The sequence below is a fragment of the Lutra lutra genome, chromosome 4 (genome assembly GCF_902655055.1).
Source record: "Lutra lutra chromosome 4, mLutLut1.2, whole genome shotgun sequence".
NCBI classification, from domain to species: Eukaryota; Metazoa; Chordata; class Mammalia; order Carnivora; family Mustelidae; genus Lutra; species Lutra lutra.
Window position 1 is genome coordinate 98,245,899 of NC_062281.1, and position 144,179 is coordinate 98,390,077.

The following is a 144,179-nucleotide window of genomic DNA, read 5'->3' on the forward strand; positions in this document are numbered from 1 at the left end:
CAGACCCAGGCAGACCCTGGAGAGACACAGCCCAGCAGATCTCCTTGGGCACTGGGATTCAGATGCAGGGACCCCTCTGTGGTTTGCCTGGGGCTTCGTCTGGGTTCAGGGTCAAGTCTTCTTTCAGAGCTTGAGGGTTTGAACTAAAATCCGTCCCTTTTCCCAACCCCCGTTTACCTATATGTTGGGTATTTTCTTAACTTCAAATCAGCATCTGGGGAAAGCTCATTGCATGGCCAATGCCACCAATATGTTTGAACAGAGAATAATAATATCTTACGTGTTCCTGTGTTTATACTTGAAAAAATAGCTTTCACATTTTTCCCTCATGCAGGCCTCAGATGTGCTCTGTGAGGTAGAAAGGAAACGGCTCCACAGACCAGTGAGCTCCTTGTTCATCACTGTAACCTAAGCTCTTACTATACTGCCCGGCATGAGTAGATACTCAAATATTTGCTCAGCAGAGGGATGGGTAGGTAGGGGGGTGGTAGGGTCAGAGGACAGAGGGGTAGAATTGGCCTTGGTTTTAAGCTGGATTAAATTCCCAATTCCAATACCTACCTATATGTGGCTTTCTCCAAGCCTCTGAGCATTCTTCTCATCTATAAAATAGCAGTAAGGATATCTAGTTTCTGCTACCACAATAAAGAAAAAGACACAGACTCACTCAGTGTCATAAGGGATTAGGAATAGAGCCAGGGCTTGACCTGTGATGTTCATGGTTTGGCCCATTGTATTATGGTGGAGGAACAGGGCAAACTATTACATGCTTTATCTGTCAGGCTGTGCCTTAGGAACATTAAAATCCTTACAAGAGTCGTATAGGGTAAGTATTATTAGTATTATTAGTATTTCCACCTTACAGATGAAGAAAATAAGACTCAGAGAAGTTAAATGACTGGTTGAAGCTTCCAGGGTGGACGTCGGCTCAGAACCCAGTCTGTATGACCTCAAAAGCCAACTTCTTCACCACCTGTCATAGTCCACACTTGGAGGCCTTCCAGGTTCCCCTTCCACCCTGGAAACAAGACTCAGGGTGGGGACCAGGGCGCCAGAGACTGGTCCTGCAGTAGAAGCCGCCACCCGAGGAGCTGCCACAGTTTTAGCTCTTGACCCATGTATACAAAAGGCCCTTCAGAGCTGGACTGCTTTAAACAGAAACATGGCTGCCCACTGCAACATTCTAGAGCATCAAACTGCTCTCTGGCTGCCCAGATTTTTTCTTCCAGACAGTCTGAAAAACAGCAGGTAATGGTAATCCTTTATGAGACTAGACTGATTCTATGGAACCATTTACAGCCCAAAATAAACTTGAGGTATAGGAGGATTTATTGTGGAAGGCACCGTGGAGGAAAACCTGGAGGAAAATGAAAACAGAGCTTAGTCGAAATCATTTCACAAGCCTTTCTATTAGAGTAATTGGTTGAGAGCCCTCCCAGCTGGGAAGCGACAGAGCCTCTAGAACTCTGATTCCCAGTACTTCAATATGGGACACACCTGTGCCCAGGAGGGGGGAAGAAAGATGGGGTGGAGGAGAAAGAAACGCTTTAATCCTAGAACAAATGGAAATTCTTAATGGGTGGGAGTTGACAATGTCTGTCTCCAAGATGTACTTCTCTATCAGTTCAAGCTCAGCTACAAGGAATAAAGAACAGAACCTAACTCTAAGCCAAATACTAGTTTATAGGTCCACATAACTTTTAAGTGTAGAGATGGGTTGTTATAGACCAAATATTGCTGTCCCCCTCCCCAAATGCATATGTTGAAACCCTAGCCCTCATTGTGAGGCTATTTGGAGGTGGGGCCTTTGGGCTAATTAGGTTTAGAAGAGGTAGAGGGTGGAGTCCTTATGATGGGATCAGCATCTTCATAAGAGGAGAGCTCTCTCCATCTCCCTCCCTCCCTCTCTCTCCCCCTCTCCCTTCCTCCTTCCCTCTCCCTCTTCCTCCTTCCCTCTCTTTCCCCCTCCCTTCCTCCCTCTCTCCCTTCCTGCCTCTCTCCCCCTTTCCCTCTCCCTCTCTCCCTCCCTCCCTCCCCTTCCCCCTTGTTCTCCACACCCCCCCCACACACACAATGTGAGCACACAGCAAGAAAGACAGCTACATACACGCCAGAGAACCCTCACCAGAATCTGCCCATGCTGGCACCCCGACCTTGGACTTCCAGCCTCCAGAACTGTGAGAGGTAAAAATCTGTTGTTTAAGCCTTGCACTACCCCCCACCATGATATTTTGTGATAGCAGTCTAAGCTGACAAAGATGCAAGTCTAGTTTCAGTCAGGGCTGTCTATAGGGATTCAGGGCTGCCATTTTTCGCTTATTTCTCTCTCCCAGCATCTCAGCTTTCTGTGCTCTCCCCAGGCTCTGTTCTTAGAAAAGTTCACACCCTGGTGAAAGAAAAATGGCTTCCAGGTTCAAGCGGGAAGGGCAGCCTGGCTGGCGGCACCACCTCCCATCCCAGAATTCCCAGCAAAGTCTCATTACATCTCCCTGGCTCCGACGGGACCACATGCCCATTCGTGGATCAGTCCCTGTGGCCACAGAATGTGATGTGATGTGCCACCTGCCTTAGGCCTAGGCCACATGCTTCACTCTGATTCTGCGGACACAGCCCTACTATGGGTGTGGGGTACCAAAGACACGAAGAACACGTGCCTGTCACCATAGGCTAGCCGAGCCCAGCTAGATCTCAAAAGCAAACCCCTAGGTTAAGAAAGAGTGAGACCACAAGAGAACAGATAAACACCGGCAAAGAAAAGGCCGACTTGTATCAGTAATCCAGTACGCTGAGTTTACCATCGAGCTGTGAAATGTTTTATCCCAAATAATAACTTAAAAGGTAGAGTTTGTTAAGACCAAAATTCCTACCTAAAACTCAGGGCCTCAGATTCTGCAAAAAGGTTGGTCGATCCTAAAGAAATGTTTCCTATTTAAATAAATACAGGTGTGCCTCACTTTTCACTGCATTCATTCCTGAAATCATGTGTATGAACTGAGATTGAGACCAGTGGATTGTGTTTTCCGATTTGGATTCCTTAAAGGGGCACTGCAAATTCATCTATCGTGTGAAAATTCTCCTTTATTTTCACTATAAATTTGGATTGTGGCCTATTGGCTTTTTTTTAAAGTGAGACCTCGGTAGTATTCTTAACACACACACACATACATACACACACACGTGAGTGTGTGCACATGCATATACTCTATTCCAAAATCCACAGACCCCAGAGCAGTGCCTGTAGGAGTTTAATTTTTTTCCCCCAGCAGTCTTTCTGCATATGAGTCCATCCTTGTAGGACTAAATCTATTTAAATTAACTTCCCCAGACTATGTTCCTCCCAGGACAACAAATTCCATAAACAAATGGCCCTCCAGTGACTTGACAGCAGAAAGACTCCAGGAACCAATGCTCCCTGAGCCAAGAAACAAAATTCTGTTTCAATACTGTTTCCACTGGATCCAAGGTCAGGCCCCCGTGCATCTCGATGGCACCAATTTGCAGGGCGCTCCAGCAAGTTCAACAGAGTTCACCGGCAACATCCACCCCACGCTGCGGGGCCATAAGGACAGATGCCAAAGTAGGCATAGATTGTGTGGGGATTATTCTGATTTGTCATTTGGAAATTTTACTTGCCCTGTTGATAAAAGCTGATATTTAATCAGTACTAGAACATAAGTTGTGTTTATTAGGAGTTTTCTCTTGAAAAGGCTGAGAACTCAGAGATTTCCTTCGGCCAGGGGCATATGTGGCAATCTCTTAAGAACACTGTCTTCCAGCTGAAATGCTCTGGGATTTATGAACATGATCTTGACATAAACATCTGAAAGTAGGGCCACAACAAAAGAGGGCATATTTTTGGCCACTGTATAATAAGTCTCCTTTTCAAGCATAAACAGAAGAGAGCCACATTGCAAAGGACTTACTTCCACCATCTCTGCTGCCCTCCCAGGAAGGAGGCAGAGAACACCTTTCCTGGAAGGATCAGTCAACTCTCTTCCTAGCAGGGTTTCAGGGGGCACCTCCCTCACCCCAAGGAACATCTCCCCCCAGGTGCTCTGCTGATGCCAAAGCTCATTCCATAAAGGTCACATTACTTGGTTCCTCAAGTTCAAAGGCAACTATTCTGGGAAATGCTGGCTTAAATCCACTAACATGGACCTTAGTGATGCAGAGGCTTTGCTGAGAAGCTGAGTTGATGGTATCATTCATTCATTTTGGGAACTACTTGATGGCAGGAAGCAACTTGATGGGAAGCAACTTGATGGGCAGGCATATGCTCATCATGAGGAAACATTTAAGAACAGTAAGGTGGGGCTGTTGGGTGGCTCAGCGGTTTAGGCATCTGCCTTCAGCTTAGGTGGTGATCCCAGGGTCTTGGGATTGAGCCCCGCATTGGGCTCCCTGCTCTGTGGGAAGCCTGCTACTCCCTCTCCCTCTGGCCGCCCCAACCCTGGCTCATGCTCTCTCTTTCCCTCAAATAAATAAATCAAATCTTAAAAAAAAAAAAAAAAAAAAGGAATAGTAAGGAACTTGCCTGGGTCACACAGGGTTTCAAGAAGCAAAGGGATTGGGAAGGGGATTAGAACAGTATGGGGATAGGTAGGTTTCATCTGCTTCTCAGTTGTTCCTAGGGCTGAGCCCCCAAATAAGCACAGCACAGCTCTGTGTCCCGCCCCTGGCCTCCCCCACCCAACGCCCCAGAGAGAGAGCTGGGCCAGAACAGGCACAGTTGGGGTGAGAGCAGGTACCCAGCCAAAGAAGAAGTAAACTACAAGCCATGGGCCCATCTGAGCAAATACATACGGCCTCATTTTCCCCTACCAGTTTCCCAGGTGGAAAAGAAAGGATCCAAGTGATTCTCCTTTCTTATCTCCCATCAACCACAAACATGTTCCCATCTCAGCAACCTTTTACATACCTGGGGCCTGAAGTTTGAGAGTTGCAGACAGGAAAAACATTCCCCACAGGCCTTGCACAGAATCCGACGTGGAGGGTGGATAGGCAAACAGACAGAATCAAGACCAGGACTCAGCATTACGGCACCTGATACTCTCCCTGCGCACCCGCCCCCTCTCCTTTGCAAACATTGCCATATGTAATGCATTTAACAACATGAACCGTCCTGGCGGGTCCTCACTACCAGGAATTTTCTCTCGGTATCTACACTTTGCTCTGTAACCCTAGGCATGTTCCATCATGGCAAGCCCTGGTGCTCCCTGTGTGGGGCGGATCAAGCAACTGCTGGCTGCCCTGAGCTCCCTCAGGCAGCCACCCACCTGGGAAAGCCCGATCTGCCGGCCTGGGATGTCCTACCCCAGCCCATGAATCCAGATGCTCCTTATTAAGACACTTCAGGTTTGTGATGTTAAATTAATTTGTCAAATTATAAGTGAAAAAACGGGTTCTGATAGCTCTCTTTGCAATTTCCCACAGTTGAGGAGATCAAAATTCTTGCAGCTACTGAAGAGCGAAATCTGCCTTCCACCCAGTGGGTTTCTGAATCTGTTGGCTCATTCATTTAGCTAGCCAGTGTTGAGCCCCTCCTGTATGCCTGGTCCAGGGCCAGATGCTGGGTCTTCAGAGATCCCCCCAGGGGACACCCTGGAAACAAATCATGACAGCGATAAGTGGCTAATTTGCAATAGGAACAGGCATACCTGACACCAGGGGAGCAGAGGAGAGTTCAAGGCCACAGCCGAGGCTGACCCAGTAAAGTGTTGGCCATTACAGAGCAGGCTTAGGTTTCCTCCACACTCTGGGATCCAGGTTTATACTCAGATTCCAAGTGTACCAGGACGCCTCCCAATATAGCAAATCCACCTAAGGACATCCCAAGGAGCCTGTAGAGGCAGATGCTGCAGTGCCCATGAGCCTGTGTGGTCTGGTCTGATGGAGGGGCCGGTCCCCCACAGTCGTCTTCATGCTGAGGCCCAGGAGCGTTGAGGGTATTGCAGGGGAAAGAGTAGACTGAGCGCTGGCCGGTTCGCCCAACGTGCCAGACGTTCAAGCAGTCGGTCATTCGTTAATGCAAAAAATATGCTGTGCCTATGGTTGCCAGATGCCACTCTGGGGCCAGGGCTGAAAAAGGATACAACTCCCTGCCCTATGGAGCTGACAGCCTATGGCAGAGAATCAGACAAGAGATGGGAAGAGCAAAGACTATTTCTGTGCGCCAGTTCTTGGTGCTCTTACACATTCCATCTTCACCACCACCCCGTAAGGTGGGCACTATTATTAACCCTGACATACACAAAAGGAAACTGAGACACAGAAATGTCAAGTATCCTCTCCAAGGTCACTAGCTGGGAAATAGAGGCGTTAAGGATTAGAACCTGAGTAATATAGAGATCATGCTCTCAGTAATTACTCTCTGCCAGGAAATAAATGTCAGTTACATGTTGTATTAGGAGATGATAAATTCAGGAGAAAAAGCTAGGAACAGGGAAGCAGGATAGGAAATGCTGGGGTGTATGTGTGGGAGAATGTGACCTGTGTTTTTAATTATAGTGGTCAGGAAAATCCTCAGTGTGAAGGAGCACTTGAACAAAGACTTGAATGAATTGACGAAGTGAGCTCCACAAGCTTCTGGTGGGAGAGCATTCCAAGGAGCAGATAGCAAGTGCAAAGGCCCTAAGAGGGATAATTGCACCCAATTTCAATGTGAGGGTAGGGAAGTTCCATACCACCAAGCAGTTCTGACACCTGCTAGGTGTCCTACAAGTCAGCTCAATTTGCTATTGAGCTGGGATCCCACCGGCTAAGGGCTCAGTCCTTTAAGACTGTCCCCTCTCCTCTGACTTCAAATGCCCATTGGCAATTCAAGTTGTCACTTGTGCGTCTGACCCATCAGCTATAGATCAGAGGTTCCAATGACCCTCTCTTTGGGTTTTATTCTTTTGCTAGAATCTGTCAGAGAAACATTTTACCTATCGGATTGCCAGTTTATGACAAAATCATCTAAGTCAGGAACGGCCAGATGGAAGAGGTCATAGGGCAAGATATGCGGAAAAGGGTTAGAGCTTCCAGACCCTCTCTGAGTGCCCTGATCTCCATGTGCCCTGATCTCTGAGTGCCCTGATCCCCACCCCGACGCTCTGAATCCGCTCCTCTGGGAAGGCTTCCTAACACAGGTATGATAGATTAAATATTCAGCCACTGGTGATTGATTCAAGATTGATTCAACCTCCAGCCCCTCTCCCTGCCCCTGAGGTCAGAGGGTGGAGCTGAAAGTTCCACCCCTCTAATCTGTTTGCTTCCCCTGGCAGGCACCAGGGAATCTAGGTGGGGTCCAAAAGACCCTCATTAACATAACAAGAGATACCTTTATAGATCTCCTCACAGGAAATTCCAAGGGTTTGAGGAGCTCGGTGCCAGGACCTGGTACAAGACCAAACATACATTTCTTCTTGTAACTCACAGTATCTCCAGGAGCCTGCCTGGAGTGTGAAGCCGCTGAAGTGGAGGGAGAGGGAAAGTAGGATGAGGTGAGACCGAGAAGTAATGGAGTCGGAAGTCACACCTGCAGGGGCCTGGAGGGTGTGATGAGGACTTGGGATATTTTCCAAGTGAGATGGGGAGCTGTAGCAGCCATTGTGCTGCTGACAAATTATTTCCCCATCTTACCCCTTCCGGTCACAGGAGAGGGACCTTCCCGTCCTTCGAAAATGGACCAGAATGTGACTTGCTCCAACAAAATGGGGCAGTAGGGGTGATGTGGTCACTTCAGGTAGAAGCTTTAGCGGAGAAATAAGCTCGATTGGGTTAAGCCACTGAGGTTTTGGTATTGTTTCTTACCTCCGTATCACCTGGCCCAAAGGGACTCACAGAGATTCCAAGAGAGGGTTTTGACTTTTGGCAGGATCATTTTGGCAGCCACTGGACTGAAGGGAGACACAGCTGGAAGCAGAGAAAACAGTTAAGAGAGAATTGCTACAATCTAGGGGAGAGATAAAGATGACGATGGTCTACTGACAATCAGACAAAGAAAAGTGGTCAGATTCTAGGTAGGTTAAGTCGAATGAACCACTAGGATTTGCTAACGAACTGGACACCAGATGGACGAGGAAGAAGTCAACGATGTCCCCAGTGTTTTTGGTGTGGGCAACTAGAAGGATGTCAAGCTCTTCACCATCTAAACCACCCCTTCCATGCAAAACACACACACACACACACACACACACACACACACACACACGTTTCAGAAAAAGAACTGTTTTTCATTTTGCAGAAGCCTGAAATTTCACCATTAAATAGTCATTGCTCTTGGATAAGCATTGCCCTTTTCAGGCAGTTTATTTCAAAATGAAAATACCTACTAGAGAGGTTGCTTAATGTGGATTGATTTATTTTAGCAACTTGCAATTCAAAGATACTCTTGAAACCATTTAGTCCAAGCCTCTTGTTTCATTTGAAGAAACCGAGGTCCAAAGAGGTAAACGATCTTGCCCAAGGTCATGCGGGAAATTAGAGTCAAGCAGAGACCCAAAGAGAAGGACTCCTGACACCCTGCCTATTGTCCCACCTGGGCAGGGAGCTCCACTGTGCTTGGGTCCTGGAGGGATGCAGGGAGGAGAGCGGAAGCCATGTAAAAGGAGCAGTCCCTTTATCATTTTGCATGGACCAGTCCTGAGCTGGACTCAGAAGCATATTCCTTCAAGGCTGCAAATCCTTCCGTCACACTAACCTATGTTGCTGGTCCTGAGCCAAAGAGGAAGGCTGAGAATAAAATTATTAAGAGGCACTGAAAAAAAATGCATCGCGTTCGACTTTGCGTGTGAATGTGTTAGACACTTACCCGTAGCCAAACACGGAGCACATTCAAGTCCCTTCTCCCTTCAGTCTTGTTTGGTATTTTCCTGCCCTGCCAGCTTTGTGCCATTCTTCTTGCAAAGCATTCTTTGAGCTGCACCCCATGGGTCGGGCACAGCTAAAAACAGACAGTGCCAACACGCCTCTTCATATCCTGGCACACTGTCTCCTAGCACGCCGACTAGAATCGTTTGTATTATGCATTTTTATGTCATGCATTATATTTGCAAAGTGCCTGACTACAATTTTTATTAGATTTTTTTATTAGTTATACCTTTTAAAACAGCTATTTGAAACCGTTAACAGTGAAACCCGTCTCTGACTTTGGCAAGCCCTGGGCGACGCCATTTTTAGTGACTTTTGTCTTAGACCCACCCTGGGGTCTAGGAAAGCGAAGCCACCTGCTCAGGTAGTGAATGATCTGAAATTTCCCATGAGTGGCAAATTTCCCATAAGAGGCAGCAAGGAGGTTTAGACCTGAATGACCTGAAGCAATTCACAACTTTAGAAGTCAAGTAGCAACTTTCAGAGCCACTGGAAGCCACGGACGCTTACAATGTTTACCAGTCCCGGTATTAGAAAAATGTGTAAAATAAACTAAAATCGTGCTAACTTTAGTTTTGTTTCTTAAGTTTAAAGGAATATTTGTGATATATGAAAGTGCTGAAAAGTATATCAAAGCCTATACAAATGTTAACTAAGAGTATTTCCAAGGATTTTTGCTTTCGTTGGAAAGGAAACATCCCCATAAAAAGGTATATTCTGTGCCTCATTCCTCCATTGAGAGAGCTGCAAATACTGTACTTGATGTCCTCGGTAAACCTCCCTTTCTTCCACTGCAAACCGATCCGTCTTTCCCTACACACATGCAAGGAGTCTGGAAAGATTGCTAAAGCCACTCTTGGAACAATGTGACTTTGTACACTGCTTTTGGACACACGGCCCATTTCATATATTAACTGCACTCTAGATGCCGTTAATGACAATGCCATGTGTGCTGTCTTTGGTTTTTACCCCCGTTTATACCTTTACTCCACCCTAACAGATCCCAGCTGTTCATCCTGAAGTGGCTAAGTCTCCTTATGATGAAGTTTCTCTATAACGAAGGATCCCAGACAACGGCCCATTTCTTGGCATTGTTTCACTCAGTTCAGCTTAACAGCTATTACTGAAGACAATTCTGCCGGTACTGTATGTACTCAGATGTGCCGGCGTAGAGAAGAAGAAAAGCCAAATATCTGATCTCAGAGCGCCCAGTATTTGAAATGACAAAATTCCAACGCAACAAAAGAATTGTGGTTATCCCTTGAACTTTATTCCAATGGGACCTAATAGAGAATTCCAAGTAGGGAGGGCAGTTTTACTCTCTAGGAATTTTAGTGTTTTGTTTTGTTAAGATTTTATTTATTTATTTGAGAGAGAGAGAAAGCACGAGCAGGAGGAGGGGCAGAGGCAGAGAGAGAAGCAGACTCCTCTTTGATAAGGAGCCTGACATGGGACTCGATCCCAGGCCCCTGATATCATGCATGACCTGAGCAGACACTTAACAGACTGAGCCACCTAGGCACCCCTTTTCTTCATTTCTGTAGCTCCTTGGTCAGGTCTTGGATGGCTTCTGGATTCCATCTAGGGACAGGTGTACTTCAGCCACTGCTGTTCCTCTGTGACAACACAAACTCAGTTCCAACAGGGTCTGAAAAGGCCTCCTGTCCCCTTAATCACACGCATCAGGACTGACTGGATGATGCCGGCATTGACGCTGCACGGGGGAACCAGAATTGTCTGCATCAAGGCACACACATCAGATGCACGTTTTAAACCAGCTTGTCACCCATCCTGGGAACCTGGTAGCCAAGCAGCTCCTTTCTGTCACCTCAGGCCAGCGGGACGATGTCAAACACAGGAGCTTTGCTGCTCAGAACACTTGCGCAGGCATTCTTCCCCTCACTGCAAAATGTTTTTCTTTTTCAAAAAAATGAACATGTTGCTCCAACTGGCTTGGTATCTGGCTCTGGGTCCAGAACTTGAGGGTAGATGGTGAAGTCGAAATGTGTTTTTGGATTCTGTGGTTTCAAGGCGGTTACTCTTTCCAACCCAGGGTGGGCCCTCCACAAAACCGGCAGGTTGGTGAAGTCCGCCTCTCCCCCTCCTGTCACCCCTCGCTCGCTTGATCTGAGCACAAGGAAGTGCATCTGTGGAATCAATAATGATCCCCCCACCAAGCACTCGTCATTGCCCAGAAATATCCCAATGTGGCTTATCCTCAGTGTCTTGTTGAAACCTCCCGAAGTTTCCATAGGCATCCCTGATGAGGATTGTCCTCTTTTGAAGAATCCCATGTTCAGAGAGGTTAATGCACTTGCCCAAGGTCACAGAGGTGGTCAGTGGCTAGGACAGGCTGGATCCAAACTTTGGATGAAGAAACCATGAAGGCCACAGGCCCAATCTCTATGCCTGTGCAGCCTTCTATCAAAAGCCAGCCGCATTTAGGGCAGTGGTCTTTACACTGCATAATGTAAGCACATGTTACTTTTTAAAAAAGACCAAGAAGAAATCTTCTTGGAAAATACATAACTCCGCTTCAACCAAGGTATTCCCAGTCTTCCCATCACATCATAGGAGGCCAGGTCTCACTTCCTCCCCGAGCTCCTTGCTGGAGACGTTACCCTTGCAAGCAGCAGGGGCATACACCTGCTTGGGGGGGGTGGGCCAGAGAAGCCCGTCTGTCAGGAAAATGTCTTCCCCTAATGTGCTTCCTTCTTAATTAAAATAACATTTTGAAAGTAAAATGATACAGTGTGTAGAATAAACAGTAGAACAATAGCTGTGATTAATCTGTCAGAGATTGTATAATGTGATGCTAATGGGAAGAAATAAACTCCTGCTGAAGATCAAAGTCATCTCTGCACATGGAGAACTTTTAAAATTAGAATGACGATAAATGAATCTCCATTCCTGGGGAAGGAGGAAAAAAAAAAAAACCAACCTCTGCAGGCTTGCAGAATTAGGGAGGAAAGACAGCCCGAGGACATTCTACGGCCCGGAGGAGCCAGGAGCCTGGAGAAGAAGGGTTCTGGTCTGCAACTTGCCTCCTGCCGTCCCCAAGTGTCTGGCAGCCTCTCCTTCTCTGACCTTGCGGTGGGCGCTCCAGCCTCCCTCCGTCTGCCCGCGTTCTGCTGCAGTCCGTGCAGCTCGGCCCTTGGCAGGGCACATGCATGGGGCGTGCTCGCATGGGGCGTGCTCGCATGGGGCGTGCTCACCCGGGGGGTGTGGTGGGGGGGGGATACACCCAGCTCTGTGCTGAGCACAGCTAAACACCAGTTCCTGAGAGGGACCCATCACTTTAATTTACAGGTGTTGAGCTCAGTAAGCGAAGGAACTGGAATAAGGAACCCAGAGCTTTCTGTTTCAAGAGGCCGGCGCCCCTGCCACTGCCCCCCTCCCCCCCGCCCCGAGAGATAAGGGGAACAATCAAGCAGACAGGCCTTTATAATCAAGTGCGGAGACCATAGAGGCCAGGTCCCAGGTTCGCTGGGGCCCCTGAGGAGGATCCTACCCCAGTGGTGAGCAGTCAGGCTGCCTCCAAAGTCACACCGGTGTTGAGACCTCAGTGAGGAAGCAGGGTCAGCTTGGTGAAGGGAGCGCAGAACAGAGGGAGGCAGTTTTGGCCAGACTCACAGTCTGGCAGCGAGGTCCCACTGGGATGTGGATTCTTGCCCCTGCACAGGCGACCCCTGCCTCACACCCGCTCCGCCTCCAGCCTGTGCTCCACACTGAGGAAGTGCCCCTCTAGCCTGAAAGGGCTCCCAGCAACTTCCTGCGGGCTTCCTCCGCAGGACCACAGCCAGGGAGGGTGGGGCTAAAGGACCCCCACGCCTTCTTGACACCCCCCCCACCTGTGGCCAAGGGTTGCAGTGTAATTAAGCCTGCCAGCACGCCTAAGTGGTATAGCCTCCTTAGCTTTTACCATGCTGGCAAAAAATGATTTTAGAGACCCAAGACTGGGTTCTTTAACACCTTTCCCAAATATCCCTCAATAAGGTGTAGTACCAGGGGTGCGGGCTTGATGGGCCAACAGACTAGGTTACTTTTTCCCTTGCTGTGTGACCTCAGGCAGGTTATTCAAGCTCTCTGAGCTTCAACTTATTCAGTCATATAAAATGCATTTATTGAGGACCTACCATACTCCAGCTGTTATGATGGCTACTAGGAATTGAGTGCTGGCATTGAGAGTTTAGTGGGGATAGGAGGCCCCCTCTTGGGCCTGTCCCTAAAGTGGGGGGGGCGGGTGCAGAGTGAGTGCTACTGAAACAGATAGGAAAGAGACAGAGATTGCTGGAAGGAGTGGCCTTTTTCCCTAGGCCCAGGCTTCTGGGAGATGCCCCATAGTTATCCTTGGACCAACAAGGTAGAGGAATGAGAAGGGCATCAACGGGGAGAGAAGTCGTCAGTGGAGACTTTGAGATAATGCTGGTGGTTCCCTTCAACCTGCATGCAGTTTGCAGAGACAGTTAGCCCGAACACCTTTCCTGACCTTCACACTTTCATGTTTGCATGTATGCCCCTGACTGTTCCACAGGTCGCACAGAATCCTCAACTGAAGACCTCTGTGTCCCGCCCTCCCATAGGCTCCCCCTTCAGATACCCCATCTCCGCAGTTGGCAGTTGGCACCACCATTTACTAGGTCAGGCAAATCGGGAACCAGGGTCCATGCAAGAGACCTCTTCCCCTCCCTTGTCCCACCATCCACCATACCCCACGTCCTGACAGATTTCCCCTGGATTTATTTTGAACGTGTCTCCTCTGTCTGCTCAGCTCCCAGGGCCCCGCTCAGGCTGCCATCATCATTGTTCACTTGGATCAAACTTCATATTTCAATCCCAGGAGACTGGGAGACCAAACTGGGAGGAAAGGATGAAAGACTCTGGGGCATCAGGCTGAGAACGTGGCATAAAGTATTGGTGCCATTGCCCATTCCCTCCCATCCCATGATTGTGGTGCATGCTCATGGCCTTTTCCTGTAAGCACCTAGAGGCTTTCTCTGGATGCAGGAGTGTGTTCAAGGAGCCCCGGAGGCAGAGAGTAAGGACAGAAGATTATTCTTCCTTCCCCTGAGATCACCTTCAACCATTTTTGAGATGAGGCAGAAGGATGATCACTCTGCCTGGACTCCAAATTGTTCTCCCCATACTCCACCCCTACCTCCATAATCCAGGCCTCCTTCATCCATGACTAGTCTGGCTCCATACCCTGCAAGGCTGAGCTCATTGATTCTGAACTGGCTGTAGCTTCCCGCATGCACTGTGCTGTTTCACACTTGCACACCTTCATTCATGCTGTTCCCTCTGTCTGAATCGATGCCCTTCCCTGCACTGTTCCCTGGTTCTTCCTCATGCTTCAAAGCTCAGCTCCGACAAAACCTCCTTTACAAAGATTTATTAAGGATTTGCTCTGTACCATACAGAATGCTGCAGAAGTACCTGGAAAGGGCACCAAATCTTTCTCTAGAGGACCAGAGAAAGCACACCATCCGAAGTGTCATTTAAGATTCTAAGAGACAAGCCTCAAAGGAAGAGGGATGGGTCAGATGAAGAAGGAAGTGGGGGCTGACTGTTTCTGAGGCCCTGGAAATGGCATAAAGGACCCAGACGTGTCAGAGCAGCTTGTTAAATGAACTAAAACAAACACAACTGGCGTGGATAGAGTGACGGCAGAGAAAAGGACAGAGCAAGACGGGAGTGGAGGGGGCATGAGGGTGCGGGATGACCTAGGGCTTCATGTCATTTTCAGGACTATGGACTTGATGCTCGTGCCATGAGATGAGCATGAAGAGTCCCTGAAGCTCCAAGCTGGTCATATGCTACTCCCCCGAGCTTCCATATCTTCCTTGGGATAGGTCTTACTAGTAGTGTCTGTGCCTGCTTCCCCAGTGGATAGGACACTCATACATGGCGGGAAGCATTTCTTGACCTTTATCCTTACACCTAACACAGACCCTGCCCCAGAACAAACACAGATCCAGCATTCAGCAGGACCATGGAGGGGCCAGAGAGCCACCCATGGTGAAGTAGAGCCCACCCACCCCAGGTTCCTCCCTGCCCCGGCACCACAGAACCCTCATTGTCGACACCACACCACGTGACATGGAAATCCTGCGGGCAGGATTTGGCCACGGAGGGGTCCTGATCTGGGGACATCTCTGGGGTGGCCAATCAGGAACGGCCCACACCAGTAGTGACGGGCTGTGTGGGGAGGACCCAGATGAAGACCCTGGGGAAGTACAGGGGCTGGGGAGGCTCAGGGGGAAGCACGGAGGGCCAGCCCCTCTGACAACCGCGGAGGTCTCCGAAGACAGCACCAATGAAGACCTGAGCTTGCTCTCTACGCAGTGGCCGTGGGGTCACTGGAGGCCCTGTGGGGACAGAAAGCAGTCAGAAGTTAGAGGATCACAGCTGTTTGGGTCACGAGAGCAGCACGCAGACTCCGATCCACTGGGAGGCTCACTCCGCTGGCTTTGCACTAAGGAGATGGTCCTCTGCATCATCGCTGTCTCTCTGTCTGTCTCACCCCCCACCCCCTTTCCAAACTAAGCTCGCCAAGATCACAATTTTCTCTCTACGGGCCTGGTGTATCATGTACGTTACACGAATATTTATGAGATGGATGGAGTCCTTTGTTGGAATTTAAGTGCCACAGAGCTAGAGGCTGTTTTGTTCACTTGCTGAACCCCCAGCACCTAGACCAGGACTGGCACCCAGCAGGTGCTCAGAAGTGAGTTACTTGAGATATCTAGTTACATAATTACAAGGCGTTAGAGTTATCATGGCTCCAAGGGGATAGACCTTTCTCCCAAAGGTCACAGGACCTTAGAGAATAGATGGGATAGATGAGCTAAATCTTCTAGGTTCCAAGCTGCTGGCTCTCCTGGACTGCGGTGCCCCTGCTGGAGAAGAGCCGAACTACCCCGAGCCCAACTAGATTCTCTGACCTGCTCCTGTGATGGCACCTTTGGGGCTCTGGCAGCTAAGCAGAGACCAAGGACTTTGGATGGGGACACAGAGGGTGGGAGGTGGGATGGCTGCGTGGGCCTTGCCAGTGCCTGGGCAGGTGGCTTAAAACAAGAACCTAGGTAGTACTCTGCAAACAGGAATGCTCAAAATGTTAGTGACCCAAGGAGCAAGGGCGAGAGGTCAGAGCTAGGGCTGGGTGTGGAATCCTAACGTGGGGAGGACCAAGCGGGGAAGAATGTCAAGCCCCAGGTCTGAGCAATGGAAGCACGTGCATTCCAAGGACAGACGGAGAAATCAGAGAGGACAACAGTAAGTCAGGACAGCACAGTCGCAGACACCTAGAGAGGAAGCGTTCGGTGCAGGAAATCCTCAGGGGAGGAGAGGCAGGACTGGCAAAGTCCGCTCAGCTGGGCTGAATGAAGGAGGAGGCATGGAGTTTAACAGCAAGAGCTTGTTCACATCTCTCTGTGGCCAGGCCACTGGCTACGAGGAAGTTAGGATGAGTGAGAGACTCACCTCCTAGTTTCAGCCTCCTTTTTCACAAAGGGATGGTACCTACTGATTGAGCCCAGAAGACGCCCTGCCCAGGGCCGGGAACACAGCTCACACTCAAGAAACACTGCGATTATTATGTCGGTGGCTGTGCTGTTACTGCAACTGGTGACCTTTAAGGAGAAAACAGCAGTTTGGTACTGGGAAGGGGAGGGGAGGGGAAGAAGATGGGAACCAGATTGCAGGAAGTTAAGGGGAGCCAAAGAAACGGTGGGTGTAGATCACTCTGCTGAGGAATTTGATAGTGGAAGGAAGTTGAGAAATCCTGCGGCTGGGCGGCAGGAGGGCCAGCAGTTTCTTTGAGAGAGAAGAGGCAAGTGAATGTTCATCAGATCAGTACCCTGTAGAGACGAAGAAACTGAAGATCCCAGAGACACTAGGGGCGGGCCCTGGGAGCAGGCGGGGACATTACCCCCTTCCCCCAAGGGAGAAGACAGAGTCCCTGACTGTTGTCCACACACTGGCCTGCCTTTGCTCTCATACCAGCCTCCCCACTAGGGCAGGGTTGGCGGGGCGGGCGGGGGGCGGGGGCAGAGGTCTCTCCCTCGGTCTCTTTCAGGGAGGGTGGTAGAAAGCCAGAGCCAAGTTCTGGCCATGACCCTGGCCATTTGAACTTGGCGGAGCCCTCGTCCCTCCCGGGGCCCCTGTCTCCCCGTGTCAGGGAGGCGGCAGGGTAATCATCTCTGATCCCGTGGCCATGTCGTCTCAGGAAGCATTATAAAACGTTTTCTCCCTTGAAGTTTTTCTCCACTCTGTTTAGAAAGAAGGAAAAAAAAACCTGACTTGGAGCTGGAGCTACCACGTCCCCCAGCAACTGGGACAATATTTCTGTTCCCCACGTATTGTGAGCAAATCCGGCAATTCCATCAGTGCTGGCAGATCGCTGCTGAGCCTACTGGTGTTTTAAATAGCATGTGCACTTTGTCCTGGCTTCTGGAACGAAGCAAGGGACGGGCAGGAGCTTTATGCTCAGCTGAGTGTCGCTGTTGATGAGGCGCTCAGTGGCTGCAGGCCCCCGAAGCCTCAGAAGTAACAATTGTCGCACACGCCCCGTCTGTCCTCCGAGGCGGCAAATGCATCAGCGGCTGGTTATTTTGATACCCTAGATAAAAAGCTCTTTCGAGAAAATCTAGTACAGGAAAACATTCTTATCCTCCGCTTGTCCGCACCATTCCTTCCGCCCCGCTGTCCTTTGAGCTATTTTGCATTCCTATAGTGAGTCAGGGGCCTTAAAGTCCTTGTCTCAGTGACCCAGGAGAAGGCCATTGCCTTGGGGGCCCTTCATGCAAGTGGAAGAGGCAAGGGAAGGCACACCTGGCTGCGGCTTCTGGGCCAAGGCCCCGCCTGATCAGTAACCTGATGGAAACCATTGCAGTGAGAATGGGTTGTCTGACAGTCACAGATGGCTCTAAGCATTTACTGAGCACCTGCTGTGTGCCAAGACCTGTACCAGGACCTGGGGAGACTGTGATCAACACAGGTAGGACCTAACAATCCAGCTCACACAAGAGCATGTGCTCTCTGATTAGGGATGTTGGCCATCTCACAGCGCCATGCACACAGCAGGTGCTCAATGAGTACTCTTTGGAGTGTTTGTTTATTTGTTTGTCATTTACGTGTTCTAATTTACTTGAGATCCTTAAAGTTCAGGGACAGAAACTGAGCTAGTCAGGGATGGAAAGAGCTCTTATTAAACCAACATGTGCCATCAGAATATAATCAACAATTTGGGGGCTGGGGCGTTTAGGCTTATATTCTGCTTACATCATTTTAAATTTCCCCCTTACACACCACATGAAAGAGAACCACAAGTGCCCCAAATCCTTTTGTCCTTCTGGGTGATGCCACAAGTTTGCGTACAAAAGCTCTGCATTCAACAAGCAAATTCTCTGCTATTCTAAAATTTAGAACGTCATCCCTAAATTCTCAGGCAGCTGTTAGGTAAGACTTAGGGCTGGTGCTTTCAGACAAGTTTCTACACGGCACGATTGATGAATGAATTTGTCCTATTGTCTGGAAATCCCTTTGTTAACTTGACGATGTTGAAGTTCCTCATGCATCACCCAGACTCCAATGCTACCTCCACAGAAAGGCCGTTTATAGTGTCCCCAGTTGTTAGCCCCCTCCCCCGAAGTATGTTCAGCCCCCAGGGTGTGTATGAACAACTCAGCAGTGAAAGAGCCTTTGCTGGGAAATAATGAGCTCATCTCAAAGCTAAGGCTGACTTTCAGTTCTGGGGCTTTCTTCCTACCTCATCCTTCTCAGCCTGCATCCATGGAGTGGACTTAGGTATCCTGGCAAAGGTGCAAACAGAAAGAAGGGAAGAACTCAGGCCGATATGTCTTAAGGGCATTGCCAGGACCTAAGCAGAGCCTGACTTTGCTCAAATGACCTGCACTGGGCATAAAGGGCCACTCTTGGGCTTAGAACAGGAAGTCCCCCCCTGTGTCTCCCTAGAATCCCAGTACCTGAAGGTGACCTTTGCCCGAAGAGTGCAGGCATGGTTTCATCAGAAACCTCTCTCTCTCTCCCCACATCTGTTGCTCCAGTGGCATCAGAAACCGGGTAGGTGGTTCAGCATACAATTTATGCAAGGAAGGAGTGAAGACATCTGAAGCTCTCCCCCCACCCCTGGAGGGAGTTGGGGTGCGAATTTTCAAAGACCTATGGATCCTCCGGAACATGACAGTTAATGATGCGCACTTGGTGAGCAATCTGCCTTGCTAGTTTGGGGCTGCGGTGGGAAAGGCCAGGCGGGGGATTCAGAGGAGCTCCCCTGTGAGACTTGGAATCCAGGAACCCAAGAAATCTTGGAAAGACAGCCCAGAGATCCAACTTCACTTGAAGTCCACACTGGGAGGATAAAAAGGAATTTGTTTAGGGCCTAAGGTAGGGCACCAGGCTCTTTCTGCCTAGATCAGCTTAGAGTGACAGAACTCTTGCAAAACTGAAGAAAGCAGCAGACCCTCTAGCCAGAAAAAGGCACACACCCAACACAGACATACAAATTCGCCTACAATTTCAGAGGGGTCAGCAGTCCCAGCAAGGAAGCTTCTGGAACCCAGACCCTTAAGTTAAAGCCTGAGTCTAGGTCCTGCAGCATAAATCCTCTTGCCCTTGTCCCCATGCCAACTCGCTCCTGCTGGGGGGTGGGCTTTTAAAAAAAAGCTGGTTCTTGTTCTCAAAGCCCCCGCCTTCCCCTGAATTGTAGGAACCCTGGCACCTGCATCTCGCCAAAGCTCCCCTGGGTTGTCTTTTCTCCCGGGGCGATGGGTGGCGTCCCAGGCCAAAAGCTCTCCGAACTCCTCTCCCGCTGCTAGAGCAGAGGCAGCCAAACCCTTGGGCACGGAGGTGAAGTCGGGCGGACCCCCGGAGCACTGGCCTCAGGCGAAGCTAGAGGTAAGGGTGGGGAAGTGCGAGGAGGTCCGGACAACTCCGCCCACAACCGCCTGCTGGCCCAAGGGCGTTCGAAGCCCGCACCCCTGCCTGGTGCTCCAGAAAATCCCCGTCCAGGCTTTGCCCGCGAGGCCCCTCCGACCCTCGTGTGTTTCCCTTTGACCTCTGGAGGTTTGAACCTTTCCCCGGCTGTGTCGAGCCAGCCCTCCTGGGAGCGATCGACCTCTAGCACCCAGGACCCCCTACAGCCCCGCACCTCCGCCCACCAGAGCAGGTGCGGGGCCGGGGCTGGGGAGAGTTGCAGTGGGGGAAGGATTTGGAGTGAGTGACTCAGGAGTCCGGGAGGAGGGGCTAAGAATTCAAGAAGCTTGTGTTTGAGCAGCTCGGCGCTCACGCACAGCAGAGAGCGCTAGGAGCCGGAGGGGAGCGCAGCGGTGAGTCAGGCTGCCCCGAGCCGAGCCCCGAGAGGGACGCAGCGCGGGCAGGGGCGCGGGCTAGCGCAGCTGGGCTCCCTGGGAGAGAGTGCATGGATCCCGGTCTGGCGAGATCTCCGGGCACCCCCGAGGCTCCCGCGGGCTGAAGTGCTGCCGTGAGAGGAGCGTCCCGAATGGGTGCGGGAGCGCGGGAGCCTGGGCAGGCGGGCGAGTCGAGGTGGGGGTAGTGGTGGTGGTGGGCAGCGCTCTCTCTCTTTCGTCCCGGAGTTCCCTGTCTCCCGATGGCCCGCAGTCCGGGGAGGCAACCTCGGAGGCTGCAGTAGCCGCACGGCGATGCCTGGGGCTGCTAGTTCGAAGGCTGGAAGGGGACAGCGCGCAAGTGAGGAAGCGCGAAAGAGCTTCGAGAGAGGGATGCGCGGGCTGCGGGCGCGCCGGGGCGAGAGGAATGGTGGTCTGCACCGCGGAGGGCCAGTGCGCCCCGCGCTTCGGCTGCTATGTGCGCCGAGTCGGAAAAGTGCCACGCCGCCCCCAGGTACCGGGACGACCCCGGCAGGGCGCGCTAGAAGTGTTGCAGGGAACCGAGTAAGGGTCTTCGGGCTCCTCCCCGCGTTGCTGGAGGGCTGGGAGACCCGAGTGAGGGGCTTGGGACTTGGCGCATCAGGGGACCTCCAAGGAGCCGCGCTGGGCCGAGGTCGCCAAAGCTCAGTCCTGCTACCTGGGTCACACGCCTCACCTCCTGCTGTCTGCTGCCAGGTGTAGGAGAAGCTGGCGTGGAGGGGTGGTGCGAGGAGCGCCTTGGGTCCAGGCGGCAAGAACCAAGGGGAGTCAGAGAGAGGACCCAGGGGTCAGGAAGCGGCATCTTTGAGGCAACATAAACAAGTGGCTTAGCTCTGTTTGATACGACTCTCCTTTTTTCAAAAAAAAAAAAAAAAAAAAAATCTCCGAGATTCTCGTGGAAGGTGTTTTCTGCTTGAACTTTCTCTTCCCTTGTGACTTGAGAGATTAAAAAAGATCCTGCTTGCTAGGCTGGTTTTTCCAAGTTGTTCCAGGTTGGAAGTTGTAACAGTTTGGAGGATAATTTATGGGTGTTTCATGCATTAAAGTGTATTACAGCAAAGCCTTTTGGGTGCTGTGGATATTAAGGAAAACTTAGTGCACGTTCCCAGCTGGAAACCAAAATAGTGCTCTCCTGGGTGTCTCTGCCCCATCTGTCATCCAAGGCCAATGGAAATCCTGGAGAAAAGGCACTTGATTAATTGTCCTGGCTCCATCCTCTGGCCCCACCCACTGCCAGTGCCAGCCCCCTCTCACCCTACACGTGCGTGGCCAGCTGCATTCTGGCCAATGCAGACTTAGTGGTGGAAGGCCCACCAGTGACATCTTTGCAGGGTCTTCAGACTCTTGAAGCTGTCAAGAGCTTCTGGAAGGGAACACTTCTCCCTCCCGGAGGAGAGCAGAATGGGCAGCGGCACTTGGGTCCTGCCAGTACTTGTTGAGCAGTGTTTACAGGTTTGTTGTTGTTGTTTGTTGGTTGGTTTTTACTGAATATCTGAAACTTTCTCCCTGTGTAGAGGAAAGGCTCCATTGGATCTGGATGGGTGCCTTCTGTGGGTCTTATTCTGGAATAAGTCATATGTCAGCCTGGGCAACCCAAATGTCAGTCCATGATGGGCAGTGTTCCCAGAGGTTCAGAGGGGACTGCGGGACTGGGCAGCAATGGTGGGGAGGAGTGTTGTGGGGTTTGCCACCAGCGCTTCTGGCCTTGACTCACAGACGAGAGGCAGGCGTGTTCCTCCTACTTGGGTCGTTGAAGGGGGCCGGGTTAAGGTCACATGCTGCCAAACTCCTCCTCTTTTTCCCAACATCTTTAAGCAGGGGATGAAAAGGGCAGGCTTGAAGGGGAAAGTGTTAGGAGGCACCACAAGTGGGAAACCAAGGTCTCTGGGGCATGGGGATACATGTCTTGATGGAACTGTAGGAGCACCTGGGAGGATTCATAACCCGCTGCTAAGGCCACGCCTTCCCTGGGCGGCCATCTTACCCCTGAAGCAGCCCAGGCCTACTAGCCTGTCAGGAAAACTGGGTCCCAATCGGGACAGTCATCCTAGTCGTGGTGACTCTTTCTGTACTCTTAGTCTTTCTCCAAAGAGTGAGATTCTTGCCTCATTCTGTTGCCCACCCTACCCCTCCTCCAGCCGGGGGGCCAGAGGGAGGCTTGACGCTATTCTTCCGTGGAGAGATCTGTGCCATGGCCAGGAAGGGGGCCCCAGCTGCAGACATCAGCAGGGAGGGTAGGGCATGGCAGGGCAGGGCTGGAGCCTGAGGGAAGTTTCTCATCATTACTGAGATTAAATTGATGAGAAAATCTCACCTCTTCCCTTTGAAACAAGTGCTGAGCCCTACTGCAGCACATTCACTGCCCTATTGGGAGGGCAGCCACGTTGGGGCTGCAGAGAACTTACCAGGAGACATGCTGCTGCTCTTCCCCACTGTGCCTGGAGCAGGGGTGAGGCCCAGGCCCCCAAGCAGCCATCAGCGCAGGACCCGGTCCGGAGCCCCAGCCATTTGTCTTCTCCCAGTTAAGAAACCTGGAAGGACTAAGGGGGTCCTGATCATGCCTTGGAGACCTTTGCCCGCAGCAAATACTCTGCTCTCCGGGCCCAGTGGAAGGGGCTGAGGATTCCCTTAAAATCTCTGGGTATCTCTGAGCAAACAACTTGGGTTCCCAGAGGGTTTCTCTTTCTTTGATTGGCCCCTCTGATCTTGCAAACCATCAGCCAAATCGTCAGCTCTCAGGTTAGCCAGTTTTGAGAAATCAGCTCTGCGATGGGCCAGTTTCACAGAACAGCACGTGGTGGCATCAGGCAAATAAATGTAGATGGAAGACCATTCCCCAACCCATTCCCAGGGACCTTTCTACCTGGCAGTAGGCAAACAGTTCATGTCCTGACTCCAAAGAATAGTAACACGGGGATGGCCTTGAGCCAGAAATGCAGCTGGAGAAGCCCAGGCACTGATCTTTTGGTTGGGTGTGCACAGGGATGGAGTTGTCCCATCCTTGGAGCCAAGGAAGCTAGACCTTCAGCCACAGCGATTGGCCAAGACCAGAATAATGACAACATGTAATAAAGAAGAGTCTCTTGTGCTTCCTGATGTTTTCATTATTCTTCAATTGGCTGCTCCACGTGTTTTTGAGGAGCCTTTATAGACTGCTGGCTTTAGACCTCGACATAGTAGGAATTGGACTCAAACATGGAGTTGATCTCTTGACATTTTTCTGCTGTACTTTGGGCAAATGTTCTGTGATAGTTTCCTGAGTTGAGAGACAGAAGAGAAAAAAATGTTTGTGACTTTGAGCAACTCAGTGAACTTGTCAGGCTTTACTTTTCCAATCTATAGGATTATTGTATTGAATTAATAGTGTTTCCCAATGCTGGGGGACAATTCTTGGTTAAGTGTGACCTACTTAATGCAGGAAGTTTAATATCCTTAGCTTGCCTACTAAGTGCCAGAGGTCATGGTGACGACCAAAAAATGCACCCTCATACATGGCTAAATGCCTATTAAAAGGCATTTAGTCAAAACCTCCTTTGGAAATTACCAAAAAGGGCCTTCTTTCTAGGCCCTTCTGTGAGGGCATCAATTATTTCATCACTGAAATGGGGCTTCAGAAGTCCAGCCCTGGACTTCCTCTCCCAGAACCAGCATGTCAGGCTCCAGGAGGCCATTGGCAGGAACCTCACTGCTGTGGTCCTGCCAGGCATCACTCTTTGCCTTTTGTCAGTGGAGCTTGACTACAAATGACCCACATGAAAAGAAAACCAAAGAGAGTGGGGGGAAGGGACAGGTGGTATTATAACATGGCTGCTTTTCTTCTCTGCCATATGCTCTTAAAAATGCAGGCAGACTGCTTGCCCCGGGTGTCCACAGCTCTGGGAGAGAATCCTTCCCTCCTTTACTAAATGGATCATGTTCTGGCACTGGGAGGTCCTTTCCCTGAACAAGAGAACGAGGAAGCAGAACTCTCTCCAGCATGGCCAGCACTTACATCAACATGGGAACATGTTGATATCAAATTAATACAACTGTGCCCAAGCTGTGAGAATAAATGGGAATCAAAAATGGGACATTGGATTGAAAAAAGTCAGCGAGCAGGACTATGCAGGAGAGGTGGTTCTTGTGACCCTGGATTTATTCTCAAGGAGAACAGCTCACGTTGTGCCTAACCCTGCCCCAAGCTCTCAGCCAGGACTAAAGATGGAAGCAGTGGTTATTCCTAGTGCCAAGGGCCAAGATGAATGCTATCTATGGAGGGGATTATGGAAACACCTGCTTGCTACGCATCCCCAAGTAGCAGGAGAGAAAACTACTGAAGCCATTGGGTTGGCAGAGTTCAGAGTTGATTCCTAATGGGTTGGGAGTGGAGACATAAGAGACTTAAGGAGATTCTCTAATGAGGCTGAGAAGGGTCTGATGACACAGTCTGTCAGGTGGGACTAGCAACAGTGCTTTTTAAATTGCCCTAAGAGTTGGACCAACTCTTTCCGGAAAGAGTGGTACTCTTAGTGGCAGACAGTCAGGGTTTCCTGGAGAATCAACCACGAAGCTGAGCAGAGGGAGCCGTGTCGATACTGCCTGTGGTGGCTTCGGCAGGTGGAGAGCCCGCCAAGTGTGAGGACCCGGCTCCCGAGTCAGTGGGAGTGAACAGCCCCAGCTTCCCACAGAAGCCATTCCATGTTGAGGGCAGTTACCATCTACGACTCCCAGACTCGTTTCCCAATAACCACAAAGTATTTGCTCTTGGGGACCAATGGGCTGATTTCCCCATCCCATTTCCTTTGGCTGAGCCTTCAAGTAGCCAGGGTTGGTGACCTTATCATGCGTCTGCCTAATGTAGCCTGTTCCTCAGTGAGCCTGAGGAGGACCAACCATCCGGTAGAAGCCATGAGAGCTCAGCCCCGGCTGGGGGAGGGAGGTCCTGTGTTGCCTCCTCATCACGGCAGATCTGAGGCACAGCTGGAGTGACTTGCATTTCAGTCTGGTGAATTGCCATCCTGTGTTTGGCCCCGCGCACATCCAGCTTAGAGGCTGACACACTGAGCTACCCCCTCATCCTTGTCAATAACCAGAAGTGGATTCCCTGAGGTGTGTGGGAGTTGCCAAGAGAGACAAGATCCCTTTTGGATGGTGATTTTGAAGTTGGAGCCATGCTGGGCTCTCACTGCCTAACAGGTGCTGGAGGAGGTGACGGGGTGGGGGGTGGGTAATCACACAACAGGAGGGCTCTCCCCGTGGGTTCCTCTTCCATGATACAGGAGTAACAACAGTACCTGCCCCATCAGACTGTCAGAAAGATGGGTGGGCGGACGTGTTGGACACGGGACACACACCAGCACAGGCCTGGCACATAGGAAGCCCTCTGTGGGTGTGAGTTGCCCTTCCCCATGTTCTCGCTTAGTATGGGGCAGCCCTCCCTTCATGCTTTCCACTTCAGCTCACACGATCTCATCGTTGCATTTTTTATATCTCTGCATATATAAAACTTTGCCGCATTGGGAGAAGAAATCTCTTGGTAGCATTCAAGGCTTCTCTAGGAATTTACCCACCTATATTTGGACCTCCTGTAACTAACACTCTCATTTTGATAGAATTTTGGCCAAAAGCTTCATTTCTCAATGATCTTTGCCTCCTCGTACCCGGGTTAAAAAAAAAAAAAAAAAAAAAAAAAGACGCACGGAGAGTCTCGTGTGATTTTCTTCCAGCGGCAAACTTAGACTTTCAGCGTTATTATGCAGTGCTCTCTAAATAAGGCATTTCTTGAGAATGGCCATTTGTACTGGCAGCTTGAAGAGTGTTTTGGTTTCTTACCCCACATACCAACGCCTCCTCCTCCAACCACTTGTGTCTTTAGGATTTTATGTATCTTACAAGTTTACAAGAGAAGAAAGAAGGAGAAGGTGGGTTTCCTATGACCGCAGGGCAGCCGTGCTCCCCATACCTAGGGTCTGTGGCTGAGCAGCTAGGGCTGAACCTGCGGTTAAAGGGCGGACAGTCCCCACCCCGCTGGGGAGGTAGGTCCCCCGGTTATCAGGCCACCAGATTGATTTTCCTTCTCCCAGATTAATGTCTTTATTACTGTGCTAGTCAGAGGACTGGGCACAGGGGTGGGAGGGGGTTGTCCGTGATAAATATGAGTCATGATCCCACCCAAGGGCTTGCTCAGGAGTCAGAAATAAAATGGCTTTACAGGCTCATCAGATAATGTAAGTGGGGTGAGTCCGGAGGCCAATGGGGACCACAGTAAACTACAGAGAGTGTGCCCCCATTGAAAGGGGACAGGCCTTCTGTTGCTCGCAGGATGATGGGTCCAGGGTGGCCAGATCTTTCAACTTTTCAAGAAAAGTCAAAACTTGGAGCCCAAATGTGTAATTTCTTCACTTTCAAAACATCCATGCAGACAAAACAGAATCTGTTCGCAGGCTTGTTTATCTTGTCGTTTAGATTAACACGCTTGGGGCAGTGGAGAGCAGCATCAGAAGGGGGACAAGTGGAAGAACCGCTGATGTGGCTGTTAAGAGCCACAGGAAGGGAGAGGTTTGAATGGTGTGGTGCACTCCGGGGAGGCTTCCTGGAGGTGGCGTGTCCTGCAGGTGGGCAGGGTTGGTTGGAAGAAGCCCTGACACAAAATCAGACAGCACTTGCTTCAGATCCATGCTCCACCTCTTCTTGGTTCTGTGCCACATTCCTTAATGCCTGTATGCCTCAGTTTCCTCATCTGTAAAAAGGAATTCTAATGTCGATCTCAGAGGGCAGTCATGAGGTGAGAGAGGAGAATGCCGGAAAGTGCAAACTTAGCCCAGAACCTGCAATGCAGTGAATGTCCCAGAAGCCTAATGCTGGGGCTTGGTAATGGAGGTGGGGTTGGGGGGTAGGCCAGCCCAGAGGGCTTTCAGAAGGCAGGGCCACAAGCATGAAGGAGAAGGGTCCCTCGCTGAGCTCTGTGGACGATTGCTTTTCAAGGTCTTGGATCTCAGTCGCTTTTTCTGCCCCAGGAAAGGGACAGAAGGTGTCGGTTATCTTTCTCCTCTCCTGCCCTCCTCCTCCTTCTCCCCAAGGCCTGTGGCCACGTGCCCACTTGTTCTCTGTCAGGATCCTACCCTTTTAAAAACCTGACCCGGGCCACAGCAGAAAAACACAACGCTCCTCAGGAAGAAGGAAAAGTACTCTGGGAAGCTGTATAGACACGCACGGCAAATATTCAAGGAATTCTTAGGAATAAAAAAAAAAAAAATTCGTAAATCTGGATTTTTGCATGAGGCCATCACAGGAACATGTTTTCTCAATTAGCTTGCACATTGCTTGAAGTGAAGTCACCGAGTCCGCGTCTCGTTGGGGCTGACTCTCGCTGAGCCATCTGATCTGCACTTCTCTTTCCATGACCTAAATCTCATTCAACCAACCCTGTCACTGTCCCTAGCCATCGAAACAGAATTGTCCCCGAAATCCTAAACCGGGGTGGAGACACGCTCACTCCCCTACAAAGCAGTCTGCTTGAAGATCCTAGGTGTACTCATGAAAAACCGAGAAAGGCAGCACCACTCTTGATGGTGGATGGACGGATTGCCACAACCCCTTGCATGTTGCTTTTCCTTTGGCGTTATGGCGAGATGGTGAGCATGCATTGCCCCGTGAGAGCAAAGGAGTCCTTTAGGTTCTAAAAGCAGAGAAAGGAGTTTCTTTGCAAGCATGCATCAGCTGCTTTTAAAACATTGTATTAGTTGGTGCCTGAGATCAGCGGTTAGGTTTCTGGATGGTTTCCTGGACTGACTCTTTTCCAAGCAAAGAGCTTTGTCAGATATTTGTAATTTCTGAAATATTTGATTAATGATGACCCCTCCACCAGAGGGATGGTCCAGAGTACATAATTAGCAGCATGCCTCAGAAGCAGAGATACTACCCAGCATCCAGCAAGATCAAGCAGGAAGTTGAAAAACATTTCAAGCCAACTGCCATGGAGTAGAGAAAAGGAGAATGTTTTTCAAAGATGAAGACCCATTAGGGGGCTGTGAAACCAGTCTAGTGGTACAGCTCTCTCTCTTTTAATGCAAGAGACTAGAATAAAATTTTTAAAAGCCAGATTGCATTGCATGTAGCAAAGGGAAAGTATTCACGAGACTTCTGTTTTAGTTGTACATATGCTTAGGCACACATGTATGCAAACTGGATCATGATGGAAAATGAATTTTTTCACTGTGAGTCACTGAAAAAGGTTAAAAGCTACTGGTAGGGACGATAGCATGATTTAGGAAAGGGCGTAGCTCCAAAGCCAGACAGACTTGGAGTTCAGTCTCAGCTCTGCGAGTCCCACTTGTTTGATCGCGGGTGACCTAAGTTCGCACGGCCTCACTGTCCTTCTCCGTGAGGTCACAAGGATTCCATTCTCATAGGGCCATTGTGTAGATTAAACAATGAAGATGTGTGAGGTGCCTGCCACCAAATGGACCCTCTGGAAGTGAGAGCTGCTATCAGCATCTGTCTTCTCTTTCCTCCTCTAACTCCTCCTCTCCTTCTTTATTACTCCTCAACCTCATCAGAACTATGACTTCCCTAAATGTGATTATTCCTGCGTTTTGCTGTTTCTCTGGCAAACCGAGCAAAGAGACAGCAACAGTCATCTCCTCTCTTCCTTCCCACCTCCTGTATCACCTTTTTCCATCTCTGGCTTACAAAGCCAGCTTCCTGTGATTCTGTTCCCCACTCGGGACCATGACATCATTGTCCGAGGGGCACAAGGTGTCCTACTCTGTCACCAGGAACCGTCAGAGGGGTATCTCTGCCTTTTCTGGCCATGTGACCAGGATAAATGCTTTGGTCCTAGTGTGGGTGCAGTAATTCTGGAAGGAGCTTCTGTTCCCACAAATCACATCCTTCCCATTTAGTATATTTTTATAAGGGCAGCAGAGCTAAGATGCCATTAAAATGTTGACATTGTCAAAATTCTAAAGAAGTTCCTGCCCAGAGCAGAGAGCCTAACATTTTCTCATGAGCTAGGCTCCAGGCTGCCCCAACGCGTGGGGTTTAACTTTCTCTCCTGGGATAAATAACTAAAGGGCTCCTCCTGTGGACACCAGAACGGCCACCTTCAGGCAAACCAAACCCTAATCCTAACTCCAGCCCTCACCCCAGCCCATGATGTGTCACTGACCCTAGACCTTCCCTTCCCAGCGGAGGGGACGTGAGTGACCCGTGCCAAGATTCTACTTTGGGGCCACAAAGGTGACATGTCCCAATTTTCTTGAGAGCCTAGCTAATGCAGCCCCTGAGGACAGGTCAGTGGTGACAAACTGCCTGCCTCTTTGTTCCTGTGGAATTGTCGCCTTCCCCCCTCATCTGTGCTTCTTCCGGCTCCCCTGGGGCTCATTCCAACTCTCTCCTCATAAAATGCCCTCCCACTGGGCCCCATTTTCACCACTAAGATTCAAAGAGGATTATTAGTGATTTCTCCTCAAATGCTGAGTTCCTGTCCAGAACAAAGATTTAACACTCCTTTCTGGGGCACTTAAGACATCTCTATTTGAGGTTTCAGGGGAGTGGGGCAGAAGGGGAGGACCTGGTTCTCAGGGATAATTTTCATCTCTGTTAGAGTATTATTCCCTCCTCTGCACCACCCATTCCACTACTCCCTGTAAAATTAATGTCACCAGGTCAGTTGCACATTATAACTAACGTTTATAACAGAGGAACGTTTGTGTGTCAAATCCAGCTCCCTTCCAGCAGACAGGTGGGTTGTACTGAGCCAAGCATGGGAGTTGAGGGGGGCTATAAGGAAAGCAGCCAAGAGGCTGTTTAAATACATCACCATTGCACCTGATTTTGTTGTTGTTTTTATTTTTAAGGAAAAAACACACACACACTGACTGACTTCTTCTGTACACACAGCCGGGGGGAGAGGGGAAGAGCTTATTTCTACCCTTTCTGAAACTTGCAATGACAGATGGACTCAATTGTCCCAGAACATGACACACCATCAGGAATGTTTCTTAGGCATGAAATGAATTACCTTTCTTTTCATCCGGGTTCAAAGAGTGTTGTGTCTGTCCTTTCCTGGGGAAAGTGTGAACACCCAGAAATGTTTTCATTTTCTTTTTTGAGGAGGTCAGACACCAAAGTCTGACTCCATACTTCACACCCACGTGTCAGCATCTCTGTATCTTGGAAATGAAAGAAAATATTTGGGGGGAGGGAAGGGCTTTTAAGTGTTGTTGTTTTGAATTTTTCTGAAACAGAGCGGGACATGTCAGGAAGTGGAGGGCTTAATAAAGCAAAACTACATTTCAAAGATTCTTTTAAAGGATCTTTATAGTTAAGCAAAATAAGAATTCAAATTGGCAGGGTACACAGAATGTCCATCTCCTAATCATTTCACCTTCTGAAATGATTATGGACCTATTACAGAATTCTGACTGGCAAACTCATGCTTGGGAAAATTCCACAAACCTGTCTATAGTTTCTTTCGGGGGGTTGGGACAGTTGTTATATAAGGAAGAAGAAATGGTTAAGTCAGACAGGGAGTTCTTATTTCATCTCAGTAATACTGAGATTCGGGAGACCAGGGGTTTACCCTTGGCTCGGGCTTCTCCCAAGTTCTGTAACTTGGGCAAATCCCAGAGCTTCTCTGAGCCTCCGAGTCTTAATCTGATAAAATGAGAGTAATGATATGCTCCTGTGAATGGGTAGGGCTGGCTGAATAAGGTTGCCAGCTGGGGGAAGCACCTTGGCCGTGGGTATAAAAGTAAGATGTGAGACTTATAAAAGGAGTGCGAGACTCCTGGTACCAGGGCTGGCTCTGCCCTTGGTGCTGGGGGTGGGGGGGGTAGGGTAGACCCCTAACAGTCACTTGCCCTGCACGAGTGATCCTAGCTCCCTCCTGCCCGTACTGAATGCAGCAGCAGATGGGTAAGCATTTCCTATAAGCCTGGGCAAAAATGAGCCGTTCCTGCCACAATGGGAACAGAGCCGGTGCCAGGCATGGAGTGGGCCCCTAATGTAAGAGGCCAAGGGCACTGTGGAAAAAGTGTGAAAGTGGAATCAGACTCTCCAGGGTTCCAGGTCCAGGACTGGAGCTAAAAACACATGTGATCGACAGTGACTTACCATACCTCTCCAATTTTCAGTTTCGTCTGCTGAAAATGGGACTAATAGCACTTCTTAGGAAGGATTAAACACGGTGACTTTTGCTTAGTTGTTTGCTTGGCCCCAGCCTAGTTTTGTAGGGTTGTTGGCACTGAACACAAGTGGATATGCCTAAGGAGCGGCCCAACTGTTCGGTGACCCAGCCGCGGGCAGGAGGAGGCGTTGGAGTTACCAGGCCAGATGTAACTCACGTCCCTTCTCCCTTCTCTTTCACCTTGGCTGGCTTTGCCTTCTCCTGATCCCAGATGTTGGAGTGCCCTGGAGCTCAGTTCAGGCTCCTTCCCTTTCCGTATCACTCTCTTTCTAGATACCTTATCCTCCCTAGGTGTTAAATACCACTTCTGTATGTCTGTTTCCAATGCGGACCTCTCCCCTGGGCTCCTGGCTCTTGGGCGTTACTGTCATGTCCTCTTGGATATTGTAAATTTAGGTCTTACTTTAGTCTTCTCCCTTTTAGATAATGACATCATTATCCCCATAGTTGTCCAGACCCCGAATCTAGAAATCATCCTTGATTCTATCTTCCTTGTCGCCTTTCACTTCCCATCCACCAGCAAGTCTGGATTTAACATAAATTCTGGATCCAGTCACTGCTCACCATCCCGCCACTGCCTGTCCAGACCATTATCCCCTGTCCCCCATACTACTACAGGCCCCCTCATGCAGCCCCCTACCTCCACTCATCTCCCTCTCCAGCCTTTTCACCCAGCTAAGGTCAGAGCACCCTTTTAAAGATGCCAGTCATGGGGTGCCTGGGTGGCTCAGTTTATTAAGCATCCCACTCTTGGTTTCAGCTCAGGTCATTGTCCCTGGGTCATAGGATGGAGCCCCACATTGGGCTCTGCACTCAGTGGGGAGTCTGCTCGAGATTCTCTCCCTCTGCCCCTCCCCTTGCTCATGCTCGCTCACTCTCTCTATAAAACAAATAAATAAAATATTTAAAAAATTAAGATGTCAATCTTTATTTTATTTATTTCCCAGGCCTCAACCTTCCAGTGGGTTCCCATTACAGACTCAAATCTATAGTCTTGCCATGACCTTATTTCAGTGGTTCTTAACTGGGAGTGATTTCCCCTTAGGGGATATTTGGCAACATCTGGAGACAAATTTTAATGTCACAAGTGAGGGTGGGCTTGGTGACACTGGCATCTAGTGGGTAGAGTCCTGGGATGCAGCTGAACAGCCCACCATACACAAGATGGTCCCCCACAACAAACAGTTATTTGGTTCAAAATGTCAGTAGGTTTGAAAACCTGCTAGGAGAATCCCTGCCTTCTTATGAACTGGATCCCTTCCCTCTCTCCAACATCCTGTCTTATTCCTATCCTTGCTTGCTATGTGGCAGCCACACTGACTTTCTTGCAATATCTTCAGCATGCTAATGTGGTTACTGCCTCAAGGCCTATGCACTGGCTATTTCCTCTATTTGGATAACTTCTGCCCTCAGATCTTCTTTGCATGGTTCCCTTATCATCATTTGGTCTGCTCAGATGTCCCCTCTTGATTGCCCTAATTTATTATTTTTTAAAAGAATTTATTTATTTATTTATTTATTTATTTATTTGACAAAGACAGAGAGTGCACAAACAGGAGGAACAGCAGGCAGAGAGGGAAGCAGACTCCCCGCTGAGCAGGGAGCCTGATGCAGGGCTCCATCCCAAGATCCTGGGATCATGACCTGAGCCGAAGGCAGATACTTAACATACTGAGCCACCCAGGTGCCCCTTGATTGCCCCGATTTAAGATATCTATTTTACCCTCCCACCAAACCCTGCCACCAATAGGCTATAGTCCTTTACCATGCTTTATTTATATCACAGTACTTAATTCTAGTATTTGTTTGTTTCAGTATTAATCTGTTTCCTCCACGGGAATGTAAGAATGAGGGCAGGAACTTTGTTATGTTCGTGAAGTGTGCATCACGTAATAGAAGCTCAGTAGGTATTGGTTGAATGAATGAAGTTGATAAGTATGGCACAGACATGGATTATGACAGAAGGTTAGGAAAGGACATCAGTGGGATCCCGCATTTCAGGGAAGGCTTCCTGGAGGAGGCATGACATGGGTTGCACTGCAAGTCTGTGGAGTCCCCTTCAGCTAAGGGGCCCCAGAGAGAGCAGGGCTCAGAAGGCTCAGCCTACTCTGGTAGATGTACAGAGGAGCTGTTGTAGACCAGAGCTGGATGTGAACTTTAATATTCAATGGGACAGAGAGCAAGACTGGAGGGCTCTGAGATGTGTGACTAAAGAGAGGAGTCAGGGAAGGGAGGTGAGTGGGAGAAAAACAGGAGCAAGGGGGCAAAATCTAAGCTCAAGTTGGTTCTGGTCAGGAGCAGACCCCAGAAGAGAGGGAGGGTAGAGTAGCCAGCTCCAGGGGAAAATCTCTGGGTCAGCTCATCCTGAAGGGCCACTGGTCATTCCTGGTGAAGGAGGGTAGGGGGGGCCTTCTGCCATCATTTTCCAGGAGCCCGGTGAGGGGTTGAGTAGGACCTAGAGCACTGGGAAGGCCAGCGAGGGGCAAAGTCAGGCATCCCGCACAGCCTGGCTGAGACTGGGTCCTGAACAGACACGCTGACCTGTGTTAAGTTGGTACCACATGAAGTAATGATGCAAATCGTGGTTCAAAGATAGTCTTTGATGTCAGACATTGGTCCTGTTCTTCAGTTAAGGAAAGTAATTCCCGTAATGTCACAAGTGCTGATGTTTAGCCCAGGGCAGGTGAAAAGGAGATGCTCCCCACGTCCCCAGATCAGCCCCCTGTGCCACCTCACAAAGGATGTGGATGTCCAGTCCTTGAGGCAGGGGTGGGGAGTTGGTTCAGACCAGGGATCATTTTCTAAGGTCCCAGGATTCCAAGGTGGTAGATAATGGAGTCTCCTGTGGGAGGGGAATGCCTGGTCCCAAATACACAGCTCTGGTCGTCCCACCATCTCCTCCAAGTGACACAGTGTGGTCAGGGTCTGTGCCCTCACAGCCACCTCAGGACACTTACTCATAACTCTGGTCCCTTTTACTGCATGGCTACTTCTGAGGCTATGACTACAGGGGATTAGCTGGCTAACACCTCATTTTATTAGTCTGTTAAATGTAGCTTGAAAGTAATACACCTCGGATGGAGACAGCTCATTCCAGCCTACCAAAAATACCGTTATGAACGTTTACAAGGTCTAAAAGATGATGCCATGGTGATGAAATTCAGATGTGTCGCATTACCCTAATGTCTAATTTAGCCCTGACTCAGTCCATAGAAATATGTATTTCCCCACAGACATGGTCTCATGGCTGCCTTGGAGGGTGAAGGTGATGAGGTTTTCTGTCACATTGCCTCGGAAGTCATGAAACAGCTGAGGGACCATCCCTTCCCTGTTCCCTCAGAGAACCTGTCTGCCAATTTGTCACTGGGCACCCCCCTTCCCTCATTAGGTCCCCTTCCTGGTGTACAGAGGTTTGATGCTTTCAGACTTCTCCATCAAAAGTGACCTCTGACCCTTCATCATACTAAGAAATATGGGGCTGATAAGCACTCAGACCGATGCTTATCCTAGGCGCAGATGTTTTTAGCAGCCATCATATTCTTTCCATCAGAAGGCAGCCAACCACTTACAGACAAAAGGGCAAGCAGAAGGTTAGCCTGGGTCCTTCCTTCCTACTGATTGTGTGCCTTTATTTATTTTGCTTGTGTGGTTTTAAATACACGATACTAACTCCCTTTGATTCTCAGTTTCCTCAACTATAAAATTGGAATAATAATAATAATGATAATAATACATCCTTTAAAAGTAGTGGTTAAATGAGAGAATGTGTGTAACCACACAGTATTTGGCACATAAAAGCTATTCAGATAGAAGATATATTTTTTTAAGATTTTATTTATTTATTTGAGAGAGAGGGAGACAGAGTACAAGCAGGGGTGGGGGTGGAGGGAGGAGGGGCAGAGGGAGAGGGAGAAGCAACTCCCCACTGAGCAGGGAGCCTGATGCAGGACTCAATCCCAGGACCCTGGGATCATGACCAGAGCCAAAGGCAAACTCTTAACCGCTGATCCACCCAGGTGTCCCTCAGACGTAGATATTCTCACTAAAGTATTAAAATTTTGGAAAGTTAAGTTTCAGATATCAGTGACTCATGGAAATATTTTAGAGTTTAAGGACTTCATACTGTGAGAGAGAAAGGGATTGGAGTTCAAATCCCTAGACAAGGAAGACAGAAGTTCAATGTCATGGTGTCACTGTGATTTACTACTCATTTGTAGCGTGAGCCTCAGTAAAGCCATCTGTAAGATGGGGCTAGAAATCCTTACAAAATGACTAACAGAGCACCTGGCACATAAGCCTCGAAGAGTTTAGCACTGTTGTTATTGTAATCACAACCCATTTTCCCTATACTAGTTCTCCACCCACTCTTTTCTTAGGTCCAGCTTCTACATACACAGGACCAACCTGGGTTCCTAAGCCCTGTTCCAGAATTGAGGCCGGGACAGCTCTCCCCCACCTCTCTGGGTCTGTTCCTGCCATGGGGCATTTGCAGCCAGCTAAAAATCACTCCCACAGATTTCTGGGATCTACTACTCACTGCCTCCACGTGGCTTTGTCATGCTGGGCACAGATGGGGAACGGCCTCTTTCCATTCCTACCAGGAACCTGGAGGTGGTCCTACCTGGCTCTCACCTCTCATTCCTAGGATAGCCACAAAAGCAAGGGAACCTTGGCCCCTGAAATGAATGTGTTCAGCAACCAGCAAAGGGAAAAGTGGCCTTGAACTTAGCTTTGGCCATTGGCTTTGCCAGAATGTGCTGGACGCAGACAGGAAAGGAATCCCAGAGACAAGTGTCTTCTATGTTTCTTAGACTCTGGGGAGAAGTAAATTGTAAGTTGTCTCATTTATGATCAAGACTAGTAAAATGTTCTGAAGAGGTTTCTATCCACGTGTCCCAAGATAGGTCAACATGGAGGGACTTTTTGTTCCCACCAAAATTGGTAATGGAGACTAATTCTTACTACCAAGGGGAGATCTGTCTTGAAGCTAAGTATTCAGCAGGCATCCTTGAGCTCTCAGCTGCGCTGTTCTGGGCTTTTGTGGGCAGCAGGGATGCTTACGACTGTGTCCTGCCCACAGACACTTCTTAGTTCCCTTTTAATTCTAAGGAAGCCTGTAGCCTTTTGGGAAAAGAATGACAGCGAGGAATCTAATGCCATGGGGCTGGCTGTCAGATGGATTGTCCTATGACCCAGTGGCCTTGGACAGGAAGAGGAAACAGAAACCTTTCATTATAAGATTTTCTTCTTCCCTTCCTCTCTCTTTCTCTTTCTCTCTCACAGACACACATAGGCATGCACACACATGAACACATATAGACACATACACACATACATCACACACACAGACACACAAAGGTGGACCCATTGCTGAGATGGCTGCAAACATTTGAAAATTACACTATCCTTCTGAAGTCTTGCCATCTTTGTTATATATATATATACATATATGTATATATATAATATATGTCATATCAATCAATATATCAATCATATAGATCAATATAAAATATCACATATGACCCATATCACATATGTTATATATCATACATGGCATATAGGACATATGTGTTATGCATGTCATACATGGGATGTTTGTCATATGTCACATGGTGTGTTCCATATAGCATGCATGGTATATATGACATATATGTTACAGATCATATGTGGCATGTATAATATATGATGTATATATGAATGGGGGGAAAAAGAAGGAAAGAAAACCAAAAGGCGGGGCGCCTGGGTGGCTCAGTCGTTAAGCATCTGCCTTCAGCTCAGGTCGTGGTCCCAGGGTCCTGGGATTGAACCCCGCATCAGGCTGCCTGCTCGGCGGGAAACCTACTTCTCCCTCTCCCACTCTCCCTGCCTGTGTTCTCTCTCGCTGTGTCTCTCTGTCAAATAAATAAACAAAATCTTTAAAAAAAGAAAACCAAAAGGCTGGAGGATCAGACCTCTAGAGGATGATCGCAGTGCCTAGAGCAAAGCCAGGTCAGGCCTCCAATCACTTCTTTCTTTCACTCGCGCCCAGCTGTTTACTAAGCACTAACTTTGTGCCATGCACTGTGCTGGGCACCAGTGATCCAAGGGGGCACAACAGCTTCACTCAGTTCCCTCCCTCACAGGGCTCGTAGACTAGCCAGGAAGACAACGGCCAAGAGTCACCCGAGGGAGTGCGAGTTTCTATGGCGGTAAGAGACTGCCATTAGAGAGGGTGTCTTAGTAGGGCAGGGCAGATTCCTTCAGGAAGGCATGTGAGGTTTGTTTGAGATCGGCCAGGCAGGCAGGGGGAGAAGGGCAGATGCTCCCAAGGTAAAGGACAGCCCTATTTCCCCATTCGATCAGGGTGGGGCTGGGGCTGGCCCACGACAGGCTCACACCTACTCCCCAGTAAGCTTCTCTTCCTGGTTCACACGCAGTGAAGTGGCGCTTGCAGTTTCCAGTGGGAGCATTCACACCATAGAAAGCAGCAGGTGCTACAGACGGGGACTCCCCTCCCCTGGGACAGCCGATTTCCCAACACACCCTGGGCTCCATGGATTCCACCTGCTTCCTACTGTGGGTAGCACAGATCCTGCCCTTTGAGCCAAATGCCTGATCCCCTTCCTGAGAAACTCCATGAAGGACCAATTCCTGGAAAGGCACTGTCAACAAGCTACTTGGGCCTTAGGGCTATTTACTTCAGCCCCCGGGCCATCTGGCTTCTCCTGGGATCCAGGATGTCCCAGCAAGTTAATAGCAAGCAAGTAGTAAGCAAGAAAGAGCCCATTCTTGTGGTCTTCGTCGCCCCCATGCCATCTAATGATATTTTATCAACCACCCACACTGGCCCAGCACTGTATGAGACACTTGGCTGGGCAGACCTCAAGTCAGGCTTTGACCCCTCAGGAATTCGGAGCCTGGCTGAGGCTGCCGGGCTGACATTGTTCTCCCTTAACATAACTTGGGCTGCTCAGGGCACGAGAACCAGCGGCTAACAGGGATTAGGGGTTGGCACCGCCACTCCTTCCCCTGGTCTGTTTCTGGGCACAGGAAACGCCGAGGGAGTGGGGGTCAGAGTTCACCATATATATGACTTAGTCAGGTTTCTGAAACAGCCGATGCTGCTTCCCTTGCAGCCCACTGTCAGTTCTCTGAGGAGAACTTGCCAGAAGAAAAACTGAGTTCTGAGTCCTTGTGAAGACCAGCAGAAAGCAAGGCTGGACGGGCATCCAGGGCACAGGATTTGCAGAGGAAACACCTTTGTTTCCTGGGCACGTGTGTGCTCTTGTGTGCATGTGTGCACGCGTGTGTGATGTCTGCTGTGTGTACAGAACATGGGGAACAAACGGTGGCTGTGGACGGCAGTGCAGGTGCACGTGAGGAAGGCAGGCAGGGCTCTGAGATGGAGAATCCCACAGGAAGAGACCAGCTATGGATCTGGTTGGGAGGAGAAGCCAGGCACCAGAGATGGAGAGAATCCCTTTCTGGCTGCTCCCTTCCGGTTCCAGGGCAGGAGCCAGTGGCTCCCACAGTTGGCCCCTGCTGGGAAAGCACCCCGTGTGCTATGAAGTTCGGCATTTATTTACTACCTGGACCTCCAATCTGACTTCAAAGCTGGGTCACACCAGGAAGCCTCCCAGCCAGGATTTGCTGTGAAAGCCAGACGTGAACATGCATGATTCAGGGGGTCCCATGAAGCCACCCCCTTTATCTGCCCCTAGTTCCACTCCAGCGCCACCGCTTGGGTTGATAGTGAGTCTCCAGGAGGCTTCCATTGACAGCAAAACCAAAAGTGATCAGGGCCACATTCCCAGCTACTAACACCTAGTGTTGGATTCAATTCTGGGTCCCCAGGCTGAGCGCCAAGGGTGACAGGGGACGCACCGAGGGAGAGAGGCATCCCAGAGCGGGTGTGGGTTGGAGGCCGGCAGGGGTTCTGTATGAGAGGTGCTGGGAGGAGGGTGGGGGAGGTGCTGCTGCCCAAGCCGTTGCGTTGGTCAGTGCTGTGTGTACAGAGTAGGAAGGAGACCATGAAGGAGACAGTGGCCGAAGATCACAGAAGCAGTGGGGAAGGAGGCTGGTGCCAGGTGAGCCGCCCTCGGGAATGCAGGGAAGGGGGTGTGGACCTGAAGCCTTTGCCTGTCCTATGGAGAAACTACGTCCTCTCCTCGTGCCTTTCCTGACACTGCCTTGGGTCCCCAGGGTGTCTCCCGGCCCTTCTGGCAATGCGCAGTCAGTCATCTGAGGGTCCGGGCCTGGGTGCTGGGAGTCAGTGAGAGAGTCCGCAGCGGACCCCTGACAAGCCATCAGGGGAGGGGCAGTGGGTATCGCTGGTGTGGTTGTGCAGGTTGTGTCCTGGGAGGGTGGCTAGCCGCAGGGATGAGTGGGGCCTCTGCTTACGCTGCCGTCCCCCTGGCATGAGGCAGCATCTGCTGGAGCAAAGGGCATCCTCTGCTAATTCACACAGAGGCTCCCTACAGCCTAGCTGCACCATGATCTGGGCCTCCAGAGAGGATGGAAAGCCCAGAGAAGAGGGAAGGCAGCTGCCATGGGGGACAGGGGAGAGGCCCCGTCAGTGGGAGGGAAGGGTGAGGACCAAGTGTTGCCCACTTCATGAAAGCTGGGCGGGCACAGGTTTATCTGTTTACTCCACTGCAAGGCACGCAGCCTGGAGATGAAGGGAGGCTCTCCTCATTAACATGGAAGTAATTAGCCTGTTGATGTTACTATGCTGTGTCTAAATATTGTTAAATAAAACATCTTATTGCTGATAATTATCCAGAGATCACAGAGAACACGGGGCTCCTGCCAGCAGCAGGGACGCACTTGCAGTCACACAGCGAGCTCCAAGTGTTGACTCTGCTGCCACAGTCCCCTATCTGGGGCCTCCTGCTGGCCTCTGCTGGGCAGCAGCTCCCCGACAGTCCCAGGTGAAGAGTGCCCAGATAAAGTGCAAATTATTCTCCATGGTCAGACCCCAGAGTATGTGGGTGACAAACACAGTGACATTGTTTCCTTGAGTGAGTCTTGTTTTCCATACGTGGGTGGAATTCCAGACTTGAGAATTCTGCATCCAGACTTCAGAGATTTTTTTTTGTCTGATTGAGACAACACAACTAATGATAAAGAACAATACAATACTCGCCTGGCTTCTCAGCTCCAAAGGCTCTGGGTCAAACCCTGACCTCGAAGGGATTGGAGCAGATCCAACAGCAACTACCATCTTCTCTCGTCAAGCCGGACCACGGGCTCCACGAGACCAGCTTTCTTTTGGCTTCTGGAGTGTGGAAATAGAGCAGATGTGCCTGCCTACTAATGTGCTGTAGGATGGAACCACTCTCCAGGCTTATTGAAATCAGATGTCCAGCCCTCAGAGCTGCCCTGCAAACAGATGGTGCCTCCAGCAAGCGCCATCACATTGGAAAATTACAAGAGCCATGACTCCCTCTCCTCACTGCCATGTGAAACTCCGTTTTTACCAACTGGGCAAGAGAGAAAGGCCTTCTCTTCTCTATCACACTCTGAAGGCACAAGCCTGGGTCGAAAGAAAGTACCTCTAGATAGCTAAAGTAGGTATAAAAAATTTAGATACCACAGACAGTTCTAGAAGGATGTGCTCTACATGTTGATATTAGTTATCTCTGAGTAGGTGGGATTAGAACAGAAAACAGGATGGCAAACCTGGAATTGTGCATACTTGTTTGAGAAAATTCCACTCAATCCCCAAAGACTTTTCCAAGGTTTCCTGAGGTTATGAGGAAATTTTTTTAATGCAGTATCCTTCTAGATAAATTTATCTTAAAATTCTAGCTAGTTATTAAACCATTTCTGTTGCACTAAGATTTAGAAGTTTAATCGAAGTGGCATTGACTTTCTTTGAGATTTTTTTGAGGTTAAAATTATGTGATCTGGGTAGAACATGAAGTTAGCTGGTTGATTTTTGAGGTTTGCTTTCGCAAATACACAGCACGTATGCAGCCTCGGTTTCCTCCTCTGTGCACAAAGCAGACCTGGAACTACTATGAGTATTAAGTGAGGTCATCTATTTCAAGTATTTACAATCCGTAGCATAGACCAGATAGTTGATAAATTTAGCTATTGTTAGCCATATATATATATAGCCATATATATTCGTTTGAATGAAATGAATACACATAAAGATGACACCAGGGCCCCTGGGTGGCTCAGTCATTAAGCATCTGCCTTCAGCTCAGGTCATGATCCCAGGGTCCTGGGATGGAGCCCCACCTCAGACTCCCCACTCAGCGGGAAGCCTGCTTCTCCTTCTCCCAACCCCCGCCCCGCTTGCATTCCCTCTCTCGCTGTCAAATAAATAAATAAAATCTCTCTCTTTTTTTTTTTTTTAAAGCTGACACCAAGCGCTACAGAAAATAAGTGGGCAAAAGAGCAGATATCGAGTGTCTTCTTTCTGAACTGGACTCACTTGAAAGAGATGTGAGTGTGAAACAAATACCCAGGGCCAGCTCAAACCCTCCAGCCTCCATGTAATGCTTAATTTGGTGAGGCTGGAATTTAGCCCCACAAGGATCTTAGAGATAATTCAGACCAGATCATTTTACAGGTGAGGAAGCTGAGCCCAGAAGTGGGATGACTTACCTGATGTCGCTGAGTAACAGAGACAAGACTGGACTCTGGGGCACTGACTATTATTGGTGCATCCCTCACACTGGCAGATGATTTCTCAGATTCTCTACTGTCTGATCGTAGATGACATTGACTCTCCGCACCAGTAGGCCTTATACCACTAGTGATAGCACACAACAGGCAGCCCAGCCTTGGCGTATAGTAGGTACTTGGTAAATGGTTTGCTAATCCAATTCAAACGTGGTTTTGACCTCTGATGTGTCGGGTACGTGCTCCGCACTGGAAGGGACAGGAAGCTAAATAAGATGGTCTCTTGCTGTTGGGAAGCTTCCAGAGACTTACCAGGGAAGGCCCAGCAGGGAACGAGGGGGTAATCTCAGAGAGGGGAGACTTATTTAATTTCTTCTACAGAAGACTGAAGGTCAGAAGTCAAGTCACATAGTAAGCCTCCCTGCACTTCTCCAGGCTCCTTATCCCAGACAAGTTCCAAAGCTAGATATTTCCAAAATGTATACTTACAGCACTTGACCTCTTCCTTTAACTCCAGATTTCTATGTCAGCTGCCTACTCAGACTTTCCACTTGTGTGTCCCATAAGGATCTCATATTTAACATGTCCAAACCTAAACTTGATTTTGCCCCCGAAACCTGCCCCTTCCACAGTGTTCTCCCTGCAGCTGGAAGCCGAGCCATCCTTGATTCTCCTCTACCTCATAGTCCAGTAGGGAATTTATTTGCCTCTCTCCTTCCATATATGTTGCTCACCGTGTCCTCTCATCTCCCCTACATTGCTGTCCTAGCCCTGACCACCACCACCTCTCGCCCAGATTATGACAGCCCACCACCTGGGCAGCCTTCTTGCTCTGTTCTTGCTCTCCGCAGTGCAGGCTCAGTCAGAGTGCTCCTTCAAAAATGTATCAGCTCATGTCACCTTCCTATTCAAACCCTTCTAATGGTTTCCTTTTCCTTTAGAATAAAGTCCAAAGCCCTACCAGTACTCGTAAAGTTCTAGGAAAGCTGGCCATGTTTGTGTCTCAGAGCTCATCCTCTGTATTCTCCTGGGCAAACACTCTGCCCCAGCACGTTCACTGTTTTCCACCAAGCACACTCCTGCCTCGGGACCTTTACACTGGCCATCCTCTCTACTTAGAATGTTCTTCCCTCATTTCTTCATAGCTCTCTCCCATACTTCATGCAGATCTCTTTGTAAGAGAGAGACCTCATCAGAAAGACCTTACCCCAACCGAACTAGCACTTCCCTGACTTAAAATTCCCAAGCCTTGCCATGCCTTGTTTTTTTCCAGCACTTATCACTGACTGACATTTTCTTGGATATTTTTTTCTTAGTTCTCTGTCTAACCTACTAGAATTTAAGCTCCCTGAGAGCAGAGCACTTTTCCACTCTGTTCACTACCGTATCGGCATATCCAGAGCAGTGTCTTGCCACATCGTAGGTGTTCATTATATGTTTGCTGCATAAGTGAACCAACAATATACCTCCATTCTGTGTCTCTGTGTAGTTGTTCGCGTACTTCTCTTACTACCCGGACTACACCAGCCTCATTCCCCTCTGTGATTCCAGTAGTTCCAACCGTGGCGCACCTGCACAGAACAGGTGCTTGCTCTACATTTGTTGATTTAAGTCAAACAATTGCCAACCACTAGCCACAAATTATGATGACTTCTCTCCAGTTCGTGTCATCTACAAGAGGCATTTTGCCCAAAGGCTTTATTCATTTTCCTGAGAGATGGTCCCAGCGTTTCTTTAGATCTTGGGCAGCAACTCTGGGGGGAAGGCACAGCACAAATGGGGCTTTGTGTGATGGAGAAAACAGGGAGGTGCAGACACAGCACAGCTCTCTGCAGCGACCTTTGGCCAGGCCTGTGCATTGAGAGCCAAGCTCTGGGGAAAGCAGCTGAAGCAAATGGGACCAAAGGAGCTGATTAGACCTGAGCCACGAGGGTACAGTGTCGGTGTTGGAGGGGAAGGGTAAACCACACAGTTGCCGCGGCACTGCGCAGACAAACCTCGGTGAGTCAGACGCACCAGGATCTGTGCTCCTGTCTTCTTCCGCTACCCTTCCACAGAAACTGACAACTCGGTTCCTGGGCTTTGAAGTTGCATCTGTCCGTTCCTTTGGGGGTAAGGAACTGGGCCTTTTGGCAATGCCACCCTCAGGTTCCCGTGTCGGTGAGGCTGGGCTGAGGCCCCTTCCTAATGACCAGCGCCTTTGGGAGGCATCCAGAAACAAAATTCAGGATTATAAATTGGGATAGAACATGACACAATGTACTAGGAATGATTTTACAAATTTATCTTAAAATCAAAGCTACTTGCGAAAATGGATTTAGCTCTGCCTCAACTGTATCCTCAGGCTCAAATGTTTAAATAGAAATAATTCACAAAATGTGTCACTGTCTGCTTGTATTTTCTCCTGGTGGGAGCAGAATGTTACTCAGCCCTCCGGTTCACCGTCAATTATTTTTAAACTGCTTTGTCTTTTAATAAAAACCCTTTGGGATCTGGAAGGCTTGTTTCGAAAGTTGATGAGAAAAGGAAAAAACAACTATACATTTGAAAGGTATATGGAAGGGACAAAAGGGAAAGCTTTTAATAAGGTAAAGAAACTTAATATGCTACGTACTTTTGCTTTTACCTTTTTAGTGGATTGGTGCCCGTAAGTGATCCTTATAATTGGAAGCTGTGCAAGGAAACCCACTGAAATCAAAGCAAGGGCAGATTTACAGAAAAACAAGCAGCAGCTGGTCCAGATCATCTAGGGCTCTGGGGCCAGCAATCTGCTGAGAATTTATCAAGCCCAATTGAGCAGTTCAGGGCAGAAGACATTTAAAAAATAAAAGTACAAGCCCACTGGGAATATTAAGAATAGATTCATCCAAATTTTTGAAAAATGTGCATCTAGGGCTCGAGCTGTTACAACAAACCAAAGCAGGATTCGAGAAACCAGGACGGCAGAGGCCACTTGGAAAAGCCACTTAAGGGCGACGTAAAAAATATCCTGGTCTGCCCTTCGTACAGGCTTGGCTTGGAGGGACAGGACTTCCTTTCTCCTCTCTCTAGAAAATCTCCCAATGCTCATTTTTGAGGCTCCGTCGTACTGGTTATCAAAGCATTGGTCAGTTCGAGAAGCCATTCTCTTTAGATGGTGTAGCTTATTCTCAAAGTGAATTTTTTGGTATATGGATCCAAATTTATGTTACTGAATCTTCAGCAAAAAGAATGTTTCCATGATCAAGTAAGATTGAGCTCACGTAAGTGAATCGTTTCAGAGATTTTCAGAGCATATTGGCACGCGGAATGCTTTGATAAAGATAGCTGTTTCCAACCCAGCAATTCTGACATGCATTTGACCATGGAACCCTTGTTTGACCAAATCTCTTTGTACATTCTGGGGTGGGAAACACTGGTTTAGACATCCCTGTGACTTTAAGGCCGAGATCAAGGTCCACTTTTTATTCATATCATTCATTTGCTTCTTAAGTGGATGTTAATTTAATGGATTCTACAGTCAGGCTCTGTCTGGACATCGAGATAGATACAAAGAAGAAAGTGTCTAGGTTCCTGCGTTCTGTTAGCTATCAATGTAATGGGAAAGATAGATGTGAAACATCAACAATTTCTTCTGATACAGTCTTCTCTGAACCCCAGTGCTGCTGACAGTCTATACAACACAGTTTAGGAGCGAAGTTACTCCCCGAACATTTCCTGTACACTGGTCTTATCTTCTCCTCTATGTTGTTTATATTTGAAGGCAAAGCTCATACTTTATACTTGTCTAGTATTTATGGTACCGAGCATGGAATTGGACACAGTAGACCTACGACTCAATGAATCCTAGTTGGTTGATTAAAGACTAAACCAAATGAAAACAAACAACAAAGACTAACCCAGATGATTCCTCAGTCCTTTTAAGTTTTGCAGAGTGCCTAAGAGTCTTTGTCAAATATTTGTACAACCCTATGTGTATAAAATTATGGGGAACCATAAGAATATTGAATAATTCATGCCTCTAATTTTCCAGAAGCCGTCTTAATGCCGGTAAGAAAATTAGTCTGTGCTACTCCTCTAAAGAGGCAAGCCACAGCAAACTGAAGCAATTTACTCCCTGCTTATAGACATATCTTAAGTGTTAAAATTTAGTGATTTGACCTTGTAATCAGAAAACAGCCAAGTTTCTGACTTTACATATGGGAATCCCGAGACTCAAGTGAACATTTAGCTATTCATCGTAGAATTTAACACAGATTAGGGTTAGCCACAATTGGTAACACTTGGGGAGTTGTTAATTTCTTGTTGGCAATTTCACTGTAAACTCCCTTCATAAATTTTAGATTTAAACTTGGCATTGTCATCTAGATTTTATGCACATTTATTTGATTTACATATGCTGAGTGCTTCCTAATTTTATGATCAGTCCACAGACAGCACCTCGGATGCTTTATGTATTTCAGAATTGTTCAGAACCACAGAAAGTTAATTTCCTAAGTGAGCTGGGAAGTGAATTTAATGGGGAGACGTTGCATTGACTTCTATTATGATATGGCACAGCTTCTCAACCCATTTTGGCCCAGATGAGTGTTTGTTGTGGTAGGTTGTCTTGGGTGCTATAGGATGTGTAGCATCATTCATGTCCTCTGCCTGCAAAATTCCAGTAGCAACCTCCCCCCACCCCGTTATGACACCAGAAATATCTCCATGTGTTGCCAGATGCCGCCCGGTGTGGGGTTGTGGGGTCAAAACCATCCCAGCTTGAGGACCACGGATGATAAAAGGATCCCTGGTGGTTAAAGTCAGTTCTAGATTTTTTTTTTTTTTTTAATTCTGTGGATTATCCGTTAGTATGTACCCAGAGAACGGAAGCTAATGCTCCCTGTGCTTTGGAATGAGATCATTCCTTTTTCTAGCCTGTGTGACTTAGGACAAGTTACCTAACCTCTCAGAGTCTCCATTACCTTGCCTGTCTGATGAGTGTAAGTGAGCAGTCACCGAAAAGCCTCCAGTATAATACCTAGCAAGGGGTAGGCGTGTGTTAAATGTTAGTAGCTCCCTTCCTTTTCCGACCACTCCCCTGACTCCTCTTTCCTCAAAGCCAGGGGTGAACACAACCCACTGATGTGCACAACAGATAGCTTGGCGGTTTGTTTCCAATTTTTTCCTTCCATAGAACAGATAATCAGGAGCTGACACTTTATCCAAACCTTATGTGAGCCTCAGAGGATGGAACCGCCTGAGTCAACAATAACTGAAGGAGAATCTGAGTCCTCAGCCCTATGCCTTCATGCCCAGGAACTGCCAAATAGAGGGAGTGTGTCCACATATATCGGAACCATTCGTGTGTTTCTCATTCTCTGTTCAACGTGATAAAACTATAACTTGAGTAAAGAAAGAGGCTGCTCACGGATTGAGCGTGTCCCGGACGCCCACCTCCACAAAGGCATGGAATGAGCCTGGGGTGTTGACTGGGCTGCTGCGGAGTGGAGAAGCCCAGACTAGGCACCGCGGGGGTAACACTGACATGGGAGCGTGTCTGGTTATCGCCCGGCACCCGAGGGGTTTACAGAAAGAACAGATGGAAAGGTTTATGGACTTTATTTTCACTATAAAGGCATTATAACAACACTACAAACATTTGCAGTATTGGGGAGAAGAGAAGGAAATCACCCAAAGTTCTCACACTCAGTACAACTGTTTTCATTTTGTGTATTTACTTCCAGGCCTGGTCTGTCCACACGTGATTTCCCTTGGCTGCCGTGATTTCACATATCGTCTTCTCTAACCTGTCCCCCACCCACCCCTGCCACCCAGTTCACACTAGATACCCAAGCGTCCCCCTGCTCTGTTCTTATTGTCTTCACGGTTTTCCTGTTTAATGACTACAGAGAAATTCTTGAAAAAGGTTTTTCATGATGTCACTAATTAACCAGTCCATTACTGAAGAACACTTGGCCTCTGATTTTGCGGTTATAAATCACTGAGGAAAAAAAAGTCACGAATATAGCTTTTTCCCTTTTAGGATCCCTTTCTTAGGATCAAGTCTCCAAAGTGGGGTTTCATAGGTAAAAATCCATGAACACTTTTGCAGTTTTAAATATAATATTGTCAAAGTTTTGCGATAACATCGTTCTGTTGATGAAAGCGATCAGTGACTCACTGCAAAATATTTAGAAAATATTGGAAAGTATCAAAAATAAAAATCACATGTAATCCCTTTAACCCAACCACTGCTCACATGTGTTGGATTTCCTTCTAGTGGTTTTTTCCCGTGTCTGTCTTTAATATGTGCATCTATTTAAAATTAGTTTTATTATGACAACAAGAGTGGGCTTTCTAAAGGAGCAGTTAGACATGTTACTAGCCTCAACTAAGACAGATAAGTAATTCAAGTATATATCAGAGGGGTCTTGTCTGAGTGTGAAGGAGGCTCTGGGGCTACCCTTATTGTTTCGGTATACCTGAAGCCTCCTCCCCATCGCCCACCTTCCGTTAAAAGCCATCTCTCCGCCCTCCCTGCCAAAAGGACCCTTCTCTAGCATTTGGCATTCTTAGCAGAGCCTGGCTGTACTCATGCCGGGGCGTATTCTAAAATCAGTGTGTGAGAGGTCTGTGAAGTGTTGCCAGATAGACCTTCAAACACCCCTAAGGAAGGTGCCTGGGTGGCTCAGTTGGTTGGGTAACTGCCTTTAGCTCAGGTCATGATCTCAGAGTCCTGGGATCAAGCCCCATGTTGGACTCCCAGCTCAGTGGGAAGTCTGCTCCTCCCTCTTCCCCCCCTGCTCATGATCTCTCTCTCTCTCTCTCAGATAAATAAATGAAATCTTTTTTTAAAAAACCCTAAGGAAGACCCCACAATGGAGAATAACATAATGCCCCCAATAAGTCCAACCAGCTAGTTTTCCTCCAGTGTGAGAACAGATCTCTTTCTCTGGTTGGATCTCAAAGGGGCCATCCATTTAAACATGCAAATCCCTGACAGTAAATTCACACACGGGCTCCCAGATTGAGAGGTCAGTGGGAGCTAATGCTGATGGAAGGATGGTCTCCATCACGTGTGCTCATCTGGTGGAGTGCTGTAAAGAATCAGCCTCACTCTTAAATCGTTATCCATTCTCTCTCCTTTCCTTCCTCCTCCTTGTTTTCATTCGCATTGTTTATAGCTGAATCCACACAGGTTTGTTGTAAGGAGAGGCCATTACAGTTATTCAGCCTGACTTGAATATGGCTTGTGATGGGATTCTAGCTCAGTGGGCCACGCATCCCTTTCTCTGGATGTCTGGAGCCACCTCGTGTGGAGGTGGGACCAGCTTCTCCTCCAGTTCTGCCCATTCATCCCAACTGTGTCTCTGGGAGCGATGGAGAGCAGCACTTCTCCCTCTCCCCTTGAAAGCCTTCCTGAGTTTGTAATTTCTTCAAGTCATCCAGTCATTTTTGTTCTGGAGTGGTTTCCAGATGCCTCACCTTTCTGGTCTGCCTTTAATGCTTGTGTGTGGAGGAGAGGAGTGTCGTGGGTCCCTTCTGTTTGCAGACTGCCTGAGCCCAGTAACGGAAATGGCAGGGCACCAGCGGAATGGCGGAAGCCAGTCTCTCTGCAGCCCAAGCTCCCGCAGCCTGCATTCCAGATTTATGCATGGCACCTGGGGAAAGCAATGATGCAAGCCAATCTGAAGTCCAAGTACATCATCATTTATCTGTGTTTGGATTTGGTTTGGGGTTTTATTAATGACAGAGGATTTGATTAAACAAAGTTTGCACTATAACCAACTCCAGCTGGATCCATGCATCAATGGGAAGCCCCAGTTCCCCTGATATTGTCCTTCTGTCCTTTTCCCTCACAATTTCTCTTCCAAGTCATTTTCTCTGAATCTGATAATGGTGAGGTCATTTAATCTCATTTATTTTAAGGGCCAGTCTGGCACTCCCAGCACAGCGGCTCTGTGTTGAAGGATTTTGTGTTGAAGATGTTGTGTACCCTGGGATGTGGCCTTATCCTAACCTATGGAATGAAATCACTGTGTCATCCTGCCAAGGCAATGTTATCATTGGGTTTGGGCTCAAATTTGGAATCTTTCCAGCAAAACTCATATTCTAATGGACTGTTGATTGAAACATTGTCAAGATTATCTTGTAAGGTTACCAGAAGCCAGTTCAGTGAAGTCTGGGTTCTTTTGGGTGGGGGGAGGGGGCTTGCTAATTATAAATGGTTCCGATTACCTGTTGCTTGGGCTTTTCCTCTAGGTTGAGGAGTGTGAGTCTGTGATTTGGGCGGGGATTTCTTTCACTTCCCTATGGCTGAGGCTGAGGCCATCTTCAGAGTGCTCCATCAGTCTCTCCCTTTCTTCCATCCCCTGCTCTCTCTGGTTCCTCTCCAGGGTTCTCTCCCTCTCCTTGCTATTGCTCCTTTACCCCGTGGGGTTCCTTTTTCATCCACCTTCTGCTTTGCCGGCTCCCTCCCTCTCTCCATTGCTTCCTATGATACCGTTGACTTTGGAACTGCACATGTCCACTTACATGTGGACTTTTCTTGATGAACACAGTACAGCACTGAAAACATATTTTCTCTTCCCTCTGATTTTCTAAGTACCTTCTCTTTTCTCTCACTTTATGGTTAAGAACACAGTATGTGATACAGGTAACATACGGGATATGTGTAAATCTACTGTTCATGCTCTTGGCAAGGGTTCCGGTCAACAGGAGGCTATCAGTGGTTAAGTCCCGGGGGAGTCAAAATTTCATGTGGATCTTCAATGGCATGAGGGGTTGGCGCCCTTAACCCCCACCTTGTTCAAAGGTGGGCTGTGGCTCTATCTTTCTCAGGCCGCTTCTTCAGTTTCCCTCGATAAAGACATCAGGTTTCCTAAGGGTAGGGCAAATCCTGGCTCACTTCATTTGTCCTCAGGTGTTTGGCTGGTCCGATCCCATCTGTTCAGGACTCATCTATTCATGCCACAAACACCCCTCAGACTCCAGCTGATGGGAAATGAGAAAGGCGTTTTCTCCCTCTGCCCCTGACCTGGGCTCAGCCCCAGGCTGGCCTCTAATTGGAAACAGCAGGTCCAGCACCAGAGCCAGACCCATCCTGGTGCCAGCATTATTCAGAGCCCTCATGGTGCCCCGTGGGGATTGGGCCAAGCCACTTAATTCATGGCCAGTGTGTGCCATTCTGATGTGTCTGCCAAAATGTCGCTGTCAGCCGTAGGTGTAGGTGACAGCCATTGCTCACTGGTGAAGAGCCTTCCTGTGCTTTGCACTTTCCTGCTCATGCTATTCTCGAGAAGTTAAAAGACGACAGAGACCCTGTGTCCTTTAAAGAGGGCTTCTGGAGGCAGCGGGCCTCTGGGCTAAAGAGACTGTCCAATTTTCACCCCAGAGTGTCAGATGGAAACCCCCGATCTCATGCACACATAGCAGCAGCATGATTCCTCCTAGGTATTCTGTTTTTCGTAGTGGGAGTTTCTCATTCATCTCGGAAAAAACCATTTCACCTTTTAACAGTGAAAACAACCATGTCTGCCTAAAACAAACAAACAAACAACAAACCAAAAGAAACAAACAAAAAAAAAAAAGGAAAAAAAATAAAAAAACAAAAATCACTGTTGGTAACTCAACTCCCTTTTTTTTTTTTTTTTTTTTTTTTTTTTGCCTTTTGATTGACTTCTGTTGTATAAATAGTCACTGCTGAGAGCTTGAAGCCTGGACAATTGGACCCTGATTGAGTAATTCACACAGTTCTGGGAAATAAAGTCAACAATTCACAGGCTGAATCCACTTTGGAACACTCATGCACCAAGGACCCTTGATATTCGATCTCTTTGTATTTCTGTTCAGTGTTTATTGCTTTCTACCCATCCCTCAAACCAAAGTCATAGCTTCGTAATTTCTTGTTTTAGAAAGTGACAAACAGAGCAGGCAGAGAAAACACTGTATATTTTGGACTAAAAATGAAATCATTAGGGTAAGTTTCTATTCTTAGTGACTGGAATTTTACTCTGGTTCTGATTAAGCTCAACAATGATATTATATTCGATGTTTTCCTGTAAATGTATGAGATGGTTTTCTATTGCATGTCCATGAATGGAAATATTAACAGACTCCACTTGGCCCCATCAGCCTCTGGCTTGGTCTTCACACCCAAAAAGCCAACCAGCAGAGAATCATATCCCAGCCCAGAGAGAGGAGTTCCTGTCTTGCCTGTGGCTATTGTTCATGATCTCACAATTAAGAGTAAAATCATATCCAGAAAATGTATGAAAGTAAGTGGAATAGCCTCATTCCAATGTCTATAAATTACTCAGGAAGAAACAACTGTACGTTCTAAGCATACATCTCCTGTGCCTCCATTTTTTTTTTTTAAAGATTTATCTTATTTTGGTGGGGGTGGGGTAGGGGTAGAGGAAGAGAGGGAGAGAGAATCTGGAGCAGATGCCACGCTCAGCAAAGAGCCCGATGGGGGATGCAATCTCACAACCCTGAGATCGTGACCTGAGCCAAAACCAAGAGTTGGAGCCACTGTGCTGACATTTCCATCAGAAGAGTTAGTTAGTCTCCCCAGAGTCCATTTCTTGGTGGTTAGAGTATGTCAACAAGGGAAGAATGGTTTATGAGTTCCCTTGAGGTTGTGAACAATGAAAGTCTTCTGACAGACAAGTGGAGAAGTCTGGGTTTTTTATAAATAGAAAATTATAGATGTCAGCATTAGATTTTTAAAAGCAGGTAGATAAATTCGGGAATAAAAAGTACGTGAGAAGTAATGGAATGGCTACCTTCCACCTATCCATCACCCATAGCACAGAAGCAGAAATTGACACTCAGTGCAAAACCCAGAGGACAAAGCTCTTGCTCCTTTGAATGGTCAGGTTTGTGAGCAATCTAGAGCAGGTGTGGAGGAGGGTACCACAGAGCCAGAGGCCCGGATTCTTGGGCATCACATCACCCACTAAGCTGTGTCACCTTGCACTTGTCCACCTCATGCTGAGCTGAAGTTACCTTATCTGCAAAATGGGGATAATATTGAGCTCAGAGATTTCTAACAAGTATTTTAAAAGGTAATATATGGAAAGCCCTCAGTAGCGTGTCTGGCGCATAAGACACCATAAATGTCCCATATTATTAGTGATGGTAGGTGTATTCACTTCCAACCCATAGTTTATGTGAGGTTCTTAACATATTTTAATACATCATATTACATTACGTTTAATTTTACACCTAGCATAGAGGTAATTCTATCTTTATGAATGCCTTTCACACAGCCTAAGGGAGAGGCCTAAGGGAATCTTGGGGTACTTCTATGCCACTCCTGCCTTTTTATCTCCCCACCCCAAGGCCAGACTCAAATTTCCAATGTTGGTATACTCACCCTTGGCTGAGGAAGAAGCATGCCAAGGAGTTGGCCAAGCCTCCTCCTAGGACAACTGGCAGGTCCCTTCTCCTGCTGGCACAGAAGGTGGGGAGAGAGCCATCCTTGGACTCTGAGGGAACTCCTCTCTTACCAGTGGGAGCCAATCACTACTATGGAATGGGACTAGTCAGAGGAGTACCTCCTTCCGGAGATTGACGGGAGGGGTCAGGGAGAGCTTTCTGTCCGTGCAGGGGCCTAAATACAAAGTCCACTTGTCTTCGGATGTGAGGAAACAGAAAGCCTCAAAGATTTTGGCAAAAACTGTACACTTATCCTTGCTACAATGCATTAGGGAAATGGAAGAACCTGCCTCATTTTGGAGAACCAAGGTGCATAATTCCTTATTTACCTTTGTGAATTTGTGTGTGCATGTCTAGAATGTCCTTGGGACCATCATGGATATTCCTCTTTTGAGGTGATTTTATCAAGGTCAAAACTGAATAATGTTGTCATCTACATTTTTGGCTGTACAAAGATAAAAGCAACAACAAGACAACAAAATCTCAGGAGAAAGAAGGGGCGGGTGGGGAAGCAGCTTCCAAAATAGGTACTGGGAAACATATAATGGAACAGACAGGAAAGCAGGAATACTAATTTCTAGACCCAGTTCTGTTTACCACTCCATTGGAAGTTCTATGGACCTGAACAATTCATTTAACTACTCTGGAGAGAATAGATGACCCCCAGGCGCGCCTCTCTTCTGGTTCTACAGATTCTATTGACAGCCTACGAGGAGGTCTTGGGAACATTAGCCAGACTTCCCTGACTCCAGAAAGTTCTTTAAGCCTTTCATGGTGGGTGGTGGTGGTCATGATGATGGAGGAGGCAGTAGTCATGGTAGTGGAGTGGGTTGGAGAGAACGCTGCCATGCTCCATGGGTCTGAATGAGAGACATGGCTGGGACAGATGCTGTGATGGGTTTGAGAAGTGGGCAGAGTGGTGGGCAGTGAGGCACTAGGACTTAATGGGCCCAAGTGCACAGGTCCAAGCCTGTAACTCCCTGTGCCTTTCAAGATGATTCCTCTACCTGGGATGGCACAAGCAAAACAGACATGCTGAGGCAGAGAGATACACACTATTCTCCTGGTTGTGACTTTGAGGGGGTGGGGGAGGTTGTTGAAATTTTAAAATTTGTCTTAGTTTTACATTTTTATTTATTTTTTTTTTATGTACAAAATAGTTCAAATCTGTATTTTGGGAATATGGAGATTCTGTGCAGAGAAGGAAAAGTTGAAGCAGTTAAATCAAGAGCCGGGACTGCACGTGGACAGAGTGTAGGCACAGAGGAGAGCCCTTCTTGCACAGAGCAGACCACAGTCTGGCTCAGGCAGAGTTTAAAAACAGCCGAGGTTAATGCATAATTCCACAGGCTAGGGAGGCGCCCTGGGACAGAGGTGAGAGCTGGAGCCAGGCCTGGTGGCTGGGGCCCAGAAGGAGCCGGGACAGTCAAGTGTCTTCTTTCCTAAGGACAAAAGGTGACACACTCTAGACTAGACTAGACTAGACGTCCGCCATGATGGCGGATGAGTCCCTGGAAGGCCTGAGAGGTGCAGCTCCCTGCGCAGACAGAGGCCTGGCGCCGGGAGCCCAGTGGATTCACAGAGGAAGGAGTGAAGTACTAACAAATGGTTTTCATTATCATCACACAGCCTCCACCCTCGGTCTGTATGTGTGTGCTTTGGTTTTTTTCTCTTTTTTTCATCTTTTACTGGGTTGTAACTAAACAATGAGGTGATTGCCATCCCACTGAATTGCACAATAGAACCAGTGGCTGGGTTGGAGCATAGCTTTCCCCAAATAAATTCTGGACAAGAGACATGAGCAAGCTGGAAAGAAGGAGTTGATTCAATACCTGTATATACTTTTTAGCGCTGGTGGTGGAGGTGGGATGAGGGTCCTGGGAGAGCTGACTCTTAGTTCCTCAGCAGTGCACATGTCAGCCCACCAATGGGACATTCTCCTTCTTCAGTGAAGCTTCACCAAAATGAAAGGGGGGCTGACCCAGTGATCAAGGAATATAAATTGGGACCACTTGCTCTTTCCCAATATAATAGGAAATAATGATTTTCTTTGAGTAAGCTGGTGCAGCTGTGGGAAGAGTTTTCAGTTCTGTTCAATAAACATTCCCTAAGTGCCTACTCTGAGATAGCTCGTGATTCGAAAAACACCGAAGACCTCAAGAAGTCAACACTCAAGCAGATGCCACCATTTGTCCCCAGCCCCTTGGAAAACCTGAGCATCAACTGAACCACGAGGATACCTCCGTTTTGTAGTCTCCTTGTGATTCACCCTCCCAGTGAGGCAGCGATGACCCTAAGCAAAGATGCTATCAGGTCTGTGGGGCCTGGCCCGTTTTCTTGATGGCCCAAGAGCCCTGTGCTCCCCAAACTGTACTCAGGGCCAGAACGGCTTCCTCCCTCTGACTGCCACGTGGCTGGAGAAAATGGATCATTCCAAAAACAAATGTTTCAGTTCGTTACTCAGCAGTTTTGTTGAGAAATGATTGCAGATAATCATCTTGTAGCTGCAGACAGAGCGTTTTACGCTTGCTCAGACGGGGCCACTGAGCATGCGCGTGGCCGGCCCTTCCAACCAAGACTGGGGCAAACAGCAGGATCCATCCTGCGGGAGATGGCCCGACAGGGACGTGAGATGGACGTAAGGCATTGCTTTCACTTCTGCGCCCAGCCTGCTGATAACTCACTGCCTAGTTCTGGCTGGATGTCTTTAATGATAGTCATTAAAATGCCTGATCTTTCTGTAGGACGAACTAGGTGCCTGGCTCTGGGCAAAATGCTCCTTCTGTTTAATCCTCTCAATAACCCCACGTGGAAGATAGGATTATTATTATGGAGAGGCGACACCAAGTCACAGAGAGGTTAAAGCACTTGCTAAAGGTCACACAGCCTATGACGGGTAGGACTGAAATGCACCCAACCCCCGGCCAAGGGAAGGATCTGGACTGTAGAATCACTGGTGGCCCTTTCTTTATAGCTCTTGCAGTCTATCATTATGTAAAATCACAACCGAGATTCTAAAATAAATTAGTTTATAGTTCTTTGGATCTTAAACATCCAAATTTACTTTTAGAAATAGCAGGATGCATGGCTGGTGTGTGTGTGTGTGTGTGTATGCACGCAGGCATATGTGTCTGTGCACATGTGTTGTAGTCGAGTGGGTGAAACTGTCTGCCCTCATCTGTGGAATTTCTAATTACCCACAGTGTTCTGGGTCCCCAGAGATGGATGCGTGCTGTGAGTCTCTTGTTAGCTCTGGACTAAATTGCAGCAGGGCAGACTTTTCCTTTTGTTCATGATGTCATGGGCAAATAACACCTAAAAGAAGAAACACTGGATTGGGGATGTTCTGAAATATTACATGAGAATCAAGGGACTTTTGAAGTGACAGCAGGTTTTCATCTCTTGTGACCTTTTTCCTAAGGTAATGAAAGAGCTAGATGAAACTCCTTCAAATAAGCTGAAAAAATGCACGTCAAACAGCCTCATTATAGTTAACCACTCCAGTGGTGTTCCAGCATCCCCCATCAAGGATATACGTTACCGTGCGATAGGAACCCGCTCGGGACTGGGATAGTTAAAGCTGTACACAGGAAGTAGCTAGAACAGCATAAAGCCCCCTGATGAACACACACATGGAAGTAAATTCTTTGTTTCCAGCTCTTAACTTAGCCTCAGGTTCCCTAGGATTTGCCTATGCTGCATGCCTGGGCAAAACAGGGCTGAGTTATCTCTTTCGTGCCTTGAGTCAGATTTTCTGGGTGTGAAGTCAGCAGACAAGCCAGGAAATGTCAGTGCGGAAGAGTGAGGGAGCTGGAGACACGGTGGCAGCTGTCACTCCAGAGTGGTGCCGTATGGGAAAGTGTCCGACTCATCTTTGGGACTCAGTTTCCCCTTGTGATGTGTTTCGTGCTGGCTGGTATGGTCCAGGTGTTCAGGGATGCAGGATGGTCGAGGTGCGGCAGTGTTTGCAGAGACAGGAGTCTAGCTGCTCAAGCAGAAATGGCCCTGACTCGTGGACAAGTGTGGGTTTCCCAAGGACAAGGGAGTATGTCTCAGAGATGAGTGAGTGTATCTCCTGGGCAAGCATGGGCATCTCATGGATGGGTGAGTGTATCTCACAGGCACATGTGTCTCACGGACGAGTGTGTCTCATGGACAAGTGTGCCTCACAAACAAGTATGGATGTCTCACAACAGTTGTGGGTGTCTCATGGACCAGTGAGGGTGACATTTTACTGGGATTCTTACATTCAAGTCCTACAGCTCATACCTTATCCCTCACCAATTGAATGATGGCCTGCCTACCTTTAAAAGCCCTAGAACACTGTGCAAGACCAGGATTTTTCTTGGTCTGTCTCAGAACTGTAGATCATTAGCTTGTCTTTATTTCTGAAGTTACATCTGAATTGCATTATAGACTTATGTGCTATAACGTTGCTTGACCTAGTGCTTGGAAAACATACCACACACTGAGAGGAAAAGGCTAGCTCAAGAGGAGCTGAGGACATTTAATCCTATAAAGCAAGTAGAAGGAAGAACTTGGATCTGGGTTAGCATTCACCCACGAGGTTTTGTTTGCATTCATGCATTCCTTCCCAGGTGGTCACCCGAGGTCTGCTGTGGGTTGGAAACCTCGCTAGGTGCTGGTGTTACCGAAAACTATCTTTAACTCCAACCAACCCGAGAGCCCTTTCCCCCCAATACTTCTGTCTGCTCTTAGTCCCAAGTATGGGAACGGCAGACAGGGGAAGGCCAAAAGGAGGTCTGAAAGAAATGGATCTTTTTCTTGTGGTTTAAGGATCAGCCAGTTGGAACCAAGGAGATGTTTTCTTAGGGTTGCAGAGAAGTTTGAAAAGCGATTGGATTGGTTTTGGCACGGAAATGTAGATTATAGAAATAGCGTTAGTATTACTAAGCCGACGGGCTATAGTATGAGGACTGTCATTTAGCTGTACGTTCTTGCAATAGTGCGCTGCCCTCAGCTCTGTAGTGGAAGGCTGCTGTGTGTTTGCATGTCTTATCTCCCACCACCACATCAATGTTCTAATTGCCCATGCTTTGAAAACTTCCCTGCGGTGTTGGCCTTGTTCAGCTAATGACTCCAGTCAGGTAAATACCATGCAGATTGTGGCCAGCCACACACACCAACAGGCCATGGACACCCGTAGCAACTGCTCCTTGATTCTGAAGCTCGAGGTCAGCCAGTCTCAGTGGTTTCCCCCTTAAGCTGCCCGACTCTCTGGAGAAATGCCAGGGTTTTGTAATTTACCTCAGAGTCTCCCAAAGAGCCAGAGGACCATTTATCTTTTAGAGAAACGTGGCAGGGCACTCTAGAATTGTTAGCATTGAACCTTTCAGTCAAAAAGAATAGCAGTTTTGCTGAACCTTAATGTCTTCCTAAGTCCTTGGTGCCAGATGTGCTATTTTCCTATTGGACTTGCCAAAACCACTAAATAGTTAAAACACATCAAATCATCTCTAAGTGGCCAAAATTGAATGCCCTCCCCACCCCACCCCCCAAAAAAGAGCTCCTAGTCAGCAAACCTCACGGTCATGTTCCATACTAGAAAATTTCTGATTAGGCTAAAAATTAGGAAAACAGACTTAACACAAAAGACTTCAAATTTCTTTTTTGCCTACAGGCTCAGAGTAAGGAGAGAATCAAGGGGGGGAATGGTCACAGCGAGAGCACCAACTATGATTACTGTTATACCCTCAACTACATGCCCTTAATGCCCGACATCCCCAGTGAGTTTTCCCAGCACAGAGCTCTGGCAGGTGGAATCGAGGAGAAAGGAGGCTGCAGTTCAAGCCAGATGTTCTGGCATCTTTGATGTGGCTTAAGCTGCTCTTGGAACTAAGCATCGCATCTGAGCACGTGCAAGGAATGATCCAAGAGGTCTTTTTGGTCAAGCATCCCCAAATCTTTGCCAGCAAATAATCCTTGGGCTTAATATAAGCTACCATAGCTCCAGCCACCAAACAACATTTTAAGTGGCGTGCAAGGAGTAAAAAGAAAACCTTCCAATCCACGAACATCAATTATATCTAGATGGTTGGCCAGGCAGAGGATGGAGAGTCTGAAAGCTAGATTCTTGTTGCCTAAATGTGACCACGTCTGCACTTTACATTTTCTGAGATATATTAATTTCTTGATAATTTCTTTTAATTGCTAGCTCATCAAAGCCGATGTCAAGCGTCCTGTTCATCCTGTAAAGCAGTGGTTCTCAGCCTTGGCTTTTTCCCTGGGAACTCCTCAGGAATCTTTACAAAATACTGATCCCCAGGCAGCATTCTGGAACAGTTAAGCTGGAACCTCTGGAGATGGGATGGGTGTCAGGGGTGTGGAAAGCTCCTTGACTGATTTCAGTGGTCAGCCAGGGTGGCAAGCCACCGGGGGAGGAGGGCAGTGGAAAGGGGAAGCAAGGAGGTTAGATGAGATCTTCCACAAAGTTCAAGCTTGGAGGACTTTGCAGGAGCTGACCGACAGTCAGCGGGTTGTTAGCTGATGCCCGTTACTCCCTGATAACTCTCCAGAGGCTTAGTTTCCTCCAACTGTATATTAAGTTGAATTTTCAACTATTGGCCATTGTCTAAGCTTCTTAGCTGAAATTGACCAAAAGGTCTCATTGAGATCTTAAGAAAGTGAAGGGGACACTGAGGCAGGAAACAACAGAGAGATATTCAAGTAGGCTTTATCTCAGGGGGCCCCAGAAGAACCTCTAATTCTAGCTGACTTGAGGCTGGTTGTTCTGGGATTCTGGGGTCATGGTCTAGACATAAGATGGACTATAATATGGGAAGTTCCAATCAAGCAAGACATCTACATAGCAGACTGACTCTGGGTTGACCCTCTCGCATGGTCCCGGATCCCTCACCCCATGGGGAGGCTGCAGACAGAGGAGAGCCAGAGTAGACCCGCAAAAGCAGTGATTCTCGAGCTTAGGTGTGCACAGAATCACCCAAGGGGCTGTTAAAACACACATGACAGGGTCTCACTCAGCATTGCTAGGTCTGTGGTGGAGCCTGAGCATTTGCATTTCTAGTAAGTCCTAAGATACTGCTGATACTACTGCGGCCCACACTTTGAGAATCACTGCCTTAAACATGAGACCCTGGACAGACTAGGGTTGTCCTGGTCTGCAAGAGGTACACCAGACTTTAAAGAGTATTCTGTCACTCCCTGGAAGAAGGAATGGAATGTGGGTCTGCAATGAACTTGGCTTTATTTTCATGCATGTGTGAAAGGGTGAGAACCATCTGATTAAGTGATTGCCTCATGAGAACAGAGTTTTAAAATAGATAAGCCTTAGGGTTGCTTGTCCCTCATATCTTTGCATTAGAAATTGGTAATATTTAAATCAGATTTAATTTTAGAGTTCTAACCTTCACTAGCATAAGACTAAACACAATAACAGCAGCATCTGTGAAAATCATTTAGTGTTCAGTATTCTGGACAGGGTATTGTTCTCTCCAACAGCAAACTGTACCTACACTGGACAGGAGAAGGCCAAAGGCATAGGGGATGCTAGACAGGGTCTCAAATATAGCCCTCAGCCATCGAGCTTGGCAGGTGACCCTGGTGCACCAAGGTGGTTTGGCCTAGATGGCATCAGTAGTGTGAGGGATGTTTTTGTGATGGGTCTATAGCAAACCCCCAGGAAGACAGATCTGCCTGGATGTTGTGGGATTTTTTAATTGAGATCAACCTTCGCTCTCCTCCTTATCATCTAAACTGGAGGCCATCCTGGCTTGTAATGGAATATCCAGAATATTTCCAGAGAAAGTCACTCTTACTTGCCTGGCTATTCCATAGAGGGAAAGTGGTTGCCTTTTATGTCACACAGGAAGTAATAGTCCGTGGGCAGGCCACTGCAGTGAGCTCTCCAAGCTCATAAGCACCTGCTACTATAAGTAGTATGGGTACAAGACCCATCACTGTTCCTTTCCCCAAGCCGTGTTGAACCTCTAGCCAGTTCTTGAACTCTGGGGGATCTGTGATGCCTTTCCTTCCTTTCTTCCCTGATGAACTTCTATTTATCCTTAAGAACCCTGCTCAGATGTTACACCCCCCCCCCCACCATGAACCTATGTCTCTGGTTCATCTGGCCAGATGAAACTAGTTCCTCCTTCGATTAGGTTTCCATATCATGTCAAATATACATCATACTTATCACACTGTTCTTTGAAGGTGTGTTCATGTGTTTGTCTTTCTTCACCTCTAGGTTATTTGCTCTTGGAAGTTAAATATTATGTTATATTCTTCTTTGTGTCCTTAGCACCTAACATAGTGGCTGGCATAGGGCCTGCAAGTTTTACGGTTTAATTAATGGAAAAAAAAAAAAGAGTGACTCTTAATCTCACAAAACAAACTGAGGGTTGTGGGGGGGAGGGGGGTAGGGAGAGGGTGGTTGGGTTATGGACATTGGGGAGGGTATGTGCTATGGTGAGTGCTATGAAGTGAGTAAATCTGGCGATTCACAGACCTGTACCCCTGGGGCTAATAATACATTATGTATTAATAAAACAAAAACAAAACCAAAATTAATGAAAAAAAATAATTCGAGTGTTTGGGTGGGAGAAAGCATTACTTAAGAATCCATTAGGGATACAGGCCAGAAAAGATGAATTGACATCATAGAATCACAGATGATCAGGGCAGGAGAATTTAGCTATCATCATAGTAGTTCCTTGTCTTCTGGAAGAGGAAGCTGGGAGATGCTTAACTGTGGGTTCCAGTCAAATGGTCAGCCAGTCTTGGCCAAATACCCGGATGAAGAATTCATGGACTGGATTCAGACTCTTTCCCAGGAGCCCACCTATTACCCCGGGGACATGCCATCCTCCTCCAGTGCTAAACCCAACCCCAAGAAAGCATGACGGTGTACTTTGCCACAGAGTCTAACATTTTTAAAGGGTGTTTAGGTAAATTTCCACCTCTAGACTTGAATGCCAATTGCCTCTGGGAAAGTTTTTCTGGTGCTTCTGGGGCAACCAGGATATTTTGAGTAGAGTGGGTAAGGAAGAGGAATGGAAATATCCCAGACCTTAATACCATGATTTCTAACAGGAGGAAAACCACTCCAGATGCTCTTTCTACCTCCCTGTCCTCTACCTCCTGTATGTGGTTAGGAACTTGGTGGCTTCATTGACATTTGCTTCTGTAGTACAAGATGAGAGGGAGTTGAAGGGAGAAAAGTGGTGGGGGTCCATACTGGAAAAAACGTGATGTGGAAAGGGGTTTTTGGAATTGGAGAGATATTATAAACAGGAAGGATACAGATGTCATTCTAGAATTTTTTTTGGAGGGTGGGGACTCAATCCTTCATAAGTGCTACAATAGACATAATAATTCACTCACTCATTCACTAAAAATGTTGTCATTCTCCAGCTCAAAGCCCTCCACTCCCTTCCCCTTCCCCTTAGGATAAAACCATCGTTCCAGCTATGTCTTTGCAGACCTAGTTCCTTTTACCTCCCCATTCATTTCTCCACATGTTCAGCAATTTTGATTTGTTTCTACCTCAGGGCCTTTGCACTTGCTGTTCCTTCTGCCTGGAAAGCTCTCTCCCTCATTCCTTTTCATTCTTCAGATCTCAACCTGAAGACCACTTCCTCCAAGAACTCTTCACTGAGCAACCTGTCTACAGGATCTCCTCACTACACCCTGCAGTCTGTTCATCATACCTTGTGTATTTCCTTCATGACATGTAAAGAATCAGAAGATATGTTTTTTATTTATGTAAGACTTTAAGCTCCATAAGAGATGAGACCCTGTCGTTCTTATTCACTGCTGGGTCCCCAGCACCCAGATCAGTGCTTAACAAATAGCAGGTGCTCAGGAAATATTGCTGAATGAATGAAGGAAACACTTACATATATACAAGGTTTATAGAAGTGAGAGGAGAACAGAAAACTTCCATTGCTTCTAGGAACTACAACCTAAACTCGAATAGTATTTTTTTTCCCTCATGTATCATTTATATATCTTCTGATTGATAAAATTTGACTTTTGGCATGATTCTCTGAGAGGCACAACCCAATTCCATAAGAGTTTTCTGTTCTCTATCCAGTGGTCAGGTTATAGTATTTGCCACCATTACTCAGTTGGATCTTTATCAGAGTACCAACTTGGTCTCAATTGTCAGGACTTTTTCTTCCATATAATTTATCTTAAGTTGGGCCATCCCAAGTTGGGTCTACTACATCTGCATGTGTGTAATGTACAGAATAATTTCTGGTTTGGTGCTGAGTCAGGGTCTGCTGGAGCAGGGCGCTGGGGCGGGATAGGAAGCTCCTCACTGGAACCCATGGGCTGCATCCAGGCAGAAACCAAGCACTTTGGCACAAGAATGGGAGGCAGGGGCCACCGTAGGTCTGTGCAAGGTCACCCCTGGCAATTTTGGTAGCTAGACTCTAGGTCCTTCCTGGGTGCTGATGCCAGTAAAGACTCAAAACTCAGGGAATGGGGTTTGTCCTATTGGCATGTCCCTGCCTAGGACGTGTACCCTATTGTACCCTCCTGCCTAGGGTACAGCTTTCCACCTACTAGAGAATATGGTAAAGTGCCCATCTAATGCCAGCTCTCTCATCCCACAGAGTCCTGGCCCGTGGTCGTGCAGTCCAGGGGGCTGGATGGCATGCTGGACCCAAGCTCAGCTCAGTGTCCGGGCCCAATAACGGCTTTTCCAAGGGAGCAGCTTTCTGTCCTGGCCCCACCGAGGTAAGCACTTGAGGGGCTCCTGCCTCACCGAGGCTGCTGGCTCTGGAGCATCTGAGACAGCTGGACACGAGCCCCGGGCTGAAGAAGAGGAGTCACATCTAACTGTTAATCAGCTGGGCTCTGGGATGGGCCTAGTGATCCAGCACGTGTGGCCTTCATGCTCTCAGCTGGTCCCGTACCTCCAGGGACAGGTTAAGAGTCTGAGCTGTCCACCTCTGTAGTAACAGAACCCAGGGCCTCCAACAGACAGAGAGCAGCGGTCAGACCCTCCACACAGCACCTGGTCTGTCTGAGTAGGCAGCCTTGTGAGATGAAGTATCCTTGATCACTTTCACGCCCTTGGCCATGGAGTAGAAGGTGGGGGAAGCTCCAGATCAGGGACAGAGGCGAGCGCTGAGGTCCACTGCAGCTGGGTGTGTGCCCACTTCCAGGTACTTACTCTAACTACTTGTCTGTTTCCTCCTCTGTGCAACAGGAATCATAAGGCCTCCTCCCAGGTTTGTTGCAAAGGTTAATGAGGTACTTATGCCCAATAAAGGATAATGATGATAATTATGACCTCCCCTCATTCATTTTAAATGTGTGCCTAAGACTTCAGGCCAGTAGATCCTGTTCCCAGGAAAGCCGCAGGTGCCTGTACCTGCTAGTGCCTTCTGGCTGCATATTTCTGTCATGGGCACTCTAAGTGCTTTTGGACAAAATCGACCTGATGCCTAGAAACCTGATCAACCAAATAGGAAAATAATCGAATATCCAGGTGTTCCCCAGTGTCTGGATTTGTGGCACAAGGAAGGTAAAACTTACAGCCTGTTGAATGGAATTCTCATTTTGATGTGGGTGACCAACTCAGTGTAGCCATGGGTTCCAGTGTGTGTGTGGTCTCGGGGCTCTCTCCTCTGGAAGGTGCTGAGGCTGAGCGATGGGAAGCTCCCATACTTGGAGCCCGCCACTCACTAGCTGCAGAACCCCTAGGTCACTCAGACTCCCCAACACCCATGTGTCCCCTCTGTCAAGTTCAAGGATTGGACTAGATCGCTGATTCTCAAAACATAGTCCTTGGCCCAGCGGCATCAGTATCACCTGGGAGCCTGTGAGAAGCGTCGAGTCTCGGGCCCCACCCTAGGCCTACTCGGTCAGAAACTCTGGGAGTGGGGTCCAGCAATCTGCAGTTTGGCAGACCTTCCAGGTAATTCTGACACCCTGAACCTCTGGACCTGATCATCTCTGATGTCCCTTCCAGTCCAAGCTTCCTCCCTGGGGAGAGGCCAGCAAAGGCGCTCACTGGGTTCTGTCCTGGCAATGCTGTTCTCTGCTGAGGCCTCAAAGGGACCTCCCTGGGGAGCTGAGGAGCGGCAGAAGGCCTCTCACATTCCACGCAGGTGCTGACAACTGGGGGTGACCCCATCTTTACACTGAAGACAGCAGCATGTTTACATGAGAGCAAGGCCAAGTGTACATGGAAAAGGACCCTTGACCCACTCTCATAACATGGCGAGTAGAATGGAAGGGGAGGCTGGCTTTCCTCAGCCACAGGCACTTGGCCTCACTAGCACTAATGATCTCGGTTCACTGACACAGTCTCTGGCCCAGAATCACTACTAGCTCTAGGCACACCCCTCTGAGGCAGGAATCCTCATACTCCCTGGACAGTGAACCACCACGGGTTCGGTCCCCAGGTGCTGTCAGCCCTCCGAGCTGCAAGGATGTGGGCCACCTGCTCAGCTGCATCCTGCAGCTTCATCACCTCCCCATGTGCAGCCTGAGTCAGTGTGAAGATCACTCACCAGGTGCAGGAAATTTCTGTCCTCACTGGAGCATAGGAACCATGGAAACCCCCAGAATGTATCCCTGGTCCGAGAGGGCACAAAAGTTGGGGAGCCCTGAATAAAAGGCACCCCCCCCAACACACATACACATACACACTCTCTTAATCATATGTCCTCCATTCAGGCTAGGAGCAGGACAAATAGAGAACATTCAGCCGTGACACAAAACACATTCCCCCATGTGAGCCCCTAACGGCATCATCCCCAGCTGATCATTCAGCTGATAGGGCTCTGCTTCGTGAAGCCTCAATGAGGACTGCCTGTCGTGTCATCAGGAGAAAGGCTTCGAGGGTTGTTCTTTTTTTTTTTTTAAAGATTTTATTTATTTATTTGACAGACAGAGATCACAAGTAGGCAGAGAGGCAGAGAGAAAGAGGAGGAAGCAGGCTCCCTGCTGAGCAGAGAGCCCGAAGCTGGGCTTGATCCCAAAATCCTGAGATCATGACCTGAGCCGAAGGCAGAGGCTTAACTCACAGAGCCACCCAGGTGCCCCTCGAGGGTTGTTCTTAAAAAGGAAGAAAAGTCACTCCGTGGATTTACGTCAACCAAGAAGAGAATGTTCTTTTGTAAACTGCGCTTTGTTCATCGTATCACTGGACTAGAAATCACACTCGTTTTTTTTCTTTTCTTTAGTTCTCCGCTGATGATTTTTAAAAAGAAACACTTACTTAATTTAAAAAGAAATAGCTGAAGGGGATTAAAGAGGACACTTACCATGATGATCCCTCAGTAATGGTTAGAGTTGTTGAATCACCGTGTTATACACCTGAAACTCCTATAACACTATTAACTTTACTGGAACTAAAATAAAAAGCTTAATGAAAATGAATAAGTAAAAATATTTGATATTGTCCCTGCCTTATGAGAAAATGTCAGACATGGCAATATTCTCACTTGAAAAAAAAAAAAAAAAAACACGCCAAGAAGTATATTTTAAATATAAAAACTAAAGTTTTAAAAAAGACTATGGGGCATGCTATTAGGGGTGAGTCAATTAAAAACTTTAATGAGAGAACATTTCCAACATTTTCAAAAATCTTAACGAAGCAGTCTGTGCCTGATGCAACCCTCCCCCGTGATGAAATGCCGTCCACTACCATGTGTTATCGTGACAGTGAACTGGAAGTTACCGTCGACATTAAGAATTCAGTAGCACCTGCAGTGCTGGGCAGAGGAGTAACCTGTATGGCTGCTGAAACTCGAAGCATGTCCGAGCTGGAAGATTCCTCAAGAGTCCGCGGTCGCGTGGAGAAGTAAAGGAGCACAGAAGCAAGGGGCGCGTCCACACCCTCCCTGACTCTTAGAGCGGGAGTCACCTGTGAACACTAGGTCACCTGGACACAAGGAAGAGGGGCAGGGTGCTTTTCTGCCTCCAGGGAGTTTGCCTGGGGGTGGGAGGAGATGAGAACACAACGGCCCTAAGGCAGGACTAAGGAAATGCTCTACAGAGGTGGAGAAGGGAGAGAGTTTGTCTCTGTGGAAATAGAAAAAGCACCCCCCCCGCCCAGTGGAGGTGGTATTTGAGTTGGGTGCTAAAAGGTGATGCGAACGACTCCAACCAACAGAGGTGGGGAGCAGAAAAGGCACAGGGAGGACGAGGGGGAGCACTCCTGGTCAAGAAGATGCTGAACTGAGAGGACAGCTTCTCACCACTGGACCCTCTGGGCAGGGCCAGGTGATCAGAGCGGGGCTTCAAGAGGTTAAGTGGGGTGGCTAGGAACAGTAGGTACTGAAAGAAGAGAGATGAGGGTCCAGGACATCAGTTGGAAGATGGCTCTGTGACCTGAACCAGGAACAGGAGGTGAGAATGGAAACTACAATTTCAAGGGGTGCTCCCGGAACAGAACGCAAAGGGCTGGGGGGAGGGCCAGGAGGAAGGAATAGAGGCCGGCGTTGAGCTGAGGTTTGGAGCTGGTGGACAAAGGGAGGGCGGTTCCAGGGCCAGAATAAAGGAAAAGGTTGGAGAAACTCATTTAGGAGGGGAGTGTGGGGAGATGTTCACAAGAGACAGCTGCTGGGGAACTACACCATAACTACACCATAAACCATCAAGTGGTCCAAAACAGGGCTGCTGCTGTTGAGAGGGAAGGCGGCACTGATCATCCTGATGAGGAGTAGCAGTGTGAAGATTTTTGCTTGGGATGCCTTGCATTTAAAATGTCAGTATCCGGGGAGAGTCCCTGGAGGTTCAGAACTGGCTTTTGAAAGAGCAGTGGGGCTAGAGATCCCAGTCCGGGCATCAATCACACAGAAGTCTCAGCCACCTCCTTAGAAGAGGATGAGCTTACCAAGGGGAGACTGGAGGAGGAGGTGCGAACCCCTGGTCATGGAAAATAGGGAGCAGTACGTCCCTTATTACCATCAAAACCCTAAAGTTTCGTGGTTTTCTTTTTCCATTTCCCCATCCAAATTCTAAGTGTTACTAATTTGGATATAAATGGATGAATTTTTGGTTTCATTTCTTCTCCCTTCTTCTATCTGATGAGAGATACCATGTATTGAGAAGAAAGAAAAGGAGCAAAAGGGGGGCTTGACTTAGCTGCCAGCCAACTGAATGCTCGGTTCTGTGGCAGTTGGCTGGACAGTTTATGTGCCGCACCATTAGCCGGCAGAACCAGCAGTGGGCAAAAGTCCAGATGTGCATAGCCGGCTGGAGGACTGGAGTAAACACCAGTGTTTTTTCAAAGTAACCCAAGAGAAAAGAATTTGGTGGTTTTATTCTTGGTATTTCACCAAAGAGCGGCCTATTTCCAGTGAGGATGCAAGGGGGAGACACAGTATTGAAGAGAAGAATGCATCACTTTGAAACAGATTAGAAATGCACCCTGCAGCCATAGCCACAAAATCCAAGAGAAGGCACCTACCACAGTGAAAAGAAGGCAGGCAGTGAGCTTCTCGGGCCGTCCCCGTTCACTCCTTCATTCGTTTGCCTTACATTATTTGAGGACCTACTATGTGCCAGCACCGCACATGGCTCCAGAAATATTTAACTTTAAATGGCACCGCTTCTAAGTACTCTCAGGAGACAATGTACGTGATTATCCATGGTACTAGGAAAGGTGATAGGGTTAGGGTAGCCACCATAGTAGACAGGAGAGGGGCTCACCGAGGAAGGACTGACTAGGGCAGGTGGATGAGACACGGCTCTGCGCTCCATGACCTTGCAGTCAGTGGGGAGACAGGCTGAAATCTTACAGGAGTAAGCTCAGAGAGCAAACAAGCAGCAGTGTGACTGAAGAAGACGAAGTCCTTGGCCACAGGACACTGGAATGACTCAGAAGTAAGGAGATGTGTGCGTACCTTTCAATCCCAGCAGCATCCCTGTGAAATAGTTGTTATTGCCTGCTTTTTACCAATGAGGAAATTAAGGCTCAGAAAGATTAAGTGACTTCCCTCTGCTTGCAAGTAGCCAAGATGGGAATCTGAACAAAGTTTTCTAACTCCAAATCCAATGCAGAATGGCCTGTGGGGGTAGGGATGGGAAAGGGGAAGAGATGGAATAGGAAGTTTGGGCCCCCTCTCTAGGGGATGCCACTAACCCTCCCAAGATTTAGAGATGCTTCACAGAGGAGGTGACATTTGATATCCATCCACAGGTGTGACTGGGACCTCCACAGTCAGCTGCCCTGGGGGGGGTGGTCACAGGTGGGCAACTCTGGTACAGTGTGGAGACCTGTCTGGGCTTGCTTGAGCTGCCTCTTGGGGACAGATGGATTTCTGCCATTTGCTGTATACTCACATAGGAGTAAATAATAAAAGGAAAAGGCGTGTTTAAGAATGAAAGACAAGAGTTCCTGGCTCAGTCAGTTGGGCATCTGCCCTCTGCTCAGGTCATGATCCTGAAGTCATGAGATCGAGTCCCAAGTCAGGCTCTCTGTCCCTCCCCCTACTCGTGCGCTCACTCTTGCTCTCTCTTTCTCTCTCCCTCAAATGAATAAATAAAACATTTTTGAAAGAAAAAGGATGAAAGACAAAGTAGGGGGGAAGGAAGGGTAGAAGGATTTCAGAAGGGGTCAGCTTTGGATTCTGTTCCTAGTTATGCTGATGACTTTAGGCCTGTTGGTTAATTTTCTGTGGATCACTTTCCACGTATATGAAAGAAAGACGATAAATCCTAAGTCAAGACTAATGAGAAATTAGAAATGAATGCACTTAAAAAGTTTTAAAATGTCACATGACAAGGAGCTATATCAGGTTTGGTATTTCTACGTGCTGGCTGGTGGCTGACTAGCTGGGCAATGCTGGTCCCAGAGCTCTGTACTTTTTTGCCAGACATGACGTTTCATGGATTTGCAACAAGGGTTCCCCATCACCAGATCTCAGAGCTGACCAGTGCTGCTGTCTGAAGAGGGTGGATTCAGGGCTGGGACTTCAAGACAAGTCCTGGGAAACCCTTCCCACTGCCTTCCCAGAGGAGTCAAGTCGTTGGGCTCAACACAGTGCTAAGGACAGGTGTCAGACACACACAGACACCTCCAGCTGGCAGACACAGCACTCAGGGACCCTATGCATGGTGCTGCCAAGTTCACATGGTGCCACAGGGTGGAATTTGGGGGCTCTGTCCCTTCCTGAAAAAGCCCAGCCCCTCGATGGTGTGACCATATCTCCAGGTCACCTGAGCCAGCCCTGTTTATACCTGTCATCCTCTGTCATTGTGGCAAGCAGCCCCTCTCACCCTCCAAAGACTCTCGGTTTGAACGGTAAATTCCAGAGTCACCTTGCCCTTGGACTCCCGGGTGAGACAGCTCTTTGGGATCCTCTCGGGAGGTCAAGACCTGGAAACTGCCTTTGTACAGAACTCCGTGCCCCGTGGACTAATCCCCGTTTCTGTCTCCTTCCAGGTGCACAGCGTAATGTCCATGTTGTTCTACACTCTGATCACAGCTCTTTTGATCGGCACCCAGGCAGAAGCCCACCCCGAGAGCCATGTCCCAGCAGGACACACCATCCCCCAAGCCCACTGGACTAAGCTTCAGCATTCCCTTGACACAGCTCTCCGCCGAGCCCGCAGCACCCCGGCGGGGGCAATAGCTGCGAGGGTGGCCGGGCAGACCCGCAACATCACTGTGGACCCCAAACTCTTTAAAAAGCGGCGACTGCGCTCACCCCGCGTGCTATTCAGCACGCACCCCCCACCTGTGGCCGCAGATACTCAGGATCTGGACTTGGAGGCCGGCGGAGCCGCCTTGGCCAACAGGACTCGCAGGAGCAAGCGGTCGTCGTCCCACCCTGTCTTCCACCGGGGCGAGTTCTCGGTGTGCGACAGCGTCAGCGTGTGGGTGGGGGACAAGACCACCGCCACGGACATCAAGGGCAAGGAGGTGATGGTCTTGGGGGAGGTGAACATTAACAATAGTGTGTTCAAACAGTACTTTTTTGAGACCAAGTGCCGGGACCCCACACCCGTGGACAGCGGGTGCAGGGGCATCGACTCCAAGCACTGGAACTCGTATTGTACCACGACCCACACCTTCGTCAAGGCGCTGACCATGGACGGCAAGCAGGCTGCCTGGCGGTTTATCCGGATTGACACGGCCTGCGTGTGCGTGCTCAGCAGGAAGGCTGGGAGAAGAGCCTGACCTGCAGGACGGTCCCCACCCTCCCCAAGCTCCCCCTCCACACCCTCCTGGGCCCCTCCCTACCTCAACCTGTAAATTATTTTAAATTATAAGGACTGCATGGTAATTTATAGTTTATACAGTTTTAAAAAATCATTATTTATTAAATTTTTGGAAGCATCCCATGTGCTGGCACTCCAGTCATTTTCCCCAAGTGTGACCCTCTGCAAGTCTGGGGACATTGTGGGGTGAATTACCCCTGGCACCCCGGCTGTCATCCTCCCCCCCCACCCAGTCAGCTCTGCAAACTTCAGGGCAAAGCTGACTGGGTTCACAGATTCCCTTAAGCCGGACATAATTAGAAAGGGACGTCTGCTGGATTGCAACTCTGCTCAGCATTCCAGAGCCAAAGCTACCTAATCCTTGGATTACCTGGCCCACTGCCCCTGTGCGTGAGCCTCGTGAGCCTCGGGGAGGTTTGGGGAGCCTCGGCAGAAACGGGTCCACCGCTTCAGAGTCCTGGAGGGACTCGCCTTACAGTAGGAACAGTCTTGCATCAAAGACCTATGAGGCTGGCTTGTTTTGGGGTGGGGGGAGAAATCTGCTTTTGGCTGAAATGCTGTCTGGAAGAATGGTAATGAAATAATCTCATGAGAGCTGTCATGGTAGATCTTATTTCATGTTAAGATTGCCTTAGGACTAATGGCGGGCCCTGCACTTATCCTCCAGAGGCTTCCTGCAGAAAGAGATCATTACCGGAGAACACAGGAGGGCCTCCAGCACTCTTGCCACCCACTGACGGCCCCACAGCAGCTTCCAATGGCCCCAGTGTTGGCCCATGATCGCGGGGCCAAGAACTGCCCAGAAAGAACTAATTGGGTGACTTCTGTAAGTGACTGAAGGTGGGGAGGGGTCAGGAAACTGGGAGAGTAGATGGTGGTAGAGGGGGAAAGAGGTAAACACAGTGAGAACCCACACAAAACTCGGGGAGGTGCAGAGGAAAGGTGGGCCAAGCCAGAAGGGAACAAAGACTTCCTGCTGCTCCCTGACAGGGGACAGTGAACAGGAGAGGGGAGAGGAGAGGCTGGTGAGGAGGGGGCCACAGGGCAGAAAGTGGAGAAAAGTGTATCGTGTTGACCAGCATCAGTATCCTGGGCCTCCAAAAACTCCAACACCCTGAGCAATTGTGTTTTGGGGGGGTTATGCTCATCAACACTGACTACTTCAAGAGGTCTTGGCCAGGGGTAGGGGTGACAGAGTGACTCCAGGTGACAGCCTGGAGCAGGGCTCCACCCATCCTCCAGCTGCCACCTTCCCCTGTAACTACCTTATTTTTTCCCTGAAGGCACATTCTTTCCCCCAGAGGAACACTTACACTGAAATGGAATTTCTGCTTTCCTAGCCATCCCTTCCTGGCCAGGGTGAAAGGCCTACTCTAGTTTTTAGATCCAAATGGTCCCTCTGATTAAAAAAAAAAGAAAACAAGGTAATATCCATTTCTCTGTAACACCGTCTGTCCCTCCCGGCCCCAACCCAATCCAAATAGGGCCAAATTAGAAATGTAGAGAGCTCTGGCAAGAGAGGCATTTGATTAGGGTGAAAGCATGATGAAAATGCACCCTATTTTTCCTGTCAAAGCTACTGCAATTGGAATAAAGATTTATGCTCAAGAAACACCAACCAGAACATTGCGTGCCGAGATACTTGGTGAGATAAAGGCTGGGAGAGGGAGCCCTCCCACTGACCTGTGCCTGTGGCTTTTTCCCTGGGCTCCAGGGCCCAAGGCTTCGGCCCTCCAGCTCCACCTGCAGACCGTTCCTGGGTGGCCTTCCTCCTCGGGCTGGCAGGCCTGTGGGGTCCTGGCCGTGGCGAGGGCAGGCAGTGAGGGAGGCATTTCGCCAGCTCCCAGCCCCAAAACTCCATTTATGAGCGGCTACACCAGCATGAAGAGTCTGTCCCGGCGCTGTAGGCCACTGGGATGCCGACAATGTATATTCCGGACTCTCCTGGCCTGCCTGAGGGAAGGCAGCCTCCAAGCCTCTGAGGAAGGACGGAGGCCGATCCTTAGGTAAGAGGAGGTCCCCTTCACCCCACCCATGCCAAGGCCTTCCCCAAAGGCAGCGAAGCTCGAGGCCCAGCTCCTGAGTCGCCGTGTGGGAGGCAGTGTTTTCACACCCCACACTGGGATATCAGTTTGGCCCAGGAGAGTCGAGGAGGTCCAAAAACAACCCCAAACCCGGTGGTTGTGCAGCTTGGACTCTGCGCCCACACTCAGGGGAGCTCTGGCTTCCAGACCCACCCCAGCTGCCTCTAAGAGGCGGGCCCAGATCATCGGGGCGCCAGGCACTTGAACCCGTTGAAACAACAGCTCGCAACCACCCATTATGTCCCACAGAGGAGCAGCTGCTGAGGATCCCACTGGCCCTTCCTTTGCTCGCCATGCGAGATTTCCTGCCCAGTTCCCCCAAAGCCTGGAGAGTCGAGCTGATACCCTCCCCTCTGTAGCTTCCTCGGCCGGAAGGCCTACCTCTAGCGTGCCAAAGAAAACTAGAGTGAGCCCCAGGCTCGTCCTCAGCCAGACACAGCCCAGCCCTCCTAGCAAAGCAAAACTCCTGATTCTGGGAGATGAGAGCAGTACGGTGCCTGACTCTGGTTTATATTCCCAGTCTGTCCCTCTGACCTCCTGTCCCCCAGCCAGGGCACTAGTGGCCCCTAGATCTGCTTCCACCACTAGCAAAACACCTACCACAGAGAGAAGGGTTTTCAGCAGCCAACGAAACAGCTGGTTGCATCCCCATGAGGTATGGGAATGTTCTCCTTCGAAGTCTCACCACTTTCTCTTCTGTCTAATCTGCATTCTGGGAGAAGAGTCCACCCCAGACCTGGAGGACAGAAGACACGGGCGCAGCCCCTCATGGACCACATGTTCTCTGCTCCTTAGACAAAAGGGGACATTAGGAATGGGGGTGCAGAAATGAGTGCAAGTGTGGGCTATGAAGATCACAGGGGCCCGACTCAGGCTTTCTTCCACGGGCCTGAATTGAGGAGTGAGCGCCCCCAGGCCCCTGGTGATGAGGAAACAGCTGGGTGTGATGCCACAGACAAGGGACTCGGTGTCAGCAGAGCTACATTCTAGGCCCTGCTCCCCCTTGGCAAGCCACAGCCCCTCTTTGGCCTCAGATCCTACAGCCGTAAGATGAAAATAATCATTCCTAACTCCCAGAGTTGTGACCGTGAAGGCAAACCACATATCTGAAAGTAAACAGCCACATCCTATGCAAGTGTAAGGCAGAGTAACTTATCCTCAACAGAACAATTCCTGTGCTGATTGTAGGGCAGTAACCACTGTGCTGGTAATTGGGAACCATTGGTTTATGGGCTGAGATATCAATCCAGTAAAGGAAACCTTCTGATCAGTGGGTGTCATGGGATATGAATGTGGGTATGGCATAGTCAGGCCCAGAAGGTCAAGAGCAAGGGTGTGGGCTCTGGGGTCAGACAAGCCAGGTACTTCTACTTAGGCTGTGGGACCTCAGGCAAGTTGCTTCACTTCTCTGGGTTTCCATTTCTTCATCCATGAAATGGAGAATATAGCAGCAGTCTTCTCAGAGGGCCTAGAGATGATTCTAGGAGACAACGTGTAAATATACATAAGCACCTGGCACTTCGAAGCACATAATAAATGTTAGTTTTGAAAAGCCGAGTTGGCCGCGAAACCCTAAAAGGATGTTAGGACGGGGTGGAATGGCTTTCAGCAAGGCAAGGAGGCTCACGGCTTCATGGATGCCTCAGAGATTCATTCTGTGACAGGCAGTAATGATAGGGACTGTTAGCAGTCACCAAGAGCTTGCCGTGCACAGGCTCCTGCATGTGGCTAAGCTCTGAGCAAGCCCCCGGCTTCTAAAACCAAGGCCACCTTAAGGCGAGCGCCAGAAGTCCAGGCTCTCTGTTTGCACGCATCACTGCCAGACGACGCCTCCACGGACAGACGTGTTTACTCCTCCAGCATTTGGCAAGTTTATAAACCATTGGCTCTGAGCATTTCCACGTGTCAAGCACGTGGGATTGGTTTCGTTCCAGTTCACTTGGGTCTGCAACAACAACAACAAAAAGCCGTGACCTCGCCAGCATTCACCTGGGTTTGTGGAGGTGGTTCGGGAGGGCCAGGGTCAAGATTAAATTCCTGCAGCAGGAGCCAGAAGAGAATCCCTCCAACCCGGGGCTGCTCCTTAATATCCAGGATGCATTCTGTCTGTGTTCCCCTTGGTATCCGGCCCAATGCATGTGACAGGCGCTCAATCAGTGCCTTAGGGCAGGTGAGTCGGAATTCAACTCCCATCTTCTTCTCCACCCCCCAGCCACCCCCCACCCCGCCCTGTATGGGCCTACTCTGTGTCAGCAATAAACGGGTTAACGGGTTAAAGACAAAGTCCTTCCTGAGGCTACTGTAGGGGTCATCTGAGAAGCTTTCTGAGGATGGTGCCATGGTGACAAGCATATTCAGACTGCCATGGTCGAATCCTGGCCTCACTGCCAGCTTGGCTGAGTGGTATTAGACAAATTACCTTATTTCTCTGCACTTCAGTTTTCTTATATGGAAAATGTGGATGATAATAATAGAACCTATCTTGTTGAGTAGTAAGGCACTCAGTCCGGTGCTTGGCACATTGTAGATTATTGTATATAAAACATATGTAAATATGCACATGCCTCTCTCTCTCTCTCTCTCTATATATATATATATATACACACACAAACACACATATATATGTATATAAGTCCACATAGAGACACAACACACAAATACATACACACACACACACACACACACAGAGCCCCCGCGAGCTAAGAAGCAGCCAGGAAATGTACCTCCTATACCTACATGCACCCACACACTGACTTAAAAACACAGTCGATTGAGTGTCTGCCTCTGGTTCGGGTCATGAGCCCAAAATCCTGGGATCGGGTCCCACGCTGGGCTCCCTGCTAGGTGGGGAGTCTGCTTCACCCTCTACTCTTCCCTCCTGCTCTTGATCTCTCTCTCTCGTAAATAAATAAAAACCTTTAAAAAAAGAACACAGAGGGACATACAAATCAGTGCAGATAAAACATTCCAAACAACAGCTATAGTGATAAGTAGTCAGTGCAAAGAATAAATCAGGGAAGACTTCCTGAAGGAGACAATTTCAAAAACTATGTTTGGAAAAAGAAGTTGAATGAAATGCAAAAAGTCCCATTTGCACTGGGACTTCTCCCAGATTAACAAGCCATGTAAAGCCCACCTAAGAGGTTGCCCAGCCCTGGACAGGAGAGAGAGGAGAGCTTCCTCATTCCAAGCTACAGCCTGGCAAAGGAACTAGCTTCTCCTGCAAAGACAGACCCTGGGAAAACCCAAGGAAGAACAGTGTGAAATCCTGCAGACAAACACAAGGTGCCTGTATGTCAGCCATAAAATCTCCGTACTCAGCCCAAATGCTAACAAACTGGTCAAATAGCTTCTTGAAGATGCAACTTCCTCCATCCTTATCAGCCGGCGTTCCTTAACGCCCAAAATAAGTCAGAAAAAGATTGGCCCTCCGAGTGGGCACCACCAGTCCCTGGCTTCCGGGACGGACTCAGGCTGGAGGCCTGCTAGCCACCAGGGCTGACATTCACGGCCACAGTTCAGGGCTGTCTCGGGCCCAGCGGCCTCTCCCCCTTTATCTCGCCCTCGCTATTCCTTTCACTTTGACATAATGAAAGTGCAACTTGCACACTGTCTCGAGATTGCATACGATAATTGGAACCATGTGTCCGCGCTGGCATCCCTTCAAAGGACTAGGGAGCGCTGACTTGGGCTGTCTTCTGATTGCAATAGCAATCCCCTGAGCTGGCTCCCCGGCCCTCACATTCCTTCAGCTGCACCTTAGTGCTGACTCTTGCCAGGAGGAGGCTGTTGCAAGCGGAGCTCATTCCTGAGGTTCTGCAGAGGTTGGCACGAATGAGCCCCCTCCGCCCCGACCCCCCATCCCAGCCATGTGCAACAGGGCTCTGGATCTGGCAGCTTGGCACCAGCTCTCTCAGCAGTAAAAGCAAGAACCAGCAGGTCCATTTTCCATAGCACAGAGGTGGCACGTGGCTGGGTCGACACCCCGATGGGAGCCTGGGTCTTCTGGCCACCGCCTGGGCTTTCAAGGACTCTGATGCTGAATCCTCTCTGATCCAGCTGGGTGGTTTGTGCTAAAGAAGATCCCAAAATGTCTCTATCTTACTAGGAGACCCCGGAGGGAAAGGCAAACTCGCCGGCCCCTCTCCACTCTGATTCCCCACCAAGCTGCATGACTGACAGGAGAGGCTAAGGGGACCCATTTAGTTGGGCAGACACCTCAGCTGCACTTCTCTGCTGTGTAAGTGCCATGCTAGGCCCCAAGGAGACAGAAGGTCCCTATCCTCTAGACCCCTCCATCCGAGGAGGAAGCTGAATAGAGCTTTGAGTCTGGATATATCCCCATACCCCACACCACAGTTCCCAGGGGCAGGCTCAAACCAACCCCTCCCTTAATGTTGGCAGCAACCACCCTGCCCCTCACCTTGGCACCCCTGCCTGCTTGTCCTCATCTGCTCTCACTCCCACCTCGCCCCTACTGAGTTTCAAACTCCTGGCCCATGGCTCTGACCTTGACCCTGTCTTAGGAAGTACTTCTCAAGCTTAATGTTGACCTGAATCACCTGGGGATCTGACTCAGCACAGTTGCCCTCCCTAGATGGGGAGAAGTCAGTCAGCAAGGAGCAGACTTGGTTGATACATATACTCCTGGGAAGAAAACAATGGAGGCTCTAACCAAGGCTTGAAGAGGTAGGAACTCATCCCAAAGGGAAGCAGAGGCCAAAGCAGGGTCACATGATCAGGCCTCAAAAGGGCATTAGCAGCGAGGCAGAAAAGGGGGCATCTGGCACACAACACCAGACTCAGTCCTACTTGCAGAAAGAGTCAGTGACAGTCAAAGGCCACAACCGAGTCTCTCCCTCTCAAGATAAATCTGAGCGAGCTCCCGTTCTTCCCTGACCCTCAGTCTCTTCATCTTGATAACAGAGGAATGAAAGTCATCCTCAATAGTGTGAGACATTCTGGTCTGTCCTAAAATTTCCCCGAGAGGCTGTTTTTACTGTTTTACCCGGGACAGTTTACATAACACTCGATATAGCTATCGGCAATGGCTGTAAAAATGAAAAATGTCGCAGTTAAGTGTGTACAACAAGTAGCTCCCATCGGTCTCAGAATTTGTCTCCCTTCAGCTTTAAATAGATTAATTCCATAACCCAACCATGTCAGGAGGCACGTGAAGCATTTGAAAATCCCAAACCAGATCTCTTGATGGCCATATGTGGAGTTTCCACCTCTGGCTTTCACCCTTAAAGGGCAATATACAGTTTATTTATGGCCCATCCTAGTTGAAGACTATCATTTAAAAATGACAACCAGTTCTATTCTTCTCCCTTTAGGTGGCTCCTTTCTGGATCTATGACAATTGCTGCTGTAATTACAATTTCTTTCTTGCCCGTTAAGTGAAAATATGACTATTCTGAGAAAAATGAAGCTTTCAATTGCTCTAAGAGAAGCTTTGCTAGAAAAAATTACAAAGAATTCAAGCCACCTCAAGTTTATCAGAACAGATGGCCAGTTAGTTCTCTCTGAATTAATAGTTGCTGGAAGCAATAAAATCAAAGCAAATGTTGTATGTGTATACCAGAAGTCATCTTCCTATAACTCAGTGGACCTCTTGGTATTGGTACTTACAGCCTCAGGTGGTAAATATAAATTTATCTCTGGAAAGAATTTTGTTTCAGACACTGTTTGAGGGGGTGTTTTTTTTTTCCCCACAACATAATTCTACACAGAACAAGAGCCAAAAGACAAAAATGTGGGCAAAACTCCCTCTAAATCAGTCTGGCTCACTTATTCCAGCAGCCCCTGGATTCAGCACAGGCAAGGATTCCATCTGGGAAAGCTATCCATTTGCTGCTGATTTTCTTCTTCTAGTCTTACCTCTCATTTGGGTCACTTTCCTGGTTTTTCTCCACATGTTCCAGGAAGCCTTCCCTCTGTACCTCCCATTAGACAAGACTTCTTCTCCACTGAGAAATCACACGAGCACAAGATTCATGGCTGGGGAAAGTGATGATAGGACAGAGGTCTATGAGGAAGAGGGTCCAACATACATCAAAGGGTTTGGATGACTTGTGGTAACAGCACGCAAAACTCTGCTCATTGAGAGATTTATTCGACATAGACTTTAATCATGGCTTTATTGAGTTGTGGTTTGAGTGTATTTGGTGAGTCACAGAGGTTTTTAAGAGGAAAGAGTTTTTCAATTGTCTTACTCATTATAAAAGACTTTGTCCCACGTAAAGCAATAAAGACACAATTAAAACAGAATGCCCAGATCCCTGTGGCACCAAGGGAGGGTGTCAGAGAAAGAAGGCAATATTTAAATCAGAATCTTGACTATACCCCTAAATAAAGTAGGCTCAGCCTGTGACACATGCAGGCCATCTGGAGTGGCCATCAGAGTGGATCTGAGCACTGTTTTCTTTTAACAAAGACACTATACACTGTTCAGGCAGCAAGAAGTGACAAGCCCAGGAGAACATACCAAGCAACACCGCCCTCAACACATTCACACGAGTTACATATTTATTTCTGCCATGTATTTCTCCCCCTGTTCACTGGGGGAAAAAAAAAATCCTATTCCATTAGTCCACTTAGATCTTAACTCCTCATCTACCTAGTTTGTTTTTTGTTTTTTCATGAATTTCTATTTTTGTAGCAGAAAGACAAGGATAGCAGGGTGGCTAGAATAGGCTATTAAAGTAGCATTTCTGGGTTCAAATCCTGACTCTCCCATTTACTGACTGTATGGGTCAGCTTGGGCTGCCTTAACAAAATACCATTGACTGGGTGGCTTAAACAACACAAATTAATTTTTCTCAGTTTTGGAGGCTGGGAAGTCCAAGATGAGTGTGCTGGCTGATTTGGTTTTTGGTACAGACTTTCTTCCTGGCTTATAGATGTTGCCTTGTCACTGTGTCCTCCCAAGGAGGGAAGAGGAAGAGAGAGAGAGGAGGAGGCATAATGGGGAGGAAAAGGAAGAGGTCTTATAAGGACACTAACCCTATTGGATCAGAGCCCTACCCTTAAGGCTTCATTTAATTTTAATTTTTTTCCCTGGAGGCCCCATTTCCAAATACAGTTACATTGAGAGTTAGAGCTTCAACATGTGAATTTTAGGGGCACGTTGTTCAGTCCACAGCATAGGTATGTGACTTTGAGCAAGTTAGTTAAGCTCTGTTTCTTCCTCTATAAAATAGAATGATGACTATATTTGTTCCATACTTTGCTTTAAGCAATCAGTATTACCACTCTAAAGTGCTCAGCAGTGTCAGTGGTCTATATTACCATTTCTTTCACACAGAAGTAAATTCTAAATCTTCATTCCATTGTAACCAGGAAGAACCAAGGATTCGAGATCATTAGGGAGGAAAAGAGAACCTGCAATCCAGTTTTCGGAAAGAGAGACAGAAAAGAAGACAAGAAGGGGAAGTGCTAAGAAAGGAGAACACCCAGTCCACCGTTAGACAGCCTAGATGCTGGAATGTTTCTGCTTGTGTCAAACTAAAAATCCTTCCCCAACATCTCCACCAGTTTACCCAAGTGCTATCCCTGAGAAGTGTTCTCTGTAGCAACACACGGAGTTGGCCCATGCTCTTTCTGTATGACAAATCTTTGAGAATAGCTATTATGTCTCCCACCTAAGTCTTTTATTTCCTAGCCTAAACATTCCCAGGTCCTTCAATTATCTGTGTATGATAGGGTTTCCAGCCCCCTTACCATCCTGGGCAGCCCTCACTAGACACATTCTAATTTGTCCGTGTTTCTCTTCAGATGTGGTGTCACATCTGAAACACAATACTGCAGATGTGGACGGGCCAGCACTAATTACAATGGGACTATTAACTCCTTTGATCCACATAGCATATTTCTATTAATGGAGCCTAAAATTACAAAAACCTTTTCAGCTGCCACATCACTCTAGATTTTCATTTTGAGTTTATGGTAAATTATAATTCATTGGGTTTTTTGCTTTGTTTTGTTTCTTACTATTATTAAACTAGGACTCCTCATCTTGCATTTCTGCTAGTGATTATTTAGATTAAACATAGGAATGTGACTAACTAAACAGTGAGATTGAAAGCCTCTGTGGGCAGGAATTGTGTCTAACCAGTTATGATGTTACAGAGCCTAGCACAGTGCCTGGCTCACTGACATGTTAGCTATGTCTTGTAACAGCTGCCTCCCATCATGATGACAGCTTAAGGCATAAAGGTACCAAGACTGCACCAGGCAAAAGCTTGATCTTTACCTCTAATTATAGCATTGCCCTCCACCCGCACCCCCCTCCCCCAATCACTATAATGTCCCCCCCCCCAACCTGGACTGGACCACCTCTGACTGTTGTAGAACTTGTGTGAACTCATCCAAACAAGCCCATCTGATGACAAACACAGCAGGGAAGAAAAAGAAAATAAACCAAGAACAAAAGAAAACCATGAAAGAGGGGAAGAATAAAAGAGCATTTGCCCAGTCCAGCTCCACTTACAATTGCATTATTCCTCCCACTAGGAGCCCCACCCCTGCTACTTTGGTCACCTGGTGAGAGGAGGAGAAGCCTAGAGCTCCCCCTAGAGGTAAGAGTGTAGGACTGATAAGAGAGATGCTCAATGATTTGAACCTTCATTGATTTTGTGTTCTTTCTGAATCCTGATCTGGTGATCCATCATGCTGCTCAGTCCTCTCAACCTCCAGAGAACTGTGACTTGAGGAAGAATCAGGCCTACGTGGAGCTTTTGAAAGAAATACCAACATACGTGACCTTGGTCCAAGGAATTCACTGCAAACTCACTTTGTCTGAACATATTTGTTTGCTTGTTCCTGTCAGCTTTGGACCCCAGGAAGCCCCTCACATACTTACAGATCTTGAATTTGCTTAACTTGGACTGTAGCTTTCCTATTCATTCATTTCTCATCCAAGCCAAGAGCTATACAGGAATTGAGAATGCACCAGTAAGAAAAATCAGACATGAGAAAAGAAACATCTTCTCAGGGTCTAGTGAAGAAGAAATATAACCCACAAATAAATAAAATTGCACCCATGAGGAGTGCTACAAATAGAAATATGAGCGGCCTCTGAGTATCACAATAAAGGGGTTTGGTCTAGTTGGGGAGAAGGAAGTCATGTGTGAGGTGAAGGAAGCATGTGACCAACCAGGTGAGGATGAAAGTAAGGAAGTTGCCAGGCAGAGGCAAAGGCCTTCTGCAAAAGATCTGGTGGTGAAGAAAGTCCAGAAAGTACTGGAAGCTGAAAAGAGGCCAGCATGGCTGGAACGGAATGCAGAACAGAGAGCCTAAAGGAAGATGAGGCCATGGGAGAGAACCACTTGGCTTGTCACCAAGACCTGCCTCCAGATTAGCTTCGATCTATGACCAGTGTTCCTTCAACTCGATTGTGGTAAACCTTTAATCCACTTTCCCCATCCTGTCTGCAAGGATTTCGTGAACTACATTGCCAAATGCCTTGAGGAAGTCAAAATACTGTCTGTGTATCAAGACCCTGAGAATATACATCACAGATCTTAGGGGTAGAACTTCAGGCATAATTAGGGGTTACTCGTTTGCTTCTCTTGTTTAGCATGGGATGTAAGAACCTACTTAAAAGCATAGGGAAGGAGTCAAAGAGGGAGAAGCTATGGATGCTAGAGAAGCTTTGATAATGGTGAAAAACAAAGTCCTTCCTGAGGGAACACTAGGTACTTGCCTGATAGCTTTCCCTGAAGTGTTTCACTACTCCTTAAAGATCACATCATTCAGCAGTGCTTTCCATTTGCTCACTCTTTTTCCTTGTTGATAAGAAATCAGCTGGTGACCAAGCAATCTGAAGCTCATTTGCCTTCATTCCTGGACTATTGAACACTGGTTACAAATCTATAACCAGGCAGCAACATCCTCTACTTTTATTGTTCTTTCATTTAATCTTCTATTCTTTCAACAAGCATGTATTAAGTTTCTATTATGTGCTAGACACTGTGGGGAGGGGGTAGAATATGAATAAGACAGAGTATTTGCCCTCGGAGGGCTCACAGTCTAGTGGGAAAACCAGACACAATCCAAGTAGTGAGTAATGGAATAGATATGAATGTGATAAAATGTAACAATGAGGTAAGAGAAGTCTTTTAACTCTGCTTAAGGAGGCCAGAAAGGAGTTTGACAAGAGGGGGAATTTGAGCTGAGGCTCAGAGGATGAGTAGGAGCACACTACAAGGGCAAAAGGAAGTCCCAGGCATAGAAAACAGCATTTACAAAGGCAGGGAGGCAAAGCGAAGCATGGGATTCTGGGTAACCGGAGGAAAGCAACTTGGACAGAGTCCAACATGTCCTTAGGAGTCAAGAAAGAGATGATGCTGGGAAAGTAGTTAGGAATCCCTCGTGATGAGCCTTGAACACTGTTCTCCAGAATCTAGATTTTATCCCATAGGCAATGGCTTAGCCTGTAAGGCCCCAGCTGGCACTTTAGAAGACCAACCTGGCAGCCATGTAGAGACATAATTTGTAATCATGAAAAGTCACGGAGAATTTTAATTCATCTCACACCAGTGACTGGTTGGCCCATACACATTTCGCAGTTCACATGTGGTATTATCTTGATTTATTTGACAGAAAATCTTAACATTAATAGCAATCACAGAATCTCTGAAAAGACAGCTAGAGCTGGCTCAGTTCTTCCTAGAGTGTGTTCTGCAGATTACTAGCTCTATGGGGTGTTACTAGGTGTTAAATAGTGAGGGCAGGGGGACTATTTGTCAGTTACATTCTAGGACATGATACTTTAGGTTACTACCCATAGGGAGTAGAGCAGCCTGATAAGTAACCCAAAGAAGATGAAGCAAAGAAAGTGCTTCTGCGCTTTCTCAGGAAGCATCAAGAAGATATACGGCAGGTAGCTGCAGACGCAGACCTAGCCACTTGCTTCTCCTTTGTGATTGCTTTCCTTGGACTGGTGCTAAAATGGGCTGATACAGGTACTTTCCCAAGCTCATAGCTGCTCCTGGTAGGAAAAGGCATTCTGGAGACACAGCAACTTGGAGAGACTTCCACATGCCCACTCCCAAGGTCCTGTCCTCAGAAACTCTATTAGTTCCATGCCAGGGAGGCTGTCCAGGGAACCCTCTGCTCAGGGCCACTCCCTGTCCTGCTCAAAGACAAACAGTGATCGAAGTCAGAGCTCACAGTATCTGAAGAAGAATCTACAAGAACAGATTTGCACATTTTCTAGCTTCAGATGGTGGAGACGCTTACTGCCTAATGTCCTCAGTCCAACAGTAGCACTCAGATCTGGCTGGGAAGAGGGCTTTCCAGGCTTTCTCTCTTCTCTAAAGCCAGTCCCCCTTCCAATTCAATGAACATTAATCAGACGGTGACCGCATGCCACATCCAAGATCCCGGGACCACATAGAGAAACCAGACACTGTGGTCTTGTTGTGGTCAAGGCACTGGCAGCTCTCAGACTTCAGGTCTGCAGGTTTTGGCCTCTCCTCAGAGGATCTAGAGCCTAAGGGGTCTGGGTGGTGGCTTTAAATCAGTCCACAGATAAGTATTCGTGGCGCTATGCTATTTATCCCCGGTTCCTCCTCTCATCCCTTTGCATACTCAGAAACTTCACATCCCTTGTATTCTTTCCCTCTGGCCTTAGGTGAAGTCTGACATGTCCTGAAGCTACCACCCCACCACCACCCTCTCCAGGGTTTTGAGGGGGTATTGGGCTCCCGCTACTACCACTACTTCCAAGGATACCGCTGCTTTGCCATGGTCCCTCACTCCCCAAGGACTGCTAAGGTAGTGAAGAGAATTTAAGCAACCTTAAGATTCAGCTCAGAATCAACAAGAATCCTGCCAGTTTTAGCTTCTAGTTTTTTCATACCTGTTCCCTCTCTCCCAGCAATTACTGCCCTGTGGTAAGCCTCATTATCTCTTGCCTGCAATATTTCAATTGCTTCCTCCCTGATGTGTCTGCCTCCAGTCTCATTGCCTCATACCCGCCCCCTCCCTCTCCCAGGTCACATACTATTTAAGCCACAAATGTTACTGTCATGCTTTGTAAGTGCTTGTGACCTCATAGATGTAGATAACACTTATTGAGGGCTTACACTGTGCCAGACCCTGAACCAAGGGCTTCACATGTTACTACTACTGTCGCCATTTTACAGAAGAGAAAACCACAGTTGAGAGAGACTGAGTCAAGATCACGTGGTGAGTATTTGTCTCAGATGGAATTCAAAGATATAACTGTCTAACTCCAGACCTACCCACATAACCACTTGCCACTGAAGAAGACACTGTGAGTGCTCACCAGTATGTCCAGTTCCCTGCTCCCTCCAGGTGCAGGGGAGGATTACACTACCCAGCTCCTATAAAAGGTAGGAGTGGCCACTTGCTTTGGTCAATGAGAAATGAGTGGAAGTGATGTGAGTCATGTTCTGGCAGAAGAATCCAAACACCAGTGTGCAGCTTTCCATACTCTTCCCTGCTGCAGCAAACTCCAGAGCTTTCTGTAGACATGGTGGGATCATAAGAGGGTAGGGCCCTTGTCAGCCTGGTTCTTGAGTGACCAAGCTGAGCTGAGTCTCCCATCAACTTACAGGATTGAAGCATGAGTAAGAAATAGACCTTTTGGGGGAGGGCACTTGGGTGGCTCAGTTGGTTAAGCATCTTCTCTTGATTTCAGCTCAGGTCATGATCTTGGGGTCATGAGGTGGAGCCCTGCATTGGGCTCTGTGATGGGTGTGTAGCCTGCTTAAGATTCTCTCTCTCCCTCAGCACCTCACTGCTCTCCCCCCCGCCCCCAACTCAATCTAAGGCTCAATCTCTGGCTCTGGAGAAAGAAGGAAGGAAGGAAGGAGAGAAGAAAAGAAAAAAGAAGAAAAAAGAAAAGTAAGAAGGAAGGAAGGAGGGGACCTTTGGTTTATGGTCTTTTCAACCACTGAGATTTGGAGATGCTATCGAAATGTGCAGAGCCTATCTTGATGAATACAGATACATCACCTCACCCTATTCTAATAACCGGGTTCTTGTCTTCTTGCAAAACCCTCTTACTCCCCGGCTTTAGTTCATTGCGTTTACTAGCTATGTAAACTCACACATGTCACTTACCTCTCTGATTCTTAGTTTCTTCATTTATAAGGGAGTTATAGTACAAATGAAATTGTATTCAACAAACACCTACAGAGACTGTGGTAGGCGCCAGGCACCAGGCTGAGTGCCCACTGATTTGAAAAGCTGCTTCTCTGATATTATTTCCTCTGCAGGGCTTTCCTAACCAACTGCTTCGGACCGTCCTCCAGAGCTTACTGCTGGACATAAACCGGGGACCAAGCCCTGGCTCTGCCACTCACTAGGTGTGAGACGACGAGCAGGCTATTATTTAAGTTGTGCCTCCGTTTCCTCATTTAGTAAAACAATAATATGATTTCCCACATCCTAGGTCTGTTTGGAGGGCTAAATAGACTGTGTGTATATAGATCCACAGTTAAATCCAGTGGTGCTAGAAACAGAACGATCTGGTACTAGTCATGGTGTCGCCTCTTACCTGCTGTGTGACCTTGAGCATATTACTTAGATGTTTTATGCCTCAGTTTTTCCATCTATAAAGGGAGAACAAAAGTGGTATCTCTACCTCCATTGGATTTTTAAAAAGATTTTATTTACTTATTTGAGACAGAGAGAGAAAGTAAGAGAGAGCATGAGAGGGGGGAAGGCCAGAGGGCAAAGCAGACTCCCCGTGGAGCTGGGAGCCTGACACGGGACTCGATCCCAGGACCCCAGGATCAAGACCAGAGCCGAAGGCAGCCACCCAACCAACTGAGCCACCCACGTGCCCCTTCATTGGATTTATTGAGGAATATTGAACTCTTGACACATAGTGGCACTCAACCAATGTGAATTATTTCTAAGAAAGCTGCTTTACAGCTATAAATCTAAAACAAATATATTTAATATTAAGTAACAAATACACAATATATTAATATATAATGAATTATATCTATGTATCAAAACATAATTATTTATTGAGTGGTATTTCTCCCATCTTGAAGACAGGGACTGAGTCTTATCCCTCCTCACATCTCCAGTGCTTGGGAGGTAGGTTAGGTCATTGTTCAGGGGAAGAACTGAATACATTCCTCACATTTTCTATTCTCTTCTTGCTAGTGCCCTGAAGAAAACTCAATCTCTTGGCCTTAGAAAGTCACACACTTTTCTGGGGACTGTGCAAGTGTCAAAGAAGTTACGTGCCACCAGCTTTCAATGTCACCCCACCCCATGCCTCCTGGACTGAACAAGTGGAGGGAGGTGCTAAGGGAAGGGCAGAAAGGAGGACCCAGGCTTTCCACGTTGCCTAAGTCTCTGGGTCATGTTTTTCCATAGTCTGAGAGGTTTTGTTTTTGATTTAAAGAAACAAAAGAGTTTCCAAGGAAAACTCATTTTGTTATGGTTCAAAACCATTTAATTTGTGATATTATTTCCTCTGCTGAGCTTTCAACTTTCTAAACTGTTCCTCTGAGGCAGGAACAGCTCTGAGGCGGTGAGTGCTCTGAGGGGTGGATCTCATGGCTCCTCTGCCTAGTCTGCCCCGGGCTGCAGAACCTGGAGACACAGCTCAGAGAAATAAATCACCATTCCCCGGGCTTCTATTCAGGCCCATGTCAGCAGCATCCTTACAAGTGGACCTTCTCGCATCTTTTCAATCATGGAATGTTCCCTGGAGAAAGCACAGGGTCTGTGGCCAGATACAGTGCAGCCGAGGCCAGGGCTGATGAAGTGAGCAGCTCTGCATGGTTCTGCGGCCATCAGTTGGGGGTGCTTATCCTATCTATGGGATAAATGAGTGGAGTTCCACATAGCAATTATGTATCCTTGCCATTCATAATCACAGAGAGCTCCCACTTCTCCTCCAACCCCCACCAGTGTGTGGTGCAGTTTGGGAGTGGCCAAGGAAAGACCTTCCTTCACCTGATGCCTGTACCTTTGAAAGCTGTTCCACAAGTGACCTGGGGCCTTCTGAGGCTTTTCCTGAACAGGGAGGAATATTCAACCCAAGTCATGGAAGTTGCCGATGGACACTCTATCAGGGAAGAGGGAGCCACCCCTCCCCTCAGCACCAACAGGGTGAGCAGCTGACCTCATGGGCCTACACTTTCCTCACAGCTTGAGAGGTAGTTCAGACCAAGAATGTGATACTGAAATCAGTTTTGGATCAATAGAAGACAGAACTTTCTAGCATATTTTTTTTAAATAAATGGAGTCCCCTGTCACCAGAATTATTTTAAGAGACCGAACATCAGGCAGAAGAGTTGTAGAAGAGATTCAAACAAACAAGTAATTGTTGTTATCAGATGACCTTAGTTATCCCTTCAACCTTAAGGTGAGATGACTGAATTAAAACATGTTCCTTTAACCAACGCCAAGAGCGTGGTATGTACACCATACCCCTGTGGTACCATGAGACACATGGAAACAAATGAAGTCTCAATCCTGGTGCTTAGTCTTAGGAAATAAGACACCTTGTTAGGCTAATTTTTGAAACTTAAAGTGATCAATGCTTAAATGCTCATATACGCTACATGTCTTTCATAAGTCCTGGTGGGGGGCAGGTCTTTGCTTTTTGTCATCCTCAGGGATCCAGGTTAACAGAGGCTCAACAACTTTGCGGGGGGAGGGGGGCACTCTTCATGGTGATGGCAGGAGGAGAAGAGGGAGAATCCTGTACTGACTCTTTATCTTCTGCCTGTATGTGATACTTGTCAATTCTGCTTGACCTGTTGAGCTAAAGCAGGTCACATGGCATGACTGACTTCAAGAGGCAGGAAGTGTGATCCTACTGTGCCCACAAGGAGAACCAGAAATACTGATGAGTAGGACTAATGTTTATCACAAATACGAAGGTATCAAATATGAATATAAATGTATCACAGATACATGTGACAACTGGACAACAATCTAAGACAATATTTAATCAAGGTCTAAATAAAGAAATTGCCAAGTGAATGTTTGACGAATTAATGAATGAGTGATAAAACCATGTGACCTGAATAATAAGTGAAGATTTTGTGACAGAGAGGGGACATGAACACAACATTAAAAGCAGGAAGGTGAGTAGGTGTGGGTTGCAGAGAGGAAAATAACATCTCCACAAGGGTGGAGAGCAACACAGAAAAATGGGAAGAGAACTAAAATTTATATATCACCTATTGTGTTATAAGTACTTTGTAGGAAGGTTTACATTTTATGCTCCCCATTTTGTAGATGAGACTGGGTCTTAGACTGACTATGAGGCTTGTTCTCCCAAAAACATATGTCTAATAATTATATAACAGACCTTCTGATGCACCTTCTGACCTTGTGCTTGTTCCCGAAGCCTGTGAAATTTTCTACTCCACACCACGAAAGCAATAAGCTCTATGTTTTCCCACGACCACAAGGAGACAGGGTTGTCTAAAGCAGCCCTGGAAAATAGCAGAAGATAAAACTGATGGAGAACTTTGGCTGGGGGCTGAGTTTGGAACTAAGATCAACAATGGGAACTCACTGAAGTTCAGGCTAAGTATATATAATATACTTTTGAAGCACCTTCTCCTTTAACATTATGGGAGGCATAAATATTAGTAAAAAATTCCCTGCCTTCCAGGAACTCACAAAACCTTAGGAAATAAAAGAGTTATTCTGTAGCACAGACAGAATCTGCTATGTTTAATAGCAGAAACAGAAGCACAGAGTGTAAAGATGGGAGACAGCCTGTAAATGTAGGTGTTCCTGATGTTCTCAGGCAGGTGATTAGGAGAATGGCCCCTCCCTTGAGTGTAACTGTGCCTCCCTGAGCCACACGAGCTGCAACAGGACCCAACATGAGAACAAACTGGTATTTCCCACCAAATTCTTCTCAAGTATTTTATGACAGCACCAAGGAGTAGCTCACTTGTTCCCTCAAACACAGTACTCTTGTCTACCACAGGCGGGGCCCACCAGATCCTTCTTTCCTGCATTAGCTCTTTACAGTGAGTGAATTCCAAAAGTTGGATGACTTGATTCATTAATAACAACAACAACAACAAACCCAACATTTATGGAACACCAACAATGTGGGTCAATCAGGCACATTTTCTCATTTATGATGAGAAACCTGGGGTTCAAAGATTATGCATCTCACACGCTGGCAGATGTCAGAGCTAAGATTTGAATCCAGATCTTTCATACTCCACAGGATTACCTGGAGACCAAGGACTATGTCTTACAGTACTTCAACTAATCAGCACAGAGTATATCATGCCTGGCATGGAAAAAAATTCATTTATTGAAATCGTTAAAAGAATAAAAAAATCAGACAGTTGAAGTCACATTCCTGTGGTGGCAAATCTGTTTTCTTTTTAAGAGTGGGGGATGCATGTTAATGAATCAGGAGAAATGAGGCAGTGAGAAGGGGGTCTAGGATGTATTGGTGGTAGATGGCACTGGAGGCCAGAAAGAAGAGGTGGGATGGCTGGCATCAGTAGTGAGCAGCACTGTAGCTCTCTGAGCTGCAGAGAGGGGACTGTGGATGGAGATACAATGGTGAGATGACAGCCTGGACTTGGGTAATAATAGGAAGGAAATGCCAAGCCCCACAGAGGTGAAATCAGGGGGATTTGCTAGAAAGTTATAGTGATAAAAAAGAAGAGGCTGAAGATGACTCCAAGTTTTCCAGGTAATGGGAATTTAATAAGAAACTTCTTGCCATTGCGGTATTCTGGGAGCACACTTGACACTAAGACTCACAGAGTCTCAGATAATGATCGTCTACCCCAAAGCTCTCTGTTCACTTTGATAATCAATTCTTGTGCGGACAGACAGCTGGGAGCAAGGACATTGAAGTAGCAGACATGGTTCTTTAACTTAAAGGAAAGAAGTTCTGAGAGAAGGAACCAGATAATTTGGGTCCCTGTTGAAGACTCTGGTGAGATGCTAAGCCATGCTAAGCATTCAGGTGGACAGTCTCCTCTAGAATAAAGACAGATTGCCAGGCTCTAAGAGAAGATGCATGTTCAGCCTAAAACCAGAGACTAAGTTCCCAATACTCTCTGAAGAAATGAAACTCACGAGGGAAGAATCCTGACAGAAAAGGGAGAATGGCTGTATTGTGTTGCAATCTTTAAAGAAATGCAATGAGTACATGTGTCTGGTTAACCACATCCAACTTCCCTTCAGCAACCCCTGTCCTTCAGGCAAAGGACACCGCAGGAAGCCTTCAGGGTTAAGAGGGTGAGTCTTACCTCCAATATCCTACCCTTTACATAATTTTCACTACATGGATAACATTGTCACTAATGAGGATCATGAGGATTGTATAAATAATGACATAATCGCCGCAGATGGGTAATCATTACAAGAAAAAAAGGGGCACCTGACTGGCTCAGTTGGTTGAACCCCAGCATCAGTATCCCTGTTCATTGGGCATCATGCTTCTCCCTCTCCCTCTGCCGCTCTCTGCCTCAAATAAATAAATAAAATCTTTTTTAGAAGAAAGAAAGAAAGAGGAAAGAAAGAAAGAAAGAAAGAAAGAAAGAAAGAAAGAAAGAAAGAAAGAAAGAAAGAAGTGAAGAAAGGAAGGAAGGAAGGAAGGAAGGAAGGAAGGAAGGAAGGAAGGAAGGAAGGAAGATGCATTCTTCCTTCTCCTGGCCCCAAATGAAATGCAGTTTACTCCTTCCTATCAATGCTTTCTTTTTAATCACCATGTACTAGAAGTTAAGAAAATAAGACTCTTTCAAGGCTCCCTTTGGAAGACTTGACAAGCAAAGTAGTCCTTGCAGAATTCCTTTGGTTCTGTGACTGGAAAACAGGGTACCCTGATTAATTCTTTATATAGCATATAAGGATTTGTGTTCACAAACTGTCTCCCCACACAGGCATAAGCCCTCCCTTGCCGTCAGGGGCTGTACATGTAGCTGACTTCAGCCCATAAAAAAGACTCAAAGCATGAATGCTGAATGACAGTCTCTATCAACTCATCTGACGAGCATGAATTAACCGGTGTTACTCAATGAAGTTGTCTGAACTCTTATTAGTTTCCATTCTTGCTCAAAGCCAAGTGAAAGATACACGTGTCCTCCTGCCAGCAAGTTTGTACCAAGCTCCTCCTTGATACTTTGTAATTTGCCTCCTGAGGAGCAGAGGCCAAGTAGAGCAGTTGTGTTAGCCATGGCGCTTTGAGATTTATGGAACAGACTCAGGAACTACCTCTCTCTGTAATTGTGTTTCCTAAGAAGCTGCCATCACATGAGTCGTTCTACAAAAGAAAGAAGAAAATTGCGTTGGCGTGTGAGGTGTTGAACATGGCTTGCCTCCACCTTGGCGTGGCAAGACCTCTTGATCTGTTAATTGCTTTACAATTAACCTCAAGTCACTTTGTGCAGGTAAAACTATTTTCTGATTTGGATTCTATGCTTCCTGAAGTCCTGAGCCCTGTTTTTCTGTCTAACTGTATTATCACTCAGGCACAGAAGCCTTATTAAGTACATTTAAATCCACCCTGAAATGAGAGAAGTCAGGAGAAAGATCCTCTAGGGGTGGAAACAAAAGAGTTGGAGGTGGGGGCAGGTTCTCCTTTGCTGTAGAATCTGTTCCCTGTGGCCCCAGATTTCAATAGCATAGACGGTTCTTCTGATCATCTTCTTGAAAAAGTTATGGTCAGGCCATGGAGTTAAAACTGGTCTTTATCCAAACAGAATATTTTTTAAATATTCAGTCCAAATCGACTGCCACCTTACTTGAAAACAGTCCTTCATTTTAAGAAGCAGTTTCAGACAGTCTGTTTAGATTTCCAAAACATCTGTGCCTATACTGCTTGGAAACTCACATTTGGGGGCATAAACGCCATTTCCAGTAGGTCTTGCTGCCGAGCTGCTTAGAAAATAACCAAGGGAGGAGAATAAAACGAATTCTCCAAACAAGTGCCTGCCTTCTAGAGTGCTTACACTTGTTTCATTTCTCTTTTATTTTTTTTTTTCCAAAAATGGCTCTGTCTCAAGGCATTGTCCATGACATAAAAGAGGTGATAGGCCAGTAACTAGCCAGTAGGCTGAGACCAGAAGATGGGCTACAGCCCCTTTCACTGCCATCTTTCCAGAAATAATAGACCAACTCCCAAAAGCCCCCTTACATTTCCCTCCAGACAGACTCATGAATTTTTTTTCTTCAAAAGATTTCTCCCAAATCTACCAGAGCCTGTTCACAGAATGGCAAATCTCAGAGTAGGCAGGAAACTCCGTGGTCATCCAGTGGGACACTGGTCCCCATGTGGGAGTTTTCCTGTGGCACTAGGGACTGGGGAGAGGGGTGTCATCTCCCCTCTGTAGGGGGTCTCCCAATGATAGGTGCTTGCCATCTCAAGGAGTGGTCCAGGCCTCTTATTTTTTTTAGCTCATCTCCATATTTCACTCTCAATTGCTTCTTGTAACTCAAACCATCAGACCCGTTCTACTCTGTGAAGCCTCAAAGGATACATCAAATCCCTCTTTCCCGTGGCAGACAGTCAAATATGTTGAAATGGTTGTCAGGCCTCCTCTGAGTCTTCCCTTCTTTGGACTAAATAGTCTTGGTTTCCCGAACCTGGCCCGTAAGCGATGGGATTGTCAAATTCTTCCCCATTTGGGCAACCCCTGGACATGCTGCTGCTTGAAGATGTCTTACAGACAGGCAGGTTGCTCCCAGATAGGAATAAAATCCTCTGGACACGGTCTGTATCCAGAGGAGACTGGAATCGCTATCTCCCTTGTCCTTTGTTCCTTAAAAAAACAACACCATCATAGCATTCTGTAGTTTATCTGTGTTTTTTCCTACAGTCCCTCATTCTGGAATTTGTTGAGAATAGTGCTGACCTTGACCTTCACCTCTGAAAGTTTTATGTTCACAGTTTAAAGGCTACATTTAGTCTATTGAACTCATTTTAAATTGTGATTCTGTCATCTATCATTTCATCTACCCCTCCTAGTTTTGGAAGGAAAGTGACTTCTCTATCTTAATCTAAGCCCAAGATTAAAAAATATATATATGTGTACAGTAGGGCCCAGAACAGAATATACAGCAATTAACAACATTTACTGAGTGTTTACCATGTGCCATGCTCTGTTCTAAACACGTCCTGCAGGCACATGGGTTGCTCAGTCTATTAAGCGTCTGCTTTTGGCTCAGGTCGGGATAGAGGTACCCATCGGGCTCCCTGCTCAGTGGGGAGTCTGTTTTTCCCTCTGCCTGCTGCTCCCCCTGCTTGTGCTCTCTCCCCCTCTGTCAAATAAATAAATAAAACCTTTTAAAAAAATGAATAAATAAATACATAAACACTTCTCATGAATTGGCGCATTGAATCCTCTTATCAGTCCTGATACATAGGTGTGATTAGTATCCCTACTTTCCTGATGAGGAAGCTGAGGCACAGAGAGGTTAAGTAACTTGCCAAGGCCCCTCAGCTAGTAAAAAATGGCAGAGGCAGGAGTTGAAGCCAGGCAGTCTGGCTCCAGAGCCTGTGGTCTTACCCAGCACTCTGCATTGTCCCTGCTAGAGGACATCAAGAGGCTTCCCTTCACTTTGACATCATTAAACCAAAGACCAATACTCTTTAGGAACAACTGAGTCAGCCAGCTAGAAGTCAGACATGTGTACTATCATTTAAACTATTTCCTTCCATCCATCCTTTCCATAAAAATATTAGAAGGAACTCGGTCAAATGCTTTCCTCGAGTCAAAACACACTTGTCTATAGTACAGCATTCCCTTGCTCTTCAAGGTCAATAAACCCATCAAAGAAAGTGATTTATTTTGGAATGACTGGCTCTTAGAGGATCTCTGCTGGCACCAGTGCTTGTCTGCCCTCCTTCTGGCCCTCTAAGTCATCCTGGCTCCCTTACGCCACTTACCCAGCTGCTCACGGTCATCACACAGGGCTATTCTGGCTTATTCTAGTCCAGTCCAGCCCAGTCTTGTTCCCAAACCTCCCCTGCTTAGTTGAATTCCTTGGCATTCTAGCCCCATCACTGATCCTTTCTTTTCACACAGTGTATCTCTGAGTGTGTTTTATGGAACACGCCTTCTACCAGTAATAGGTTGATGGGGTTTTTTGTTTGTTTTTAAGGAGTGGTTCTTGGGTTAAAAAATTAAATTAGATCATTTACCTCTTAATTTAGCTCTTAATATGCTAATGTGCCTTGTGAAGCTTTAATTAGAGTGATATTCTATGTAGTACGTCACGTTAGTTGACCAGGGAATCTGTGCTGGGAACTCACGTGCGCGCGCACGCGCGCGCACACACACACACACACACACACACACACACTAGTGTAAGGATATAGAGGTATATTACATAATAGGGTATATTGGGGCATCAATTAACTATTTCCTTGTCTAAATGTTCACAAACTGACTGGTTTAGTTGTGAGTTCAAGCCCCACACTGGGTGCAGAACTTACTTAAAATAATAAAATAAATGCTCACAAATCTTTCATTTGTTATGGATTCCAGAATTCTATCAAGGATGCAGGGAAATCTAACCAGTTGGTCAGTGCCAGAATCCACATTTTCTGATTATGCTGAGTGAAATAAGTCAAGCAGAGAGAGTCAATTATCATACGGTTTCACTTACTTGTGGAGCATAAGGAATAACACAGAGGACATTAGGAGAAGGAAAGGAGAAGTGAATTGGGGGAAATTGGAAGGGGACACGAACCACGAGAGACTGGGGACTCTGAGAAACAAACTGAGGGTTTTGGGGGATGGGGGTTAGGTGAGCCTAGTGGTGGGTGTTGAGGAGGGCACGTATTGCACGGATCACTGGGTGTGCTGCATAAACAATGAATCTTAGAACACTGAAAAAATAAAATTTATAAATAAATAAATTTATAAATAAATAAATACATACATAAAATAAAAAACAGAATATTTATGTGTCTTCTTTTGAGTGAAGAGATTCTCTATACCTTTTCTTAAATCCCCTAGGATGAATGATCTCCAGGGTTAGAAATTGTAACTGAAAGTGATTACTTCTTAGCTAAATTGGACCTCAATTTGCCCTTACCTTTGCTCCCCTTCATAGATTGATCATTTTTTTCTTGCTTTTATACCAGCTTTAAACCTTTTTCAAATTTTACATTCTCAAGGAAATACAGCTTGTTGACCGCCTTATTTTAAGTGCCAATACCTACCCAATACTCTCTGCCTTGCTTTCCTTCATTATGTTTCTCAGCAGACCTCAGTGTCTTCAAACACGGCAGAGAATTTACTTGCTTTCTCATTGGCTGTGTTTCTATGAGGAGGTACTGTTGTATCTCCAGCACCTGTAATGATATACCTATCATAGAGGAAGTTCCTAATACATACTGTTGAATGAATGGAGAAGGTAGAAGGAGCAATCATTCAAAACCTGTATACACTGGGTGCCTTACATTTGGCAGGCATTCCAGTGAAATGGCTTAAATGCCACTTCCTCAGGGAAGGAATCCCATCACACTCTCTCACTTCTTTCTTTGCTTTGTTTTCATAGCACTTACCACATTTTATAATTACATGTATTTATGTGATTATTTCATTTCCCTTCCCTTATTGATTCATAAGAACAAATATCCAGTCTTTTTTATCACCTTTCTTGCAGTGCCTAGCCAAGAGTAGGCACCCAATCATCCACACATTGAATTTCTAATTTCAATTTGAAGTTCCATTTGGTTCCTTTTTAGTTCTTTTCAGTCACTCTTTATAGTCCCCGTCCCTTTGGTTTTTTTAAGATTTTTTTTTTAAGATTTTATCTATTTTTTGTCAGAGAGAGAGAGCGAGCACAAGCAGGCAGAGAGGCAGGCAGAGGCAGAAGGAGAAGCAGGCTCCCTATCAAGCAAGGAGCCTGATGTGGGACTTGATCCCAGGACCCTGGGATCATCACTTGAGCTGAAGGCAATTGCTTAACCAACTGAGCTACCCAGGCATCCCCCTTTGTAACATTTTAAATGCCATCTTTTTTCTTTAAGTTTATTGAATATAGTTTACATCCTATTTTTGACAATTTCAGTATCTTCAGGCTTTGACTTTCTGTTTCTGTTCTGCATTTTTTGTGTCTTCTGATTCTAGCGTGTGTGTGTGTGTGTGTGTGTGTGTGTGTGTGTGTGTGTGTGTGTGAAATCATAGTCCTTGGAAATTTATCTATAGGAATTTTTGGGTCCTGAAATTTAAAAAATATACCCACAGACAGGTTTTCATTTAGTTCTTCCAGGGACCTGGTGGACCACGAATCCTGAGATCTCTTTAAATGAGTATTCACCTTGGAGGTGGCTTTAAAATCTCAAAGTGGTTGTAAATTTTGGTCTTGGATACTCCTTGGATACTCCAAGGTAAGCTTGCGGTTAGGAATTCTTGTAGAACAACTTTGTCTTATTTTCCTCCACCCAAACTCAAAGCCAGGACATGCAAGTATTCCCACTATTTATCTCTATAGTGTGGGTCTTTTCACTAGTTTACCACTGAAGATGTTGTTTTTCAGGGATGCCAGCTTTAAACAGGAGTCTTAGATCTGACTAACCTACCTAACATAGGCTCTGTCATCTGTCTAGTTAAATAGTAAGCTCTAGGGATCCCGAGCAAGTGTTGGCCAGAACTTTCTTGTCATTTCCAGGCTTTAAAGATTTCTCTTATCTTTCCATCAACTCAGCAAAGCACTTAAATAAATTAGCCAACATCTTTAGGTGTTCTTCTCACAGAGACTTTCTCCAGTTACTTCATGTAATAAAAAACTGAAGCCCTCTTCCTCTGAGTATTCATACTCTTGTTAAATTTTCTTTATCTTACTGTATTTTTCACTCATCCTCATATAAGGCAGGATCTATATGTCTGAATGTCTGCAAACAACAGGGTGTATGTCCTTATAATAAAGGCAGGTTGATATTCATGGCTCATGTTGCTATAATATCTAGTTCAGCTACTTCAGCTTTAGTGGCATTTTCCCTTATACTTACTGTTCCAGGCTCTAATACTTTGAGCAAATATGGCTAAAGAAAATCTCTAGTTTCGGGGTGCCTGGGTGGCTCAGTGGGTTAAGCCTCTGCCTCCGGCTCAGGTCATGATCTCAGGGTCCTGGGATCAAGCCCTGCATGGCATCGGACTCTCTGCTCAGTGGGGAGTCTGCTTCCCACTCTCTCTCTCTGCCTGCCTCTCTGCCTACTTGTGATCTCTCTGTCAAATAAATAAATAAAGTATTTTTAAAAAGAAAATCTCTAGTTTCTAGCATGTGTTATCAACATTGTTTTTTCTCTCTGACATTATTCTTTCACTGTTTTTCTCCTACATTATTCAGGAGAAGACCTATTTGAATGTAATTCTCCCCCTGGTTTCTCCAACTCTTCCCTAATTCCTCCCTGTCCATTTTTGCCATTGCAACTCTTTTCCAGATGTTCAGTAGCTTTTCCCAGTACACTCACTGATATCATTTTCGTAATTGATGAGACTGTATCTGTCTTTCTATGAAAGATGGCTAAGTGGCAGGAGAACAGTTTTCAGGAAACCTCGAAGTGCTTTACCCTGGGCCCTAAAAGAATATTTCCCTATTTTCTGGTTTGTGAAAACCCTCAGCCTCTAATCAATGAAGCAGATGTCAAGAACTCTGAAGTAGTTCCCCCTCCCCCAGGTGTTCTGTCTCATGAGGTTAAACAAAACTTGAATGGGCCATGAAGAGAAACCTACACAGGATTTATTCCCACATTTTAGCTCTTTCTCTCTTATACTTAAGAGATTCTTTAGGCATCAGGTTTTCCATAATTTTTAGTTTGGTTTAGTTTCATTGGTTTTTGTTTTTTTTGCTGGTCCTGCAGGGGTGTTTATGTCATTGAGATAGTTTGAGAAGCTGTATTGGGAACCTCAAGCCATAAGCCATTTTCAACAAGAAGTTCTCTCCATTGGTCTTGATCAGTTACATGAAAACATGATACTCACCTAAAATTCCTGTCTTCCACCTCCCTGATAAGTTGGTAAATATTTCCAGAGGAGGCTAGGACCCTGATAACTGGCTTTCCCAGTATGCTGAGGGATTCTACATATTGGGGCCAGACTTGTGAGTGGTGATGGCTTCATGCTGGTCTCCTATAACAGTGCATACCAGTTGATGGGCAGGAAAATCAACTCAACTGTCCAAGCTAAGTCTATGGTCTCAGGGAAATAACTATACAGCACAATGTCCTCCTCCCACTGACTTCAGTCCCCAGCCCACTTCTCCCAACATGGAGCCCAGTGTTCTAAGCTTCCTTTGTATAAGGCTTAGGTTTCCTCCTAATGACAGTCCTTCCTCTTTCCCTATTGTCCAAGTCCTTGAATATCTTAGCAGTCTCTCACAACTGCAGAGGTCACTCATACAATTACTGGTTTATGGGGCAAGGTGAAAATAAAAAAACACTTGAAGATTGGGTATTGTGGCCCCTGGGTGGATCAGGACTCCTTTTGCTGTCAGAATTAAATCCAGCCAGCTCTTCCTCAACCTTCTTAGACATCTAGGCAAATCCAGAATTTGTCATGTGCATTTCTCAATATTCCTGTTATTCAGTGAATGAGTATATCCCCCCTGGGACAGAGCCACTCCACTGTATGGGTGGCATTGCAGGCATCCAGAAACCTCATACTGATTAATACTGTCTGCCAAGCATACACATGTTAAGAACCCTACGCGGATTATTAATGAATGAACTTTCACTCACTAACTGAATGACTATGGAAGCATCTGGGCTTGGGAGTTCTCAAGATTGTGCTTAATGACAGCACTATTAAATAATTTTGCAGTTCAACAACCTTATTCAGGGATGGTGGATATGTGCCAGTTTTAAGAAAGACTTCAGTGTTGGGCTGAAGAGCTTTGTCGTTGGACCTGCTTATTCAGACTTACAGATGATACGGAGCCAGGAGGAGACACTCATAGGTGGGGTAACTAATTAAGATTCAGTGCACAGACAAGAGCAATGGCCCGAAACAAACAGAAGGGGGAGAGAGAGAAATTTTTACCTAATGATAAAGTTATCTGCATTTAGGTTAAAATATTAATTGTTTAATGTACTAGTCTAATCCAGGTAAGGACTAACTTGATGGCAATTTCTATGGATATGTCTTGAGGTTTTAATTTATTAGACACTGAATATTAAATAATCATGCAATCTTATTTTAAAAACAAAAACTGTAATGCTATCAGCCCAAATTCAGACCAAGGGAGATTTTAACCTTCTCTCCTTCACAACATTAGACCCCTCCTGGGGTTGCACTCAGGTAAGACATTTAGAGAACACTGGAAATTGTGGGCAACCTCGGAGAAGAGCAGCCTGGATTGTACAGGGTCTAGAAACTGTTACAGGAGAAATGATCAGATAAAACAAATTACAGAGGCTGCAAAAGAGAAGTTTGCTGTCTTCAAGTATTCAAAGTTCTGTCAATCTTAATCTTTTGTGAGATTAACAAACTGAGGGTTGGGCGGGGGGGTAGGGAGTAGGGGGAGGCTGGTTGGGTTATGGACATTGGGGAAGGTATGTGCTATGGTGAGTGCTGTGAAGTGTGTACCTGTACCCCTGGGGCTAATAATACATTATATTTTAATAAAAATTATAAAAACAAACAAACAACAACAACAAAAAAGTTCTGTCAAGTGAAAGAGGGAACAGACTGCTTGCTCTATTTCACAGAACTCAGGCCAATGAAACAAAGACCCAGGGAGCTCAACTTACTTCTACTTATGAAAGACTGTCCTGTCAACTTCAGCTCCACCACAGTGGAATGGGCTACCTCATAATGTACTGAGCACGTTGCCATTGGAATCAAAAAGAGTCTGGATGACCCTCTGTCAGGGAGTTATCAAAACAATTTTGGGGGGTGGGGTGGAAATGGAAATTGGATCAAGTGACCTCCAGCCCTGAGGGGCTAGGCTTTTAAAATTATTTCCCACTAAGATTTTAATGACTAATACATATAATATGGTATCATATGATAAAAACAATTATTAATGGCACCTCACCAGGCATTACCACAATCATTAACACAGGGTTTGGAAGATAACATTTTTGTCTAGGGTAGGACAAGGAAAGTCTTCTTAACACTATTTCACCTGGACAACTTCAGTTTGTAAAAGACCTGCTTTAGTTTTCATGCCTGACTGTGTTCAGCATCTTTGTAACATATTGGTGAGAAAAAGCAAAGAAAGGGAGGAGGGGAGGAAACTGTATCCTATAAAGCTTAATCACACACTTGCACATACATTATTTCACTTAATCTTTGGGACAACCCAGGACAGTAGGAAGTTTTATGACCATTTTACAAGTGAGGAGACTGACACTTAAGGAAGGTAAGAGCCCAAGGTCACACATAGCGACAAAGATAGAAACGAAGACAAATGGGCTTTCTCAAACAATATTTTATGGTCTCCCGGATTCCTGAGATGAAAAGAGCTGTAGAGGTTCTCTGTTCCAAACACCCACCAGCTATATGGAGTCCTCCTTAGCCTTGAAGAATTAGTTATGTGCACTTGAACCGAAGGTCAACCTAGTAAGAGAACAAAGCTGACTTTTAAAACCTAACAGCTCTAACAGCACTGTCCTCCCCAATCCCTTCTGTCTAGTTTAGACCAGGCTCTTGCTGCAGACACCCAGTGCAGGCTAGTGGGTACCTGGGGCTGGGGGCAGAGACCCCCAGTTGGCCACTCCACAGTATCCTGGTTTCACCACTGGCCTCTAGCCTGAAGGATCCCCAGGTCAAGTCTAATCCTTTCCAGTGTAGTCCCAGCACCCATGGAGCTGTCTCTGTTCCAAACCACCCCACAGGCCTGCACCCCAGGGAGCAAGGCTCAATGGGAAAGAATGTATTCCTAACATCCATATCCTTGATTCCATTTCTCACTCTGAATTTCTTCATTGGGCTATGGATGCTTCCATGCTGCCTCAGAAGGGAGGCCCCACGATGCAAGTTTTTCCTGCCCCATAGCTCCCTCTTATTCCCACAGGCAGGGCTGGTGCAGTCCAGCCTCAGAGCCAGTGCAAGCACCAGAAACTGGCGGCCTCTTGGTATGATTCATTGGTCTCTCATTTCCCAACCAGTGACATATCTTGGCTCAAAAATGAATTTTAATCTTCATCAAATCTTTGAAGAGGAGCCCAGGAGAACTGAATGGCATGAGAAAGAAAAAAGAGAGGAAGAAGAAAGAGATATGTCTTGGTCTCAGGTACCCTTCAGAGCAGAGAGATCAAGAGCAGGTTGGGCTAGTGGTGCCTGGTGGCTCAGCTGGTTGCACGTCTGACTCTTGGTTTTGGCTCAGATCATGATCTCAGGGTCATGAGTTCCAGCCCCACTTGGGCTCTACACTCAGCATGGAGTCTGGTTGAGATTCTCTCTCTCCTCTCTCTATGTCCCTCCTCCACTCCTCTCTCTCTCTAAAATAAATAAATGAGTCTTTTTTTTTTTTTTTTAAAGAGCAGATTGGCATATTGGGCTAGTTCTCTGAATTCTAAACCAAGAAGCACCGTAATGTCTTGGATGACAGTGGCAATGCAGTGTTCTTGGCTTCTACCACACTGTGAAATGATCTGGAAAGAATACAGAATACTTATGTAAAGTATTGTCCCTGTCCACAGAAAGTCCATGCCTTCTGATAGAGGCTCCTTGGATCCTCCAGGCCACAGTGGCACCTTCCACCATGATCCCATGGCACTCTGCCTGTTCCTCTGCCCATTGAGTCTCACATTGTGAATGGATCACTGCTCATGTCCCTCGCTACAGTAGAAGCTCAGTGAGAAGCAGATTTTCATCACCTTTACATCCACAAAACAGCTATCATAATGGCTGCCATGCAACAAATGCACAATAAATGTGAACTGAATGCAGTCTTATTGGGTAGATAAAAGCTATACAGGTACCAATGAAAAGTGCACATGAGGCCATACAACTGTGGCATAGGGGGGGAGAACCCCAGGTGGTGACTCAGTCCATTTGGCTCTGATCCCAGCTTAGCCATTAACAGCTGTGTAAACTTGGACAGGTTGCTTCCTCTCTCTGGACCTTGCCAATCCAGGCACCTAAACTTCCATGTCTGTCAAATTAAGGTTGATAAAGGATTTTTGGAGACTCTTCCAAAAAGAGGTCCAGAGATGTGAGGGATTCCTCAGGGTCACAAAGGTGAACACACTGCCTTCTGGTAGCTCCACTCTGAACTGTAACCTTTGGAGGTAAGGTGTCCTCTCAAGATTATGTCTTCTGGTTCCTTTGCCACCAGGAACTGAAGGGCCTCAGGTGGAAGAAATCTCTTAGCAGAGATCTGCCTCTATGGGCATCTCTCCATAATATACCTCTTTCCTTTCCTAAGAAAGGAAAGGAAAGGAAAGAAAAGGAAAGGAAAGGAAAGGAAAGGAAAGGAAAGGAAAGGAAAGGAAAGGGAAGGAAAGGGAAGGGAAGGGAAGGGAAGGGAAGGGGAGGGGAGGGGAGGGGAGGGGATGGGAGGGAAGAGAGGGAAAGGGAAAGGAAAGGAAAAGAAGGGAAGGGAAGGGAAGGGAAGTTAAGTTTCCTGGCCTCTAAATCCCAAATAATTTTTTTCCACCATTTTGAAAATTCAGACATCTGCCCATCCCAAGTTTGGAAGCACTTAAGATTCTATAATCACATCTGCAATTGTACTTATCCCCTGGTATATCATTCACCTGCCTCTGGGATGATGGCTCATTGGGCCATGCTGTGTGTTCTCTTACCAGCAATTCACCTCTCTGAGACCTCAGGCTCTGCTGTAACTGATTATTCTACATTTTTCCTACATAGAAAAAGGGAGGAAATGAACAAATGAACAAAAATGGAAAATGAGTTGTTCTGGATTCTTTCAACCATCCATTAACATTTCACCAGCTATCCCAAGAAGTGGGCCTGCAACCCCTTTGATCTCTCTTTTGTTCTGATCAGACTGTTAAAAGCATTTTTTTTGTTCTTGTTCTCAACACTACTTGAGAGCTTCTTCTCCTTTGGCAATTTCAGAACTCTGGCGCTCTTCTTACAGGTCCCTGCAGTCAACCTTAAAATAAAAGAGTCAGTTACTCTATCAGCAAATTGAGTTTCTTCAGGAAGAGCAGAGGATTTGCAATTTGGGACAAGCGAAGTAGGGTGAATCTTAGCAAGTCTGAAGAGACAAAGGGAGAGTCACTTTCATTAGGCTTTAGGAGGAACTTAGGGAGGGTTGTTTTAAATAGAAGTTCACTGCAGAAGAACAAGAGTTCAAGGTTGAGGTGCTTTCTCATTAACCGCAAGCGGTGGTTAAAGCATTGTTGATGGGCAGGGAGGGATCTCTTAAAAGCAGGAGGTGAGATTCCTACGTGAGAAATGTCCTCGCTTGTCAAGATAATCCTGGTCTTCCTTCTTGTAGTGGTTCCACAGGCTGCCATGAGTGGGACCTGCATGACATTGGACCCTGATTCCATTTGAAAGGAGGTTCCCGGGGCGCCTGGATGGCTCAGTGGGTTAAAGACTCTGCCTTCTGCTCAGGTCATGATCCCTCCTCCTCCCCTCTCTCTGCCTGCCTCTCTGCCTACTTGTGATCTCTCTCTGTGAAATTAATAAATAAAATCTTTAAAAAAAAAAAAAAGAAAAGAAAAGAAAGGAGGTTCCTCAGTGCTAACCTTGGATTCCTCACATCCTCCCATGTCTCCAGGATGTCCTCTTGGAAAGCTGAACTCAAGGAGAGCTCCGAAGGCAACTACATTATCTCCAAGGTAGTTTCCCTTTTTCTTCCTCAGCAGATTCCTTTGCAGTTGAATAGTCCCAAATCTATTTCCAAGACTTTACGACTTTTAAACCTGCTTCTGCTTTTCAAAGACTGGAAATGACATCTGATTTCCTATGGCATTAGTTTCATGAAATCTAGGGAAGGTACCAGAGCTGCCATCCTTGGCTACTTCTATCTAGGACTATTTCTCAGCAATTTTTCTGTCATTTCATTATCTTCACATTCTGTTGTTTCTTATTGCTCACATTTGAGTCCAGAGACTGCAAGGACTCTCCCAAATTCAAGAGTTGCAGTCTTCAGAGAGAGGTAGGGACACAGAACTGAAGTTGGGGGACAAAGGGATTCTCACTTGATCCCAAAATGGTTTACTTCACCAATGAAAGTCCAGAGCAGCTATCTCGATCTCAAAACTGTAACATTTGTTAATTCCAGAGGTTAGTTAATACATTCATTTCTATTAGATTGTTTTGGGTACTTTTCCACACTTTTCCTCAAAATAAAATAATACATTTTAAAAGATGAAGTCCAGAATAACAGCTCTCCTCACTGCTTCTTCCATGGACAAAGAGAGCAATCTATGAAGTATTACCAGAATTTATCAGGTGTTCTGCTTCTTCTGTAGACATTTCAGCTTCACCTTTTAGGGTGGCCTCTCACCCCAGTTATCTATACATAGCTCCAAAGGCACTGGTTTTATCCCACCTCTATCTCCCCCAGCTGTGACCTCTCCCTCATTCACACTATGGCACTCATTTTCATCCCGTTTTCCTTCTCAGAACACCTTCCCTTCTGACCTCTACCTTACTTTATTTCTCCCACCTTGCCTAGGAGTCCAGAAGTCATTTATTCTTTCTAATATGTTGGGGTGTCATGATGCATGACTCCAGTCCTTTGCGTTTTCCTCCTGAAAGACACATGATTTTATTTAAAGCCCACATCAGTGATCACCACCTTCTCTCTGTGAGCTGAGAATAGATTTATAAGAAAAGCTTTCCTAAGCCACAAACTGTTGTCTGCCAGAGGTGACATGGGATCACTGGACCCTGGAGGTACCATCCCCCACCAACCCAGGGAAAAGACAAAGACCAACCCAACCACCCTTGGAGTTTTCCCAGTGTCAATGCTGCAGAGGACATGCAATAAAATAGAAGTCATTAAAAATCAAAATAAGAACCGCATTGACAAAATTTACAAAAGAAGTTTGAAGTGCAAGATGTACAGTAAACATGATGTTGGTAAACACAGCCTACCTCAGCAGGTGAGGAGGGAGGGGTTTGGCAGTGGGCAGAAAGGAACCATGAGTGATGGGGGAAGACAAAGGTGGCATCATTCAGCCCTGAGTTGCTCTGCCATAAGAGCCTTATAAATCCTCTTCAACTGCCACAGACCATAGGGAGCAGGTGTTGTACGACTTGTCATCAAAGCAGGAAAATTTGCAGAAAAGACAGTGAAGCAAAGTCCTTTCTTCAGGTTCAGCGTTACACAAAGACATACAATAAACAGCAGGGCTAGAATGAAGATCACAGTAATAAATGGGATGGCAATTTTGTATCTTAACCCAATCACAAGCAGAGAATCATAGGAGCACATTTTCCATAGTTAGTGTAAGCCCCTTGGAGTAGTCAAAGGAAGGGATGTATGTGTACTGTCTGGAATCAATGTGATGCTCAGAAAAGAACAACAGAGGTAGAGACCCAAAACTAGAATCCAGGCTCCTTAATCATTCCTAGCTCGGTATTTCACTAGTGCCCTACAGAGCAAGGTTTTTTTTGTAGTAAGCACCAGAACCAGAACTGTAGTATTCTTCCTTTTGTTTTTTTTTTTTTTAAGCATGTATGTATTCTGGGGTACATAGACATATAGTCACCATGCTCTTAAATTAACTGTTTAACAAATTCTACTTGGTTCATTCTATAATAGAGGCTCATTTTCTATCAACCATCTTCTTGTTGCTCTTATTGAAAGCCCACATAAAAGAATTTGGGGGGTTGTTAAGAACTATTTGAAATGGACCTTACTGACATTTGCAGTGAGAGTGATAGTGTCAAGAAAGGAAAACTGTCACTCTTAAAAGAATGCTAACCTAGGTGAGTCACATGTGACCCTGGACAGGATACTAAAACTTTCTAAGGTTTTTTTTTAAGTGTTTCTAAGACTTATTTCCCCTGAAGATGGCATTTAAAATACAATTAGAAAGCATGGAATTAGTATCACATAAAATGCTAAGTGATAATAAGAGCTTGAAACAATAGTTGGATTATTATGAAACAATTAATGATTTATTGCTAAATGAATATTACTGATTACGGTTGCTGTAAGATATCAGAAAAGGGACAAAGAAATCAAAGAAGAATTAAATAAATTGAGAGATATCCCATGTTTGTGGATAAAAGACAATATTGTCAAGATATATTTACTTCCCAACTTGATCTACAGATTCAGTGAAATGCCAGTAAACATCCCAACAAGTTTTCTTATGTATATCAACAAAATTATTCTTGAGTTTATACAAGAAGCAAAAGATCCAGACTAGCCAACACAATATTAAAAGAGAAGAACAAAATTGAGGACTAATACTAACCAGTGTTATGCCCCATATTGGGATCCCTGTACAGTGGGGGGGTTTTCTTCTCTTTCTCCCTGCCCCTCCTCCCTCCTTGTGTTCTTTCAATCTCTCTCTCTCTCATAATAAATATAGAATAAAATTCTACCCGACATCAAGACTTATGATAAAGCTACAGTAGTCAAGATGGTGTGGTATTAACAAAAGAATAAACAGATCAATGGAGCTGAATAAAGAGACCAGAAATAGGCCCCCATAAATACAGTCAACAAATGTTTGACAAAGGAGCAAAGATGACAAAATGGAACAAAGATAGTCTCTTCAAGAAATGGTGCTGGAACAAGTGGACATCAACATCTAAACACAGACTTTATGCCCTTCACAAAAACTAATTCAAAGTGGAGCAGAGGCCTATGTGTACAAGGCAAAACTATAAATGTTTTAGAAGATAACATAGGAGAAAACCTAGATGACCTTGAGTGTGATGATGACTTTTTAGATATAATATCAAAGACACAATCCATGAGAGAAATAATCAATAAGCAAGACTTCATAAAATTAAAAACCTCTTGCCTCAAAAGACATTTATCATAAAAATGAGAAGACAAACTATTGACTAGGAGAACATATTTGCAAAACACACATCTGATAAAGAATTCTTATCCAAAATATACAAAGAACTCTAAAAAATTCAACAATTAAAAAACTGAACAACTCAATTAGAAAATAGGCCGACTTTGACACGTCACCAAAAAAGATAAACAAGTGGCAGGTAAGCATATGAAAAGATACTCCATATCATATGTCATCAGGAAAATGAAAATTAAAACAATAAACTGCCACTACATGCCCATTAGAAGGGCTAAAATCCAGAACACTGACCACACCAAATGCTGATGAGGGTGAGGAGCCACAGAAATTGCTGGAGAGAATGCAAATGGTACAGGCACTTTGGAAGATATTTTGGTGGTTTCCTACAAAACTAAACATACTCTTACCATGCAATTCAGCAGTTGTGCTCCTTGGTATTTACCCAAAGGAATTAAAAATTTATGTCCACACAAAAATGTGCACATGGATGTTCACAGCAGCTCTATTCATAATTGTCAAAACTTGGAGACAACCAGGATGTCCTTCAGTTGGTGAATGGATACACATTCCGGGGCACATTCAGGCAATGGAATGATACTCAACGCTAAAAAAAATGAGCTATCAAGCCATGGGAAAACATGGAGGAATCTTAAATGCACATTACTCAATGAAAAAAGCCAATCCATAGTATGATTCCAACTATATGACATTCTGGATTATACAAAACTATGGACACAATAAAAGATTAGTCACTGCCAGGGGTGCAGAAAGAGGAGGAGAGATGAATAGGCAGAGCAGAGAGTATTTTTAGGGCAGGGAAAATACTCTGTATGATATCACAGTGATGAATATATATTGCTATACATTTGTCCAAACCCATAAAATATAGAACATCAATAGGGAAGCCTTAGGTAAACTTTGGACTTTGGATGATTATGATGGGTTAATATATGTTCATCCTTAGTAACAAATGGACCATCCTAAGAGGTGGTGTTGATAATGGGGGAAGTTATGCATGTGTGGGAGTGGGGGGCATGCTGGAAATCTCTGTATCTTCTTCTCAGTTTTGTTGTAAACATGAAATTGTTCTAAAAAATAAAGTTTTTTTTAAAAGCTTATGCACTGAAAAATTAACAGAAGTTAACAGATTGCAATTTTTAAAAAAAGTATAGATAAATTTCAGGGATGAACAATGGAATACTTGCAGAGCATGAATAAGAAGCTAAATGTATGCATTTAAAATTAAATTATAATGCATTGCAGGAGCAATAATACATTATCTCTAATTCACCTGGCTATAGGATTTTAGAGATCCTAACATCTATTTACTTGCATTTCACTAGATATTCACAATATCCATGTACAGCAGGCAAGGTCAGCGTTATCCTCCTTTTACACATGAGCAAACTAAGTCTTGCAATCTATTTCTTCTGGATCCTAAGGCAGTGCTCATTCAAGGTCAAAAGGACAAAAATAATTTGACAACTTTCTTGATTAACTCTCCAGCCGTTGTTAAAACTTCAATACTTAAGATCAGAAAGACTCACAAACTTTGGCTCAGGAAATTTGGAAAATAATCATGAGATACAGGTACAAAGTATAAAGCACAAATGCTCTCTAAATTATAAAACTCAAGAAAGTGTTAGTGGTAATCTCTGTTAGGCACCACTTCCCAAGTTCCTGAACCCAGAGATGGAAATGCCATTTCAGTCCCAACTATAGCACAGCCAATGAAACATCCCAGGCCCTGCTGAGCAAGGAGTGGAGACCCTGCTAGAGTGTCCCCTTCCTCCATCAATTCCGTATGCCGCCAGAACCAGTGCAGAAGGGAGGAAATTGCAGCCTCCCATTTTATGACCTTCAGGCTGTGCTGAAGGATTTAAAACAGCCAGCCCCGCCAGGGAGGCTGGGCGCTTTGGGAAGCCTTCTCTTCATATTTTATTTGCTTCTGTTGCAGTCTCTGTGCAAGTGATGAAGACAAGTCACTCCTGGCAGAGAACCCTGCTGGGGCTGCCAACCTGCTCCATATCTGAGGTTGTGGGGGAGGGTGTGGACCCAATCTAGGGAGGCAGGCTCACGAAGTCAATTTTCCGCAGAGCCTTACATACTGAGTATGTTATACAAACCACGGTGGCTGAGAGAACTCCAGGGTCAGCCAAATCTAGATTCAAATCCGTGTTCTGCCACTGGCTAGCTATGCCACTGTGAGGAAATTATATGACTTTTCTAAGCCTCATTTTCTTCTGTAACCTGAGGATAATAAACTCCACATCATACCATTTCTGCAAGGATTTAATGAGATAATGTGCATATTTGGCATAGAGCCTCCCACAAAACAGTAATTGCTAACTACTGCAATTATTGTTGTAATAACTATTACTAATTATCATTAAGGGCTTAATGTGCCAACCAACTAGTCAGAGTTGAATGGAGTGGAAGTCTAAGAACATGTGAGTTTAGGATCTTTGGATCAACATATCAGAGTGCTGGTTATCCTTTCTTCTTTGGAATGGTTGGGAAAGATGGGCTTTGGGGGACTGGGGGAGGTAAAGTGAGTTCATTTTCTTGTATATGCACTTTAAACAAAGAAAGAAAAAGGAGACAGTCTCCTTCCTTCCAGCACCCAGTGTCCACTGGGCTTGGAGGGAGTCAAGCCAGGGCTAGCCACCTTGGAAAAGGTGTCTCAGTAGAAGGCAATGGCAGAGACCTTGTAGTCCATGGGGAGGAGGTGTCCCAAGTGCCTGGGCCCGAGGCTGACACCACCCAAGTGCCACAGCTTCATCAGGGTGAAGCTAGATGAGAGGTTCTGAGTGGGATCGCTCGGCCCTGGGTCAGAGCCAAAGGAAACCAGGCTTTGGCAGCCAGCTCTCCACACTGAGCCCACACAGGACAGGGAGGCCAATCTGTGTGGGGAGGAAGACGGTTCATTAAACAACTCCAGTAGGTAGATTTGTTTACCCTGTCTATGCAACCCTCGCTGCCACTGTAGTACTACCACCTTCATTTCATAGATGATGAAAGTGGAGTTCAGACAAAGACCAAGGTCACAGTGCCAGTAAGTGACTGAGCAGTCCCTGATGTGCATGACTCTGAAAGCCAGCTCTGTCTAAGGTTCCGTAGGGTCTCACCCAAGTCCAAGAAAGAGTTCACAAATTGGGCAATCTGGAGAGTCAGATTCTAGCTGCTCCTCCTTCCCAAACTAGCTGGATGACCTTAGGCAAGACATCTTGCTTCTGGGGGCCGGGGATTCCTCATGCATAAAATGAGACAGTGGCCTCGATGACTCATAAGGCCTTAACATGCCTGCCTGCATTGTAGGATGGTGAGGCCGGGTGGTCATCCCAAGCCTAGTATGCTGGGAGAGATGCCTGCTCACCTATGGAGCACAAGCTGGCAGAGGTGGACTCCACAAGGTGCTGCTGGCTCCATCCCATCCGCACTTCCCAGCTCCATCTGCCACATCCTGTTTCCCAGACCCTACACTTCCTCTTCCCCTTCCTCTCCCATCCCTACACACACAGTGCCCCAGGCTGGGACAAATGCCCATGGGTCTCTCTGCTCTAAGCCATACAAATGGACAATGCTGAATTGAACAGTGTCCCCAGGTAACATTAAGTCAGGCTAATTCTTATCTATTTCCTTTGAGATTTAGTTATTAACAATTCATGTCCTGAAGTATTGGGGAAGCCCCAAATCCTTAAATGTTCTGGGGCTAAGAAAGGCCTAATCTGGTGTTTGGCTTAGAGCTGTGGCCCTTCCCCTTGCCCTCTCCCTATGCCCAACCCCATCTACTCAGCCACACAAGGAGCTAAGGGACTCCAGCCTACCCACTGGGGAGCGATTCCTTCAAAGCCACACTCATCCTAAGAACCTCACAGATGGGCAACTATAGCCTCTCATTTTTCCTTTGTAGCTCTGAACTAATTTGAACCTGGGGGGTCCCAGCTTTACTAGGAGGAGCAACAGACCAGAAATCTGGGGAGACTCAAGGTAGTGGTCAACAGTTTATCATCTGAGAACTTTCCACCATCATCCCAGACCTGGGCCTGGGAAATAGAGCTGGAGGTACTAGCTATTCCAATGCTGAGACCTTATGGAAGAGGGGAGAAAATGGAGGGAATCACTCCAAGAACATGTTCCTAGGAAGACAGATGTGAATGTTTCCAGTGTACAGGGTGCTGTCCCATAGTGTGGAGGCTAAAGGCATAGTCCTGAAGGGGAAGGATTCTTATTTGCATCCTGGCACTTGCCAGCACTTTCCTTATCAGGAAAGGGATTCAATCCTATCCTATCTCTTTGATCTTTTCTGATGTGTAAAATGGGGCTAATTACTGAGCACATGAGGCCTTTGGAAGAAACGAAACAGTGCAAAGATCTTTTAGTGAGTAGTATTAGATTATAACTATTATGGATTAGGGAACTCGTGGTGAGCCTGCTGTAAAGTCTAAGCTCTTTTGTTTGAAAAATTCAATTTTTTTATATAAGGTTTTCTTCAATAAATCTTGAGACCCCCCAGTCTCCCACCAGAAGAAAATTTGCTTTCTTTTTTGTTTTAAAGATTTTATTCATTTATTTGACAGAGAGAGAGAGGCAGAGCCCAAGTAGGGGGAGCAGCAAGCAGAGGGAGAGGAAGAAGCAGGCTCCCTGCTGAGCAAGAAGCCCCATGTGGGACTCGATGCCAGGACCCTGAGATCATAACCTGGGCTGAAGGCAGACGCTTAACCGACTAAGCCACCCAGGCACTACAGGAAACATGCTTTCTTTAAAGGCATATTAAAGAGGAACTGTACTGCTATACCAAAGAAATATAGACCAAAGAATATGGACAAAGCCAGCCAGTCATTTGTCATGAGAGATGAGGAACAGAAGGATCTGAACAAGTTCTCATCATCCCTGAGCTACCCTACCCTACCTCTGGTCCTCTAAGACCCTGAGGCATATTTAGCGGTGGAGAGGTGCTGAGCACATGGCGGTGGGGAAGCATGGGTGACAACAGATGGTCATCACTGTCCTATAGCTCACCATTCAGGTTTCCTCTTAGACAGTCCCTACCTCATCCAGAAAATAAAAGCTGGTGGAAAAAACAGACCCAAAACTGTGGTGTGAGACTCTGGGAAAGATGGGAGCAAAGAATGACCAGGAGGAAGTAAAAGCTTACTCTTTCCCAAAAGGACCAAAAAGAAGGTAACAGGTAGAATATCATTGAAAGAAAGGGGTCAGTCAATGAATGGTTTGGATTATTCTAGCTGGTAGAGACATCAATGGAGAATAGGAGAAGGGAGCCAATTTGGAGGTTCTAGGGATCCATATGAATTTGTCTCAGACACCCATCAGCCCCAGAATAGGAGCCATAGTGTTTGAACATTTGAAAAGTCCCAGAGCATAAAAGCCCCAAAGAGCCTGTGGAGCCATTTGGCTCCAGGACAACATACGCCAGAATTACTTCCTGCCCTGCCCTGTGTCCAACAAACACAGAAATGTGTTTGTTCTGTGAGACCGGGTCGTACAAATGACGTGAGCTAATCTCACCACATTCAGAAATGTTTGAAACAAAATAAAAACCATAATTGGCCATAATACTCAGAATGTTTAATCCCGGGGTTTTCACCCACTCGTGTAACAAGGGCCTTTACCAGCCAAAGCCCCCTCCCTATGCTTGAATTCCTCATCCTTTCTGATTTCCCTGACCCCCATGGTTCTCCCTCCAGCCTCACAGAGTGAAAGCTTCACAAGCATTCTTGACTCTTTCTTTTTGTTATTCCTGACTCCAACACCATCATATCCTGTTAATTCTTTGGAAAAAGCATTCACATTTGCTTTTGGTTTTCCACCTATGAGGCTAAACCGCAGCCCAGGGCATCATCCCTTCACAGTGTTTTATGACTCTCTTGCCATGTCTTCCCTCCAATACTGTCTGCAAAAGGGCTCTTTCCCCATGCCATGCTCCCATGTCATGTCAGTGACCCCCAACCCCATCAAGTTTTATCTCCCCTTAATCACACTCAACTAGGCAGCATGGGGATCTGTTTGAATTCCAAAGCCCTCCAAAGCCCAGTCTTTATGCCTAGCTTGGGGGGCATTTCTACTGTGAAGCCTTTCCTCACCCCCCAAGGGACAAAAGTTCTATGTTACTTTTCTCATCCCTTTTGTATAACATTCATCACATTTTATCCTTTAAGTGGTAATTATAAAACTAAATCATTAGCTACTTATTCATCTCATTCAAACTCCCTTCCTGCCAGCTCCCTGCATAGAGCCTTACAACAGAAAACTCTAGATAAACGTGTGTTGAATTCATTCCCACTGTTGCAATCCTGTCTACACATACCTTTGGTACATTACTCCTATGTATCCCAACACTCTCACCATCTCCTTTCTGATCCTCTCTGTTTATTTAAATCCTACCTACTGTTCAAGGCTCATCTGCTTCTAAACTTGTGCATGGAACCTCAAAGGACAAAGTGCTGCCACCTCAATTTCGTCTTCTTCTAGGACAGAATGATTCTAGACTGGATACCTAGAATATGGGTATATTAGGGTATCTGACTGGGTAGTGAATATGATTGCAGGAAAGCATTTGACAAACATTTCAAGATAGCCTCCAAGCATGGAAACACGGCTGGATACTAAGATATACTAGGTGGATAATATAATTAGGTTAATTAATAACTAATTGAATTACCATATCAGAAGGATATAGCCCTCAGCCCTACACTTAAATTATCCCACAAATATTTGTTAAGTTCCATATTTTTATTAATGACTTAAATTAAGGCATGTAAGTTATGCTTAATACCAATTGCTCAAATATAGGACAGAGAGTTGGGGGGAGTTGGTCATGATTTATCAGCAATGGATTTGAAAAATATCCAAGAGTTTTGACTGATATAAAACTCAGTAAGTCAGAATGATAGAAGAAGGAAGGAAAGAAGAAGGAGAAAACGGAAGGAAAGAAGAGGGAAAGAGAGAGAAAAAATGAATAATTTCAGGTGATACAGTTGGAAATCAAGCAGTGCTTTGCAAGGCTTTGGATCACTACGGAGGTTAATGTGTGATACTTCAACAAATAGCTGTGTGGTCAAGTAAGTTTGGGAAACACTAGGTTAGGGAAAGATCAACAGTACTACTCGGGTCCTTCAGTACTCTGAAGTACGTTCTGGAATCTCCAAGAGGTTATGAATTTCCCAAACATATTTGACTGAAACTAACTGACCCCTCCCCCAGCCCTGACCCCCAAATCACATCACAGGAACTAGCATGAGTGAAACTCACTTTGAGAAGCAAAGGACTTCAACTCCCTGGGCTGATCAGAGCCTATCTAAAGTGTAGCATACAGCTCTGGGGAACCTCAAAAGAAGAGAAATAGAGATCAGTTGGACAGGAATAGGAAGAGCATTTAGGTTGGCAAAAATATTCAAGACCATAATATCTGAGGAATGTTGGAAAAATTGACATGTTTTGCCTGGAGAAGAGCTGACTTGGCAGGGTGTTGAGATGATCACGGAAGGTTTAAGGCCTGATAATTGTAATTAAATATGTGAAGAGCTGGCATAGGAGGAAGGAATTAAACTTGTTCAAGTGTGACCTCAAAAGATAAAACTGGGACCAATGGTTGGAATTGTAAATGAGTCATATTTTAGCTTATCTTATCCAGTTTTCTTTATACATATTCCTTTTGGCTAAAATTCTGGTGAGGTGCTTACTGCCCAGCTAGGAGTTTTATATTCAGGAGTTTCCAATTTCCCTGCTTCTCCTTCTTTTTTGCCTAGCAACAGGACTTGAATCATGGGGGATCAAATGGGGCACTCAAACCCTATCTGAGGTGGTGAAAAGAGATGAGTCCATGCAAGGGCCCCAGCCAAGACCTTGAGCGAAATATAAGAGTCAAGCCAAGAAGAATAAAGAAGAACCCTAGTCCAAAGGGCAGGAGAGCTAGAACCAAGAGTCAGGCCTAGGCAGAAAGAACATTGGGATGGGTGCAGGTCAAGAGCCTGGTCTGGGATCATTGCTGTGAATAGCATAATAGGAAATTAGCACATGCAATGTCAGGCTAGCATACAGATACAAGATGGCAAGGAGTCCCAGACAGCCAAGTTGGGGAGCAGTTGAGAAGCCTTCCTTAGGCTATTTCAGGTAGATAATCAACCATAGATCATAAGCAGTTAAATGACACTCATACAAAACACCAACATTTGCATAAATTCCCCTAGTCTCCTTCAATTATCCTCCAAGGACTAATACTTTAAGATAATCTTTCCATTACTTTGAATTTCTTCAGGACTTGTACTAATAGATCCAAGTTTCTTGTTTTACAAATGAGGAAACAGAAGCCTAGAGAGGGGAAATGATTTGTCACAGTAACAGAACTTGATAGATTATGGAAGGCAGGAGCTTGAACTATATCATCCTCTGAATCGCCCAGTCCATTTCTGTCCCTTTGTACTCACCATGACACCCAACACAAAGATCAAGTCCCAGCCTTTGCCCCATAAATGTTGGTTGAAGTAAATTAAGTAGGCAGTGGTTTGTCAAGAACTAGTGTTGACTCTTCTGTTTAAATAGCAAAAATGGAAGACCAAGGACTAAATGCAGCTTTTGCTCTAGATGCAGGTTGATGTCCTTATTTGGCACCAGGGTATGAAGGGCCCCTAACTTGGCTATCTTCCCCCATAAAAGTGCTGACCTGAGCTCTAAGCGCTGACCCAAGGAAGGTCCTGTGAACCCAGATACACCACATGAGATTCTGAGATGTGGCTGAAGAAGGGCTCTGGGGAGCCTTTGGTCCCTGGCTGCCTATAAATAAAGTGCAATACTAAGTTGAAATATGGGCTATAGGTTTATCCTTGCCTGGCATTTGGGAACTCCCCCAGGCCTCCAGAGTCATGCCGCCAGAAGAAGCCAGTAACTCCCACAGCTCAGGGGTAAGTGCTGCTTCCCAGCCAAGGATCATAAAATTTCAAACAGAAACCCTCCGAACCCAGGAAGATTGGCCTCATTGACAAGAAACACATGGGCAGAGCCAACACATGGAATGCATTTTGGTCTGAACGGCTTCTTTTGATGATGTTTCCAAGGGCTGAGACCACAGCTCCCTGCACCTTCATGGCAAGTGCTCAAGTCTTACTTCTCTAGGCCTTGGCATCTTGTTAGAGCTCCCAGTCTCTGGGACTGTTGATTCTTAATGCCTTCATTGTGCCACGGGACTAGCCCCTGGCCCTTTGGGCATGGACAAATTGCTCATTGTCAGTATCTCAACCAGAACGTTTCCTCTGCCTCAGACTCAGAGCTATGAGCATGAGCTCTCAACTGTAGGCAGATGTCTGATGTGGAATTCTCACTCTTGCTTTTACTGAGGACCATTTCTCTTCTTGTTCCACCTCCTTAAATGAGCCCCTAAGCCAACGACACATAACTTCTCCATCAGTTTCCCAACTGCACCCTGGCAGTTACCACGATCCTTCTCTATTCTTCTGTCGTTACTTCCCTCATTACTGAGCGCCTGTTCCAAGCCCTGGGCTATGCCCACCCACCCCTTCAAGCCACCCTCAAGCATTCTAGAGGTCTTTCTTCCAACCAGGCATACTTCGCCTCCTCTGTGCCCCTTCTTCCCTACCTTGAGCACTCCTCAGGGAGTGTCCCTCCCCTTTCATTTCCAGTCCTCTGGTCTTTTAGCCACATTCCAGCAACTTGTGAGCAGGTGGATGAAAGTTTGGGGGCACGTTACCATGCTTATCTTCTAAAATTATCTCTGCAGTGAACATGTGTGGGTGGAAGGATGGATGAATGAATGGGTGGATGGTTGGGTGGTGGATGGAAAAATGGGTGGTTGGATGGATGGATGGGTGGGTGGATGGATTACAAAAATAAACAGTGACTTCTGCCAGGCCCTGGACTTTGTCTAACCCTAAATGTCCTATATTTGGTACAAGGATCTTCAGCACAGTACTCAGAAAAGTACTCAACATAGGTACATTTTTCTGGCCATGAGGCCAGTTTTTCTGCCCCAGAAAATGTCCCAATCTCAAGGTCCACATCGTAAAGTCTTCTCTGTTCTGAGCAAAGTAATCAGAGGTCCTGGTCCTGGTCTGTGTTCAGGTCACCACTCTCAGTAAGACCGAGGACTAATTTAGCTCTTCTCCCTGGTGATCACCAGCTGTACCAAGCACCCGACAATAGCCACCAAAAGCCTCCTGTCTTAGTTAATTCAAGCTGCTATAACAAAATACCACAAACTAAGTGGTTTATAAACACCAGAAATTTATTTCTCACGGAGCTGGAGGCGGGAGGCCCAAGATTGAGGCCTCAGCAGATTCAATGTCTGATGACAGCCTCCTTCCTGATTCACAGATGGCTGCATTCTTGCTGTGTCCTCATACAGTGGAAGGGGTGAAGGATCCCTCTCGGCTGTCCTTCATAAGGACACAGATCTTACTCACGAGGGTTCCACCCTAATGACCTAATAATCACCTCCCAAAGGAACCACCTCCTTGTACCATCACCCTGGAGACAGGATTTCCGCATATAAATTCCAAGGGGGATGTAGACATTCCATCCATAGCACTTCCCAGTTCCCATTTTGTCCTTTAAAAGTTTTTTGGGTTTTGGGGGGTTTTTTTGGTTTTTGGTTTTTTTGTTTTGTTTTGTTTTAGAATATCTAACTGCAATCAAATGCGTTAAAGGTTTTTCTGTTGGTGTTTTTGGTGCTTTTTTTTTTTAAGAAAAAAATAGAACAAGGGCACCTGAGTGGCTCAGCGGTTAAGCCTCTGCCTTCGGCTCGGGTCATGATCTCAGGGTCCTGGGATCAAGCCCCACATCGGGCTCTCTGCTCAGCAGGGAGCCTGCGTCCCCCTTCTCTCTCTGCCTGCCTCTCTGCCTACTTGTGATCTTTGTCTGTCAAATAAATAAAATCTAAAAAAAAAAAAAAAATAGAACAGAGAATTTAAAAAAAAAAAAAAAAGCCCCTGCCCAGAGCGCTTTCTGTGTAAATTAGACACACAGAGGGAGGGAGTGCGACAAGACCGGGCAGGCACCCAGAGGGAGACAGGTGGCAGCCAAGGATAACTGTCTTTGTATCTGGCCGGGCCAGCCTGGCACCTGCCACCTTCGAGGCAGCTCAGGAGAAGGCTCAAGAGAGAGACTAAGAGAGGGGAGAGAGTAGTAATAAATTACTTCCAGTCATGAGTGGAAATGAAGGCAGGGCTGAGCGGGGCCCAGACACATGGCTCCTGGCTCCTGTCCTCCCTTATGCTCCTGTGTGTGAGAGAGGGAGAAAGAAAGGACAGTATTAATGAAACTGGCCCCCAAATCCCACAAGGCTAAGAGAGCCGAACGGAGGGTGTTCAGGATTGGACACTGGCTTTGCTGTGTGTGTCTGTGCAGGGATGTGTGCCTGTGAGTGTGCCTGTGTGTGTTTACTGTTTCAGTGTTAGTTTATTCTTCCAGCATATGTGACTGTGCTGAACCTTGTGTGTGGGTGACACTTTCCATCCCACCCACGCCATAACCCTGCAGCGTTCTCTCTTCATAAATTCCAGGGCTAGAGCCCAAAGGCATCTCAGTCCAACACATCTTGTCACGTTGAAATAAAAGCAAAATTAAAGCCTAGACTTTGTGAATGCCTCATAAAGTTCCCCCAACACACCATCCAGACTCAGATTTCCCAACAGCAAGCTGCCACTCCTGGGACAACCGTCTTAAGATACGTGTGGAATACACAGGGCAAGAAAGACGGATTTTAATCCTTTTATTAGAAGAAATTACATCAGTTCAAGGCACATTATTGAAGAAGAGTGTCTTGAACAAAGCTGAGGAAAGCTGGCGAAGTCTGTTCTGTGTGGGACTCACCCTGGGTTCACTGAAGACACACTGGGACTTTGCTGTGGACTCACAAAACCTGTCTCCATCCTGTTGACTGTCACACGTAAGCTATGTCCCTCTCATTCTGGAACAGCAAGCTCACAAAGTAAAGAAGAAAAGTGGGAGGCTGTGAGCACCCCAGTCCTGGTCCTCAAGTTCACTTGATTCCTTTGTTCTTGCGCAGTTACCCTCCATCTACAAAAATGGCCACTTCCAATTACCTAGCAGTAAATCACAGTGTTTGTTGGAATTAAGTTCTTCATTTCTTTTGCTGTCTTTGGTGACTCCAAAACATGTTGAAGATGTGTGTCTAGGATGCGCCAGCCAGAGGAAGGAAGAAGAGATGCCTTAAGTTTGATAGTTCTGATAAATGAGTAATTAGAATGTCAGAGGCTGATTCTTCAGGAACCATGGAAATAGTGAAGAGCCAGAATGAAGCAAAAACCTTTCTTGGAGAGGAAGTCTCTCCCTGATTTGTAAGAGGGTGACAGATTTCAGCCCCTTTCAAGGTCCCCTACGGCATCAGGGATGGGAAGTGCTAAGACACAGGGAAAGAATATGGCCTCCCTAGAGGTCCCTGGGTCCTGAGAGCCCACTTCCAGAGCTGAGGCAGGCCTGCATGGGACACTTGCATCCTCAATTCCTGAACCGTCTGGGGGAAAAGAGGATAGAGGGACCTTGAACCTGTGGTTCATTTCTCTGCTTCTCCCACTGTGAAGAGGGAGGGTGTGGGGCGAGCCCTGATGTGTGCAATGAAAGCTGTCTTTCTGGATTTGCAAGTAGATTAATGAGGCTGGAGTTTTATAGAAAACAGGTTTCCAAACACATTAGCCACAGGCCAAACAGCTCCTCAGAGGAATTTTATTTTTAGAAGGGCCCTAAAAGTATTTCCTTTACAGTACTGAGACTCAAATCAATTCCTGTGACAACTTGACACTGCATTTACTGTAAGCCTCTGGAGATGGGAGAGCCATGTGCCCCATCTCGCCAGAGTAGGGCTGAGCGCTCACTGAGCACGAGCGTAAACCTCCCTCAGTGAAGGCTGGGAGCACGGGAGGGGGGCGGCGGCGGGGATCTCTCCTTCCATTATGCTCATGTCTCCCACTTTTCAAGTTGTCTGACAGAAACCGCCAGATCAGAGAACCAGGTTCCTCTTTGGCTTTGTCCCAATTTGGGGCATGTCACAACTTCTCCAAGTCTCAATTTTCCTATTTATGTGAGAAAGAATTGTAGACACCATTTCCTTCCTAACCCAGGAATTACTTCCAGAACAAAAAGACCCACCTGAGGTTCCTTCAGCTTTGCAAAAGGCACATATTTACCAACACAAATTTGAGTTGAATCATTTCTGGAGGTTTTACGTTTGAAGTGGGAAACATTCTGGGGTGCCTGGGCTCAATCCGTTAGGTGGCCAGCTCCTGGTTTCAGCTCAGGTCATGATCTCAGGGTCCTGGGATTGAGGCCCACGTTAGGCTCTGTGCTCAGTGTGAAGTCAGCTTGACAAGTCTCTCTCTCCCTCTCCCTCTACTCCTCTCCCAGCTTGCTCTCTCATGCTTTCTCTCTCTCTCTCTGAAATAAATAAATCCTGAAAAAATTTTAAAAAATAAAGTAGAAAACATTTTCATGATTGCTGTTTCAATTCTTCCAACAAACCTATGATGTCTTATAGACGAGGAGACTGGGTCTTAGAGAGAGTATTTATTTTCTCAGTCCCAGAGCTATTAAGTGATAACACGTACAGTTCATTTGTTTCTACTGCCGAAATTCCTCAGTATTTCCCAGTTGAATTCTGTGAATGATCACAAAGAAGGTATCTGTGTGAAGAGCTTAATATTGAATCATAATTACAATAACTGCTACCAGTTGAGATTCTACTATAAGCCACGTGTTTGGGCAGTTATGTGGGTTAATCCTCACAACAACCCTGCAAGTAGGTGATATTGTCCTCATTTTATAAAGGAAAAATAAAAATGTAAACTGAGTAAGGATTCAGATCTGTGCTGTGCTGCCTTCTACTCCCTAATTAGGAGAGAAAGAATTCCATAGGGGACACTTTGGAAGGTCTAACAACCTTCCCCGTCACTAAATTCTTAGGGACTTCAACTCAGGGTTGGTTTTATCAGGGACACATTTTTGAACTCACCAGAATCTTTGCTGTTGACTGTGGAACACCCGGAAGGTAGGATGGCTTCCTAAGTCTATGAAGGCTTCCTATCCGAGCGGGGGAAACTCACTCTTGTCATGGGGAAATCCTTCCTTGCTAACCTTTCCCCTCCAATTACAACATATTACAGCATTTTTCCAAAAGCAATTATTTGTAGGCCTACTAAATACATCATCCTCTTCATGAGATTACAACCTTTGCGGAAACAGAGCCAATACGTTATACTTTGTGTCCTTGCCCCACAGAGAATGCAGAGCAGGTACTTCATAAATACATCCAGCTGAGTTGGTGAATGGATTGACTGGGCTGCAGGAAAATTTAGGGGAGACTCTGGATCACCTCTCCAGAACTTTTCAAAAGGCCCTGTGAAGTAGGGGTTGGGGCGAGAAGCTACATTTGCAAGGAGCCCAAGGAAGCAAGGTGCAGACCATCATAATGGGCCAGGAAAGTCGATCTCATACTCACCCCAGAGTGGGTAAAGTCCACACTAGAAACAGTGTAAAAACAAAAGGACTTTTTGCCTTCAGGTGCCTGGCAAAATTGCGACACTGAAAACGGGGCTTGTTCCAGGATAGGAGTAGCAAGCCTGTAGTCCCAAGGATGTCAAAGCCCTGTTCTCAAGTCGGGCTCATAAAATATATGCTCCTGGGGTGGGGCAGCGGTTGGGTGGGGAAGACGTCTGCCAAAGTTCTCAGAAGTCTCTCTGCACTTTTGCTCCTGGAAGGCTCCCTTCCCAGGAATATGCCCATGAATGAATCACTCCAATCACCAGCCACCTCGAGGACAAGGCTCTTCCTCAGGGGCTCAAGAACTTGATTCGCACATAGAAGAAAGCCTGTTTCACTCACTGATAATGTGGAGAAGTAAGAGGAAGAAAAGCTTAACCAGGCAGGAGTTCACATCATGTGCAATTTTAAAAGAATGCCCATATGCGGTAAACACCTCATCGCATATGGGTACCTTTGTTATTTTATGAATTTTCCACCCCATCTGCCATTGCAGGGTCACAGCCTGCACCCCCATCCCCCATGCTCCCAAACACTGCAGGGCATCCTAGCACCTGTCATTAGCAAAGGCTAGGGCACGCTTGTGCATTTTAATATCAGCTAAAGCAAGCATAGTGCAGCTAAATCTCTCTTCTTACCCCCACCCCCAACACACACACACGCACTCTGAAGCTAATGATATGTGATTTGGGGATTTTTCCAGAGCAGGGATTCTCCACCTCACTGTCCCTCTACAGTCAACTGCACTGTGGCATATTCTGTTTTCCTGCTTAAAGAAGCAAGTCTGCTATCTCAGCCTGGGCTCTGTTAGAAAAGGAGAAACAGCAGGAATTTCATACAACCGGACCTGACCCTCCGCAGCACAAATCTGGGATGTGTTAGGGATGTGAAAACAGCCCCACATCTGCATGGCGCCTTCCGTCCTCCAAGCTCAGGATGCCTCAGACGTCACTGGGGCCTCACTAGCAAAGCAGCGGTCTCCCCGCCCAGCAGCCCAGGCCCAACCACAAAAGGCCTCCCCGGCCCTCTGCAGGCAGGTTGGACCACATCCCCTCAGCATTCCCTTGTTCCAAGCCAAATTCTGAGCTGACAATCCAATCCCCACTGGTTTGCCTTCTCCACAAAATCTTAAACGGGAGACGTGTTCGTCTTCATTTCCTGTCTCACTGCCTCCACTGATTTTTTAAACAGTTTGCCACTTCCCACCCTATGGGCCTGGATGCCCTTCAGGGACCCATGGCGCCACCATGTCCAGCGGCGGTGCAAACTCTGGCCCGTGTGCTGAGTGACTGCGCAGGTGGGGATCGCAGGTTCTGTCTCCATTCAGAGTAAGGTCTAACCTATTGAGATGGAATCCACAGGATCCAGAGGCTGACTCACCCTGACCTCAGGCTGGGGGCTCCTCCTGCAACCGGCTCTGTTCCCCTTTCTACCCTGTACCTTCTCCCCTTCCCTTAAGACTCGCATCTTGGAGTCTCTGATGGTCTGTGCTAAGGAAGGGACAGCCGTATTTTCCCTAATCACAAATCTGCTGAATACAACAGCAGGGGAGGTGGAGATGTTGCCCACCGCCTTTTTGGGAGATAAAGTGCACACACATAGCTTCGTTCCCGGTTCCTGGAAGGCAGGGCTCTTGTTTGGTTTGAATTCCCAAGGGAAGTGGCTATTTTGAAACCAGCCTGGGGGATATGAAGATAGCTGACCATTCTCATTGTCCAAAAAGAGAATGAGAATATCCAGAAGGTGAGAGGCCCTCTGTGGCAAGTTTGAATACATTCTTTAAGTTTTACGTTGAAGTTGATTCTTTTCCCATACTATTTCCATAATGTTCCTTTTCTTTATTTATTTTTCCATGAAAAGCTATCCTCTATACTCTACTATTTGTGACTCTCAAGGCTTATTCAAAAATCTTCGGGATAAAAAAAAAAAACAGACAACTCTCTCCAAGCATGTTATTAGTGCCCAATAATCTGAAACTTGAAACAAAACTATAAAATAAGTTCAGTTTTTTCTCCAACACTCAACATCCTATCACACACACATGCGTGCATGCACGCCCGCACACACACACTCTCCTTGCCTCTCCCAGCCACGTTGGTACATTTCCTGGCAGCCTGGGGTGTGCCACAGCCACTGCCCACCTACTTCCTGAGCAGCGACCCTCCCCTCACCCTGGTGCCCCAAGGTCACCTCTTGCCCTGTCACTTCATTTTTTGAATTCATTCAAATGGAAGTGTTAATGGACGATAATGGGAAATAACCATAACAACCTTCCACATATGTGTGCAAAATAATATACTTTTCAAAGCAATGGACAGTTTTCAGAGATTTTACATTAATTATTTCACCTGATAATGTTTTTTATACTGGCCCATCGGCTATGGAGGGCTGAAATTTTCTTCTCCGTTTCATGGATGAGGACATTGAGGGTCTTTGAGTTTAACTGTTTGGCCCAGCTACAGAGCTAGAAAGATGGGGAACTGGGACTCGATCAGAGAGCTCTGGAACCTGGTTCCCACACTGGCTGGACAGTTGCTCGTTCAGCCTGTGTGTCTCCTCTTTGAAGAGAACAGCTGGAATAGGCAATGCCTTAATTATTTCTCAAGGCAAAGACGTGCTGGAACCATCGCTGTCCTTCTTCATAGTGCAGACTCTTGAGATGTACCACCCCGGACTTACTAAATCTGAATATCTGAGCCTGGGCCAGAAACCTGTAATCTAATGTCTCAATTCCTAGGACAACTCATAGGCACACTAGTATTTCCTTGAGTCAAGGAATTGGATTTCGAACAGGGAATTTCAGACTTTGGAGAAAGAAAGATCAAAGAACAATTTGAGAAATAGAAACTCTTCTGTTGAATGCCATTAATATTCTCTGAGCACACGCTCATTGTGTGGTGGTCTGCACACCCCAGAATGACCAGACTGTGCCTCAGTATTGTTCCAAACGCTTACCTCACCTCAAGGCTGCTCTACTCCGCAAGAAGCACCCAAGATAGTTTGAAGAGAGGGGCCTGTCTTTGGCTTTCCTCTTTCATCTGCCCTCAGTCTCCATGTTCTGCTTGATGTTGTTAAATGCAAAAAAGGAAAAGAAAACGTAAAAGAGTATTAGGGAACCCCAAATCAGTCTCTCTGCTGAGCAGGGAGCCTGTTTCCTCCTCTTTCTGCCTGCCTCTCTGCCTACTTGTGATCTCTGTCTGTCAAATAAATAAAATCTTAAAAAAAAAAAAAAGAGTATTAGGCAAACACCCTCTTCCTTCCTCTCAAGAACATTCTTCTCCACTGTTTTGCAAGAATAATACATTATTATCAGGGACCGAATCCCCACTGTGGCTACATTCATGTAAAATTCAAAAACATCTGGATAATTGATTGACTTTTTCTTTTTTTATCTGAATGTGCAGCATTGTGTACAACTAGCCTGTGTGTTCTCCCATGGGAACTACTGAGGATGTAAATCCATCCCTCAGCTCTTTAATTAAAGTTACGACAACATCAAGAGGGTCTCACCCTTGTAAACACAAGCAGCCTTTCCAGGAAATAGCTCTGCCTCTTGTGTTAACAGATGTCATGGGGCAGTTGGGTAGGAGAGTGTTGTTTTAAAATTCTCAATCTGCCTCACAAGAGTTTTTTCCTTAGATGGTTCCTGGATAGCATCACATGCTTTTCTCCTTTCAACTCTCACATCACTTCATGTAGTTTTTCTGCTCTGTCTCACTGCTGTGGTCTGAGTGTTTGTGTTCCCTCAAAATTCCTGTGTTGAAACCCCCAAGGCAATGGTGTTAGGAGCTATGACCTTTGAGGCATAACTAGGTCATGAGAGCTTTGAGGATTACAAACGGGATTTACACCCTTGTAAAAGAGACCTGAGAGAGAGCCCTTGCACTTTCCACCATGTGAGGACACAGCAAGAAATTGGCCATCTGCAGTCCAGAAGAGGGCATTCGCCAGAACCTGCCTATGCTGGCACCTTGATCTTGGACTTGCATCCCACGGACCTGTGAGCAATAAGTTTCTGTTGTTTGAATTTCCCAGTCTGTGGTATTTTGTTATAGCAGCCAGAACGGACTGAGACACCCACCTTGAGCACTTGTCAGGTGGACCAGAAGTAATACAAAGGCCAACTCCTTAGACACGTGACAGTCGTCATCTGCCATCCGATTTCCCTGGGTTGGGACACATTCTCATTATTTGCTGCCTCATACTGACATAGTAAACAGCTCTGTAGTTATATAATATTAGATGTATCTTCCTGACTTTAAATAACTGGATGAAAAGTAGAAAATATTTTCAGAAAACCAGGATGCTTAGCGTCATGGTGACAAGTTTCCAGATACTTGACAGATTTATTCCTTTATCCAGATCTTTTCTGGGTTATTGGTTTCAATATCTCCTTGCATGCTGCTTTGTCAACAGTAAGCAGCCTTCCAGGTGAGCAGTCTTCTGTTCCAAGGAAGGGCAGCAAGTTCCTGAAAGGAAGTGCTGAACACCTTCACCTTGGGGGAAAATCTAGTCAGTACAGAGGAGACCTAAGAGAACACTTCCAGAAGCAGGCAGGTGAGAAGATTGTACGGGAGGTTGGGGTCAAAGATTTTGGACTCTTGAAGATAAGCAATTCTGAGTTCAGCCATGGTGGAGCAACCAGTCCTAATAGTGGCCGATGAGCAACTCGAGAGAATAGAGATAAAGGTCATTGGAACTGATTCACTTAAAGAACTGAAGGCAGAGATACCTCCATATGGATGCCAAGTCCCAGGGATGATCCCAGCATAACCACCTGTGCTCATCAAGAACAGCCATAGATCATCCACAGAATATCAGATGTTAAAAGTGAAAGGCAGTAAATAGAGCAGTATGACAAGATTGGCCTTCCAAAGAGGTGCCATCCCCAGACATCCAGAAATTGGATCCTAGACCTGACCACCACTAATTTGCTGTTGACCCTAGGCAAGTCATTTAACATCTTTGAGACTTGGTTTCACTCTATGTAAGAGAAGAGGGCTAGATTGGATGATCTCTATGGCTTCCTCTAGCTCCGATGTTCAGTCCCATCTGGTTCAGGAAGGAGGGAGCTGAGGGAAGCACAAAGGCCCTAGATGATGGGTTATTGCTGCCAAAATCACCCTTTCCCCTCCCTCCTCCTGTTCTCTCATTGACATGCCCTTTATTATCTTGTTGTTGTTGATGTAGAGTTTTTTTCCCACAGAGCTCTGTGGGATAGGACAGCAGAGCACACACAGAGCAGATAGGAAAGGGGAGTGGGAGTGGGAAAGGGGAGGAAGGGCTTCTCCAGGATTCCCCAAGCCCCTGCTCCCCGGAGCCACAGGCCGAGGAGGCGTGTCTTCCAGGCTGGGAATCTGAGAAGGTGGAAGATCTCTCAACATCCTCCAGCCCCTCAGAACTCAGCAGCCCTTTCCTGGGTGCTCCTGGTTCCAGCATCAGATCACCAGTCATTGTTCTCCACCATGTCCTGCTTTCTTTCCAAACTTCTTTGTGGGTCTGCCTCATTTCTGTAAAGGCCAAGGAGCTGAATTTGGTAGGATCTATAAAGCACAGTGTACGTCTGGTAACAGATAGTTTTTGCTAAGTAACAAAACATGCCAAAATTTAGTGATTTAAAGCAACAACCATTTTAGTTGCTCCAATTCTGGTGGTCACCTGGGTGGTTATTCTGGTCTGGGGTGCTTTGTCTGCAGCTAAACAGTCTAGAATAGAGCTGTCCAATAGCAATATAATACAAACCAGGTCTGCAATTTGAAATTTTCTAGCAGCCACATTTTAAAAACCTAAAGGAAACAAGTAAAGTTAATTTTAATAATATATTTTAAGTTAACCCAATATCCAGAGTATTATTATTTCAGTGTGAATTAACATAAAAATTATTAGGAAATATTTCACATTCTTTTCATCATACAAGTCTTGAAAATCTCTATTTTACACTCAAAATAATTTCAATCCATACTACACATATTTCAAGTGCTTACCAGCCACCATATAAGAAACTGAAGGTCAAGAATGACCTCTCACTCACATGTCTGAGGTGTTAGGTGTGATGGTTGGAATGGCTAGAATGTCTGCTTCACATAGTATCTCATCCACCAGGAGAGCAGCCCAGATTTGTCTGTGTGATAGAGGAAGAGTTCCTATTGGCAATAGAACCTCAGTGCACAAGTGATTTTCAAATCTCCATCTGTTCCATGTTTGCTGAAGTTCCATGGCCAGAGCAAGACCCATGACCTAACCAGGCATCAGCGTGGGAGGAGTCTGTCTGAGGATATGGTTACCAGGAGGCAACTAAAGAGGAGGCCATTTCCCCCAGACCCCCAGGTTGGAGGGAAAGCCCCCACCACTGCCACCAGCCTCTTCCTTCATCCTTCTTAGAAAATTTCAACACAGAGGAAAGCACAAAAAAAGAAAATTAAAATAATCTGTAACTGTACCTCCCACAAATAACACAGATAATACCATCTCCCACAAATAACCACAGATAATCCTATTTCCCACAATTAACATAGATAATCCTATCTCCCACAGACACTGTTACCTTTCCATTATTTTTTCAATGCATTCATATACAGTCATTTTATAAATTGGCAAGCAAATCATAAAATACTAACCGTATCATTCAACAAAACACTTTCAACATTTTCTCACAGTGTTAAATATTCTTCTAGGATGTAAATTTTAATGGTTTCATAACATTCTATTGTATGGATATACCACAGCTTATATAAACAATCCCTTATTTCTAAAGGATTATATTGTTTCCTATTTTTCATACTTATGAATAATAAGGAAATTAATCATCTTAGTCCACACATTTTCCATTCATTCAAACCCATTTGTGAGGAATGGATTCTTAGAAATAGAATTCTAAGTCAGAAAATATTGCACATTTCCAAGTAACTGATTCACTAATTGATTCAACAAATAATTATTAAGCATGTATAATTCCAGACACTCTTAAGGGTGCTGGGGACATGGCAGTATGAAAAACAGACAGAGACCCCTACTGTCATGAAGAAGGTTACATTACACTGGAGTGAGCCTTCAATAAGGAAAGAAGTGTATTACCTAGTACATTAGAAAGTACTAAATACTACAGAGAAAAGTAGATTGGAGATAGAGGATAGGGAATTCCAGGATGAGGACAGGGCTACTAATGTAAGTAAGGTAGTCACTCATGCAGGCTTTGCTCAAAATATATTTTTCAGTTTCTTTCTTTAGGATATACAAGATGGCGGGAGGACAGGACACTGGGAAAAATTACAAACCAGGTGATCCCGAAGGTCAGAATATCTTCGTCATAGGACTGATCCAGGCTATTCTTCATCTGTAAGCTACTGTAGGATTACAACTAGACCCCAGGTAGTCAAGCTAGGGTTCCATGGGGGAGGAGTCCCTTCCTGCTGGCCCTGTGGATATACAGACTCAGTGGTACCCACATAACCCTTGGGAACAAATACAGTGAAGGAGATACTACGGGGCAGTGGGATCTTTGAGCCCTTGTCTTACCTCTTTGGTCAAATGTTTCTTGTGATTGGCCAGAAACCTCCCAGAGGCTACAATCAGTGCCCTTTTTTCTCAGAAAGCTCAAACCACAAATACAAACCCTCTTCCGCCATTATAAAAAGGCTTGCAAATATTGAACCTTGAGGATATGTGTTTGATGAATGCATGGCAAATTAAATAGTTGAGTGAATTTTTTGAGTTAAGAAGAAGAAACAGCTTTATCTGAAGAGGATGAAGTTCAGAAAGTATCAGAAAGTATCAGAAAGGTGATAGTAGTCTCATGAAAAGAGAACATTAGCCTGGTTGTTATTCCACCACTGCTGACTACACTCAAGTCCTCAGATGCAGTATTGATCTCGAGAATTGCCATATTTTTATCTAGACATGGATAACACAAAATAGTATACATCTGTACCTTTGAGGCCTGAGTCCCAGAGGCATCTAGAAAGATCTAGAAAGATCTCCCATAAACTGTCACTACTCACAAAAGCATTCATTTTTTCAAGCAGCAAACGTTTATGATGTGCATGTTACATGCCAGGTATTTGTTCTAGGTGTGGAGAACAACTGTTCTGGGTGTCAGATAAGCCAGAAAATCTAGATCAACATTCTATGGGGGGAGGTAAATACACAAGCATCTGAATGCAACCAGATAGCAATAAGTACTATAGAAATGAAGAAAGGTTGATGCAACAGAAAATGACTCAGGGGTTTTTCAAGTTGGGTGTTCAGGAAAGCCCTCTTTGAAGAAGTGACATTGAAGTGGAGATCTGAATGACAAGCAGGCACCAGACCTGTGAAAATCAAAGGCCACAGGGAGACCCAAATGCCCTGAGGCATGCTTATGAAACAGAGAGGATATGCCAGAGTAGCTGGAGCATGGTAGGTGACAGGAAAATGGTGTGAGATAAGGGTCAGGTAAGGAAGCCTTGTAGGAGTTTGGGTTTTAATTGAAAAGCCATTGAAGTGCCTGGGTAGCTCAGTCAGTTGAGCATCTGACTCTTGATTTTGGCTCAGGTCCCGATCTCAGGGTGGGATAGAGCTCCATGTCAGGCTCCATGCTCTGGAGACTGCTTAAGACTTTCCTTTTCTCTCTCTCTCCCCTTACCCCTCCCATGAGCTCCCCCACCACTGGCACTGGATTACACTCTTTGTTTCTTTAAAAAAAAAAAAAAAAGGCACTGTGCATCTTATTTGTGTATGAAAAATGGAGAAAGAGGTTGAAAGCAAGAGTGAAAACAGAAAGACCAGCAAAACAATAAAACTACTGCTATAACCTTGGTGAGAGACAGAAGGATTAAGGCAGTAGCAGTAGAGAAGAAAGGAGCAGACTGATTTTGTTACAGTTTTCAGTAGGTTTCTGATGGACAAGATGTTGGCCTTAGCTAGTGGGTGAACACTGAGACCATTTACAGAAATGAGAAGACTATGGGAACAGCAGATTTTGAGGTAAAACTCAAAACATCTGTTTTGTTCCAGTCAGGTTGGAGAGGCCTACTGTGCGTCCAATGGCGATGTTGTGTAAGCAGTTGGAAATGGGCCCAGAATTTCAGGTAGATATCAGGTTTGCAAGTCACAAATTTAAATTGGCAGGACATGGATGTGGCTCAGTGTAATCTTTCATTAAACTCCTCTCACTGACATGTCCAATGATAAAATGAATTCTTGGTCATACAGAGAGTGAGGAACACTAACTCAGCCTTATTAAACCGAATCTTCTGTCACTCAGCAAGTCACTGCTTCGTCTGTGAAATGGAGTTAACAGGAAAGGTTGTTTTAAGACCAAAGAAGCCAACATTTTTAAAAGCACATAGTAGGGTCTCTAGCACAACGTCAGCCTCTTTGACCGAGTGGCTGTCTGCTCTATTCAGTCTGAAACGCCTGCTGGAAAAATCCAAGAAAAAATATAGGGACCACCCTCAGAAGGCGCCTGCCCCGTGCCTCACAGGCCCTTTTGTTGACAGCTTTGGTGAAGGCAGAATTGACACTGTGCAGAGCCCTCACTTGAATCCTAAATCAGCTGCTTCTGGGGGGGAAAAAAAAAAAAAAAAGCAGTGATGAATTTCTTGACAGCCATGCTATCTGCCAGCTGATAACGTATTTTTCACAGATTATTAGACTTGAGCCAAAGAAGCAACAGTAAAAACACATTCTACAAATATTATTATTGTTTCTGAGTGGAGATTTGTTTAGTTTTCTCTCTCTCTCTCTCTCTTACTCTTTTTTTTCTGTAAGAGAGTGCCTGCATGGAGCCTATTTTGGGGGCTGACTTGAGTTGTTTTCCTGGCTGCGCTCCAGGGAGCTTCATAGCAAGGGTTGCTCAAGCTGCAGATAGTGGTTTTGTGGGCTATTTGTTGCTGCTTTTAAGTGCCCAAAAGACTTCTCATTCCCACGTCTTCCTACTTCAAAAAGGAGGTGCAGGACTCCTGACCACTAACGACGAGTGTAGATCCTTTGAAATCAAGCAGTTGGGGAGGCAAGGGGGATGGGCTACTCTTAAGTCCATGGTCATCTGCTCCCTTCTCATGACAGTGGCAATTCTGCACTGGACCTGCTCCAGGATCCTGGTGGGAAAATCTGTAGACAAACTACCACAGCAAACAGCACTCTTGGGGAATGTTCTTGTGGTGTTTCTGTCATAAAGGGGCCATTTGCACTCTAGAGGTTTCCACGGAGGACACCAGCCCAGCATAGTGTGTCACGAAGAGGACACAGGGCACGGGCCTGCTGTGAACTCCTCAGACCCTCCATGCAGGAGGTGGGGGCAGGTCTGCCGCCAGAAGGCCAGGGCCATGGTGGGTCCGGATGGCCTGCAGACATGTGCTTTGACCAGCTCAATGAATACTTAATTCTGGATGAATAAATTAAGCCTTTACCTGGAGGCTTCTCCTGGAAGCACTGGTACCAGCCCGAACTCTGAATTTGCTGGGACTTGCTGGGAATGTTATAACCTCCCCAGAGCTTCTGCCTGAATAGAGAACTCTTTCCCCTGAACTCTTTAGAAATGGGTCAGGTTAGGCCAGAAGGTGAGTGTCTCCTGCTGGCAGCAAGTGGGGTAATGAGGAATAGGCAGGAATTCAGGAGCATAACCAAAGCCAAGAGTTCTGTGAGCTTCACCCTGGTAAAGCATGCCGGTCTCATGTTCCCCTGCTTTCACCAGCGTTTTTGTCAAGAACACAGAACTACTGCTCCGGTAATCCCATGAATGACAGAGGTCCTGACCCATTCACACACAGGAAGGGAAGAAATTCCTCGCCTTACATTTCCACACTATGTGTTCCCTGGGTGAGTTTCCCTGACATTCCACAGGGAATGTCTGTCAGGCACCAGGGTAAAATGGAAAGGGGGAGATCTCCAGGTGGGGGCTGGATCTGACTCTGGGTTTCTCTGAGCAAACTTCGGTTATTCAACAGACAGAGATTAAGCTTCTTGCAAGTGCCAGAGATTTCCTCGAGGCAGCAGTCCAGAGGCAATCTGCCCTCTGGGTTCATGAGTTAATGGAGCACACAAGTAAGGACATCTCCCTGAACCTCAGTTTTCCTGTTGATGAGGTGTGGGTAACAGAAGCAACATGGAAACGTGTAAATGCCCAGCAGCGTATGAGTGCATCACAAGCTTGGGGTGTAAGCTTGAGAAGTCTATATAGCAGAGCAAACAGAGGATCTGGAACCATAATTTGTCAGTATGGATGAATAAGTGAAAAAAACCACACTGGAGAAGGATACATTACTATGATTATTCATATAAAGTTTTAAAGTGTGGAAAATGATAACAGATTGTGGACACATCTTTTCATAATAAAGACAAGAATTTATGCATGGGAATGATATGTCAAATTTGGAAGAGGGAGGGGCACCTGGGTGGCTCAGTGGGTTAACCCCTGCCTTCTGCTCGGGTCATGATCCCAGGGTCCTGGGATTGAGCCCCACATCGGGCTCTCTGCTCAGTGGGAAACCTGCTTCCCCCTCTCTCTGTCTGCCTCTCTGTCTAGTTGTGATCTCTAGCAAATTAATAAATACAATCTTAAAAAAAAAAAAAACTTAAAAAAAAATTTGGAAGAGGGTCTCAGGACTTCTGGGTTCATGGGACATAAATGAACTCTTGAAAGTGTAGAACATAATAGCAGAAGTTAAAAATTCAACGGAAATCTCAGAACAAAGTTGAAGACAACTTTCAGAAAATATAGCACAAATCTAGAACTAAAGACTGGAAGTGGGAATACACAAACTTGGAAGATTCATTAGGAGGTCCAGTAACTGAGTAATAGAAGTTCAAGAAAAAAAATCCAGAGAAAACCAGGGAAAGGAAATTATTAATAAAATAAAAATTTCTAAAATTTTAATTTATAATGTTGTGGGTCGTTAGGAGCCATTATCTAACCCAATGATTAAAAATAGACCCACATCATGGCATATCCCTGGGAAATGTCAGAATATTGGTGTATTTGTCAGGGTAAAAAGTGCTGGCTTCTGCAACAGGCAATGAAAAATCTTAGCCATTTAACAAAACCAAAGTTTGTCACTTATGCAAAGCTTATATAGTTTAGGTGGTCCAGCTCTACCTTGTAAATGTGTCACCTGGATCATGAGTCCCCTGAGGTAAGTAGTTGTGGGAGGAGGAAATAAGGTTGGAGAAGGCACACTGGCTTGGACCTTCTTAGATTGGAGGTGACATGTGTCACTTCTTCTCTCACACCACTGGCCGGAACTAGTCACATGGCCCTAATCCAACTGTAGGGGAGTCTGGGAGGCTAGGGAAGCACAGGTAATACTTAATATTCTGCATGCCAATAATTGGAAACAAAAGGAAAATATTTATAATTGGTTAATGACACAAGATCAAGAAGCAAAATGGCTTTACATCTCTCAGTAAAAATACTGGAAATCAGAAGACAGTGGAGTAACACTTCAGACATTTCAGAGTGATTTATAACTTAGAATTCGATACCTAGCCAAACTAGGCTAACCAGGCTTCTTCAAGACAATGTAATTGACAGACTATCTGAAGTATCTGAATATACTGAGAGAAAAAACTGAAAAGTTGGCAATGAATTTGTTGCATTAGTCATAGGTACTTAGGAAATTAAGAAAATGGGGAAAAAGATAATTATTAAATCCAGAGAAAGCAAAAAGTTGTGCAGGGAAGGAATTTAATAATAGCTTACTACACAGCTCAGCTGTGAATTGTGGGATAGTTATCATACATCCTGAATATTGATCTAATCAAAATTGTGCTCTAAATATACTAGAAAGGGCTGGAAGAATGCACGTGGAGGGTGGAGTAGGATGGAAGAAAGACAGCCAAACTTCATCTTTTATCGTGGAAGTTAACTGATAATTCCTAAAACTGAAAAAAGGTAGCAAGCATGTTATTAAAAGGTAGGAAGTCAATACCAAGAGAACCAGACAGAGGAACCAACAAGTGGCTGCGTATTTGTATTTATCAATACAAATCAGTAAGTCAAGCCTTTTATCTGCCTTTCCTCAAAAATCTAATGGCATGTTCCATACCCATATAGATATGCCTACGGTTATCTACTGTTTGGGTTCTCCATCCTACTGTAGAATTGACTGATTATAGGGCTTAAAAATTAATTATTTTTACAAGTTCAATGTAGCAGTAAATTCTTTTTAATTCTTAAATTCTTTTACTTCTATATATTTCTGGCAGACCAAAAGTATAAATAATATAACAAATGCCCATGAACCTACTAGCTCATTGGAAAGATAAAGCATTTCAGGCTCAACGAAAACTCCTGAGGGTACCTTCTGTCAAACTCCAGAGTGTGAGTTTTCCTTTCCAGAGATAATTTTTCTAAATTTGACATATCATTCCCATGCATAAATCCTTGCCTTTATTATGAAATAATAAAGTCTGTCAAGACTAGAAGAGGTAGCTATTTTATCTAATGCACAGAAACCAACACAGAGAGTCAGGAAAGGTGAAGAATTAGGGGACTATATTACAGACAAAAGAAAAAGGTAGGGGTGCCTTGGTGGCTCACTCATTAAGCATCTGCCTTCAGCTCAGGTCATGATCTCAGGGTCCCTGGATAGAGCCCTATATCGGGCTCCCTGCTCAGCAGGAAGCCTGCTTCTCCCTCTCCCACTCCCCCTACTTGTGTTCCCTCTCTCCCTGTCTCTCTTTCTGTCAAATAAATAAATAAAAGCTTTAAAAAAGAAAGAAAGAAAGAAAGAAAGAAAGAAAGAAAGAAAGAAAAAGAGAGAAAGAAAGAGAGAAAGAAAGAAAGAAAAAGATAAATCTCCAGAAACCAATCTTAATGAAATGGAACTAAGTGATTTATACAATAGAGTTCAAAATAACATACATAAAGATGCTCACCAAAGTCAAGAGAGCAATGCATGAAAAAAGTAAGAATTTCAAGAAAAAGAGAAAATATTGAAAAGTACCAAACAGAAATCATAGAGCTTAAGAATACAATAACAAACAAAAATTCAGTAGAAGAATTTAACAAGAGATGAGATCAAGCAGAAGAATCAGGAAACTCAAACAGGGCATTGGAAATCATCCAATTAAAGAAACAAAAGAAAAAAGAATGAAAAGGAGTAAAGATAGTTTAAAAGACTTCTAAGACACCATCAAGAGAACTAATATATGATATGCATTGTAGAGGTCTCAAAAGGAGAAGAAGTGAGCAGAAGCTTATTCAAAGAAATGGTTGAAAACTTTCCTAATCTAGGGAAGTAAACAGATATCCAGATCTAGAAAGCCAAAAAGTACAAAATAAGAACTAAAGAACTCATACCAAGACACATTATAATTAATGTGTCAAATTAAAGACAAAGAAAGAATCTTAAAAGCAGCAAGAGAAAAGTAACTTGTTACATACAAGGGAACACCCATATGACTTAGCATATTTTTCAGCATAAACCTTGCAGAACAGAGGGAGTGGATGGTATATTTAAAGTTCTGGAAGAAAAAAACTGCCAACCAAGAATACTCGACCTAACAAAGTAGTACTTCAGAATTGAAGGAGGGATAAAGAGTTCCATACAATGAAAAGCTGGAGGAATTCATCACCACTAGACTGGCCTAGACTGGCCTTACAAAAAATGTTAAAAGGAATTCTTCAAGCTGAAATGACAGGATGCTAGTTAGTAACGTGAAAACATATGAAAGTATAAAACTCACCCGTAAAGTTGAATTCGGAATACTCTAATATTGTGATGGCTGAAGGCAAATCATTTATAAATATCATACAAAGGTTAAAACATGAAAATATTAAAATAACTAAACTACAATAATTTTTTAGTGTATATACAATATAAATAGATGTAAATTGAAACACGAAAAACAAAAAGTGTGTGGGGGGAGTAAAAATGTAAAGCCTTTATATGCATTTGTAGTTCTTATCAGCTTAAAATAAATACTTACAAGTAAAGGATATTTTAAGTATACTTCATGGTCACAACAAAGCAAAAACCTACAGTAGATACACAAAAGAGAAAAAAGGAAATCCAAGCATCCCACTACAGAAAATCATCAGAACAGAAAGAAAGATAACAACAGAGGAAGAAGGGAACAAAAGAACTACCAAACAGCCAGAAAACAATTAACAAAATGGCAATAGAAAGTCCATACCTATCAATAATTACTTTAAATGCAAAGGGACTTAATTCTCAAATCAAAAGACATAGCTGAATAGATTAAAAAAAAGAAGAAGAAGCAGACCCAACTCGATGCTGCCTACAAGAGACTTCAGCTTTAAAGACACACATAAACTGAAAGGGAAAAACATCTTCCATGAAATGGTAATCCAAAGATAGCAGGTTTCTGCACTACTGCCTGGTGTTTTGTAAGGTCATTGCCCTTATACTCGAAAAAGAGTAACCCCACTAACCCCACGCTTTTGGTCTGTTTCTTTAAGAATAAATCCAACCTATCCTAGAAGCTTCTACCCCCAGGCAAAGGACTTCACTAACTAGAATGAGTTCTCACAAACTACTATGTGTTTTAGACCTGAACATTTAACATTCCTCCTCTTTCATTTTAATACCAGAGCGCACTTTAAGGGCATGGCTGAGCAGGGCACTGTACCCAGCAAGTTAAGCACATGCAGCCTCTGTTGTCAAAGTAGAAAACATCATGAAGAAGGAGTACAGACAATTTGACATAAACACTGAGTAATAATTCCTTTAAGCCTGTGGTCTACTGTGCCTACCGGATGCCAAACATCTGGATGGAAGATGCAACATTCAGTCAGGAATCTCACTATTCTTCCAGATAATTGAGTAGACTTTTATTGTGAATTGTATAAACCTAGCAATTATAATAGTTATGCCAACTTATATTTCCATGATTTACAACTGCAGGATACATATATGTGTAAGTATGTGCGTGTGTTTACATGACTTCACTTAATTACCATATCTTTATGGAATAAACTTAATTACCCAATTTTACAGATGAGGAAGTTGAGAACCTTTGTCAAGCATGTACTGATCCCATACTCTGCACCAGATACAAACCCTACAAATGAGAAATAAAACAGTCCCTGCCCTAAAGGTGCTCACAGACCAAAGGAGGAGGTCAGAATTTGAATGAACCTGACTTGCCCAAGGTCACAGCTATTTACTGTAAGATATGCGACTCCATCCAACTTTTCTGGCACCAAGTTCAGCACTCTTTTCACAGCTGCCACCAAGAAAGTCCAGATGCACTTACAGAGCAGAGAACAGAAAGGGGAAGGGATAAAGGTGTGCTAAATTTGGAAGAGTCTCATTATTAACACCAAACTCAGAAACAAAGCACAACCCATTAAAGTTACAATTTTGGAGATTATGACCAAACATTAGAAAATGCTTTTGATGTAATGGGTTAAAGAAGCAAACATGAATGGCACGTCTACCCATGTTTACTTGGTACACATATGGGCAGACAAAGGACAAGAGCATGGGCAAATTTAAACAGCTGGATTTTCTTCATGTAGCAGGGCAGTTAGTGGCTGAAATTTCCCTCCTTCCCTCCTTCCTTCCTTCCTTCCTTCCTTCCTTCCTTCCTTCTTTTCTCCCTCTCTTTCTTTCTCTTTCCTATTACATTCTAGTTTTGTTGATGTTGCTAAAATATAAACTATAGGTAGGAAAAAAGAGATAACATGGAAAGATTAAAGGTTTTGCAGCTGGGCAGACCCGGATTCAAATCCGCAGCAAAAACATGTGTTGAGTCAGGTGCTTAGGATATAGACTGTAAAACACCACCTATTCTAAAGGGATTTACCATCTATCTTTTTTTACCTATTCTGTAAGCATTTATTATGAACCTCTTTTTTTTTAAAGATTTTATTTATTTGACAGATAGAGATCACAAGTAGACAGAGGCAGGCAGAGAAAGAGAGAGAGAGGAGGAAGCAGGCTCCCCACTGAGCAGAGAGCCCGATGCGGGGCTCGATCCCAGGTACTGGGATCTTGACCTGAGCCAAAAGCAGAGGCTTTACCCACTGAGCCACCCAGGCGCCCCTATTATGAACCTCTTATAAGTCAGAGACCAAAAGAAAAATTAGCAATATAAAGATAAATAGGACTTAGTCCTTACCATAGTTTACTGGAGAGAAACAATCATGGAAACAGGTAAATGCAATATAATGTAGAGAAAAGAATCACAAAGTTAGGCATTTGGGAGCATAGATAAATGCTTAATTCAACCTGGGTGAGGGAAGATGAGGGAAGTCTAGGAAGCGATGACCCTGGAAATGGGCTCTTAAGTATAAGCAAGACTTGGTTAGAAAAAAAGGGGACTGGGTGGGGTGGCAGAAAGACATCCCTGGCAGAGAGGAAGATGTGAGGAATGGTGTATTTACATAATAATCAGTTCTGTTTTGCCAGATCATAGAATTTGAAGCAAGGGATGAGATTGGATAAGGAGGTGGGAACCAGCTCAAATGAGGCTTCCTATACCCAGGGGGCAGTGTGGATTTGAAGCCAGGAAGGCAGGTGTCAAGGTGGTCAGCTTTACAGCTCAGACAAACACTCTAGAGCCCTGTAGAGGGAGAATGTGAATGGGACAGGCGGGTTGCAGTTAAAGGTCTCCTCTAGGGGTTCAGAAGAAAGATGAGTCTGCACTAGGACAGAGTTCGTCAGCAGGGAGATGATGGTGATGAGAACCAGATGGCAAGACAGTCCCTAACAATTCCAAGAGCTTAGTGAAAAGTAGAAAGGAAGTATTTTCTTAAGCTTGGAGAAAAATTTTGTAAGACAGTCTGGGAAAGCTTAGTAGATAGAGGTAGAGGAGATGAGCAGCCCTTCAAAAAAGGAGAAGACACAGGTGGAAAAAGGAGACAGATCCCAGGGTGAGGAACAGAATTAACAAAGGCAAAGCTGTAATACATAGGTTGAGTTCACAGAAGATGGTCAGTCAACAGTAAGAACATGTAACCTTTGACAGGCCCTCTACATTGTAAATTCTCCTCCCCATACAGAGAAGGATTTGAGCCAGATAGATTACAGTTTTTCTCCCCAAAACCCCTGCTTTCCTGAGGCATAAAGAGAGGCTACCATGAGCTCAAAATCGAGAAAGATTAAGAAGTTCTAGACTATAATCCAGAAAAGGAAACATAGTCCCTGATGGCATGAAAGCTCTGGTGGTCTTGTGACTCCAGGCTGTGGCCAGATAAGGGCAGAGCCTCCTTCCCCTGCTCTGACTTTCTCATTCCCCACCTCCAGCCCCACTCCCTGTCATCCAGTGACAGACAGAAGTGACTGGCTGACCAGCCGCGCCAAGGAAAACAGAAGAGTGAGATGGGAAGAAGTGGGGAAGAAAGTGCTAACGTGACCTAGGGGTCAAAGGCGAAGGGGAGAAAGACAGTGTCCAAGGTGAGAGGTTCCCTCGCCAACCTGAATGTCACAGGAGTGCATAGCGTCATACAGGAAACTTTGGACTTTGTGGGACATTTGCTCCCTGTCTCAACTACTTGTCTCTGCCACTTAGCACTTACCATCATGTGTCACTTAGCACAGTTGGTGAATAAAGAAGCGTAGCTATGTTTCAGTAAAACTTTGTTTGTGGATCCTGAAATTTGGATTTCACAAAATGTTCACATCTCAAAAAATATTCGTCTTTGATATTTTTTCAATCAGTTAAAAATGTAAAAACCATTCTTAGCTCACATACCAAGTACGGCCAGTGGGCTGGGTTTGGTGTGTGCACTGTGGTTTGCCATCTCTGGTTTAGAGGAAAGGTCTCATATAGATGAAGAGCTGGGATCAGTCAAGTAGCATAGAGAAGTCATTCCCAAACCCACAGTCCTGTGGGTTCTGGATGGGATGGATATAGGGCAGAAAGTGAAGAACAGAACTGTTTCTCCACTTTCACAGGTGCTTCTCTGGATAATGATAAGTTGTTTAGTAATGTAGTATGCCACTCCTTTACCCATAATCAAGGACGTAGCGATTGGGCTTTATATTGCTTTTATATTAATTAAATTTTGCAATACTTCTTTCTGTATTTCTATAAACCATATCATGGTATTCAAAAAACTCATAATAAAGCAATAGCCATGCATATTTTGGCTATGATATGCTCCTCTGGCTACTAAGGAAACCAGGTAACACCAAGGGGTGTGCCTCTCGGTGGCCTCAGCTGCCCATCTGGGGAATGGCAGAACATCTTACACAGCTGTGAGACCCTTCTTGCCCAACTGGCTGCTCCCACTTGTAAGGTTCTTATATGTTCTGCAGACACACGGTGTTTTATTGACCCTCCCAAGTCTCGATCTCTTCCTCTGCTAGACACTAAATGATCTTCCCTAGTTTGCAAAGATTTATGTGGTCTTGCTTGGAAAATACTTAAGAATCCTTGGGCTTTGCCTTTCTCCCAGCAGCGTAGCTGAGGGGTAGCTGTGCATCAAAATAAGGTGATTAGGAAGACTGACGTACAAGATTCTTGACAAAGAGCCCAACCACTTTCCTTGGCCTGGGCACAAGTCTCCAGATTTCTAAATCATCAATATCATATCAAATTCTGACATTAAAACCACTCAATCTCCCCTCCTCCTGGCCCACTGTGCCCAGAACAAAAGGATTCATGTTGTTACACTTCCCTTCTTTTCTGCTTTCTGGAAGCAGTTACTCCTTCTTATTAGAAAGGATGTTGGAGAGACTGTTGATGACCTGTTGCTTTATCTATGCTCCAAGACTTCTAATTCCCCAGCCACCTCCTTAAGAGGTGAAGACAAAAGGAAGGAGTCAAGAGGAAGAAGAGAAGCCCTAGAGAAAATGAGGATGCATAGTAAGGGTTCTTTCTCCTGACACTGCTGCCCTCAGCTAGCCATGATGGGCAGGAAAGGAGCCAGCCACCCATACTGGTGTGTGATCCCCACAACTCGAACCTGAAAGGACCCTGCCAAAGGGATTTCGCAGAACCAACGATGGAATCCTTTGTTGCATACATTTCCAACAAGTCAAAGCTCACAGGACTTGCTTGGCTGGTAGTGGAGAGCCCTCCCCTCATTGCTAGGATGTGGGGAATATGGAGGCACTTCTCCCAACTCCCCGGATATAGTAAAAAACCCACTTTCTGCCACAAGGCACGAGGTTGGTTCAGCTGGCTTCCCACAAATCTGGTTCTGAAGGAAGCGCACAGCTCCTCTGAAAACACATTCATTCTCCTATCCCATTTGATCTCTCTTCCACATGCTTTTTGGATTAACGCTGCATTTTGTTTCCATCTGTTTTCAACTCTTGGTTAGAAACGTCCAGGGCAGGCTCTAGCCTTCTACATGTCTGGGGGGTCCTCTGCAGGGCACTGTTCCCAAGCGGGGCCCGTGGAAGATCACCTGCATGTCTTCCTCCCAGTGCCCAAACACTGAGTGAATACCTCCTACGTGTCAAGTGTTATGCCATCCATCAGGCACTTGGAGGTGCCATGTCATGCTGCTGCGCAAAATTCACACAGGCTCCCTGTCGCTTGAGTAAAAGCTCAAGCCATTACAGTGACTGGCAAGACAAAAGATGACCCCGCTCCCCTCCCCCATCCCTCTGACCTCACCTCCTGCAACTTCTCTGATGCTCCAAAGCCACTCTGGTCTTGCTGCTGGGCAGTTACCATGCCTGCCACCTTCTGCCTCTGTGCCTTGGCACTGGCTGTTCCCTGCAAACCCCCCGCCCCCCGCCCACTGCCCCAGAATGTGCCTCCCCCAGGTCGCTAACTTCCTCAACTTCAAATCTTTGCTCAAATATCACCTTTCAACAAGGCTGATACTGACAATACTGCCGACAACTGCAAGCCCTCACAGGCACACCTGACCCCCCTTTTACCCACTCTACGTGTTCTTTTCTTGCAGCACTTATCACCTACTGCCTTGGCCCAGTTCCCCAGAAAAGTATCTTAAAGGAATGCAATCCCAGGGAAGCAGACCTGAGGGAAAAGGGGATAAAACATAGAAGCAGGGAGAGCGGACCTCAGGGAATATGTTTTCCAAATGGCCATATGTTGTAAAGAGTGATGGCTGGGTCCCACGGGACGTCTGCAGAGAGGCTGAATGAAGCAATTCCTCTCCAAACAATCTGCCCAGGGGAGGAGAGAAGAGCGTAGCCTTTGGTCTCTATCTCTCA

The 144,179-nt window shown here is 46.1% G+C and overlaps 1 protein-coding gene across 4 annotated transcripts; it reads left to right on the plus strand.

The window, feature by feature from the left end:
- Positions 1–19,966: 19,966 nt before the first annotated feature.
- NGF (nerve growth factor) lies at positions 19,967–71,731 on the plus strand. Of its 4 annotated transcripts, none has more exons than XM_047728386.1 (3): positions 19,967–20,041; positions 64,044–64,167; positions 70,835–71,731. In XM_047728386.1, exon 3 carries the CDS (start codon positions 70,847–70,849, stop codon positions 71,570–71,572), a length of 726 nt encoding a protein of 241 aa, XP_047584342.1. In that variant the 5' UTR covers positions 19,967–20,041; positions 64,044–64,167; positions 70,835–70,846; the 3' UTR covers positions 71,573–71,731. The 4 variants fall into 4 exon arrangements, with proteins under 4 accessions (XP_047584342.1, XP_047584340.1, XP_047584341.1 ...); XM_047728384.1 differs by lacking the exon at positions 19,967–20,041 and adding an exon at positions 20,082–20,201; XM_047728385.1 differs by lacking the exon at positions 19,967–20,041 and adding an exon at positions 20,249–20,356.
- Positions 71,732–144,179: the final 72,448 nt, after the last annotated feature.

Bases quoted from the DNA above. Each gene is read 5' to 3' on its own strand.
- NGF (XM_047728386.1), top strand. From the start codon at position 70,847: ATGTCCATGTTGTTCTACACTCTGATCACAGCTCTTTTGATCGGCACC.